This window comes from Neoarius graeffei, chromosome 28 (genome assembly GCF_027579695.1).
Source record: "Neoarius graeffei isolate fNeoGra1 chromosome 28, fNeoGra1.pri, whole genome shotgun sequence".
NCBI classification, from domain to species: domain Eukaryota; kingdom Metazoa; phylum Chordata; class Actinopteri; order Siluriformes; family Ariidae; genus Neoarius; species Neoarius graeffei.
In genome coordinates this window covers 8,346,308-8,490,486 of record NC_083596.1, presented here as the reverse complement: position 1 = coordinate 8,490,486, position 144,179 = coordinate 8,346,308, and the positions used below count along the sequence as shown (strand labels likewise).

Sequence of the window (144,179 nt, the reverse complement as noted above, 5' to 3'; positions counted from 1 at the left end):
TGCTTCACCTCGTGCAGGGTTTTCTCATGGTGGTGAACAGTGTTCTTTATTTTTAGTATTGATTTTCCACCCACATCAATATAGCGTATTGTCCATCCATCCGTTATCCATAGCCGCTTATCCTGTTCTACAGGGTCGCAGGCAAGCTGGAGCCTATCCCAGCTGACTATGGGCGAGAGACGGGGTACACCCTGGACAAGTCGCCAGGTCATCGCAGGGCTAACACAGAGACACAAACAACCATTCACACTCACATTCACACCTACGGTCAATTTAGAGCCACCAGTTAACCTAACCTGCATGTCTTTGGACTGCGGGGGAAACCAGAGCACCCGGAGGAAACCCACGCGGACACGGGGAGAACATGCAAACTCCACACAGAAAGGCCCTCGCCAGCCACGGGGCTCGAACCCAGAACCTTCTTGCTGTGAGGCAACAGTGCTAACCACTACACCATCGTGCCAGCCTTATAGCGTATTGTCTCAAGTAAATAGTATCTCAGTTCAGTTCCAAGTTGTAGCAGTACAAAATGGAGAAATATTAAAGGGGAGGAAGAGTTATGTCTGGGAACTGTGTCTAACTCATTTGGTCTTTGTGCATTAAATCCAAGCCCTGGCTTTTTTTTCTTGATGAAAAAAAATAATTATTATTTTAATAATAACCCCATGGCTTCTAAATGCATTCATTGTAATTTTCTTCCTGCAATCATTGTAATTTTTTGTGAAACCCCAACCCTTTAGGGGTCATAAGCCAAATTGCAGCATGGCTTCAAATTTAAAACAAAAGGCTAATGCAAATAATGAAGCCTTTAGGGCTAATAATGTGCACTAACAGGTTGTATTATGAGACAGTAGCTGCAGAGCTAGCACTGTTTCCCCCTCAAGCCTCATTAGACCTCATGCTAATGTGGACTTAGCAAGGTGCAGCTGGTGTGAGGTGACCTTGGTCCGTGGATGGGAGGTGAGATTGGCGTGTTGATGCAGACCCTTGTCCGAAATCATTCCCACTATTCCCCTCATTTCCCATGGAGGGCAATTACCTATCTGACAGCGCTGGAGAAATGTCAAAGGAAATGATCATCGAGGCAGGCAGCTTGGAGTTTTGACATTCTCTGAGCGTAATGCGTGGGACCAGCACTCACAAATAGATGTAGTGCTACCTTGGTTTAAATGTCACCACCAGCCAGGGGGCTGAACAGGACTCAGTGCCTCAACAAAGTCCCAGAGGGACACATGAAGCTTTTTAACAGAAATTCAGTTGAGGATTGGCGAGGAACTGCATGCATTTTATATATGAGTGTATTCAGGAATTGTTAACTGCATGATCCCCAAAATTTAAGGTTCCTTAAAGACTTGTTCTTAATTTAAAATCATTATTTCCAGCAGGGGCTGCAGAAAAAATTTCATTTGAATACAGGATATTTCACCCAAACTGGTTTGTCTTTGGGCAGCACGGTGGTGTAGTGGTTAGCGCTGTCGCCTCACAGCAAGAAGGTCTGGGTTCGATCCCTGTGGCCGGCGAGGGCCTTTCTGTGCAGAGTTTGCATGTTCTCCCCGTGTCCGCGTGGGTTTCCTCCGGGTGCTCCGGTTTCCCCCACAGTCCAAAGACATGCAGGTTAGGTTAACTGGTGACTCTAAATTGAGCGTAGGTGTGAATGTGAGTGTGAATGGTTGTCTGTGTCTATGTGTCAGCCCTGTGATGACCTGGCGACTTGTCCAGGGCGTACCCCGCCTTTCGCCCGTAGTCAGCTGGGATAGGCTCCAGCTTGCCTACGACCCTGTAGAACAGGATAAAGTGGCTAGAGATAATGAGATGAGATGAGATGGTTTGTCTTTCTTCATTTATCTACACGTCATCAAATATCTGATCTTGTGTAACTTTTGACAAGATACAGATTTACAGCATTGGTGCTGCATTCAACTAAATGGTTTTCCCACAAATTACCAAACTCAGACTTGGAAAAACACCACCAACAACAACAGCACCAACAAAACACCCCCTTCAACTTGGAATTCCTACTTGGGAACACAGGATGATCTCCAAAACCCATCAGCAAGTGACTGTAAACAAAGCAACACTTCTTACATTAAATTATTTATCATATATATATAGAGGATGTTAGACAGTTGTGTGACGATATGAAGTTTATCTTCAAGTGGTGAATGTATATATCATGAGTGAAAAAAGCAAATGAGTGAAAATATTTTCAACACAAGAAGATAAAGTTCATATCTTCGCTTCACTGTGTACTGTTCTTTATATTATATGGACACATCCACAAAAAAAACACACACACAAGCTAATCAAAAGAATTTAAATTTTGAACCGTTTTGCCATTTTGACAATGCGCATCTGGTCAGTGGGAGTGACATCATCGGAGTGAAATATCGGGAATTATTATCCACACAGGTGTGAATGTGAGTGTGAATGGTTGTCTGTGTCTATGGCTACGTTTACATTAGACCGTATCTGTCTCGTTTTCTTTGCGGATGCACTGTCTGTTTACATTAAACCGCCTGGAAACGCCGGGAAACGGGAATCCGCCAGCGTCCACGTATTCAATCCAGATCGTGTCAGCTCCAGTGCTGTGTAAACATTGAGAATACGCGGATACGCTGTGCTGAGCTCTAGCTGGCGTCTCATTGGACAACGTCACTGTGACATCCACCTTCCTGATTCGCTGGCGTTGGTCATGTGACGCGACTGCTGAAAAACGGTGCGGACTTCCGCCTTGTATCACCTTTCATTAAAGAGTATAAAAGTATGAAAATACTGCAAATACTGATGCAAATACTGCCCATTGTGTAGTTATGATTGTCTTTAGGCTTGCCATCCTTCCACTTGCAAGTGGTAAGTGATATGCGCTGGGATCACACACACAGCGGCTCAGTCCCGAATCGTGGCTTGTGCACTTCACTCGCGCGCTGTGTGAGCTGCGCAGGGCCGGAGTGCGCACCCTCCAGAGGGCACTCGCTGTTCAGGGCGGAGTGATTTGGAGCGCAGGATGCCTGCGGAGCCGAGCGTATCCGTGTATTGGCGTTGCTGTGTGCACGCAAATCGTGTATTGGTGTTGCTGTGTGCACACTAATCGTTTTAAAAACGTTAATCTGATGATCCGCTGATACGGTCTAATGTAAACATGGGCTATATGTCAGCCCTGTGATGACCTGGCGACTTGTCCAGGGTGTACCCCGCCTTTCGCCCGTAGTCAGCTGGGATAGGCTCCAGCTTGCCTGCGACCCTGTAGAACAGGATAAAGCGGCTAGAGATAATGAGATGAGATGAGATTATCCACACAGGCCACTTTTTCTATGGAATAAAAACGTGTTCTATTCCCTTCTAGTGGGTTTATTGATGGCATGCAATATTGTTATCATATCGCTAATCCTCCATGTATTACGCCACTCTCCCCAATGGAGAATGAGCGTGCAATATTGTTATAATATTGCACGTTGTCAAGACAACAGGATGTCACACGCAAAGATCCAATGACAAAACTTTGCTATTGTGCATGCGCAGAATCATTTCTTTGTCAGCCGGGAGAGACAGAAGATGAGATTAATTCAGTGCTCGGTTCAAGCAGTAAATAAATAAAGTGAAAACTGAAACTAAAGACGTGTTGAACACTTGAAAGGCTACCAAAACTTCATTATATATTATTCACGCATATTTATAAGAGAAAACCAGACCAACGGACATCGAAAAACTGGAAAAGACATGTCGGAGATGTAAAACTTCCGTGCTGGTGAGTGACTGTGACAGTTTGTTCACAAACATGACTGCGAGGTTTGCTTCGGTAAAAGCAGAAGATTTAAAGAGAAAGATGTGCTGAACACCCGAAAGGCTACCAAAACTTCACTGGATATTCTTCACACATATTTACAAGAGAAAAACATACCAACAGACATAAAAAAAAAAAAAAACTGGAAAAGAGAGCAATTGCAGAAATATTGTCAAAGTTCTACTTGGCGGTGAGGAAAAGTGACAGACTTTTACAAGAGGACTTCACTCGTGGACTTCACTCAGCAAAGCCCTTTTTTTTTGAATAACTGCAATGTAACAATTAACTACAACCAAAATTAACTTTGGACTTGAATTGTCAACCTGTATATAGCTTGTATACAAGTTAGGTTGTTGTTCAGGCTTTTTGAACTTGTACCATTTTTATTGTTAGAACTTTGACTTTGTACAGTACATTGGATTGACAGAACATTGAATTACATTCGATCAGAATCAGCATTCAATATTGGTAAGTTACCGCCTTATTCTTAACTTTTTGTAAACTCTATAATTGTTCTATCAAATGTGTATGTACAGTTAGGTCCATAAATATTTGGACAGAGGCAACATTTTTCTAATTTTGGTTCTGTACATTACCACAATGGATTTTGAACAAAACAATTCAGATGCAGTTGTAGTTCAGACTTTCAGCTTTAATTCAGTGGGTTGAACAAAATGATTGCATAAAAATGTGAGGAACTAAAGCATTTTTTTAAACACAATCCCTTCATTTCAGGGGCTCAAAAGTAATTGGACAAATTAAATAATTGTAAATAAAATGTTCATTTCTAATACTTGGTTAAAAACCCTTTGTTGGCAATGACTGCCTGAAGTCTTGAACTCATGGACATCACCAGACGCTGTGTTTCCTCCTTTTTAATGCTCTGCCAGGCCTTTACTGCAGCGGTTTTCAGTTGCTGTTTGTTTGTGGGCCTTTCTGTCTGAAGTTTAGTCTTTAACAAGTGAAATGCATGCTCAGTTGGGTTGAGATCAGGTGACTGACTTGGCCATTCAAGAATATTCCACTTCTTTGCTTTAATAAACTCCTGGGCTGCTTTGGCTTTATGTTTTGGGTCATTGTCCATCTGTATTATGAAATGCTGACCAATCAGTTTGTCTGCATTTGCCTGGATTTGAGCACACAGTATGTCTCTGAATACCTCAGAATTCATCCGGCTGCTTCTGTCCTGTGTCACGTCATCAATAAACACTAGTGACCCAGTGCCACTGGCAGCCATGCATGCCCAAGCCATCACACTGCCTCCGCCGTGTTTTACAGATGATGTGGTATGCTTTGGATCATGAGCTGTACCACGCCTTCACCATACTTTTTTCTTTCCATCATTCTGGTAGAGGTTGATCTTGGTTTCATCTATCCAAAGAATGTTCTTCCAGAACTGTGCTGGCTTTTTTAGATGTTTTTTAGCAAAGTCCAATCTAGCCTTTTTATTCTTGAGGCTTATGAGTGGCTTGCACCATGCAGTGAACCCTCTGTATTTACTTTCATACAGTCTTCTCTTTATGGTAGATTTGGATATTGATACGCCTACCTCCTGGAAAGTGTTGTTCACTTGGTTGGCTGTTGTGAAGGGGTTTCTCTTCACCATGGAAATTATTCTGCGATCATCCACCACTGTTGTCTTCTGTGGGCGTCCAGGTCTTTTTGCATTGATGAGTTCACCAGTGCTTTCTTTCTTTCTTGCTCAGGATGTACCAAACTGTAGATTTTGCCACTCCTAATATTGTAGCAATTTCTCGGATGGGTTTTTTCTGTTTTCGCAGCTTAAGGATGGCTTGTTTCACCTGCATGGAGAGCTCCTTTGACCGCATGTTTTCTTCACAGCAAAATCTTCCAAATGCAAGCACCACACCTCAAATCAACTCCAGGCCTTTTATCTGCTTAATTGAGAATGACATAACGAAGGAATTGCCCACACCTGCCCATGAAATAGCCTTTCAGTCAATTGTCCAATTACTTTTGGTCCCTTTAAAAACAGGGTGGCACATGTCAAGGAGCTGAAACTCCTAAACCCTTCATCCAATTTTAATGTGGATACCCTCAAATGAAAGCTGAAAGTCTGGACTTTATGTCCATGTCCATTATATAACTATAACTTGAATATGTTTCAGTAAACAGGTAAAAAAAACAAAATTTGTGTCAGTGTCCAAATATATATGGACCTAACTGTATAAAAATAATAATATTGGCTGGGTTTTTTTTCGTGGCATATCAGATATATTCCATGAACCTACTCGTCTTCGACTCGTTCAGTATCATGCTCGCTGAATGGAATATATCTGATATACCATGAAAAAAAGCCAGACAAGATTATTTAAACATGTCACTCAGATCTGTGATGTATTTCATATGAAAAATATGAGTTTTTCAACACGAGAAGATAAACGTCATTCTTCAAGCCAATGTGTGATTTTCTTTGTATTATATCGGCACATTCACAAAGTAAAAGTTCTCAAATTTATCAAAACAATTCATCGCTTTCCTCATGAGTGACAGATAGAGATTTGTCACGGTTTTGGTTCTTCATGTCCTGGATGGAGCTCAGATGAAAAATACGGGTGGCGTAGTCTATATATGTACATGCTGAAGGAATTTTGCATGGAAAAGCAGTCAAAATTTTCAGCAAGCCGATGTCCAAGACTGGCAGACAATTATACAAAACACCTTGAAGTTATTTCGGGGGCAAAACTAGCCCTTGAAGCCAAGGGTGTACTTACTTTCTCCACAGAAGAATATCCATATCCATGTAGTTATATTTCTGTTGAATAAATGATTGAAAACAGCTTGTTGTTTTGTTCAAATAGATCACCTTTATCTGTAGGCACTGTATCAAAAGGGTGAAATGTTTGCAGGTTTAAATATTGAGAAAAAAACTCTACAAGTTCCATGGGATGCACTTATTTTTTCACAGGACTGTATGCCAAATATTTCTTACACGGCTAATCGGCTAATTGTGTACATGTGATTTCTTTCTGAATTTTTAATGCATGTCTTTCATGTGTTTCTCCTCACAGAGTGCAGGGATGAAGGAGAAGAAGGAGGAGATGCAGGAGGGATGAGTGGAGGCTGTTTCTACGACGGTTGTCGTGGGCCAGCGGATTGACGTGTGTGTGTGTGTGTGTGTGTGTGTGCCCGCGCATGCACATGCCGATCCGTATGCCGTGTGGTAGGAGACAGAATGGCTGCGGCCCCCTCTTCGCTCGCATCATACTATTCCCAACATGAACTTTCACGGTTCTCCATCCACTCACTGAGTCACTGCAAGCAAGTACGTCAATCAGCACTTGTGCAAAAGCAAACAAGCCCGTCTCTCTCTCTCTCTCTCTCTCTGTTCTTTTCCTTCCATCTCTAACTCATCTCTGAATTTTTTTTCTTCATCTCAGTTTTCTTCTCTCTTTCCAATTCATCATTCATCGCTTAGATCTTTCCCGTCTCCTGGTTTCACTCTTCAATCATTATTGCTTTAAGTTCGTTATCATCAAGGGCACCACATACATACTTTCTTCCTTCTCATCATACTGTAGTAGAGTAGTGGCTACAATTCTCAACACCTTAACGATCTTTTGGCCGTTGCAAAAGTAGAAAAGACTTTCAATACATTAATTGTGCATGAATAATTACTCAAACTTCGACTGGAATAAAAAATGACTCAGTTCCCAATTACTTAGCGTATCAGATCACATGACACCATTCCACAATTATCAACACGTTTGTCCAGTTATCGACACCGTTCCACAATTATCGACACCTTTGTCCAGTTATTGACACCATTCCACAATTACTGATACCATTCCACAATTACTGATACCATTCCACAATTATCGACACGTTTGTCCACAGTTATGAAAACCATTCCACAATTATCGACACCTTTGCCCAGTTATTGACACCGTTCACACAATTATCGACACCTTTGTCCAGTTATCGACACTGTTCCACAATTATCGACACCATTCCACAATTATCAACACGTTTGTCCAGTTATCGACACCGTTCCACAATTATCGACACCTTTGTCCAGTTATTGACACCATTCCACAATTACTGATACCATTCCACAATTATTGACACGTTTGTCCACAGTTATGGACACCATTCCACAATTATCGACACCTTTGCCCAGTTATTGACACCGTTCCACGATATATCGACACCTTTGTCCAGTTATCGACACTGTTCCACAATTATCGACACCGTTCCACAATTATCGACACTTTTGTCCATTTATCCCCACTGTTCCACAATTATTGACAACTTTCTCCAGTTATCAACACTGTTCCACAGTTATTGACACCATTCCACAGTTATCAACATCTTTGTCCACAGTTATCGACACCATTCCACAATTATCGACACCTTTGTCCAGTTGTCGACATGTTCCACGATTATCGACACATTTGTCCACAGTTATCGCCACCGTTCCACAATTATCTACACCTTTGTGCAGTTACTGACACCGTTCCACAATTATCGACATGTTTGTCCGCAGTTATGGACATCGTTCCACAATTATCAACACCTTTGTCCGGTTATCGAAATAGTTCACACAATTATCGACACCTTTGTCCAGTTATCAACACCGTTCCACAATTAGACACCTTTGTCCACAGTTATCGGCACCATTCCACAATTATTGACACCTTTGTCCATTTATCGTAACCATTCCAGAATTATCGACACCTTTCTCCAGTTATCAACACCGTTCCACAGTTATCGACACCATTCCACAAATATTAACACCATTTCACAGTTATTAACATCTTTGTCCACAGTTATCGACACCATTCCACAATTATTGACACCTTTGTCCAGTTGTCGACACCGTTCCACAATTATCGACATGTTTGTCCACAGTTATTGCCACCGTTCCACAATTATCTACACCTTTGTCCAGTTATTGACACCGTTCCACAATTATCTACACCTTTGTCCAGTTATCAACACGGTTCCACAATTATTGACACCTTTGTCCAGTTATCGACACTGTTCCACAATTATCGACACTGTTCCACAATTATCCACATCTTTATCCACAGTTATCGACACCATTCCACAATTATCGACACCGTTCCACAATTAGACACATTTGTCCACAGTTATCGCCACCATTCCACAATTATTAACACCTTTGTCCATTTATCGCAACTGTTAAACAATTATCGACACCTTTCTCCAGTTATCAACACCGTTCCACAGTTATCGACACCATTCCACAATTATCGACACCTTTGTCCAGTTGTCGACACCGTTCCACAATTAGACACCTTTGTCCACAGTTATCGCCACCATTCCACAATTATTGACACCTTTGTCCATTTATCGCAACTGTTCCACAATTATCGACACCTTTCTCCAGTTATCAACACCGTTCCAGTTATCGACACCATTCCACAAATATCGACACCATTTCACAGTTATCAACATCTTTGTCCACAGTTATTGACACCATTCCACAATTATCTACACCTTTGTCCAGTTATCGACACCGTTCCACAATTATTGACACCTTTGTCCAGTTATCGACACTGTTCCACAATTATTTACATCTTTGTCCACAGTTATCGACACCATTCCACAATTATCGACACTTTTGTCCATTTATCCCCACCGTTCCACAATTATCGACACCTTTCTCCAGTTATCAACACCGTTCCACAGTTATCGACCCATTCCACAGTTATCGACACCATTCCACAGTTATCAACATCTTTGTCCACAGTTATCGACACTGTTCCACAATTATCGACATGTTTGTCCACAGTTATGGACATCGTTTCACAATTATCGACACCTTTGTCCAGTTATCGACACCGTTCCACAATTATCTACAAATTTGTCCAGTTATTGACAGCGTTCCCCAATTATCGACATGTTTGTCCACAGTTATGGACATCGTTTCACAATTATCTACACCTTTGTCCAGTTATTGACACCGTTCCCCAATTATCGACATGTTTGTCCACAGTTATGGACATCGTTTCACAATTATCGACACCTTTGTCCAGTTATCGACACCGTTCCACAATTATCTACACCTTTGTCCAGTTATTGACACCATTCCCCAATTATCGACATGTTTGTCCGCAGTTATGTACATCGTTTCACAATTATCGACACCTTTGTCCAGTTATCGACACCGTTCCACAATTATCTACATCTTTGTCCAGTTATTAACACCGTTCCCCAATTATCGACATGTTTGTCCACAGTTATGGACATCGTTTCACAATTATCGACACCTCTGTCCAGTTATCGACACCGTTCCACAATTATTGACATCTTTGTCTACAGTTATCGCCACCGTTACACAATTATCTACACCTTTGTCCAGTTATTGACACCGTTCCCCAATTATCGACATGTTTGTCCACAGTTATGGACATCGTTCCACAATTATTGACACCTTTGTCCAGTTATCGACATCGTTCACACAATTATCGACACCTTTGTCCAGTTTTCGACACCGTTCCACAATTATTGACACCTTTGTCCAGTTATCGACACTGTTCCACAATTATCGACACTGTTCCACAATTATTTACATCTTTGTCCACAGTTATCGACACCATTCCACAATTATCGACACTTTTGTCCATTTATCCCCACCGTTCCACAATTATCGACACCTTTCTCCAGTTATCAACACTGTTCCACAGTTATCGACACCATTCCACAGTTATCGACACCATTCCACAGTTATCAACATCTTTGTCCACAGTTATCAACACCGTTCCACAATTATCGACATGTTTGTCCACAGTTATGGACATCGTTTCACAATTATCGACACCTTTGTCCATTTATCCCCACCGTTCCACAATTCAGGTCAAATCCAGGTCAAAGGTCGCATGTCATTCCTCGAACCAAAATATAAAATGTCTACTGATATTGTAATAATATGTGGTAGATATTTACAACAAACTGCAAAAAAAAAAATTCTGAATGGAATAGAAAAATCTTAATATTTCAAGCATGTAATTTTTTATATGCTCGGAATTTCATTCTGGTCTAATTCTATTTATTGCAATTGGATTCCAAATACTCTATAAACATTCCATTCTGTTATGAATCAGAAAAAAATATTATTATAAATCACAGCACTTTTATTTATTTTTTTTAAAGTATTTCATCTACTTCAACAATGTTACACAAAGGTCGATCCATAACAGCTGTAAATGTCTCTTAATTCCACAGGGTGTCGATAATGGTGGACACCGGTGAAAGTGATCACTATTATCGACACCTCACGTGGCCTCTCAAACGCAAGTTTAGATACAAAATGGCGGCTGTCGAATAAAAGAGTAAGAAATAAAGTAGGTTTCGACAAGGAGATCATGAAATATCGGTGAATTTGATCAGTAAAAACATGTCCATTATCTTTCCACCATGCTTACCTGCGATGATAACGTCCGGGTTTTCCTCACCTTGCTGATCGTGCTAAAATAAAGTCGCTGTGTCATCAGACGACAAGATCAAAGGGTGAGGCAGGTCTTCCGGTTGATTAATTAACCAATAATAACTTGTAACTGAAACTCACTTTTGTAAAATTGTTTTTTATTGGTAAATCTGAAAAGGTGTTGATAATTATGGACTGTCGATAATTGTAGCCGCTGCTCTTTTTTTTTTTTTTTTTGGCAAATCATGGATTCTTACACAAAAAGTTCCAAATGCATTGTGTACAGGGCCTGTTTTTTTTTTCTCCGTACATGTTCAGGAAGTTTGACTCACTCCAAACTCTGGCTTCATGGAGTCATTCATAAGTCTGGAGTCATCTCTCGCTGTCTCACTCCTGTGCATAAACAGAAACCGCCGGACCGTTAACATCCCCTCGTGGTGGCTAACCACAATCATTTCATACATGCCTTACATGGCCTCGTTACTGAATCAGCATCCGTCAGGCTGCTGCGCAATAAACGCAGGTCCTGGATCAGTTTCTTCCAAACGAACTCATTGTCTCGCCCTGTATTTTAAACAATGCATCTGATTTTCAGCTCAGTAGAAAACGACCAGGTTTTTAAACGACGGTGAATCACTCAGTTTCCTGGTACGTCTGTGTTGATCTTGGATCAGATCCATCCATTGACTGCGTTTCCTCTGAGTCGAAATGCTCAGAGTCAACTCGTTTCAAATCAGACTTTTTCTTTTTTCAGTCAAAAAAGGATCATAGGGTAAAGTCTGAAATCGTCCAGAAAAATTCCACGACGATGAACTGTTTAAATAAAATCAGTTTTACAGGAAGGGCGTGAGAAATTTGGTCCGGAAAACAAAAAAAAAACAGCCAAGTGTCCCTGGAAAACTGGAAATGAGGTGGGAATATGCCACGATTGACACACCATTCATTCATTCATTCATTCATCTTCAGTAAGCACTTGGTCTTTATAGTGATGGATCCAGGTTCCATCTCAGGAAAACAGGTTCTGAAGTCATTTAATTTCTACCCCTTTTCAACCAACAGGGGTCAGGTTCCTGAATCCTATCACTAGACTGGAAGTGAAATGAGTGTAGATCTATGTACACATGACCAACCCGATTTACACTCTACATCCGTGTTTGTTTCATCGCTGTACGACTCTCAGTGCCGCAGTAAACTTGTCTGTAAGCTCTTCAGTCATCCCTGAATCAGCGTGTGCTTCCTCGGCCTCGCGTCTCTTCAGCCAGAGCAAGTCGGATTTCCCCATATGGCTCCTCGCAGGCCGCAGGATTACAGCTGAACGTGTGGGATCCAGCCGCGTGGTGTTTAATTAAATTGTTATTGTTCATTTCTCTGAACAAGCTGCGGATATGACTCAAGCAGCTGCGTTCGTGTGGCAATTATTTTATATCAGAGCGTGCTGATTATAAGTGTGATTAAGCTGATTAAGGGTTTTTCTTAATCAAGTAATTGTACTCGGGGAATCGTAATTAAAGGTGCACGGAGCTTCGCTGTTACTAATGTCATCTGTCACAAGATGTTATTTCATCAGATTTACTTTTACTGAAGGAAAAACTGCTCTGTTTGCTTGGAGCTAATTGTGATGGAGGGATGAGGGAGAAATAAACAAAGGAACAGTTTACACACATTATTTTTTTAAAAATCAATGTAATTATTTAAAAGCTGTTTCGAAACAGCTTAAATGTAAAAAACAAACAAAGCAAGAGAGTGAAGAAAGAAAGAAAGAAAGAAAGAAAGAAAGAAAGAAAGAAAGAAAGAAACCAGCAAACAAAGAAAAAAAACAAGCAAAAAGAAAGAAAGATCAAACAAAAAAGAAGGAAACAAGCAAACAAAGGAAAGGATCTAAATTTAAAGATAGATAGATAGATAGATAGATAGATAGATAGATAGATAGATAGATAGATAGGAAACAAACAAAAACAAAAGAAAGAAAAAAACAAACAAAAGAAAAAAGAAACAAACAAGCAAACAACCAAAAGCAAGCAACAAATGAAGGTTACAACAGATTTTAAAAGATTAAAAACAAACTAAATATAGACTCAAACAAAAAAAATCAGCAAAGAAAGAAAGAATGAAAGAAAAGCAAGGAATGAAGAAAGAAACAGCAAACAAAAGAAAGGATCAAAATTTAAAAATAAATAAATAAATAGATAGATACAAATATAGATAGATATCTAAATAAATACAGGAAGGAGAGAGAGAGAGAGAGAGAGAGAGAGAGAGAGAGAGAGAGATAAACAATCAAGCAAACAAAACCAAGCAAGCAAGAAAGAAAAAAGATTTTTTCAATGATTTTTAAAAATAGATTAAAAAACAACAACAACAAAAGAAAGAAAGAAAAGTATCTTATATTGTAGAAAATGACTGAACATCTGCGGCCGGTCCGACTCGAGAGTTCAGCAGCTCTGTGCTATAAAAGTTTGATGGTTCAGTCCTCCGTGTTGTGAGAGGGTTTTTGTTGAACTCCTGGAGCTCGAACGCTGTTTACTGTGCAGTTGATAGAGTGAATAAAAGTGAACAGGTGAGAACAGGTGAGAACCGAACCTGCTCGAGACTCCACGTTTCCTAGCTGAGTGAATCTAGGGGCCAATAAATGATCGGTGTAAGTCAGCGGTTCTGCCCGAGGCCTGGGGCTGTTAAACTGTTACACACACATCAGCAGCCTGGAGTGAAATGTCACGAATGATATAATATACGGAGGAGGGAGAAAGGGGGATCAGGGCATAGTGATAGTTCCCTCTCTCTCTCTCTCTCTCTCTCTCAGTGAGTCAGCATCTCTCCAGCCCACCTACTATGACTCAGTCTCCCACTCACTGGACAGCCTTGGCCAATCAGAGACCTCGCTTCTGCTGCTGCCGTCAGAGCCCCGGTGATGGAGGACAGCGTGTGCACACACACACATACGTGCACACACACACACACACTCCTCCACCAGTGAGCGAGAGAGAGATGAAGTAATATTGGGGGTGAAAGGTTTCGGAGAGGGATAAAGTGATCTCAATAAGGCTCTGTACACAACTGCCCGTGTGTGTGTGTGTGTGTGTGTGTGTGGAGTGGAAAGTAAGAAAGTAATGAAACTTATCAGGCACACACTTAAGCCTCACTTTAAGATAGAAAAGCAGTAGCAGGTGAAGATATTGAAGGTTACAGTAAAGTTAGCTGAATGTGTGTGTGAAGTGTTTTTTTGTTTTTAACTTTTGCTTCTGACTAAGTTATGAACCTTTATGTGAATTTGTTCATTTCTGCTTAATGTTAATTACAACATGATCCAACTTTTAAGCAGCTCGAAAATTTTTAAAGCTGGAAAAGGACCGAGGCGAACGATTTCGCAAATTCGAGTGACATGAAGGTATAGTGACGGTGAAAACAAGACTGAAATATTTAACAGTTATTCCACGAAATCAAGTCGTTCATGAGCTGATAGCTGACGAGGAGCGTAGCACCGAGTGGTCTATAAGCCATGCACAACGAGATTGAGTGGAATAACTGTTTTATTCTATCCACATTCACTGGATTTTGAGAAACAGAGCATTTTTATTTTTATTTTTTGCAAATTCGATAAATAAAAACTTTATACAAAACGTCCGACAAAATAATTTCCGCTTAGAATGTAAACAAACCAGCGAAATGACAGGAGCAATTTGTGAAAAATGTAATAATAATAATAATAATAATTCTTGAAGAAAAAAAAGATACGTTCTTACCATCAAATAGTTTTATTTCATATTTTGTTGCTTTATTTTGCGTTTTTTGGGGGGTTTTTTTCGAGTAGAGTTTTTATTTCATCCTCGGTTGGTTCAGTAACACACTCCGCCATTTTGTTTTCTTCTTTAGGGTTTTTTGGTGGTTGGCAAACCAACTTAAAGGTGCATTACTGCCACTGACTGGGCTGGAGTGGAACAGGAGATATTGGGTGGAGAAAAAAAAATCCTTTTAGCTATTTCTGTTTCTTTTAAATACTTGATAAAGTGATATATCTGACTTGATGCGCTCCACCATTTTGTTTTTCTCCACTCACGGCATATGAGCTGATATCCTAGTAGTAGAGTAGCCAATCAGAGTGCGCAATTGCTCATATCCAGTGAATGTGGATAGAATAAAAACATTTACTTTAGACGTGTTGGTAAATGATCAAGGAAAGGCGTTCTTCTTCCAAAATAGTCTTTCTATTACCCAACAGCATCTGATTTCTCAATATGAATTAAATAAAGAATGGAACGTGACAGGGTGGTGTGAAACAGCCTGACACAAAATGGAGTTGTTTTCCAGAGGTGGACAAAGTACTCAACTTCATTACTTAAGTCAGAGTACAGATCCCACTGGTCAAATGTTACTCCGATACAAATGAGAGTTGTCCAGTCAAATTTTTACTTAAGTCAAAGTACTGAAGTACTTGCTTTTAAAAATACTTCAGTATTAAAAGTACATTTTCTGTCAGTGCATTGTTGTATTATTGCCACAACGCTTACAAAACCTAATGCCTCTGAAGCAACCGACTGGATTTACAAAATGAACGCATGCTGTGCCATCATGGTGGTTTAACGTTAAGCTAGCTAGTCAGTGAAACTCCACCTGACATGCTAGCAAACTCTTTTCAAACTCGAAATCATATTGGGTAGCGAACGTTACTAGAAAAGAAAGAGTTCTACATTCTGTTTATTTGGCAAGATTCTGCTAAAACATATTTCTGAAAGGACTTCAGATAAGTTCACGTTATTCATGTTAGCATAACTCTGTTTTTACATGCTAACTCAAAGTGTCCAAGTTAACTAGCTATGTGTGAACATTAGCCGTGGACAAGGTGACGGCAACTTGGCGGGAAAATCCATAGAAAGTCATTTGACTAACCAGACTGCATAGCTATTGCAATGTTATCGCTAGCTCTAAAAGCACAGACAACTTCACTGCAAGCTTTCTCTTGGAATAAAACGTTTACAGACCTCAATATGCTTCTTCAGGTCGGACGGTGAGTTTTCGTAGGCCGTGATGTGGTTTGTTTTAGGCGAAAAAAGCAAACATTTAAAACGAAACGTATCTTTAATCCTTTCAGAAAACTGAAACATGGGTTCATGGGCCAGGAGTGCGTGTGTTCTCCAGAAGAACCGCCTCGTTCCATTCTGCCATCAACTGATCGTGTTCAAATAACACATTGAACTTGATTTTATCCAGTCTATGGACGTGACGCGACCCTAGTGATTACTGATCGGCTGTCTCAGTGTCACCTGCGAAAAAAAACAATCACGTTTTAGAAAAGAAAAGAAAAAAAACATCCACTTTCAAAGCCGCTTCATAGTAACGAGTAACGAGAGCCTTGATAGAAATGTAATGGAGTGAAAAGTACGATATTTGTCTTTCAAATGTAGTGAAGTTAAAGTCATAAGTTTAAAAAAAAAAATACTCAAGTAAAGTACAGATAGGGCGGCACGGTGGTGTAGTGGTTAGCGCTGTCGCCTCACAGCAAGAAGGTCCGGGTTCGAGCCCCGTGGCCGGCGAGGGCCTTTCTGTGTGGAGTTTGCATGTTCTCCCCGTGTCCGCGTGGGTTTCCTCCGGGTGCTCCGGTTTCCCCCACAGTCCAAAGACATGCAGGTTAGGTTAACTGGTGACTCTAAATTGACCGTAGGTGTGAATGTGAGTGTGAATGGTTGTCTGTGTCTATGTGTCAGCCCTGTGATGACCTGGCGACTTGTCCAGGGTGTACCCCGCCTTTCGCCTGTAGTCAGCTGGGATAGGCTCCAGCTTGCCTGCGACCCTGTAGAAGGATAAAGCGGCTAGAGATAATGAGATGAGATGAGAAAGTACAGATACTCAAAAAGTGTACTTAAGTACAGAACTCAAGTAAATGTACTGTACTTCGTTACTGTCCACCTTTGTTGTTTTCCAATAACAGTGCATTCCACGGTGGTTTTTCCTCTTACATGTAACACAGAAATTTGTAACGATTACAATTTCTAATTTTGTAATTTTTTTTTTAAATGGTGTGTCATAATTTTTAACCATTTACACTTACATTTAATGTTGTGGTAATTAGTTCCTGTTCTCACTTATGTTAAAGCATGAAAAAAAGCAGCTTGTCATGTGACTAAGAAGCAGGAAAGTGCTTCTGTCCTGAAGAGTTAACCATAGCGGAGCGCTGACACTGGACACTCTTTAATGTATTATTGTTACAGAATGTCTCATCTCATCTCATTATCTCTAGCCGCTTTATCCTGTTCTACAGGGTCGCAGGCAAGCTGGAGCCTATCCCAGCTGACTACGGGCGAAAGGCGGGGTACACCCTGGACAAGTCGCCAGGTCATCACAGGGCTGACACATAGACACAGACAACCATTCACACTCACATTCACACCTACGGTCAATTTAGAGTCACCAGTTAACCTAACCTGCATGTCTTTGGACTGTGGTGGAAACCGGAGCACCCGGAGGAAACCCACGCGGACACGGGGAGAACATGCAAACTCCACACAGAAAGGCCCTCGCTGGCCACGGGGCTCAAACCCGGACCCTCTTGCTGTGAGGCGACAGCGCTAACCACTACACCACCGTGCCGCCCTTGTTATAGAATGTATTTTTTATTAATAATAATAATAATAATAAAAGTCCCTCCCTTATGTGCCAGGACCTGGTTTTCTCAGACAATGTCTCATCCCAGTACTAACCAGGCCCTTAAAGCAGATATGCAGAACCTTTATTTTTAAATAAATTGGGAAATGGCGATGAGACCGATAGACTTCCTGCTGTGACATTACGGACGTCAAGGTCATTCACACAGACTGCTACCTATATAACTCACTTTAATCATAAAAATTACTATATTAGATGTATTGTTAACACTTAAAACTATTCCTGTGCCATTCTTGAGGTCTCAAAGCATTTATAAACGAAAGTGAGGACATGGCTCTGTGTATATGCTTTAAAAAGCATATTCTGGACCAATTTCGTTTTTTTTTTAATATGAAAGTATGTCCCTTTACACACTCATCCAGAAGGGTAATTTTGCACAAGGCCATCTGTCTACAGCAGAAAAAAATAAAATAACAAAACGTGTCTGGAAAAATCCCAAGGGAGTCTGGAGCCAGATTCGTGACGTTATCTGCGGAAGCGCCAGCAGGCTGAGAGAGCTTTGCACGGTTTCAGTGCACAGCCTGTGTAGACCAAGCGCTCCCATTTCTCTCTCATTGTCCGGTCTTTTGGAAAACGATGAGTTCTAATCCCATCGTGATTGGTGTTGCTACACCCTCCTACGATGCATCTGTTAACCATTTTAATAATTACGCAATAACGTTGAAGAAATTTGCAGAAAACCACCAGGTCGTTTTCTCATAAACAAACCAGCGCTGACGTAGGATTCAGAGGGAGGCGTCCCGCACGTGACATCACGAAAATCAATGTTTGCCGGGAAATCCAAATGCCAAGTTTTTTCAGAGGCGGACCAATTCGCCTCAAATGGCTTGATTTCAACTGAATTTTTCTGGTATTGCACAAGGTAAAAAAATTGCACAAAATGCAAATGTGACAGATATTTGACCAAAGTTTAATATAAAATAGGAGAATTACATTGATCTTGCTCCTGAATTTACCCTTGATATGCACTTTAAGATGCACTGGGCGTTGCCGATCGTCGTATCTCTGTTTCTATAGCCCTCAGCTTCGCGCCTATTACATAGCTAGGGTTACAGTGACAGGCTGGTCCTCTGGTAACCATGAGATTTTGACTCCATACTCACATCTCACCAGATGCACGTAGGTACCATTTTTATGACTGTCTTTGGTATGACCCGACTACACGCAGAACTCATGATCTTCCAGTCGAGTGGTAGACACGCTAACCACTAGGCCAGCTCGCGGTTTTAATAACTGTGATGATTTTTTAAAAGCAACACGTTAAAAAAAAGTTTATCAGCCTTAAAGTGTCATGTCCGCCAAACAAGTCCCTGTGAATTAGCTGTTGCTATAGAAACGACAACATATAACAACATAACAAGCACATTAATTCAGTCTACTCAAATCATTTGAATGAAACCTTTGACTCGTGTCAGAGCTGCTGTTCGAGAAAATTAATCAACACCCTCCCTCCCTCCCTCCCTCCCTCAAGTCTGACAGAATCAAAAAATGTGCCATCCAGTAAATGGATCTCGGTACTCTTCTCGCCTCTTTGATATCTTCTGAATCCTTTTATTACAGTGCCTGAGTCATCCCAGATTCCCCTGAGGTGATGAAGTAAAAGGTTTTGTTGAGCTTGGCTTGTTGAGAAGACGTCCATCGTTCATTGCTCGTCTAGCCACGGATTTATTTAATGCTGAAGAAAATCTTTGAAATGGATAACTAAGGGATATAATGTACATCGAGACGAAATGTTTCATTATTGAGATATAAACCTGGACAGGGTGAAGCAGGATGCAGGATTGAATCAACCAGGTGTTTGTCACAATAATGATGACCAGCTTGCTGTACAGAATCTTGCGGATTACACACTAAAGAAATCGAAATATTGACTTTATTGCTTCTGCTAAAAAAAAAAAAAGTCTGTTAAGCTCAGCGGTGAACCATGACGATTAGAGCTGGGACTTGAGCTCAGCCAAAACTTTGCCAGACACCAAAAAAGCAACAGGGCAAATAATTTTGTAAGGGATTAGTGGCAGGGTAGTCTGGTTAACACCAGACCATATCACAAGTGAAATATGGTCTGGAATCCGCCTATTGAATTTCTCGTAGGGGAGGTGTGGTTTACGATTGTCAACGGCCGTTTATTGGACGTTGCGAATGTCTATCATTTGGCATATACGTAGCCCATGGCCAATCATGGCAGTTGTACCCGGTGACGTAGTTAGAGCGACGAAGAAGACGAAGAGGCGAAGAAGAGAAGGAAAGAGAAAGAGAAGGCAAAACAAAAATAGGAAAACAATGGCACCGAACGATTACTGCCGTTTGTGCAAGACAAAGCTTGATCGAAAGTTTGGTTCGTATCGCTCGCCGCCATGTTAAATGTGATCCGTAAACAGTCCCAAATAAACTACAAGCTTCCGTTTGTCGAGTAGTACGCGTCACCGTCTTTCCACCCCTCCCCACTCTCTGATTGGCTCCCTAACTCAGGCGAGCCTTTAGACCATAGTTTCCATGCTGTCTTTTCAGATCGGAACGATTGTGCAAAGCAGCATGGGATTTCCCAGGCTAGTGGCAGGGTGTCAGCTCGCTCCGTTGTGTGTAGCTGTCGATGCTGATTTTAAAAGTAACTAAGTAAATTACACAGGGAAATGAATACGTAAGTTAGAGTGAAAAATACTGTAGCGAGCGTGCAGCGTGGAAGAAGAGTCTGGAGACAGGCCAAGATTTCTATGTCCAAAATCGCTCCCTACTCACTATATAGGGCACTATATTAGTGCAGATGCCATTTTGTAGCGCTGTCCGAAACGATAGTGAGGATTATTTACACCCTATATAGTGCACTCAAAGTATCCCACAATGCATCACGAAAAGTAGTGTACAACTGATGGTCACTAATCAAAGCAATATATCCCATCATGCATTGCGGTCGCGCTGAAAGAAATCAAATTAAAAGTCTCAAATTTGTTTTAATAAAAGGCAGCGGCAAAGAAGAAAGTATTCAGCCTTGATTTAGAAGAACTGAAAGCTGCAGGTACTTTGTATTGATTAATGTGGGAAATGCGCTCAGTATAATATGGATTTATCACAAAAACACACGCATTTATTTATTATTTTGAAAACCCACCAGCCGGCTGATCTGGCACGTTTTAATTGTGCGACAGCAATGACGTAAATACCAGCGCGACGGAGTAGTGTCCGAAAACGTTTTTTCATTTTACCAATGAGCTCACTGTATAGCCCTCTATATCGTAATTCCTTATGTAGGGAGTAGTGAACGAGTGAGCGATTTCAGACACAGGGATAGTTTCTCGGTCGTTAGCCTGTGCTACTTGCTCTCGATAGATAGCACTGGCTTGACTGCTTTATTAGCATTCACTAACACTACTGATGAACGCTACACTGGCTGGAAGATGACTTCACTGCTGTGCCGACTAGTGGTTAAGTTCACGTTGGCCTTCAAGAAGGCTGAGGGCAATGCATTTTTGGTCCCGCTCTCTCACTATAAATCAAAATCTGATTGGTTAATTAATTCATCTGTCACTTCCTACATAAACAGACACTGCCATGGCCTTCTGTCCTGGCAGTGAAGTCCGAACCAATGAGTGAGCAGCTCTAAACTCTTCTCAGCCTAGAGACAACAAACAAACAAACAAACAAACAAACAAATATCTCATTGGATAACTCAATTTTAGTGTTTTCAGGACAGTAACTCTCATTTCTGAAGCAAATTTGATAGAAAATGAGGCCAAATTAGAATCAGAAGCGAATAATTATCATGAAATTATGAAAGAAATTAAATATAACGTTTGAAATGCTGATATGTCTTTGAAGGCCTAGAAGGCCCTGATGGTTCCCCTCTGTTTTATTTATATATATATATATATATATATATATATATATATATATATATATATATATATATATATTTGTCTTGTCTGATTCTCCTGGAGCTCCGCTGAGAGACATCGACAGCAGAGGAGGATCGTTATGGATTAGTGTAGTGAAATGTTCTCCTGTTGTGAATGATTCATCAACCGAGAACCCGAGTCTCGTCTCTGAAGTGCATCCAAGCCTGAAGGCAAAGGTCTTCCTTTACAGTGAAGTAACACAGCTTAAACAGAGTTCAACACAACTCCAGCTCTGTAGGAAACTCATGATTTGGGGTGATGTCAGAAAAAGAATAAACCCTGGGAAAAAAAAAACCCACGGTCTGTTCAGTCTTCCAGCTCGTTTCTTTTTGAAGGTATTCCTGAGGAACTGTAAAGGCTTTGAGCCTAAAAGCTTTTTTAGGACCTGTGTCTTTAACCTTGTTGGTATGAAGGCAACAGTTACGATCTTAAAAACCACTCAGGTGCATGAAAAAAAGAGAGAGAAACTCAATATGATAGGATGATAGGATGTGAAAGTCCTTCTCGCACAGTAGCGGAAACCTGGGCAAATCTCTCAGCTCTGATTCATCTCCTCTGGACACTGTTGACGCTAAAAACTTCCTTCCTACTTGCTAGAACTCATTTATCATCAGTAAAAACGGCATGACTCATTAGCACATATGTCAGCATTTGACTGTTGATGATTTAAAAACTAGCGCTAAATCTGAAATTTACTGTGATCTGAAGTTGCATCCAACAAAATTAAGGGGGGGGGGGAGCTCTGATATTCTTAAACCTATGCGAGAGATTTATTTCTTGGTGTGGCTTTTAGGATTGGAATGCTGAGAAGCTTGCACTTTATTTCGCCCTTAACTTGTCATCATGTCAACTTTATGAGACACCACAGAGGGATGAGTGAACTGTGTGTAATATTTGTGCGTATGAATCATTTTTCCTGTTAAATAAACACTATTTAAAGTGGGGGGAAAAAAACTTTCTTGTCTTGCTTTCGCATGCTTTTCTTGTTAAATAGGTTTCCTTTGGATCTGAACTTAACAAAAAAAAAAAGCTCAGGGGGCCAGCTTTAGGGTGTGTGTGTGTGTGTGTGTGTGTGTGTGTGTGTGTGTGAGTGAATGATACTCGCATAATTACTCATACATGGAAAGAGAGGAAATTTTTAGGGGCATTACTCTGAAGGTGGCTTGGGGCACTTAAATGATATCGTAACACACAGGCTGGTTTTGCTGTCTTTACGAGGACCGTTTAATTCACTACCTCGGCCAAGGACGTTATGTTAGAAGGTCGCTGTGGTTTGTTTGTCTACCTGTCAGGATTGCGCAACACCTACTGGCCCAATGTCAATGAAACTTGGTGGAAAGGTGGAGCATGGACCAAAGAAGAACCCGTGAAATTCTGGAGAGGATCTGAGTCACAGGGTGGATCCATGAATATATTTTCTCTTTCGCTATCGTTTTTTGAGATACAGCATTTGGCCTTGGTGGATGTCTGCACTCAAAAACGCCATAGATCTTAAAATCCAATCAATGAAAGTAACGTTCAATAGTGAAAAAAACATAACCAATGTAGAAATACGATGACTCTGTATCACAAACCACATTCATGGGGACTAGTAATCGTCTGGGATACATAATTCTAATTATTTTGGAAATATTTAATAATTACTCTACGAAATCGAGTCATACATGAGCTGAGCTGATGAGGCACGCAGCACCGAGTCAGCTATAATCCATGTACGACGAGCTTGAGTCAAATAACTGTTTTATTCTATCCACATTCACTGGATTTTTTTTTTTGAAACAGAGCATTTTTATTTTTTGCAAATTTGATCAATAAAATCTTGATACAAAACATCTGACAAAATCATTTCCGCTTAGAATGTAAACAAACCGGCGAAATGACAGGAGCAATTTGTGAAAAATGCGATAATATTAATAATTCTTGAAAAATAAAGAATCTTATCATCGAATACTTTTATTCCATATTTTGTTGCTTTTTTTATATATATCTTGGGGTTTTGTTTTCGAGCAGAGTTTTTATTTCGTCCTCGTCTGGTTCAGCAACACTCCACCATTTCGTTTTTCTCTACTCACTGTATATGAGCTGATATCCTAGTCGTAGAGTAGCCAATCAGAGTGCGTGAGTGCTCATATCCAGTGAATGTGCATAGAATAAATCCAGATATATAAAGTGATAATGGTTGCGTTAAATGATTTGCATATCATTTGCATATTGAAGAGTCGACTGTTGTCCTTGGCGGAAGTCTGCGTTTTTCAAGTGACCTTCTAGTTTCCTTTTGTATTATTGTAGATATGTTTACACTTAACCCAAACCCCAATATATGTTTTCTTTATTTTTTTTCCAGTAAAATTTGTAAAAGAATTGAATTTTTTTCAGAGGACCAGCCAAGTGACCAAAAAAAGGGAAAAAAAAGTCAAACTATGATGTATTCTTACTATTAGGGAAACATACAATGTGAGTAATTCATGGTCCTCGTATGAATAATTTCATGAAAATATCTTACTACGTGACACAAAACGAGAGAAAAGCTCACTAATTTATGCAACAGGTCACTGTTATAGATGAAAAAATGTTGATCTGTGATCACTTTAAGCACTTAATTCTCTCACATGCTAATTTTAAACAAGTTGTACTTCATGTCTGGTTCAGGACGGACAACTGGAAGCAAAACGTGTCACCTGGAGACCTTTAGTCCCGATAGGAATCGGAAAATTATAGCATGGGTTGTGTACATGTGTTACGGTTGGGTTCTTGCCCAAACTGATAATCACATCACAAGCTTTTCTTTGGCTAACCAGACACAAGGTATACCACCACACTTGCTGGAGCAGTTGGGGGTTAGGTGCCTTGCTCAAGGGCACTTGAACCAGTCCTGATGGTTCAGAGAATTGAACCAGCAGCCTTTTGGTCCCAAAGCTGTTTCTCTAACCATTTAGCCATGGCTTCTCCAAAGTGTATGTGTGCTGTCCTGTCCTGCTACCATTTTTTTTAAACCCTCTGCTCGATCTTCGTTTCCCTTTTCATTTTTATGTCCTGTGACTTTGATCCAGTTCCTACGACTGGAAGTGGATCCTTGTAAACCAAAAGTGTTTCTGAGGAGGTGAGCTCAACCAGCTCGGGCTGGAGGACATTATAAAGATAGTTCATGACATCATGTGGCTATCTAATCACACACAAACAACAGAATACAAAGCTCACAAGGTCAGAATGCTAGAAGGCTGGCGATGTACAGCAAAAACCAGAAGGTTTCCTCAGAAGGGATTTGTTTCGACCCAAAAATGGCCTGCCTTTTCCTTTAGCTCTACCCGAGCGGATCAGAACAGCTGAAAGGGAAAGCGAGACCGGAAAACAGGATGGTGAGAGTCACGGAGACGGGGGAGCTTATTCACCCTGGAAACAAATGACTTCATCAGACGCTAATTCAATTTAGGAAGCTTAAATTTAGCACGTTCGTCATAGTGCATGACACGAGCCAAAAAAAAAGAGGGAGAAAAAACTCCAGGGTGGACAGGTCGCAGATTTGCGACGTGTAGGAGATGAGATTGGTTGAAGATGAAATTGTGAGAGAGGAGAAGGAAAACAAAGTGCTTCTCCCAGTGAACGGCATGAGTGGGTGGTGTGGGAGGGTCATTCTGGTCCGTCCGTATTGTCAGCATGACAGTTGGCAGAAATTTCCTGTTGGAGGAAACGCTGCAAATTGAGATCAGCTTCTTCCCATTGCAAAGGCGTCAGTCTTCTATCACTGTCAGATAAATTCTCACTTACAGACGCTGAAGGGAAAAAGCAGCGCTCACTTGGTGATGTGATTTCAATTGTTGATAGCAACGAGGAACCCGAGCCACAAGGGACAGAGAGATTAAATTGAGAAGGAGGGTTTTCAGTAGGGGGCGGCACGGTGGTGTAGTGGTTAGCACTGTTGCCTTACAGCAAGAAGATCCTGGGTTTGAGCCCAGTGGCCAATGGGGGCCTTTCTGTATGGAATCCACGTGGGTTTCCTCCGGGTGCTCCGGTTTCTCCCACAGTCCAAAGACATGCAGGTTAGGTTAACTGGTGACTCTAAATTGAGTGTAGGTGTGAATGTGAGTGTGAATGGTTGTCTGTGTCTATGTGTCGGCCCTGTGATGACCTGGCAACTTGTCCAGGGTGTACCCCGCCTTTCGCCCGTAGTCAGCTGGGATAGGCTCCAGCTTGCCTGCGACCCTGTAGAACAGGATAAGCAGTTATGGATAATGGATGGATGGATGCTTTTCAGTGGGCTGGCACACACTCATCTGCACACACACACAGCAGGAATGCAAATGAATACAAAGATCATGTGTTCTAAACCAATACAGATATGAACTAATACAAATATGGATGTGAACAAATATGCGCACTATGTGGTTTATTAATTTGCACTAGCAGCGCTGGCACAAATTGTTACTCTCACTCAGGATCTTTCTACATTATTATTATTATTATTATTATGTTTTTAGGACACTATTTCTCCATCAGTTTTCAACCAGTCATCACCAAATTTCCCATGAATAATACCTCTGGGCTGAATTAAGTTGCTATGGCTTTTGGTGCTGATCTGGATCACTGATCCAGAATGATCCATGAAAAACAGGATTTCTTTTTCAATCACTTCTAACTTTGTCAATTTTCGTGATTTTTTTCATTCAGTTTTTTTTATTATTATTTTGTTTAGGGTGGCAGGGTACAACCTTTCATCACTAAGTGTCATTCTCTATCTCTTACTGTTTCGGATCTATAGGCTACGGTGACCAGATGTCCCGGTTTGTAAAAGCGAGCGCAAATCACTGTGATTTTAGTCACAGTCTCTATCTAGTTATTATTATTATTATTATTATTATTATTATTATTATTATTATTATCCCTGTGATGACCTGGCGACTTGTCCAGGGTGTACCCTGCCTTTCGCCCGTAGTCAGCTGGGATAGGCTCCAGCTTGCCTGCGACCCTATAGAACAGGATAAAGCGGCTAGAGATAATGAGATTATTATTATTATTATATTATTATTATTGTCCTAACATTTTTAGGACACTATTTCTTCCTCAGTTTTCATCCAATCATCAACAAATTTCACATGAAGAATACCTCTGGGCTGAATTACATTGCTATGACTTTTGGTGCTGATCTGGCTCACTGATCCAGAATGAGCCATGAAAAATAGGATTTTTTTCAGTCACTTCTAACTCTGTCAATTTTCGTGATTTTTTTCAATCAGTTTTTTTAATTTTGTTCAGGGTGGCATGGCGCAACTTTTCCTCACTGTCATTCTCTACCGGTATCTCTTACCATTCCGGATCTATAGGGTACGGTGACCAGGCGTCCCAGTTTGTAACAGCTAGCACAAATTACTGTGACTTTAGTCACAGTCTTAATCTAGTTATTATTATTATTATTATTATTATTATTATTATTATTTTATAAAAGCTTACCAGAAAGCACACCTATCCAAGATTTGATCCTATCAGAACTGAGATCCCAAACAGGTACAAAATTTAGTTTTTTTTTCTTTCACTTGATGCAAAAGCAAAGGGGGGTCCCATATACGATTCGTACATTGGGGGAGTGCCTGTTAGAGAGCGCACTTGTCCTGGGCCATCGGCATAGTGAGGTAGGGTGGCCAGTTCCTTTCCTCGCCGCCTTTAACTTCCCCAGTGTTTCCACCAGGTCCCCATTCACTGCTGGGTGGACAGGGAGCGAGCCCCAGATCCCCGTCGAGCCGAGGCTCGGACCAGGGACCATTCGCTTAGCGGTCAAGCGCTCTAACCACTTGGCCACCTGCGCTTCTCACTTGATGCAGGTGTGAGTATAAATGGTGTGTGTATGAACACGCCACACTCATGAACACGCTGCACTCCTTACTCTCTGCCTGGTCAGGGTCATGGCGGTTTAAATTAACCTGCTAGTTCATATTTGGGAAATGGAGCTGAATAAATTTGTTTGAAAATATTGGAGGCAGGTACAAACAAACATGAGACAAATTACAAACTTGAGTGACGTAGCTGAGGTTGAGGACCTGGAGTGTTGGCATTTCTTCCTCTGGGATTTTTCCATATTTTCAATCCTTCTAATTTAGGCCACACCCACTATGGCTTTAAATCGGAATGTAGATACAGTTCCAAATAGTTGCAGCACTGAACAGATCCATATACAGATAAGTGCATGGTGTGATACCCTTAACACACACACACACACACACACACACACACACACACACACACACACACAGAGATGACTGCAATCCAAACTGACCTTTAGGGAAGTCAGAAACAGTGCAACAAGCTGACAGAATCGAGTCTCTACAGATATTAAGCTTTCATAATGCGTCAATCTTCAGATTTATGAGCATGACCGATAGTTTGGAGTGAAACTTAAAGCTTAAATAAAAGCCATGGATTCATTTAGTAAACACACGCACCATGACAACACAAAGAAGCAATGGAGCTGAGGGACCTACAAGGATCCAGACCTCCTCTTGAGACTTTCCCTCCCTTCATCAACCGATTTTTCCAGACTTCGTGGGATTTGGCTTGAGCTTTCCATAAGGGTGTGTTTGAGCTCCTCATGTTCCTGTGTGTTACATCGCTGTGAACATGCATATGGGTTCCACCTCGCTTATATACTAAGGAAACAAATGGGAACTGTTCCTGTAGGGTTCCCAGAGTTGCACACACACATACACACTGTGACCCACACACACTGTCACTAGGCATCTGACTCGACGGCGTGGGCGTCTTGGATGTCCAAGCTCGAACAGAACCCCACCCACGTCTTCATGCCAGATGGGCAGAAAGGGCATAAAAGAGTGAATACAGACTTGGTGGCCAGACTTGAAGTGCCCAAGCTGGGCGGCACTGATTAAACTTTCGCCCACTCACAGGCTCTCATGGACTTGCAGGCCACAACCATGAAGAAGACGGCCAGCAAGGTCTGGGAAGGGCTGTTGCTTTTGCGTCAGGCTCTTGGCTGTGACTGAGTGAGTTTTTGTCGACATTGCATCGCATGGTTTGACCTGGAAGCACTGAAAAGGCTTGCTTTCACACACATTAAGTGTTGGATGATTTCAAACTCACTCTGCTGGTAGCGATCTGTGGGCTGTGACGCTTTAAGACAAGCATGCCCAGGATAAGATTACCTTGGCTCTGGTGAAAGAAAACAAACTTCTTTGAATGCACTTGTGCAATTGCTTACTGTATCAGTGTGCTAGCATGTCAGAGATTTCACCACAGCTTCCAGGCAATGCTCATTCTCATCTACTGTCATTTATAGACTCACTGATTCCTGATTAATATGTAGAGTACTTTCAAGAATCTTTGCTATTTTTTCCCCAAATGGCTATCTTATTTCACTTTTATTGGTTTGACACCAAAACTGTCCCACCGAGTCTTGCTGAAGTGGCCATAGTCATGTCTTCTCTACCATTAGTGTGAGTTTTTCCTCTGGGGAAAGTCGTTTAAAGGACATAACTAGACTTAGACTTGGCAGTACAGGGGGTCGAGTCACCGTCTCACAGCTCCAGGGTCCAGTCCAGGGCTTGAGTTGAGTAGTGCCCACTTGTAGTTATTGCCCGTGAACCTGATTTCCTCTGAATGGTGCTCTTCACAGGGGCTAAATTGCTGCCCGCGTCTCCTCTCGGAGACTCCGCTTGGGCCGGAAGTCTCTGGCGAGAAGCGCTGATTGAAATTCTCAGGTAAGTGGGGGAGGGGAGGCTGAGGGGAGCCGAGGCTGCGCGCAGTGTGTTAGCATGAGAATACACGGAGTGCAGAATTATTAGGCAAGTTGTATTTTTGAGGATTAGTTTTATTATTGAACAACAACTATGTTCTCAATCAAACAAAAAGACTCATAAATATCAAAGCTGAATATGTATGGAAGTTAGAGTGGGGTGTTTTTAGTTTTGGCCATTTTAGGAGAATATGTATGTGTTCAGGTAACTTTCACTGTGCAGAATTATTAGGCAACTTAATAAAAACCAAATATGTAGCCATTTCACTTATTTATTTTCACCAGGTACACTGATATGACAACTCCAGATTTGCAAATAAACATATCTGACATTCAAACACAAAACAAAAACAAATCAGTGACCAATATAGCCACCCTTCTTCATGAGGACACTCAAAAGCCTTCCATCCATAGATTCTGTCAATTTCTTTATCTGTTCACGACCAACATTGTGTGCAGCAGCAACCACGGCCTCCCAGACGCTGTTCAGAGAGGTGTACTGTTTTCCCTCTTTGTAGACCTCACGTTTTATAATGGACCACAGGTTCTCTATGGGGTTTAGGTCAGGTGAACAAGGGGGCCATGTCATTATTTTTTTCACCTTTCAGACCTTTACTGGCTAGCCATGCAGTGGAGTATTTGGACGCATGAGATGGAGCGTTATCCTGCATGAAAATCATGTTCTTCTTGAAAGATGCTGACTTTTTCCTATACCACTGCTTGAAGGTTTCTTCCAGGAACTGGCAGTAGGTCTGGGAGTTGAGTTTGAGTCCATCCTCAACTCGAAAAGGTCCAACAAGCTCGTCTTTGATGATACCAGCCCATAGCAGTACTCCACCTCCACCTTGCTGGCGTCTGAGTCGGAGTGGAGCTCTGTGCCCATTACTGATCCAGCCACAGGCCCATCCATCTGGCCCATCAAGAGTCACTCTCATCTCATCAGACCACAGCACCTTAGAAAAATCAGTCTTAAGATATTTCTTGGCCCAGTCTTGACGTTTTATCTTGTGTGCCTTACTCAGTGGTGGTCGTTTTTCAGCCTTCCTTACCTTGGCCATGTCCCTCAGTATTGCACACCTTGTACTCTTTGACACTCCAGGAATGTTGCAACTCTGGAATATGGCAGAACTGGATGCTAATGGCTGCTTGTTAGCTTCACGCTTGATTTTCCGCAGATCATGTGCAGTTATTTTGCGCCTTTTTTTTCCCACATGCTTCTTTCGACCCTGTTGACTATTTGCAATGAAACGCTTGATTGTTCGGTGATCACGTTTCAACATCTTCGCAATTTCAAGAGTGCTGCATCCGTCTGCAAGACATCTCACAATTTTATACTTTTCAAAGTCTGTCAGATCTCTCTTCTGACCCATTTTGCCAGAGGAAAAGAGGTTGCCTAATAATTATGCACACCTGATATAGGGTGTTGATGTCATTAGACCACACCCCCTCTCATTACACAGATGCACAGCACCTGATATACTTAATTGGTAGTAGGCTTTCAAGCCTAAACAGCTTGGAGTGGGACAACATGCATTAAAAGGATGTTGTGGTCAAAATACTCACTTGCCTAATAATTCTGCACTCAGTGTAGTGTGTTGGATTAGCACTAAGCCAATGTTTTGGAAAATCAAAAATGTTGTCTTGGGCCCCTCTGGAGTGTCACCAATCCATGTGGAAAGTATGGAGTATGTGCGTCCAGCCGTGTCGGTTTGCCTCAGTGAACAGACAGACAGACAGACAGACAGACAGACAGACAGACAGACAGACAGACAGACAGACTTCCTTTAGTAGTATAGATGTGATGTTTCACACGTTCTCGTCATGTACACATCGGTTTATTTCCACTGTCCGAAAACAAACTGGTGGTCAGTGGATGGGTGTGTCGGTGGTGTACTGGTTATTCTCGGTGTCAGTGTGTGTACAGTGGTATGCAAAAGTTTGGGCACCCCTGGTCAAAATTGCTGTTACTGTGAACAGTTAAGCAAGTTGAAGATGAAATGATCTCCAAAAGGCATAAAGTTAAAGATGACTCATTCCCTTTATATTTTAAGCAAAAGCAATTTTTTATTTTCACCTTTTACATTTTCAAAATGACAAAAAAGGAAAAGGGCCCGAAGCAAAAGTTTGGGCACCCTGCATGGTTAGTACCTAGTAACACCCCCTTTGGCAAGTATCACAGCTTGTAAACACTTTTTGTAGCCGGCTAATAATCTTTCAGTTCTTACCTGGGGATTTTCACACATTCGTCCTTGCAAAAGCCTTCCAGTTCTACAAGTTTCTTGGGCTGTCTTGCATGCACTGCTCTTTTGAGATCCATCCACAGATTTTCAATGGTGTTTAGGTCAGGGGACTGTGAGGGCCAGGGCAAAACCTTCAGCTTGTGCCTCTTGAGGTATTCTATTGTAGGTTTTGAGGTGTGTTTTGGATCATCGTCTTATTGTAGGACCCGTCCTCTTTTTAACTTCAACGTTTTTACAGATGGTGTGATGTTTGCTTCCAAAATTTGCTGGTATTTATTCAAATCCATGCTTCCCTCGACCAATGAAATGTGCCCTGTGCCACTGGCTGCAACACAACCCCAAAGCATGATCGATCCACACCCATGCTTCAGAGTTGGAGAGATGTTCTTTTCCTGGAATTTGGCACCCTTTTTTCTCCAAACATACCTTTGCACATTGTGGCCAAAAAGTTCTATTTTGATTTCATCAGTCCACAGGACTTGTTTCCAAAATGCATCAGGCTTATTTAGATGTTCATTTGCAAACTTCAGCCGCTGAATTTTGTGGCTAGGACGCAGGAACGGTTTTCTTCTGATGACTCTGCCATGAAGGTCATATTTGTTCAGGTGTCGCTGCATAGTAGAACAGTGCACCACCACTCCAGGGTCTGCTAAATCTTTCTGAAGGTCTTTTGCAGTCAAATAGAGGGTTTAGTTGCTTAGAGGAGCCCATGGCTGTTGATTTTAGGGACAAGTTTGAGGAGTCAGAGAATTTATACAGCTTTGAAATCTGCATCATCTGACCTTTCCTAACGAAGAATTTGAACAAGCCACAGCTCAATAAGCTAATTAAGGTCTGTAACCTTGCTAAAAGTTACCTGAGAACTCAGATGTATTGGGGTGCCCAAACTTTCGCATGGTGTTCCTTTTCTTTTTTTTCACTCTCCAATTGTGCAAAACAAAAATAATACACAAATCTTGCAGAAAACGCTAAAAAGAAATGTCTCGTCTTTACCTTTATGCCTTTTGGTGATCAGTTCATCTTCCGCTCACTTAACTGTTCACAGTAACAGACGTTTTCAGTAAGGGTGCCCAAACTTTTGCATGCCACTGTATGGCGTCTCATCCAGGGTGTATTCCTACCTCACCAAGAGTGTGTGTCATCCTGGTTACGGGAGAAACAGGATCACGGTGAATGAAAGCTACATTTGTGATTTTGATGGAGCTGGTGATGATCGTATCAAAAGGCTCAAATCGAAGGAACTCAGAAGAAATCTTTTGGATCAGATTAAAGCAAAGCGAGACAAGCAGGGTCAGAGGGGTCACATGCACACATGCGTGGACAGACGTGTAACATAATGAAACCTTCACTAAAGCACATCCGATTGCAGAATAAAACATCTTGGCGGAAGTCCATCACCTGAGGGATTGAGTTCATGCAAAAAATAAATAAAAAAAAAATAATCATGCAGCAACATGAGAGCTCTGATTTAGCAAGATGAGCAAAAGATGTGAGTAAAGACCCAGTCATGATGGAAAAGCCTGTCTGATGTCAGATCAACAGTACACGACTCTCCTTTCCTCATACCTATTATTATTAAACAATTAAATACAACCTGACACACTCACTGGCCACTTTATTAGAAACACCCATACATAAACCCATCTGCTCTTTGATGCCGTTCTCTAATCAGCCGATCCCTTGACAGCAGCAGCACAATGCATCAAATCACGCAGATACAAATCAAGAGCTTCAGTTAATTAAAGGAGAACTGAAGGCAAATTTTTTTTATCATCAAAATTCTATTTATCTAATTTTATTAAATATTTTTTGATCGCTATTTTGTCGCTGCTATAGCAAGTTATGAGTGTTTGAAATATGCTCTGTAATATCTCAGTCCATATGTCAAAGCGATGGCCGTAAACGAGATTCGTTGAGACCTGTGCGAGACATCGTAGGACGGAAGTAAAACGTACAGCGGAAATCAAAGTCACCGACATCTGCCAACATTGTCAAAAGACGCGCGCGCCCTCTTTCGAATGCTGATGTAATCAAGCCGGAAGTTTTGTTTGTTTTGATAGCAATCAGGAAAGTTTGAAAAAAGTAGGAAGTAATCGTCATTTAAACTCGTTTTTGTGTGATATTTTGTTTGGAAAACAATTTTCAAAATGGCGGCGCTGACACCTGGCTGACACTTGACGTTTCGAAGTCTCGCACAAGTCTCGTGAAGATCGCGCGGATAAGCGACGCCTGCCGTGGACCAAACGAACTAAATTCAACACGGCTAAAAATCGAATAGGCCGACATTTAATTGCAATTAGTTGCCAATACGAGTCACGATATAAGGTTACTAAAACCGAAAACGTAATTGAATAACACATTAATTAAGAAATAAGACAAGTTTAAAAATGACTTCAGTTCTCCTTTAATGTTCATCATGTTCAAACATCAGGATGGGAAAAATTGTGATCTCACAGTAAAGTGTGACTTTCTTTCACTGTGGCATGGGTGTTGGTTTGAGTATTTCAGAAATTGCTGATCTCTTGGGGTTTACACACGCAAATAACCGTGTCTAGAGTTTACACAGACAGAATGGTGCGAAAAAACAAAAAACATCGAGTGAGTGAGTGAGCGACAGTTCTGCGGGTGGGAACAAATGCCTTGTTGATAAGAGAGGTCAGAGGAAAATGGAAAGATTGGAGGTAGTTCAAGCTGCCAGGAAGGACTCATATAGTAACTCATATAATCACTCTTTACAACCGTGGTGAGCAGAAAAGCATCTCAGCAGAAATGCAACAGTCGAAGAACACACTGGGTTCCACTCCTGTGAAGAACAGGAATCTTAGACTCAAGAACAAGTTCCTGTTAAAGTGGCCGGTGTGTGTGTGTGTGTGTGTGTGTGTGTTATATAGCAGATTCTCTGAGTAATAGTACTGAACCAGACAACAACATCAGAATCACCAGACTATTCAAGGACCAGTGTTCAGCTAACATCATCAGAAGGACATTAGCTGAAACCTAAATGATGTGCTGAAGCTGCAAGAGGAAAAAACGCTGATTATAAATCAGCAACAGGTGGTGTATAGTTTCAAACGTGACTCTTGTGATGAGAGTAATATCGGTTACATCTGTAGACACTTACATGAGCGTGTTGAGCATAAAGACGTGTCTTCAAACATCAGTAAACACTGTAGGACGGACGGTACACGATATCGCACCTAAAGGCATTCAGAAGAACTTTGTTGTCTTAAGAAAGTGTCAGAGTAAATTCGACTGCTTGTTGTACGAAATGCTCGACATTAGAGAAAGAAGACCAACTCTCACCGTGCAATTGGACTCCTTACAAAAATTTAGCATTACGCAAATGTTTATATGGTTTGACACTGACTTAGCTTACAAACCCTCGCTTGATAATGGTGTCCGAGCGGCACCGAAATGTCGCGCTCTTTTCCTTCATTTTTAGTATATTTTGCTCTTTTATCATTCGTTGCTATGATCTGATCACGTTTGACTTGCATTTAAAAACGTAGCAATACAGTATTTGATATTCAAAAGCTAAACCAGGCTTGTAGTACTCGAGTCCGACTCGTGCCCTAATTTTAAGGACTCATGACTCGACTTGGACTTGAGCACTGATGACTCGGACTCATGCATTAACTGCATTCGGACTCGTAAATTGGAGACGAGGACTTGGATTTTTCTTTATTTTTTCTAACATGCCATAATAATTTGGCATAAGATATTTATTTCGACATTAATTTTTGTACTAATTTCATGCAAGAGTGTCACACCTGTGCTCCTTGGCGCGTGCATCAGATAGACTCTCGGGTGCGCTCCGGACAGCGCACGCACGCCAAGCGGACTCTCACGCGTGCCGTAAACGACTCGCACCTGCACACACTGCAAAAAACTGAAAACTGAATTTGAGGACAAAATTCCTTCACACTAGTGAAATGATCTTGCTGCACGGACAGATAATTTTACTTGACAAGACATCTTGGAATAAGTTGGTTACAATCTAGAACTAGTTTTAATAATCTCAGAGTTGGTGTCTTGTATTCTTCTAATAGGAAATACTAGATCATTTCAGCTATATTCAAGATATTCTAACTTGTTCAGATATCATTTTTGCAGTGTAGAAGAAAACAAGACACCAATTCTGAGATTATTAAAACTAGTTCTGGATCGTAACCAACTTATTCCAAGATGTCTTGTCAAGTAAAATTATCTGTCCATGCAGCAAGATCATTTCACTAGTGTTAAGGAATTTTCTCTTCAAATTCAGTTTTCAGTTTTTTACAATGCAGGATTGAGGTACAATCAGTGCGCCAATATAAAAACTGTGAAAACACACTTACTTTGCGAAGTATTGAGTTGCATTGCTGACACATTACCGAGCCTTATTTCCTTGTTTGGTTTCCTGATCCCTGATTTCCTGTTTCTCGTCTTTGATTCTGCCGAGTCTACGATAGCCTGTTTGTGCCTCGCTCGACCTATTGCCTGTTTCACCTTTTTACGATTTTGCCTGCCGTTCTGGATTGTTACCGTCTTCACTTGTATTAATAAACACACCTTCTGCACTTACACTACCGTTCAAAAGTTTGGGGTCACCCAGACTATTTTGTGTTTTCCATGAAAAGTCACACTTTTATTTACCACCATAAGTTGTAAAATGAACAGAAAATATAGTCAAGACATTTTTCTGGCCATTTTGAGCATTTAATCGACCCCACAAATGTGATGCTCCAGAAACTCAATCTGCTCAAAGGAAGGTCAGTTTTATAGCTTCTCTAAAGAGCTCAACTGTTTTCAGCTGTGCTAACATGATTGTACAAGGGTTTTCTAATCATCCATTAGCCTTCTGAGGCAATGAGCAAACACATTGTACCATTAGAACACTGGAGTGAGAGTTGCTGGAAATGGGCCTCTATACACCTATGGAGATATTGCACCAAAAACCAGACATTTGCAGCTAGAATAGTCATTTACCACATTAGCAATGTATAGAGTGTATTTCTGATTAGTTTAAAGTGATCTTCATTGAAAAGAACAGTGCTTTTCTTTCAAAAATAAGGACATTTCAAAGTGACCCCAAACTTTTGAACGGTAGTGTACATCCGTCTCCCAACCATCTCTGACAGAATACTTCACACTCCCTGACAAAGAGACGCACATTCACCTGTTCATACGCCATGTTCAGGAACAAACTAATGTTAATGGTGCTGAAACAGCCACCGTCAAATGGTGCGGATGGAGTCTTGTTCTCGGACTCGACTCAAAATTTTTTTTCATGACTTGAACACTGGGGACTCGAGACTGGACTCAGTGACACAACTACAGCACTGAGCTAAGCCCAAGCTCTAATAACCTAAGATTTGTGAAAGCTGTTGATGAATTTTGCGTATCCTGATTTCCCCCGAAAGACGTCACAGAGCAAAGAAAGATGACGATTTGTTGGGACACAGTGTTTAACTCTGATAAGAAAATATAACATTTACTATCACAATGTACTGCTGATATTATGCTATCACTAACTGGTATAGATAATGACATCAACAGCAAAAAACTAATAATAATAATAATAATAATAATAATTAGATGCATCAAAGTCCTTGAAATGTGTACAGTATGGTGCAAAAGATTTGAAATGGAGATTTTTTTCCTATCTGTGTCATAATTCTGCTTTGATAAAGAACATTAGAGCAACATCTCAGTCCATGCAGATCAGATCGCATTTAATCTCTCTGAAAATGTTGCAACCTGAAATATTTCCCACAGCACTCATCTGAGTTTTCATTTGAACAACAGCTGAGAGAAGATGCCCGTGTGTGTTAACTCAGATGCATGTTGAAACTCAAGCAATGTGGGAAATTCTTGAGGTGTAGTGTGACCAAACATCCATTCCTATAGAGGGACAACATGCTAGTTTCAGGAATCACTGGAACTATGAAACTCCCCTCACCGTCCACTTTAATAGGAACACCTGTCCACCTGATTGTTTCACTTCATTAACTTTAACGCTCACGTTAAACATCAGAACGAAGATGAAAATGTGATCTCGGTGACTTTAACCTTCTGTGGAAACTCTCGAGACTGTTGTGTGTAAAAATCCCAGGAGATCAGCGGTTTCTGAAATACTCAAACCAGCACATCTGGCACCACAACCATGACACAGAGTTAAAGTCAGACGTTTTCTTCATTCTGGTGTTTGATCTGTACATTAAAACCAGGGTAGGTAGTTTTGGAGAAACCAGAAAGAGTAAGATAGATTTTGAAAACGTCCAATGGAAAAATCCCACCCCCTCCTTTCAGCACTTCTTTTTCCAAAGCCATGAGTGCAAAACACATGAACGCGCACTGCCTGACTACCGCTGGAGGACGAGTCCATGAGAAAGAAAGAGATCGAGAGAGTAAGTTTTGGTCGGTATAGTCCGTCCTTTTCATTTCCAACCACCTCATGTCGGGCTGTAAAGAGAATTTCACGAACTATAACAAGAACGTTTCTAAAATGGGAGGCACGGTGGTGTAGTGGTTAGCGCTGTCGCCTCACAGCAAGAAGGTCCGGGTTCGAGCCCCGTGGCCGACGAGGGCCTTTCTGTGCGGAGTTCGCATGTTCTCCCCGTGTCCGCATGGGTTTCCTCCGGGTGCTCCAGTTTCCCCCACAGTCCAAAGACATGCAGGTTAGGTTAACTGGTGACTCTAAATTGAGCGTAGGTGTGAATGTGAGTGTGAATGGTTGTCTGTGTCTATGTGTCAGCCCTGTGATGACCTGGCGACTTGTCCAGGGTGTACCCCGCCTTTCGCCCGTAGTCAGCTGGGATAGGCTCCAGCTTGCCTGTGACCCTGTAGAACAGGATAAAGCGGCTAGAGATAATGAGATGAGATGAGATGAGATGAGATGAGATGAGATGAGATGAATGAGTTTATACACTGTGGTGCTGCCACGTGATTGGCTGATTGGATCCCTGAATAAACGAAGAGGTGTCCAGGTGTTCCTATTAAAGTGGGTGATGAGTGTATAGTGGAGTGGGTTTTTTTTGGAATATCAACGAACACATTGCACACTTTAGATACCTCGGACTCTCATACACACTTTTGGTTTAAGAGAGTGTGCTGATGGGAAGAATGATGCTGTGTTTGAGCTGAGGTGAAGTTGCAACTTGTAATTCCCTAACAACAGCTGGTTTTTTAAAAAAAAAAGTCAGCACTGTTACCTCACAGCAATAAGGTTCTGGGTTCAAGCCCAGCATCCAAAGGGGGCCTGCATGTAGGGACATGCAGATAGGCATGTCTCAACTCTAAATTGCCCATAGGTGTGAATGTGTGTGTGTGAATTGTGATTGTTTCCCAAGCCCAGAAATGGGAGGGTTGCGGCAGGAAGGGCATCCGGTGGAAAACTACGCTCCATTTAATGACAGCAGGATTCAAATGGACCCCGACCTGGCAATAGTGCTGGACAAGGAGGACAAAGAAGCCGGTAAAAAACACTGAAAACCCGCCCGCAACTTGTAGTAACCTTCTCAATTCCCAGTTCCTTTCCAGTTTATGGAGTGACATCGAATCAAGATGGCCGTTTACTCTGTGAACAGTATAACGTTCCCGTTCTCTAGATTTAAATTACTTGAAACAGTATGGGCTTTCGATCTATTAATATACGGACACTTGGTTAAATCTATAACACTGGTCAAACTAATCACCGTTTTGGGAAGATGATCATCCATCAATACTAGACCGATTACTAACGTGAGCTAGTTAGCTTGTTGCTATTGTCTTGGTGTTGTTCCTGTGCTGCAGTTTTAGTCCAAAATGTTGCCTGAATCTTTGATGCTCACTGTACTAGAACAGAAATAACAGCCAGTCAGTATCGCTGGAGCTGTAAAAGTGCCTGTAGCTTTTTATGGACGCAGTATAAACATCAGGTAAAATGACATCTTGTCTGAATAAATATAGCTTTTGCTGCCATCATGTGGTGACATTAAGGTAGTGCATGGCCACGTCAGAAAGCAAGAGAAGATAAAAAGACAAGAAGCCTTTATTTATCACACGAACATTCAAACACAGACTTCAGCACAGTGAAATTTAACCTCTGCATTTAACCCAGCTGAAGCAGTGAACACACACACACACACACACACACACACCCAGAGCAATGGGCAGCTATGCTACAGCACCCGGGGAGTGGTTGGAGGTTCGGTGCCTCGCTCAAGGGCGCTTTAGCCTTTGAACCTTCAAGGAGAACTAAAGATAATTTTTTTATTATCAAAATTCTATTTCTCATTTTATTAAATATAGGAATGCACTTTTGATCGCTATTTTGTCGCTGCTATAGCAAGTTATGAGTGTTTGAAATATGCTCTGTAATACATCAGTCCATATGTCAAAGCAATGGCCGTAAACGAGATTCGTTGAGACGTGTGCGAGATGTTGTAGGACGGAAGTAAAACGTACAGCGGAAATCAAAGTGACCAACATCTGCCAACGTTGTCAAAAGACGCGCGCGCCCTCTTTCGAATGCTGACGTAATCAAGCCGGAAGTTTTGTTTGTTTTGATAGCAATCAGGAAAGTTTGAAAAAAGTAGGCAGTAATCGTCATTTAAACTCGTTTTTGTGCAATACTTCGTTTGGAAAACAGTTTTCAAAATGGCGGCGCTGACACCTGGCTGACACTTGACGTTTCGAAGTCTCACACAAGTCTCGTGAAGATCGCGCGGATAAGCGACGCCTGCCGTGGACCAAACGAACTAAATTCAACATGGCTAAAAACTGAATAGGCCGAGAAGTCTCATCTCATCTCATTATCTCTAGCCGCTTTATCCTTCTACAGGGTCGCAGGCAAGCTGGAGCCTATCCCAGCTGACTACGGGCGAAAGGCGGGGTACACCCTGGACAAGTCGCCAGGTCATCACAGGGCTGACACATAGACACAGACAACCATTCACACTCACATTCACACCTACGCTCAATTTAGAGTCACCAGTTAACCTAACCTGCATGTCTTTGGACTGTGGGGGAAACCGGAGCACCCGGAGGAAACCCACGCGGACACGGGGAGAACATGCAAACTCCGCACAGAAAGGCCCTCGCCGGCCACGGGGCTCGAACCCAGAACCTTCTTGCTGTGAGGTGACAGCGTGCCGCCCCAGCCCGAGAAGTAGGATATTTAATTGCAATTAGTTGCCAATACAAGTAACGATATAAGGTTATTAAAACCGAAAACGTAATTGAATAACACGTTAATTAAGAAATAAAGCAAGTTTAAAAATGACTTCAGTTCTCCTTTCAGGCCATGGCTGCCCCATGTTAACCTAATCACATGTCTTAACTTAGCACTTAAAGTAAATTTACCATATCATGTAGCTACACCCAAAAAAAAAAAAAAGAGTAATTTAATTATTGAATACAATTTTAATAGAATTAGAATATATTAATTATAAAGCAATTTAATTTTAATATAATTAACTTTATTTAATTTTATTCATTTAATAATTAATAAAGTTAATTTAACCAAGCACTTAAACAAAACAATGGAAATTTACTTTATCACATGTAATTTATACAGTCCCCAAATGACAATGTATTTTAATACGAGTGAGAAATTAGTTGAATTAGACGACTGAAGTGAAGCCACTGAAGCACGAAATGGGTTTATAATTTTACACTTTACTTCTTTCCTTCGTTACAGTTTCCAGCATCAAGTCATCATGGAGTCACTGGTATTGAGACAGGGATAAATAGTTATAAGCAAATTCTCAAAGCAAACAAACATTTTCCTTTCAATTCAATATATTTATTCATGGCGGCACGGTGGTGTAGTGGTTAGCGCTGTCACCTCACAGCAAGAAGGTCCTGGGTTCGAGCCCCGTGGCCAGTGAGGGCCTTTCTGTGCGGAGTTTGCATGTTCTCCCCGTGTCCGCGTGGGTTTCCTCCGGGTGCTCCGGTTTCCCCCACAGTCCAAAGACATGCAGGTTAGGTTAACTGGTGACTCTAAATTGAGCGTAGGTGTGAATGTGAGTGTGAATGGTTGTCTGTGTCTATGTGTCAGCCCTGTGATGACCTGGCGACTTGTCCAGGGTGTACCCCGCCTTTCGCCCGTAGTCAGCTGGGATAGGCTCCAGCTTGCCTGTGACCCTGTAGAACAGGATAAAGTGGCTAGAGATAATGAGATGAGATGAGATATTTATTCATAACCACACCTTATTAAAAATATCCACCATATCCATCCACCTCAGACGCTCTGCAGGTTTCAGTTTCTCTGCCCCCCCGTTAAGGGAATTCACTGGCCAAATAGAACATTCAGTGTAGTCAGGCAAGAGGTTTTGCTTTTTTTATTTATTTTTCGTAAAGCCACACTATATGTCCAAAAGTATTTGGACACCTAATTATGAGATTGTTTCCATATGCGATGAAGATGAAGATAGGAAACTAATAAAGCACCGTTTCCGTGAGTTCAGTAGCGCTGGAGACAGTTACAATTCAAAGGCCAGATTTAAGCTTTTGTTTAAAGCAGTCATCAATGTGAGTCCAGTCCTTCATGTCTTCTGGTAGGTTGTTCCACAGATCAGGAGCAGCAATACAAAAAGCACGACTTCCCTAGATCTTGAGACTGAAGGAAGGTTTCTTTAGGAGATTCCTCTTGGAGGAACGGAGGGGATTTGATGGCTTGTAAGGAGGAATTAGATTCGTGAGGTAGTCAGGAGCTACCTCGAATGTCATGAAGTGTCTTGTAGGTCAGGAACAGAATTTTAAACTCGACATGATAAGCCACAGTGAAGCTCCTTAAGGATTGGTGTTACATGATCAAACTTGGATGACAACAAGACAAGACGTGCAGCAGCTTCTTAGATGTAAAGGAAGGCCATACAACAGAGCATTGCAGTAATCAAGCTTTGAGGTAACAAGCGCATGGATGACGAGCTTAGCAGCATCAGGTGGAAGATGCTTTCTGATCTTTGCAATGTTTCAAAGATGATATGTTCTTGTTATATGTCCAATTCCAAAGGCATGCCATTAATTCCTCCTTTTTTTCCTTTCTAGAAGAGCGTCCACTCTTCTGGGAAGACTTTCCACTGGATTTTGGAAGGTTTCTTGGGGAACTTGTTCAATCATCCACAAGAACTTTAGTGAGGTGAGGCACTGATGTTGGTCGAGGAGGTTTGAGGAGCGCAATCAACGTTCTAATTTGTCCCAAAGGAGTTCAGTAGGTTTAACAGCTTTGTGAAGGCCAGTTGAGTTCTTCCATTCCAAACCAAATGTTCATGGAGCTCGCTTTGTGCTCAGGAGTATTGTCATGAATACACATCACGAATAAAGAACTTTATGGAGAACTTCCATGAATCTCAGAAGCCATCCAAAAATATAGACTGAGGTTCGCAGGCCATTGTTGGTGCAGCAAAGAGGAACTTGTCGTTGATGTGTTCTTATGGCAACCACCTCATGGGAGACGTGCCAGAGGAAGACCTGCAAAAACGTACATCGACCAATTACTTGAGGGTACTGGGCTCATATATGATGAGCTCCAAATTGCCGTGGCTAACAGAGGTGACTGGAAGACTCGTGTCAATGGATGCTGAGCAAAGTCCTCGTTGCAGTAGCAGTAGTCGTATTGTCATGCTGGAACAATCCAATATTCAGGGTATTTTATTCCAATAAATTGAAACTGACGATGTGCATCCAAATTTGTGGCAACAACTGGGAGAAGTCTTACATACGTACTACATGTGAGTCATGGTGGGATGTTCACATACTTCTGAACATGTAGGTTATGTTTGAGTCTAACGCTAACGTAGCTACCAAACAAAATCTCATAGCTATGATGGTAGCTTCAGACAAACAGCATGTCTTACTGATCACACACATCAATCTCGCCAATATGGGAAAAGCGATGCATATCGCCGACGCTACGTGCGCACTGTAACCATAGCAACACTCGTTCCAGTCCTAGCTAGCTCGATAAGAAACAGAGATAGACATCATCATTGCAGATACTTTATTTGTAATTGTTTGTTCAAGTTCACAATCCTGTGGTTGTCTCAAAATCAAGGCACGGCACGCTAGATTACGTTACGTTGTGCAAAAGATCCACAGCTGGATGCGTTTCGTTGCTAACACCAGGATACGAGATGAGATGAGATATATTCAGAGTATAATTTCACATTTCAGGTGCATTCTGTGGATCTAGAGCATTCGGGATGACTTAATGTAACAGAATAACATTTACATTAACATGTGCTCATTAAATAAGCAGATGCTTTAATGCAACACTGGACATGAGGAATATTTAGAACTGTCTAGAGAAAGTCCTGGTTATAATCATGTTAGTACTGCTTTATGAACACAGGTGTAGCCTGGATAAGTAGCTTACAAGTCTCCAGCGATAACCTCCAGATTATGCTTTATCCCTAAAATAGAGTAAATAGCATTTACAGAATTATTATGAGCATGCGCACCTTTAAAAGTTAGTGTTCATATGGCTGACATAAAACCGACATAAGCCCATTTTGTATTGAGTAAACTAAAACTAGTTATATGCTGTCGTTATAAACGCTTACTCTAACAGCGGTCACGTCGACTGTGTTTATTAAGTGATATGAAGAAAGAATTGACATAACACCTGCATTAAGTGACATAGAGCTGCATTGACATAAGACTGTTATAGAACTTTCCAGGCTGACTTGCAAAGTGACATTAAAAAAAAAAAAAACAAGTGCTCTGAGAGTACAATATCCCCCGCTGGCAACTCGGCCATAACTCTGGTAAAACGTGCCCGGAATGAATGAAATTACAAAATACGTATTCCCGACATATAACAAAGAATCCTGTCAAGTTTTGTGAAATTCTTCCAAAAATTGTGAGAGGAGTTGATTTCAGAAGGCGAGTACCCTTCCTGGGACGGACATCACTACGACATAATCCCCCTTCGGGCCTTTCGGCCAGTGGTGGATAATAATACAATCAAATTTACGGCCAGAGGAAATAGTGTTATTACTTTGTCATAACATTGTCATAAGTCTTCATGAACCTCTCAATCAGTTAAAGTAAGCTTGGGTTACTTGGGTTAATAAGTATTCATGAGAACAAACAGCTAAACGAAACTATTCATTAACATTTTAAGTATAGATAGCTCTGTCATTACAGTGTCATAACAGCGTCATAAGTCATTATTAGGCAATTATGTTCACTTTAACTAAAGTCGACATGAATCATACACTATAACTGTCATCATCATTATGCCATACTGCTGTGATTAGTCTTCATTAAACTGTTACTCACTTTACGTAGGAACAACAGGAAATATACATCGCTATGTCATTACTGTATCATAGCATTGTTAATAACAAGTCTTAATAAACTCCTATTCCTCTTCCATCAGAGCCAGAAAACACACAGGTCTGTGATTGTCACAACATTGTTATAAGCCTTAATTAAACTCACTATACCAAACTCACTTTGTCATTACAGTGTCACAACACTGTTATAAAGTCTTCAATAAACTGTTATACTCACTTTATGTAGGAACCAGAGAAAATATGCAAATTGCTCTGTCATCACTGTATCATAGCAAAGTCTGAACAAATAAACTCCTATTCCTCTTACACCAGAGCCAGAAATCACACACAGGTCTGTGAATCATGTCACAACATTGTTATAAGACTTAATAAACCTCTTTTGCTCACTATAAGTCATTACAATACTGTTATAAGTCTTCATTAAAATCTTAACGAGTATAATTAAGCTTGTGTAACTTCAGAGCCAGAGAAAACATGCACAGCTCTGTCGTTAGGTGGTTATAAGTCAGCGGAAATACACGCGTCATTATAGCGTCGCCGTAAGGACTCTTCGTAACACTTCTAACCAGATATCTCAGAGAAATACAATACAGAGGTACAAAGAAGTCAACTGTCATGATGACTACGACTGTATGTTAATACATAAGCGCTATGTCACTTGACTTAGGCGTTATGTCACTTTGACCTGAAGCAGTTTGTTTGACGATCAAACTGAATACCGGAATCTTTATTGAGGCTTTAGACATATGGTGGTGATTCATCATTTCTTAGGGCTTATGTAGGTGTTATGTAGCCCTATGAACACTTCATCAGGTTCAGCATGAACTCCAGAGTGAGAAAGTTCAGATATAATCTGAAGAATTCTCCAAAACACAAAATGCTCAAACTCTCATCTTCATCAACTGTGACTCAGTGATACATCAGGAACGCTTGGTTTCGACACGCTCCGAAAGAGAAGGGATTTTTACCCCAAACTATAAATAAAGTCTGTTTCGATGGAAACTCACAGCTGGTCATGGTTCTGGAAGATTCTTTTGTATTTTTTTTTTTTCCTGTGCCGTTCTGGTTTTCCCCAGTGCCCACCTGTGCATTTCACTCGAAAACGGTCTCATTTTCTATGGAAGCACACTTTCCATTTCACTTCACACGTTGACGGAAAGATGACATTTTAACCCGCAGCGCTCTGCCTACGCGTTAATAGATCACAGCTTAGCATTTTAACGACATCAGAAATCTGATCGTGGCCCAGTTTTCAGATGCACTGCGTGAACTTTCATAGCCAAAAGAGATTAAAATATATATAATGTAAATACGTAAGAGCCGGATTATACTATTTTATCCTGAATCTCTAAAAATGACATGGATTTACACATTGTATTAAGTCCATTTTTCTATGATACATGTTTAGTTTCTTCATCATGATGATCAAGAACTTCAGAATCCCCCCCCAAAAAAGTGTATTGCGCATGCGGGGTTAAAAAAAAAAAAAAAAAAAAAAAAATAATGACTGGATTTGAGTAATCAGGAAATTAATTCACAAAATACAGGAGCTCTTATAGTTTATATTTTAATTAAAGAATTATACATTAATTTAATATTAAAATTATTAAATAAAAATATTGTAATATTTAAATTAAAATATTTAATTTAAAATTTTGTGTTTCAAGTCGCTTTTAGCTGTAAAACTTTAAGGATAGTGTTTCTAAGGCTACATAAAACCTTCCTAAACCTTTTTTTTTTTTGGGGGGGGGACATAATAAATCCACAGGTTTGTGTCCTTTAAGTCCTAAATGCATAATATGTTACCTACAGTTAGTTATAAAGGAATAATCCAGTAAAGATTGTGTTTGTCAATTTTGACATATAAATTTATATGCATAAGGAGCTCATGAAATGTTTATGTATGATGTCATGAATGTGTTAACGACACCATTGTTATAAAATGCAAGTTATAACAAAATAATACTCTGAGAAAATAAAGTACATTATTGTACCTTTAGGGCTACAACGGTCTGTTTCAAGGTGTATTCAGACCAGGATAGTTCGATAGTTCACTTGCTTTGGTCCGAACCAAATGTTTTTTTTATTTTTTCATTTTGGTGCGGTTCGCTTTCACACTGTACGTTTTAGTAAGCGGACCAAAATCTGTCAACAAAGCCACGCGCCCTGAGGTCGTTCAGCTATTGGTCAGAGACGACGCGCGCACAAAGCGTCAAGTTCAAAAGTAGTCATGGAGGCTTTCCGTGCTGTTATTCTTTTTAATGTCATCAAAGCTATATGTTTTTTCCAGTTTTTACTGTTTTCACAATTGTGCGATTACTATGCTGTTGTACAAGTAATTTATCAACGACGACGACAAAGGGCAAGGCGGCTACGGAGGATAGCGCTGATGAGCGCACATTGTGTTGTGACAGTTCTGGTTCTTCATGCAAGTCGCTAGTACCGCCACTTTTTGAAAGAATGTCCCTGATTTTAATGTAGGTCTGACGGAGTTTCTTCACTTTTAGCCGACATTGTTCTGGGGAGCGCGTGAACCCCTTCTCCTTCATTTTCTCACTGAATACAGCAAACACGTCGGCATTTTTGTGTGTTCTCTCCAAAAGCTCAGATATGTGGACATCTGCCCATATATCCACAAGGGTGCGCGTTTCTTCCTCGGCCCACGTTTGCCCCCTACTCATTTTTTGTACTCTGTAGTCTAGCCTACCACTGGTCTGAATGACTGAACGACTGTTGTAAGGTTCCCTTGACAACCGAAAGAGTGTTTGCACTTTGCGGTGGAGTGTCAAGACTCTGTTTCCCATAATGCTCGACAAACGACGGAAGCTCCCGAGGTACAAAAAAGCAAAACTGTCGGATTAGGTCCGGTCTGCTTTCACACCTCCAAAAGGTCCGCACCAGGGTTCCTTTGGTCCGGACCGAGTCCGACCTTGCAGCTCGGTCTCGGTCCGCTTGTTTGGTCCGGACCAGAGTTCGGTGGTTTGTATTCAGACCAACCCAAAAGGTCCAGACCAAGGGAAATTTGGTTCGTCCGGACCAAACAACGTAGGTGTGAATACGCCCTCAGTCTATATTACTACTTGGGAAGATACACCGATCAGCCAGAAGATTATGACACTGACAGGTGAAGAAGTGAATAACATTGATTGATTCTCTCATTACAATGGCACCGGTCAATGTTCTTGAAGTTGATGTGTTGGAAGCAGGAAAAATGAGCAAAACGTAATGAGTGACTTTGGCAAGGGCTAAATGGTGATGGCGAGATGACTGGGTCGGAGCAGCTCCAAAATGGCACATTTTGTGGGGTGTTCCCAAGATGCAGTGGTTAGTACCAAAGAAAAGTGGTCCACGGATCCAAAGGACAACCGGTGACGTGACAGGGTCATGGGTGTCGAAGGCTCATTGATTGGCATGGGGCACCAATTAAAATCAAAGTCCTTCCCAGGCCATGCAGCGCATAGGGCGGCACCGATCCCTGTTTCCGTAGCCCTCTGCCTCCCGCGAGAGTTTGACTCCCCACTCGCATCTGTATTGCAGCGTGCCTTGCCAGATGGCAGTAGGTACCATTTTTATAATGGTCTTTGGTATGACCCGCTCACGAGTAGAACTCCCGATCAAGAGGTGGACACGCTAACCACTAGGCCAACTCGCAGTAGTCATGGGGCACCAAGGTCAGCCCATACGGTCCAAATCCAGAAGAGCTACTGTAGCACAAACTGCTGAAAAAGTTAATGCTGACACCTTTCTGTTTTAGCCAGCGTTCACTTTTTCAGTAGTTTGTGCTCTTCTGTTCTTCTGGATTGGACCATATGGGCTAACGTTGGTGCCCTATGCCAATCAATGAGCCTTCAACACCCATGATCCTGTCACCGGTTGTCCTTTGGATTCTTGGACCACTTTTCTTCGGGTACTATCCGCTGCATCTCGGGAACACCCTACAAGATGTGCCATTTTGGAAATGCTCAGACCCAGTCATCTCGCCATCACAATTTGTCAAAAAGTTACTCCTTATGTTTGCCCATTTTTCCTGCTTTCAACACATCAACTTCAAGAACTGACTGTTCTCTTGCTGCCTAATACAGTATATAATGGCACCCTTTAACAGGTAGAGTTGTAATAAGATAAAATCCATGGATGCAAACGGCGCGCCTTTTGGCGGATGCCGCCTTTTTCACGGCTGTCTGGGGAACTTGTGTGAATCGTGCAGATCCGATGAGTTTTTTTTTTTTTTTTTTTTTGGGGGGGGGGGGGGCGTTGGAGTGTCTGATTATAATTTCATCAAAGTAAATTCTGTATTAAAATTACTAAATAAGCAAATGCCGTTACAGTCCATGAAACATAGGAAGTATGAGAAGAAAACAGTAAATCAGAAAGCTGCGCATGTAAAGCCACTTACGTAACTTACGTTGGACTGATGGAAATCCTTGCACGTGCAGTGAAGTGCAGCCAGCAGCAGATAATGGCGCGCGGCCAATTGGCTTTACGTGCGCAGCTTTCTGATTTACTGTTTTCTTCTCATACTTAGACTTCCTATGTTTCATGGACTGTAACGGCATTTGCTTATTTAGTAATTTTAATACAGAATTTACTTTGAAATTATAATCAAACACTCCAACGCCCGCCCCCCCCAAAAAAAAAAAAAAAAAAACTCACTGGATCTGCACGATTCACACAAGTTCCCCAGACAGCCGTGAAAAAGGCGGCATCCGCCAAAAGGCGCGCCGTTTGCATCCATGAAAATCAATCAATCAAATGTTATTCACTTCACCACCTGTCAGTGATTTTAAATGTTATGGCTGATCGGTGTACATGTACCCTTTCAACCCTAAAAAGGTACACAGGTTACCCGAGGTCTAACCCCTAGGGGGCCAGAAATGGACTCGTACTCTATCGACCCTGTATTTCTGACAATGAATTTTAAAATAAAGATGTTTTCAAAAGGAAAAAAAGTTTGATGTAGAAATCTTATGTTTTTTTTTTTTTTACTGCTCCAAGAAATCATCTGCCATTGTGCGACACTGACAAACAACTAAAATTGGATGAAATAGTATAATATGTAAATCCATGACATTTAGGTTTTCCATAGTTTTAACCATCACGTTTCAGAGTGGAGAAAAAAATAAATAAAAAAAATACTACGTACACAGATTTAGGAGGTTTAGTGACTGAAATGTTTTCAGAAATCATCATGACTGGTTCATTATTGCTCTTAAAAAGTCGAAAGTCACCATTATTGAATGAGATCTTCTGTTTAACTCTTTAAAGCGGTAGTTTGTAAGTGTTAATACGTTCTCAGGATCTATAAAAAAAGTTTTAAAGATGCCTTTGGTAAAACTGTGGCTGTGCTCAATTCTGAAGTAACCTCCACACTTAATGCTACAGCGTCTCTATGGCACCCTCTACAGGGCTCGAAAGAAACGACCGAGGCAAATTTCTCAGAACCGTAGCTATTTTATTGCTGCACAAACCGGTTCGCTGATCCTTTTTGGATCATACTTATGATCCCATTTTTTAATAATGGAGCGATGATTCAAGCTCAAGAACGTCCTTATGCTGTTACAGTTCACGTCGCCTGATCCTGAAACACGAGCCAAATCAGCAAACGCAAATAATTACAGCTACGAGACGCAACATTTAATCCTTTTAGTCACAATTTGATATTACGAAATGTAATGCTTTTGTTTCGGACTTAAACCTGACTAATATTTAAAATCAGTAAATCAGAAGCAAAGGAGTTTGTCACTATTTGGAAGAAGCTTTAAAACGAATCACTTTTCTTCACGTCGTGAAAATAGCAACTGAAGTTCGCTATGCAACTTTCATCGCTTCAAGATTACACCAGTGCATGTTTGGCAATATTACTCTACACTGAATCTGACTTTTTTTTTTTTTTTTTTAAACACATTTCCATTTTTCTGGCCCTGAAATAAGCTCCACGCCCAAGTACAGAGCCGCTCTATTGTTCTGTTCTCTCACTTTTTTTTAAGGAAACCCTTTAAGAGGCATTTCAACAGAGGGTGTGGTCAGCTTATTTACATTTTCACATCTGTAAAAAGACGCTGAAGATTACAAACTGCCCCTTTAAAACACATGACTGATTTCTAGTCATATGAAAAGCAGCATGTTGTTAGATCAACTAACACAGGAGGCAGGCAAATTAGCATTGAGCAGGGGAGAATTTATTTTTTTTTTTATTTTGTTTCACATTGTTTCAATAAATATTAATTAGACAAGCTAAAAGTAATAACGATTTGAATTAGTGTGCTAGCAAAAGCTACCTTTCTGTTTGATATCTATTGAGCTAATGTTTCAGTGACGCCAATATCTTCCGCAGTGCTTAGCTAATGTTCACCAAACAGTAGCTCGTGAACATCATGAGCTTTGTTTTGTTTGGTCACTCGCGTCAGCCAATCACGATCATTTCTACTGAAACAAGCAAACAAAAAACCCTAAACCTCCTATGTGCAGTATGTATTTTATATTAGAAGGACAGAAGCTCCACCGGAAATCAGTTGAATACACTCATCAACACACACACACAAACACACACACACACACACACAGTAATAAAACTGTAAACTCTTTAGAACTGAACACAGCTGGATGTTGCGCTCAGCCAGCAAGCCTCTGCGTCACCACCTCCCTGTACATGATGGAGATGTAGATGAAGAGGAGGAGGATGACGAAGAAGTCGTCCATGAAGCCGAGCAGGCCAAACAGAGCCTCGGGGATGAAGTCGAGCGGAGAAGCCAGGTAGGTCAGCGCCCCCACCAGGCACAGCAGGATCCGGATCCGGAACATCCAGAAGAGTCCGCCGACAGAGAACATCTCCCTGAAGGCATGGCGGAGGAGAGTGGGGACGTCACGCAAACGGTCCACGAGCTACACAACACAGAGAAAGGGTCAGGCCTGAGTTTCCCAAAAGCATCGCAGCACAAAGTTAAATGGTAGAGCGAGCAGCACAATGAACACTCTCTCTCCTAATTAAGATGCTCTTACAAGCCTCAACGCCAGGCATCGCCCAAATGCCCGATTTGCCTGACCAAGATGCTTGGGCAGAAATATTTTAACGAGTTATGCCCGTTCGGGCACACCTATAGTCGGCTTAAAAGGCCTCTGCATGCTCTTGCGACAAGGCTTTCGCAGATAGCTTTTCGCAGACAGTTGTAATTTATCGTTGAGCGGGGAGTAATAGGCGTGCGCGATGTTATTCACCGCTACAACGCAAGGGGGCGCGAAGTCGCGAAATCGCTAGGAGTAGTTGGTGGGTGTGGTTAGTGGAGTGTTTATCCTCCGGTTACTTATAATGACTAGAACTGGAGTCGTATAGATGTCCGTACTTCCTCACTTCCTCGATCAACCGCTCTTCGTGCTGCTCCATCTTCGCTCGTGTTTTTAAAAATGGCGGTCATGAAAACAAACCAAACCGGGAAAGTAGGGAAGCGGAAGTGCGTGTACAGCGGATGTAGAGTGGACCAATCAGAGCCCTCTTGTCTGCGATGCTGTCTGCGAGGCTTCTGCGGTAGTCACAATTTTTGGGAGGTGCGCGCAGAGCGTCTGCGAAGGTGGGGGGGGCTATGCAGACGCTATCTGCGACACCGTCTGCGAGGACTGCGTTGTCAGCATAAATTGGCCTTTAAGCACAAAAATGATTTTCAAGCGAGTACATTACAAAAAACAAGACGTATTAACCAGCATGCTCGCCTTCCCAGTGATCGCCATTTTGGTTTTTTTCTTCCCAATTTGTAACGGCGATTCTGATTGGCTCGCTTCATGTGCACATTTGCGCTTTTCATCACGATGAGTGCTCGCTAGTGCCCTCTGCGTTTTCCCGGGTTGACTTTAGGATGTCCACATACATACAGTGGATCGGTTTTTCTGATGTAAAAAAATTGAGACCACGATAAATAATTTCAAAACTTCTCCCACCTTTAAATGTGACCTATAACCTGTACAATTCAACTGAAAAACAAATCTACTGGGGGGGTACAATAAGCTGGTTGCATAAGTGTGCACACCCTTAAACCAATACTTTGTTGAAGCACCTTGTGATTTAATTACAGCATTCAGTCTTTTCGGGTCGGAGTCTATCGGCCTGCCACATCTAGACTTGGCAATATTTGCCCACTCTTCCTTGCAAAAGTGTTCCAAATCTGTCAGATTGCGAGGGCATCTCTTGTGCACAGCCCTCTTCAGGTCACCCCACAGATTTTCAATTGGATTTAGGTCTGGGCTCTGGCTGGGCCGTTCCAAAACTTTTTTGGTGTCGTTGTCGTGCTGAAGGATGGAATTCCTCTTCATTTTCATCTTTCTAGCAGACACCTGAAGGTTTTGGGCCAAAATTGACTGGTATTTAGAACTGTTCATAATTCCCTCCACCTTGACTAAAGTCCCTGTTCCAGCTGAAGAAAAACAACCCCAAAACACGATGCTGCCACCACCATGCTTCACCGTGGGTATGGGGTTCTTTTGGTGATGCGCAGTGTTGTTTTTGCGCCAAACATACCTTTTGGAATCGTGGCCAAAAAGTTCAACCTTGGTTTCATCAGACCATAACACATTTTCCCACATGCTTCTGGGAGAGTTGATGGTTTTGTTTTTTTGCAAAATTTAGCCGGGCCTGGATGTTTTTCTTTGACCCTACCACATAGTTCAGACATATGGAGAATAGGTGAGATTGTCGTCACATGTAGTACACGACCAGTACTTGCCAGAAATTCCTGCAGCTCCTTCAGTGTTGCTGTAGGCCTCTTGGCAGCCTCCCTGACCAGTTTTCGTCTTGTCTTTTCATCAATTCTGGAGGGACGTCCAGTTCTCGGTAATGTCACTGTTGTTCCATATTTTCTCCACTTCTTGATGACTGTCTTCACTGTGCTCCATGGTATATCTAATGCCGTGGAAATGTTTTTGCACCCTTCTCCTGACTGATACCTTTCAACAAGGAGATCCCTTTGACGCTTTGTAAGCTCTCTGTGAACCCTGGCTTTTGCTGGAGGATGCAACTGAGTAAATGTCTGAACTTTATTTGGGGTTAATCAGAGTCATTTTAATTGATGGCAGGTGTGAACCCAAAAAGACTGAATGCTGTAATTAAATCAAAAGGTGCTTCAACAAACAAATACTTTGTTGAAGCACCTTTTGATTTAATTACAGCATTCAGTTTAAGGGTGTGCACACTTGTGCAACCAGCTTATTGTACATTTTTATTATTATTTTTTTCAATTGAATTGTACAGGTTATAGGTCACATTTAAAGGTTGGAAAAGTTGACATTATTTATCACGGTTTCATTTTTTTTTTTACATCAGAAAAACCTCTCATTTTAACGGGGTGTGTACACTTTTTATCCACTGTATGTAACAAAGCTAGTGGTAAGTACATTCAATGAATGGAAAGACTTGCTTTTGTGTCTCAAATAGTAAACCACACGATAAAGGTTGTTTAATTTCCTCCTAAATGCAACAGAAAACTGAATGATAAGACAGTACGGCAGGACAGACTCCTGTTTTATAATGTTTTTAGTTTTATAATTCATCTTTGCAATATTGCTAGTCGTTGTTATCAGCAAAATAAAGTGTTTTGTGTCCTAAATTCTATATAAAAAGACGTATTACGTACTTATACCGTACGCAAGTCTTACATATATGATATTGCTTTGTGTTTTGTGTTTTCAGGGCTTGTCTTGTTCTTCTGTTGCAGAAATAAATGTTTTTATACTAGTGTTTATAGTGTTTATATTGTTTGTTTTTTCAATTATTCTGTTTTTATTTATTGCATTGCCTGTTTGCACCGTGGGTCAGAGAGGACTGAAATTTCATCTGTGCTGTATGTCGAGCATGTATAGCATATTTGACAATAAAGTTGACTTGACTTTTTTTCTTAAAACATGTATTTGTCTAAACTGAATTATACCACTAGAAAACATATCAGTATTGCCTTGAACCGTGTACTTGAAAACTTGCTGAAATACCACAAAATTTAAGCAAAAGAAAATTCGGGGGGGGCAAAAATTTTTGAGGCCATTTAAAAGGTGTCAAAAGTTAAAGCTGAGGCCTGTCTTAGTGTTAAGAGGCTTTTGAGAAACCCACCAGTTTTTTTTTCTTCCAATTTTAAAGTTTCTCCCCATTTCCTCTCCAATTCCCACCTCGCTATCGCCAACCGAATCTTATCAGGTTGCTGCTCATGCTGCATCATTTTCTAAATTAAATTCCATCTCCGCGTTTCTTCCCCATCCGAATCCAGCCAACCGCCTCTTATTGAGCCAAGACATACGGTATCTGCCCTCTTCTGCATACGTGAGCTCCCAGACTCCGATGATTGGCTCCAATCGCTGCGTTCATCCACACAGTGTTCTTAACCAGAGCTGTGATTGTGTCTCGCTCTAACCTTCCCAATAATTTTAATCCATTTTGAATTTTTTTTTTTAATTTAAAATATGTTCCTAATAATCAATCTATTTATATATTTGTGCTAGCAGTGGTAGTGCAAATGGTTACTCTCAGGATCTTTCTACTTTCTTCTTCTTATTATTATTATTATTATTCTCCTAACATTTTTTAGGACGCTATTTCTCCCTCAGTTTTCAACCAACCATCACCAAATTTCAGATGAAGAATACCTCTGGGCTGAATTAAGTTGCTATGACTTTTGGTGCTGATCTGGATCACTGATCCGGAATGATCCAAGAAAAACAGGCTTTTTTTCCCCCAATCACTTATAACTCTGTCAATTTTCATGATTTTTATGCCTCCACCACCGTAAGGTGCAGGAGGCATTATGTTTTTGGGTTGTCTGTCTGTCCGTACATGCATGCATCCGTCCTGAAACCTTGTGAACACGATATCTCAAAGGCTAATGAAAGGAATTTCACCAAACTTTCACCATTTGTGCATTTGGGGACAAAGATAAACTGATTAGATTTTGAGATCAAAAGGTCTAAGGTCAAGGTCACTGTGAGGTCAAACGTCTGTCCGAAAACCTTGTGAACACAATATCTCCAAGGCTGATACAAGTAATTTCACCAGGTCACGATTACTGTGAGGTCAAATGTCCATCCCCAAATCACAACTTAATAAGGCGTGTAGTCTACCGGGCGGAGGCATCCCCATCGACGCCGTTGGCATTGAGTTCTATCTAGTTTTCAATCATTTTTCCCCCCTCCATTTTGTCCAGGTCGCAACTTTTCCTCACCAAGCATCATTCTTTATCTCTTACCGCTCTGGATCTATAGGGTACGGTGACCAGACGTCCTGGTTTGTAACAGCTAGTGCAAATTACTGTGACTTTAGTCAAAGTCTCTATCTAGTTCTGTTTTATCTCTGCTTTGGTGGATATCTTGTGGGGGGGTTTTTCTCCCAAATTGTAATAAATAAAAAATAATAATTGAAAGAAAATTTCACCCATCTCTCTGACAACCATCCATGTTTCTGGTAAAGCCATGGCCTAAAGGTTAGAGAAGCAGCTTTGGGACCAAAAGGTCACCAGGTTAATTCCCTGGACCAGCAGGAAAGGCTGAAGTGCCCTTGAGCAAGGCACTGAACCCCCAACTGCTCCCCAGGCTGCTCTGGGTATGCTGTACGTCGCTCTGGATAAGAACTCATGAATATACAAACAAAATAATCCAGCTTTTTCCCCTCCACATGCCACAAATCCACAGTAAGCGCTTTAATATTGTAAGCAGGCAGTTATTAGATCACATCATTACTAGCACTGTTTGTTCTCAGTGCAGGTTTGTTTGTCCAACTTGAAGCAGGATTGTGCAAAACCTACTGACCAGATTTCCATGAAACTTGGTGGAAAGGTGCAGCATGGGCCAAGGAAGAACGCATTACATTTTAGAGCGGATCCGAGTCACGTTGTGAGATACAGCGTTTGACTTTGGTGGACGTCTGCACTCAACAATGCCATACGTCTTAAAAGCCATCAGATGGCAGTAAAATTCAATATTGAAAAAACAAACAAAAACCATAGCCAATGTAGAAACACGATGACTCCATACTCACGGGTACCAGTAAACTCTCGGATACACATGTAGCTACATAATTCTGATCATTTCAGAAATACAGTACTGTGCGAAAGTCTGAGCACCCTATTGTTTTCCATACAAACTTTGCTAGAGATTTCTATTTCATGGCTTCTACATGATTGAGTCAATACAAAAACATGTAGTTCGTTTTCCAGCACAAAATTAAATGCGACAGAAAAAAAGAAAAGTTTGTATCTGAGCAGCATATTCCATAAGAGCGCACTTTTCAGATTAAAAAAAGAAAACGTAATGAAGGCTACTGGGTTTTGGTGCAAAATGAAGAAGCGAGTGTGACAGTCAAAGTGTCCAGAAGAACTGGGGCTGGTTCTGGAAGATGCTCAGTAAAACCTACAGCTCATTTCCTTATCAAACTGCACTCACTGGACCTCAGACTACTAATTTTTTAAAGCAAAGGGTCGTCTCACACCAAATATTGACGTTTCATTTATTATGGCTTACTGATTACTATTTATAGTATTTTTTTCCATGTCGAAACATTTCATTTCATTATTTTTAAGCCATTTTTTGTCTACAGCATCTCTTTCCATGTGCCTAAGACTTTTGCACAGCACTGTGTATTCAGACATATAAAGTGGTTGCAGTTGTAGATTTGCACATCATTGAAGAGTCGACTGTTGTCCTTCGTGGAGCTCTGCGTTCTCAGAGTGCTCGTCTAGATTATTTATAAACTTGTTTATATTGAGAATGCTGAACATCTTTTACAACACTGATTACTCCTCTATAACAGCAGCCCTGAGAGTTGCTCCAGCACTCGTTTTAACTTGTCATTTCCATATCCTAAAGCTAATACGAAGCAAATTAAAAATGTTATTTAGCAAAGAAAGAAAAGTAAGGAAAAAAAAAAAAAAAGAGACTAACAGTTGATTGTAAGGAGATGTTTATGGAACATTTATGGAAGGAGTCTCCAGTGTCGGTTCTTTGTAACCGTCAAAGGTTTTCTCGACAGGAAAGTCTTCAGGAAAGTAACCTGTCTCACGGAGGTCCCAAAACATTAAACATAACTATAAATGGATAAAAAGTATGGCATGTTGTCGAGTAATAAATTAATAATCCTAAAGCTGTAGGTTAAGAGTAATAAAACTGTTCAGGAGGTGCTGATATGATACACTGGATATACTGTATAACGATACTTATTCTATCCACATTCACTGGATATGAGCAATCGCATGCTCCAATTGACTACTCTACTACTAGGATATCAGCTCATATCAGTCCCCCCAGGATTTCACAGGCCTTTTTTGTGATTGTTGCGGGCTAAAATGTCTGATGTTGCAGGGGGTTTTTCCAAAAAATTGCCATGAAAGTTGCAGCGTTTAGGTTTTTGTTGCGATTACATTGCGGGAGGAAGTGAAAGTTGCGAGAAATTGTTGCGATTTTCTCTTTTTGTGATTAAAATTGAGTGATATGTTAAATATTAAGTTATTACTGAAAAATTATTGATTAAAAAAAAACAAAGACACTGAGAAATGGTCCTATAAACAACTTTACCAATATAAAAGATTACCAGGACTACAAAAATGCAGAAAAATAGGCTTTACTTATCCAAATGCACCTGTTGGTTCAAAAGTTAAAGTGCAGAGAACCTCACAGCACAACATGAAGTTACCTTAAAATATAATATAAATGCCTCAGCTTTCATGTAAGAAAAAAAAACTATTAATACTAGTACTGTGTGCAGGCAGTCTCTCCTGAAGACTAAATTAAACAATAATTATAAACTAATAAAATAAATGGCTCAGGCTTCATAGAAGAAAAAAACAATTTGAACAGAATCTCACAGTATGATGCTGAAGCTGCCTAAACAAAGGAAAATAAAATACCATTTTGACAAAAATGTTGGCATCCATTAATTTCTTGTACGGTATTAAGTAAAAAATAATGTAAAGTGCGCACAGTCCTTCACTGTAAACATAACACTTTCAGCAACACCATAGAGAACTTAAGCCTATATAAACACTGACTCCAAATTCAAAAGGAAATGCCTCAGCCTTCATATAAGAAAAAAAAAAAAAACTATTAATACTACTGCTGTGTGCAGGCAGTCTCTCCTGAGACTCACGCATGCTGCTTCTCTTGAACGTATACACGGAAGTAAGGCGGCAGGTAGTTTGTCAACGTCACCTCAAGACGACACCAACGATTGGTCAAATTTGCGGGAAAGTTGCGGCGATTGCAATTCTATCCAACACCGCCCTGAATTCACGGGGATTGGTTGAATTTGCATTGATGTTGCAAATCGCAACATCGCGAAATCCTGGAGGGTCTGTCATATACCATAAGAGGAAAAACAAAATGGCGGAGTGTTTTGCTGAACCAAGGACGAAATAAAAACTGTACTTGAAAACAAAACCCCAAAAATTGTTTTCAAGTATTTAAAAGAAACAAAAATGGCTAAAAAGAATATAGGGTTTCCGGCAAAATAGCGCTGTTCTACACTCCAGCCCAGCTGGTGGCGGTAATGCACCTTTAAGTTGGTTTGCCAAATGCCAAAAAAAAAAACTAAAAGAAGAAAACCCCAAAAAATACAAAAGCAACGAAATATGGAATAAAAGTATTTTTTTTTCAAGAATTACAATTATTGCATTTTTCACAAATTGTTTCTGTTGTTTCGCCGGTTTGTTTAGGCCAAAAAAAAAAAAAAAAAACAGGTGTCTTTCCGGTAACATGAAATACTAAAATAAGGTTGGTAAGTAGGAAAAAGGTTTTTTTTCTTAATTTTTTTTTTTTTTTATTTTGTTCGAAAAAATTAACACAAGTAAACATCTTACAAAATAGTATTTTGGCACAGAATCCTTTATACCACACATCATAATAAAATAAGTGTTTTAAATCTTTAAACGAATAAAAAAAAAAAATCGCGAGAGTTCGAGTTATGATCTACGGAAGCGTATTGCTGCCACACTCAAAAAAAAATTGGCTTAGAATCAAGTAATTACGTGAAAAGATATTGTTAGTTATCACGTTTTTACAATATATTTATCATGTAATAACAACCACGTAATTTCATGATATGAAATTATCACGTTATTCATGATATTTTCATGTAATAACGTGAAAACACCTTATCAAGAAATAACGTGAAAATAACGTCCTAGGCTAGGCTACTTCCATTAAAAGCAGACGGCCTAGCCTAGCCTACTGTAGAACTTGGGTCGAGCAAAAACACCGAGCAAAAACATGGCTGAATCCTGAATGACTCCTATTTGTATAAATAGGGGACTACATAGGCGGCAAAACGTAGTGTTTTTCCCTGTCATGGAAGTGCACTTGTATACTGAAGAGGAAGCAATTTGCATTACAGCCTTGAATGAGGATTCAAAATGGCGGCTCGGCTCAGTTTTCCCTTCCTCCTTCAGTATACAAGTGCGCTTCCATGTTTATGCAGGAGGGCTGATAGAAGTGGCGAAACATTTCACTTTTTATCGTTTCTTTCACAACTTGAATGCGTTGAAACAAAAAATTATGACAAACTAACACCGCTTACACTAAAATATCGAGGGAAATTTGTAATAAAAACTTTACGGTCAGCAATTTCGACGCAGAAATTCTCGATCGGTCGGGTTACCGGTAACACTTTTTTTTTGGCCTTACATTCCAAGCGGAAATGATTTTGTCAGACATTTTGTACAAAAGTTTTTATTGATGGAATTTGCTAAAAATAATAATAATAATGTTCTATTTCTCAAAATCCAGTGAACGTGGATAGAATAAGACAGTTATTCCACTCAATCTCGTCGTACATGACTTATATCAGCTCATGTACGACTTGATTTCACGGAATAACTGTTAAACAGTGTAGTTCTGTAATCTCATGGAGACTCACGGATCTGGGCTGTCCTGAGAATCTGCGATTGTAATCGTTGACGTCGTTGAGGATCTGGTTCGCGTCTGGCTGTCCGTCTTGCGTCTGAACACCCTGCTCCGTGCCACGGAAAAGTGGGAACAGCAGAGTCACCTGAGGGCAGAAGTTGGAATCCAAGTGAGGAAGGAAATTACACACGGACATGAGCACAAAGCCAAGCGGTTATGTGGAATTTTAATGCGCACAGTCCTGAGATTTGCGCTCACAACCAGCTCAACTTCTAACTCTTCAAGGAGATGATTTTGAACTGTAGAATTTCTCGTCTTACTATTTGTCTGCAGATGGGACAGTTTATGGCTCCCAGCCACGTGCCGTAGCGCCAGTACGCAATAATACAAGAACCTGTGGAACACAGATCAGGACAAGATGAGAACATGAGCATGGCTTGAATTTCTGACCTTTCCATTAGGTCCTGGTCACATGACAGCTCATGATGGGTTTGCGAATACTTGGTGACAAAAAATTGGGAACACCGCCACTAATCGCTTGATGTACGGCGAATGCTCTCCGAGCTTCGCGAGTTTTTTTTTTTGTGTGTCTTCGCCTCGTGAGTGGCCAAAAACGTCATGAAAAATTTCAATGCATGCTTTGAAATTTGGTGGCGATGTTTTTGTCAGCAAACTAAGCGGCAAATACTCGCAAATGGGTTTGGGAATACATCCCATCGCCACCAAACGCCTCATTTTCATCAATCACGCATTGCGAGCTGTAGTGGGACTGGAGCCTTGGATTCAAGTGCATTTCTTTTAGCTCTTTCTGTTTCTTTTAAATACTTGATACCATTTTTGGAGAGTTTTGTTTTTGACTAGAGTTTTATTTCGTCCTCGATTGGTTCAGCAACACGCACCACCATTTTGTTTTTCTCTACTCACGGTATATGAGCGGATATCCTAGTAGTAGAGTAGCCAATCAGAGCGCGTGATTGCTCATATCCAGTGAATGTGCACAGAATAATAACATGTACAGCTGTAGTTCCACGTGAACCTACAGTAAATGTATAAATATGAGCCATCATGGAGCTTGGATATAAAAGATGTGGGTTAGGGTGCATCAGTTGCCGTCACTTTCATAAAATCTGATGCACTTTTGTTTGGGTGTTCCTTTTCACCAATAAAGACATCCTGTAAAACTTTTTGACCATATTCAAAAGTCTAATGGTGGCACCATGAGGTTCATTTTTTGCCCAAAAAAACGCTTATTTTATGTTTTCGCGTAAGGTTTGGATCACAATGTTGGACTCCATTTATTGATTCCTTGTGGCCCAGAAATCATGTTAAGAACCTTTGCAAGGGATTGAGAAGCATTAATGTGATTCATAATACATTTGTATTGTTTAAAAGTAGTTGAACAATGATTCAATGAACAGCTAAAACTCAAACTGTGCTTGATAATATATTTAGAATATGTAGTAAAAATGTGTATCTAAGATATTTGGTATACTCTATAAGGTGCCATAATGTTTCATGAAAAGTGATCGAAATTTTGTCATAAAACAGCAGCTTTTTCCATAACTTTGAGCTCCTGGTGCCACCATTAAACTTTTGAACTTTGTCAAAATATTTCACCCAGTGTGTTTTCTTATCAAAAGGAACATAAAAACAAAAATGCATCATGATCAGAGGAACTTTTCATTTTTAGGGGGCAACTGATGCACCCTAATGTGCGTGTATATTAACAATTTATTTGGGGTGAGATTTCCACGGATGGGTGAGTGAGAAGCTCTCACCACAGAATAGATGCCCACAGTTCGTCTCCACGGGGAGAACAGCCTGCTGGAGACACACTGGACAGGACATGTCTGCGTAGTACTGATGCCTCGGCGTTGGCGATGCTGCGTCCTGAGAGAAAGAAATTTAGACAAATCACTCCACTGAGTCCCTGACTTACTGAAAATCTGCACGTTACATAAGTCTGGGGGAGGGAGTTTTCATGTTTTGTCTGACTGATTTTAATTTGGAGTAAAGTGGTAAACTGAGTTACTTAAAATAAATAAAGTTATATTACACATACACACATTCCTTTAACACAATTCCATTGCTGTGCATAAGTACCCCCCCATCCCACCCAAGAACTTCCACATTTTGTCATGTTGCAACCTGAAAATGAAATGAACTTAGTGACATCATATCATGAATCTCCACAAAATATCCCATATTTTTTAAAAATTTTTCCTCGCTTCAATATTACGGCCATCTTATGGACATTTGTGATATAAAATCCCAGTTAAGTCCATTTCAGAGCAGGTCCAAAATGATGAAAAGGACCTGTAGGGTGTGAATACTTATGCACTGTATATTAAAATGAACTGCAAGTGATTCGTTGCAGACCTGCTCTGTCTGTAGCTGCTGTCGGACTGCTTGCACGTGCTCCTGATTCTCTGGGTGGATCCTCTGTTGTTCATTCCTGACACACACACACACACACACACAGAGAGAGAGACACACATGAGGAAACAGCCAAGATGATGTAAGATGTGTGTGCACGTGTATGTGTATAGAAGAGTGTGTGAACCTGCACAGCAGTGTCACCAGACCAGCCAGGAACGTCACAGACAGAACGACCACAAACAGCACTGGGTCACTGACACCTTCGATAAAGGAGTGCTCGTCTGGGATGGAAGGATTTGCATCCGGACAGTCGGGGTTTTCCATTCCACCTGCTCATAGCCTGCTCATTTCTCAATGTTACAGCAACAACAACAAATCAGAGATGAGTCCACTGAATATACTCACAGAAGAGAAATATTACACTGAAATTAAAAGGATGGGTGTTTGGGGAAATGCTCCTTAATTAAAAAAAAAAAAGAAAGGGAACATACTGTCGATGGAAACTGAAACTAGAAGTCGGCTTGTGTGTGTGTGTCCCTCAACACTGTCTCACAATTTTTGCAAACGTCAACTCACAAGAAATGATCAGTAGTGTCCATTAACCATATTTTCATCAGCAGGTCATGATTTTAATGAATTATTCGAGATAATGTGCCTTTTTGTTCACTATGGCAGCTAATTCACAAACAATTATTATTATTATAAAAATTTATATATTTATTATTATTATTATTATTATCACACACACAGGTATAAAATATTATACAAATATAGTATTCTAAATAAAAATGCCCCACCCCCCAAAAATACTTCATAATGTACAAGTTAGTATTTACATCTCAGACTACAATGCAAACACATAGTGTATAATGTTGATATTCACAACAGTTAATATCTAATAACTAATAAACACCGCATCTGGCATTAATGTACTTAGTAAATAAACCTCAGAGAGATAGAGAGAGAGATAGAGAGAGCCCTATCCTGTATTTAACACTTACATGAGTTCATAACAATCCGTTCATCAAACAAAATTATACCTCCAACACATTCAGCAACCCACACAGTACAGACATGTAAACTATCAACCACAACCGGCCGCAAGCCAAATACACCCCTTTTCCCTGTACAATGCACTACCTCGGCTATATAAATCATAATGTCCTACCATACGTAGTGCTCCTAAATAGGGAACGAAAAGCGATTTGAACTCCAACCAATCACAATTCGACAAGAAGCCACTTCCGCATTTTTACCTACTCTTTTTTTGGAGGGGGGGGGGTCCATCTTTTACATAGTATCTCGTTTTGTTTGCCTGTTTGATTTCTGGTTTAAATTTTGTTACTGTGCAGTAAAACTTGCGCATATCGTTGCTGTAATTTCATCCACACTTCTATTAATTGAACAAAAATTACATTCTATCTTGTTTCCTTGATTAAAATTTATAACGATTGTACGGTTTTAATCAGGAGTTTATCTAGATGCTTTTTGCAGGGTGGCATCCTGAGGACCCCAGCTAACTGGGGAAAAAAAAAGCCCACCCAGACAACAATGTTATTTTCCCAACCCGTATTTGATACGTAAATCCCGCCTTCTGCTGTAGGATTGGGTAGTAATTTGGATTCCGACGGTTAAGAAGTATATGATGAGATAGAGTCGACCAATCGTAGGGAAGAAGGCGGGATTTGTTGAAAACGGGTAGGAGGAAAAAAAGTAGATGGTAGCTTCACCGGTGGAGCGGTTGCTTGTGTTTCCACGTATTTGTTGATAAGAAGACGGTTTTATTGTGTTTTTATTTGGCTGTGTGATTTAATAACGGAACCGGGACGTTTTAAGACGTGTTTAAGTTGTTCGGAGTGGCCGGTTCTTCATCGTGATATCTTTATTTGTTGCTTAAATCGATCAGACTGGTTCCTGGGGCAGAACCGCGGTGTGTGTTGATCCAGTCCCAGGCGGATACCGGTGCGGAGTGAAACCGAGCTGCGATGAGCACTTTGGACGCGGTGGATCGGGTCGAGCTGTGTGAGAGTCTCCTAACATGGGTAAGAAATCAGTGGTGTGTGTGTTTAAAGGCTCTAATGTGCCGCTTTTCACTCCGATACAGAAATACAGAAGTGGTGAAGGAGAGAAACCGGGACTCGAGCGCGAAACCTTAAGGAAAAGTTCCCCATTAAACCCATTAAACACGAACCTACTGGAATCTCGGGGTGGTGTTTAGAGACTGTGGTCCTGCTCTGATGGATGATGTTGTGTTGTTGTTATTGCACTCAGAAGTTAGAGCTTGTGCGCCGTGCTGACGTCACAGGGTGACATTTTGATCTGCAGTGGAGATACAGTTTCAACAATCTCAAACATCTGCGATAAAGCAAGAGCTTCTGTTCCACTCCCCGCTTTCCAGCTATGTTTAACAGCGTATTGATGTGAAATGCTGAAACTCAAATCAACTTTGTCATCGTTCATCTACATTCATGGTGTACAGAAGAATGAAATGTTTCTGATGGACTGAGGTGCAGAGACGGTGCACACAACAAGAGGAAATAGTCAATGTTATATAGTGCAAGAGCTCTGTAAATATTACATAACGCAGCCTGGCATGACATGAGACGGCCTGGCATGACCTGACACGACACAGCCTGACTTGACACGAAACGGCATGACACAACATGATATGAGACGACAAGGCCTGGCATGACACAGCCTGGCTTGACACAAAAGAACACGACAAGGCCTGGCATGACATGGCCTGACATGACACAGCCTGGCTTGACACAAAAGGACATGACATGACCTGGCATGACACAACATGAGACATCACGGCCTGGCACGACCCAGCCTGACCTGTCATGACACGCCCTGGCATGCCATGAGACAACACGACATGGCCTGGCATGACACAGCCTGGCTGGACATGAAAGGACACGGCATAAGACAACGCGCCCTGGCATGAGATGACATGCCCTGGCACGACACGCCATGAGACAACATGGCCTGGCACAACACAACATGAGATGACACGGCCTGGCATGACTTGGCCTGGCATGACACGGCCTGGCATGACATGAAACGATATGGCCTGACATGACTTGGCCTGGCATGACACGCCATGAGATGACACGGCCTGGCACGACATGATATGAGATGACACGGCCTGGCATGACGTGAAACGACATGACCTGGCATGACTTGGCCTGGCATGACATGAAACGATATGGCCTGACATGACTTGGCCTGGCATGACATGCCATGAGACGACACGGCCTGGCACGACATGATATGAGATGACACGGCCTGGCATGACTTGGCCTGGCATGACACAGCATGAGACGACACGGCCTGGCATGACACAGCCTGGCTGGACATGAAAGGACACGGCATGAGACAACATGCTCTGGCATGACACGACATGAGACGACACAGCCTGGCACAACATGATGCAGCCTGGCATGACATAGCACAATTTGGCATGGCATGAAATGAATGTACAGAAGTGAAAATGATAAACATCAGGAAGCTGTAAACATATTCTAAAATGTAAAGATGCACCGACTGAGTTTTCCGTGTCCGATACCGACTGCTGATTTTGTTTTCAGTCTGATCTGCAAAAACCGATTGCGGTCCGTTCCCATTTTTTTTTGGTTTAATAACATCAGCAGGCTTGTACGCATTTTTATAATTGTTCTTAAATGGACTCACTTTCTTACAGTCAAAATAAAACGTGAGGGAACCGAGTGGTGTAAACGTGCACGGCTCCCAAAGCACCTCAACACTCGGTTCACCCGTCGTTATGGTTTTGAAAGCAGCACGGGTCCGACTGTATTTCTGACTCGTATGTAATACGTCACAGTCGACGATGCTAATTTTACGTCTCCGATTGTGTCGACAGTGTGGCTTCACGCAGCGGCGCTGTGGAGACGGAGCACAGGCCAGCAGGAAGGGGCGGGGACATGGATGTGTAAGCGGCAACCGAGTTAGGACAAATGGACAAAATCAGCTCGGTCCGGTTCTGATCACTGGTCGGTCAACTGGTGCATCTTTAGTACCTTTTTTTTGAACCTTTAATTGTGTAAAAAAAATCATCATTCAGCTTGAAGTACGAGTTGTAGTGGCATTTTTAACTTCTGATTAAATGACTGCTGAAACTACTGCATAAGGTCATGGGGTCAGCTCGGGTGGGAATGCAGCGTGACTCCAGAGTGCTTGTCATGGTCTGATGGGTGAAACCCGAGCGTCCCAACTGACCATGTGGTGTGATAACCAAGGAGAGAGACGGCGTCCTAGAGTCCTCATCACGGTCCGAGTCGGGCCTGTTAGCGAATATGGACTCGTACTTCAGCGCTGACTGACTGGATCCATAGATCCTCATTTCTGAGGCTTTTCTCAGAACTGAAATGTATCGATGTGAGAGAGGACCGACGTCCACGGCAAATCGTTTAAAACAGGAAAATCAACAAAGGACTGAATTTTGTTCCTTGATGGAAGAAGATCGACCCAAAACCTCGAGCAGAACTGAATTCGCATGATAAATGAGAGAGGAGATACTATTCTCGTCAGAAGAAAATGTCTTAAGTTAAACTGGTTACTAATTTGTTAGCAAAAAATTGACAGTACAGCGAGCAAGTGTTGTGCAGAAGGTCGAGTTTTTTTCAAATAAAGCAATCAGAACTGAAATCCACTGAGAAGTGACGGAGGAGATACGATTTAACTGAAAATACACAAACAAACAAACAGGGCTTGACCATTAACGTTTCAAACCCATCTGCCCGGGGGGGTAAGTGGGGGTAAATTTCCACTTGCCCCCCAATATTATCACTTCACCCCTATTTTGTGAGTTTTTTTTTTTTTTTTTTTAGGAAAACCATAGAATAGTTGTGAATTGCAACATAAAATGAAGATCACACATTGAGTTGAAGTTTGGTTATTGATTAAGTTTATTATCAAGTTTGGTGATTGGTTACTTTTTACTTGTAACTGACAATAACAATTTTATCCAAAATAGTTTTTCCTGCGGGCGGCACGGTGGTGTAGTGGTTAGCGCTGTCGCCTCACAGCAAGAAGGTCCGGGTTCGAACCCCGTGGCCGGCGAGGGCCTTTCTGTGTGGAGTTTGCATGTTCTCCCCGTGTCTGCATGGGTTTCCTCCGGGTGCTCCGGTTTCCCCCACAGTCCAAAGACATGCAGGTTAGGTTAACTGGTGACTCTAAATTGAGCGTAGGTGTGAATGTGAGTGTGAATGGTTGTCTGTGTCTATGTGTCAGCCCTGTGATGACCTGGCGACTTGTCCAGGGTGTACCCCGCCTTTCGCCCGTAGTCAGCTGGGATAGGCTCCAGCTTGCCTGCGACCCTGTAGAACAGGATAAAGCGGCTAGAGATAATGAGATGAGATGAGTTTTTCCTGCCTTAGTCGATTTTCCATTTCACATGCATGCAGCTGTTGTAAAGCTCAGTGTGTTTGTGTAGAACTCTCTCGCAGACTGTAGGTTCATTACTCGATAATGTAGAAATCATTAAATAGAAATCTATAACAAAGTTTGTAGGAAGAAAACAATAGGGTGCCAAGACTTTTGAGCAGTACTGTGTTTGAGAATATTTATATATCGGGGTTTTTTTTTTGTGATCTCGTCCACCTCTAGGTTAAAAAAAAAAACCACACTGCATCATGACAGACAGGATAATGTTTGAGTTTAAAATTATTGTTTAGTGTGTAGGTTGCGAGTGTTTTATACAGACCTGGCAACCTGTAACTGAATCAGTGCAGCCAGCCTGTCGGGACACAGCGTGGGTTTTTTTTTCTTTTCTATTTTTATTTTATTTAAATAAACCTAGAGATGGATGATAAAAAGATATATATAAATATTTTGCACAGGACTGTGTTCCTCTGATAACAGAAACAAAGCTTCAGCTCTCTCTGCTCTTAATCTGTTCTGTTCTTTCAGGATTTATCGCGCATGTCGCTCGTTGTTGAGTTTTTTTATGCCCGAGTTGTTTGAAACCATATGTAGTGGAAGTTCATTATGTCTGACTATTTAAGTATTTTTAAGTTCGTTTCTTAGACAAGGATTTTAAGCTCGTTACCTTGTTGACAGTTTCGTCATGAAACTTCCGCCTTCCTCAGAATTGTCACCAGATGTTAGGTGGTGACGTGCCTTATCAGCTGATGTTACGTTACGGAGGCGTGAACGTCCTGTCCGATTTGACAGGTAGTCCACGCCTCCTGCTGTCAGGTCGCTCCCCCAGGACGGCGCTCCAGGTGTGCGACAGCGCGTACGCTCCCTCATCCCGGTTTATCGTCCTTTCTGCCCGCTTGCGTATCTCCACTGCCTCTAAAATCCAACGCTGGTATCTATTTTCTTCGTTGGATTTTAGAGGCAGTGGAGATACGCAAGCGGGCAGAAAGGACGATAAACCGGGATGAGGGAGCGTACGCGCTGTCGCACACCTGGAGCGCCGTCTTGGGGGAGCGACCTGACAGCAGGAGGCGTGGACTACCTGTCAAATCGGACAGGACGTTCACGCCTCCGTAACGTAACATCAGCTGATAAGGCACGTCACCACCTAACATCTGGTGACAATTCTGAGGAAGGCGGAAGTTTCACGACAAAACTATCAACAAGGTAACGAGCTTAAAATCCTTGTCTAAGAAACGAACTTAAAAATACTTGTTTGAAACCAATCTGGGTTTTCTGTGTCGAATAAGGAAGCGGCTTCACCTGTAAGAAAATCAAACACTTTCATGAAGGCGCGAACTCGAATGCGAGCAGAAAAAAAAAAAACGAGATTCTTAAGCGAACTCTTCCATACGCACGTCCGACTTTGTGTTTTTGTAAAATACATTTTAAATACAATCGTGAATTTCTCTGGAGTTTTCAGGCTGAGCTCCTCACGTTGTTTTCTTTAACCACTCATTTCCTCATTGTTCTTGAAGCATTTGCTTCTATTTGTTAAAAGTTTTCTCGATAGCAGGGAGGCGGTAATGCTTTTTATCTATTTCTCCGTTTGAACAAGTAAAAACAGCACAAAAATGAACCATATTGAAGACAGATTAAGCCTTACGTGCATGAAAGACGGTGTCTGTCTGACCCCAGCTCTAATTATCATGTGATGCATGATGTCATGCGCAAGGGGTCTATAAACAGTATGCGTACCATACTACACCAGCGGGGGGATATAAAATAACTTGCAAAGCAGTAAATGAAACCGAGACTAAGAAAACAGCCAAGACGTAATGGCGGATACGAAGTGAGGGACACTTTTTTTTAGGAACTGAAATAAAAGATCAAAAAGCTGAATTTTTGTGGTGCTAGTTCATAATATATGCTCATTCCGACTTGCCCAGTCATGCGTGTCGGGGACATATCCCACGTGCCCGAATGCATGTTTCACTTGCCCCGGGCAATCGGGCAGTCCTTAATGTCGAGCCCTGACAAAAGTTTTGTTCCTCAAGGGAAGATCGACCCAAAACATTGATCATAACTGGAATCGGATGAGAAATCCGAGAGGAGATACAATTCTAGTGAGAGGCCTGGAAAATTTGTTCATTTGCCCTAATTAGTAACTTGTTAGCAAAAAAATTTGACAAAACAGTGACCAAGTTTTGTCCAGAGTGACGAGTTCTTTCAAACAAAACAGTCGGAACGGAAATCCGTGGAGAACTGATTGAGGAAGAGATGCGATTTAACTGAATTGTGAACGACGGACAGACGGACACCATGGCAACAGCTCACAGCCTTATGGGCAAATACGCTAATGAATGATGCGCCACGCTTTTTAACCTTCTATAATTATGTTTAAAGTTAACATTATTTAACATCCGCGAAACAAGTTAGTTACTGCTCTTGCTTACGTGACGTTATAGCAGCTGTGAACAGTCGTTGCTGTACCGCGCTCTTTTTTTTTTTTTTTGTCTCTGTGTTGAAGATGATAAAGAAGGGGAAAAAACGCAGCTTATGTTCCTGAGAAACCAGACAGTAGAAGGTCCTGAAGACTTTCCTGTGGTGGGAAAAAAACCCTGACTGACCCCGCGTGCTGATACTGGAGACTCCTTCCATCAGTATGAAATAAACACCTCCTGTACAGGGGCCTGTGTTTCAGGTCTTACTCGAGAAACGATGGATTAGAACGAGCGCGTTCATATATTTCTGTTCCAGCTGGAGCAGCGATCTGAGCCGCTGTTACAGAAAATTAAACCCCTTCTGATTTGAGAATTCACTGTGCAATAAACAGGATGTTGTGGGTTTTTCACCTTTGACGTCTGGTTAGATCATGTGTTGAAGTGTGTGTGGATCTCAGGCTTCACCTTTTGGCATTATAACAGTCATTGGTTCAGTGGAACGGACTTTCCTCTATGGAATCAATTTTGTGCCAAAATGTTCATACAATACTTTTGAAATATCAAACAAAAACGATAAATCAAAATTCAAAATAAATAAAAAGTCAATTTTTTTTAGACTGGCAAACAAATTATTCGTGTAATCGTGCAAAATATCAGTCTATTACTCTTCAGAAACCTTTTATTTTTGTTCCGCGTCTTTCTCAGTTTTGTTTGACGTAATTTATTTTGGTTGCGATTCCAGCTTTCTCGTTTGCGCTCCCTGACTTTTTGCTTGCAGTTTTGGCACAAACTTCACGTGTGGGTGGGCTGTCCAGGAATGCATTCCCATTGGCTAACTTGTGTTTGACTGACAGCTACGCTCAGCGATTCCCCCGGAGGCTGTTGTGGCCATTTCCTACTCGGATTTTGTACTACTGCAACACATACAACACATTTGTCCCGCACTTACACTTTGTTGGATTAATTCAATATCATAGTCGCCACTGAAGTCCACTCGATCCTTGTTTACCGTCAATGGATCGGTCACTCGTCAAACAGTCCGCCAGAATCCGAGTAGGAAATGGCTGCAACAGCCTCCGGGGGAATCGCTGAGCGTAGCTGTCAGTCAAACACAAGTTAGCCAATGGGAATGCATTCCTGGACAGCCCACCCACACGTGAAGTTTGTGCCAAAACTGCAAGCAAAAAGTCAGGGAGCGCAAACGAGATAAATTACGTCAAACAAAACTGAGAACAGACGCGGAACAAAAATAAAAGGTTTCTGAAGAGTAACAGACTGATATTTTGCACGATTACACGAATAATTTGTTTGCCAGTCTAAAAAAATTGACTTTTTTTTTTTAATTTTGATTTATCGTTTTTGTTTGATATTTCAAAAGTATTGTATGAACGTTTTGGCACAAAATTGATTCCATATTCCTCATGAATACAACGTTGTTTATTCAAATCCCAGGACTTTGAACTTTGGTAGAACCTTGAGCAAGACCCCATAACCCTCAAACTCACTACAGTGCTCAAATAAGTGAAGGCTTTGTTGAATCCCTTTGGTGGAAGTCTGGGACCAAACAACAGAAAGCTTTCGGAAATGTTGATCTTTTATTTACAATCTTGTGATTCGATCATCTGCCATGGCGTGACGTTCATCATCTGTCCGTCATCCATGATTCAGTTAAATCGTACCTCCTCCTAAATCAGTTCTCTACGAATTTCCGTTCCGATTGTTTTGTTTGAAAGAACTCGTCACTCTGCACAAAACGTGGTCGTTGTTTTGCAAATTTATTTTGCTAACTAGTTACTAATTCGGCCGAATTACCGAATTTTTCACGCCTTTTACGAGAATTGTATCTCCTGTCTGATTTCTCATCCGATTTCAGTTCCGATCGATGTTTTGCGTAGATCTTCTCTCATGGAACAAAACTTGGTCGTTTGTTTGTTGATTTCCTAAACAATTTGTTTACAACTTTTTGTTTATTTTCAGTTAAATCGTATCTCCTCCCTTGGTCAGTTCTCAATAGATTTCAGTTCTGATTGTTTTATTTGAAAGAACTCGACCTTCTGGACAACACTTGGCCGTTGTATTGTCAAATTTTTGCTAATGAACTGCTAATTAGGTCAACTTAACGAGTTTTGGGACTTCTTATTAGAATTGTATCTCCTCTTTCATTGATCCTGCGAATTCAGTTCTGATCGATGTTTGTTTTTGAGTCGGTGTTCTTCCCTTTGGGAACAAAATTTCATCCTTTTGTTGATTTTCTTGTTGTAAACAATTAGTCATGGAGGTTGGTCCTCTCTCACATCGTCACGTTTCAGTTCTGGTTGACGTTTTGGTCGTCAGGGTTGTTTTGATGGCAGGACAGATGAGCTGCTACGTCCTTGACGTTCTGATTTTAGTTCCGATGGAAATTTGGGCAGCACTTGCAGGCTAACTGGTTACAGAAGACTTTGGCAGTGCACAGAGAGACAGATGGAAATATTGTTGTCTGACTGTCAACATGTTGAGCAACACGAAGACGCTCATCAGAATCGTGTCTTTTCTCGCTACGACGTAAGAACAACATGGCAAGCATTTTGTTGTGGTTTGGAAATATAGTAGTTGTTGCACGATTGAACTCCTCTTCCTGGGAATTTGAGTACGCAGGAAAGTAGGACTTGCTCGTGCTTGAGTGTATGAAATCCCGGACACGTCAGGCTGCAGATAAGTCATAAGGAGCGCACTGGAATGAGGCGTTACGGCAGGAATGCAAGTCTAGACACATCCGGTCGTATTAAAAAAAAAAAAGTCAGACTGATGACGCACTGCTGCTGCTGTCAGTGTGGGAGCGGAGTGAGGCGCCTCGGCTGCTGAGGCAGAGTTTCATCACGAGTACTGACTCAAGAATTGCGTAAATAAGACGGTTGTGTACTTGATTGAAAATAGACGACCTAAAGGAAATAATGTGGCTTTGCACGGAAAAAAAAGCACTTTCGCATTATATATATGAGCTACACTCACTTTATTAGGAACACCTCACTTCAGACATCAGAACGGGAAAAATCCTGATCTCAAAGCGTGACTTTTTCTTTCGCGGGTGTTGGTTTGAGTATTTTTGGTTTGAGTATTTCAGAACCTGCTGATCTCCTGCGGTTTTCACACACAGTCTCTACACAGAATGGTGCGAAAAACAAAAAGCACCGTTCTGACTGAGTGAGCGGGCGACAGTTCTGTGGGTGGAAACAAACGCACAAAATTTCTGATTTATAAACTAAAATATGTGCGCCCGTTTTGTATCAGGGCTGTAACACGTCCGATTCTGTGCAGTAAAAGTGAATAACTTGCGGTTGAAGAAGTGACGAACTGACGCTGACACGCTGACCTCTCCTCTCGCCTGCGGCTGACTTGCGAGCGTCGCTGACACTCGGAGCTCTGTTCTGAGAAACAAAAAGCGGAAGTTTGGCCATGATTTGAGTGTGTGAGTGCTGTGGCGTGCCGAAGTGCTGCTTGATCTGCTTGAACTGGATGTGCGGTTTCCAGAAGGAAGGAGTCTCCAGTGTCTGCGCTTTGTAATGCTCGGCGTTAAAGCTGTAAGTCTAATGAACGTAACTATAAATGGATAAAAAGTGCACGGTGGTGTTATGATTTGTTGGCAGATTTTTGTTGTGTAAGCGGAATAAAACACTTGAGGACGTGCTGCTGTTATTGGAAAATAATCAACCTGGCCACTGTAGTGATATGCAAATGATATGCAAGTGAGCATTAAGCAGTAAACTTGTGCCACTTTGTGGCGGTCCGTGTTGAAACCCGAACCCCATCCAGGCGCGCGGTTTCCACTTTTCCCCTCACACTGCTGCTCCAGGGAATCCCAGCATTCCTCTCACGTCAGGCTTGAGATTTGACCTGCACACACTCTGCTCGCTGGAAGACGTCTGGCTGCTGCTTGTGTTCTCAGGAAATAACGTGGCCAGCTCGCATTCCTCACTGAGCCGCGAGGCGACACGCCAAAGCAGACCTGCTGATCTGAGCAGCTCGCACACCAGCTGTTGGAGCAGATGTGAACCAGGAGCTTTTAAATGTTTGTAGCCATGTTGTAATAAAGCCTCGAACCTACCAAAAATACGTGATATAGGACGAATAAAACGGCTCAAAAATTCACCCTGATTTTATCATTATGTAAATAAATGTCATAAGCTGTTTTAATTTATTTTTTTTATTCTCTCTCTTTTTGGTTTAAACTTTTAACTGTGATGTTGAACAACTTTTTTTTTTACCTCAATTCACCCACTTGTTTCATAAAGTTGTTGCTTTCCCACAGCGCACTCACTCAGTTTGCATTAGCTTTCTTTACCTCAGCTTGCTCACCCAGCGCCAGCTTTCTTTACCTCAGCTCTCTCGCTCACTCGGTTTGCATTAGCTTTCTTTACCTCAGCTTGCTTGCCCAGCGCCAGCTTTCTTTACCTCAGCTCGCACACTCACTCACTCGGCGCCAGCTTTCTTTACCTCAGCTCGCTCAGCACCAGCTTTCTTTACCTCAGCTCGCTCACTCGCTCAGCACCAGCTTTCTTTACCTCAGCGCCAGCTTTCTTTACCTCAGCTTGCTGGTTCACTCAGCTCCAGCTTTCTTTACCTCAGCTTGCTGGTTCACTCAGCGCCAGCTTTCTTTACCTCAGCTTGCTGGCTCACTCAGCTCCAGCTTTCTGTACCTCAGCTTGCTGGCTCACTCAGCGCCAGCTTCCTTTACCTCAGCTTGCTGGTTCACTCAGCTCCAGCTTCCTTTACCTCAGCTTGCTGGTTCACTCAGCTCCAGCTTTCTTTACCTCAGCTTGCTGGCTCACTCAGCGCCAGCTTTCTTTACCTCAGCTCGCTCAGCACCAGCTTTCTTTACCTCAGCTCGCTCACTCGCTCAGCGCCAGCTTTCTTTATCTCAGCTTGCTGGTTCACTCAGCGCCAGCTTTCTTTACCTCAGCTTGCTGGCTCACTCAGCGCCAGCTTTCTTTACCTCAGCTTGCTGGCTCACTCAGCGCCAGCTTTCTTTACCTCAGCTCGCTCACTCGCTCAGCGCCAGCTTTCTTTACCTCAGCTTGCTGGTTCACTCAGCTCCAGCTTTCTGTACTTCAGCTTGCTGGTTCACTCAGCTCCAGCTTTCTGTACCTCAGCTTGCTGGTTCACTCAGCGCCAGCTTTCTTTACCTCAGCTTGCTGGCTCACTCAACGCCAGCTTTCTTTACCTCAGCTTGCTGGCTCACTCAACGCCAGCTTTCTTTACCTCAGCTTGCTGGCTCACTCAACGCCAGCTTTCTTTACCTCAGCTTGCTGGCTCACTCAGCGCCAGCTTTCTTTACCTCAGCTTGCTGGCTCACTCAGCGCCAGCTTTCTTTACCTCAGCTTGCTGGCTCACTCAGCGCCAGCTTTCTTTACCTCAGCTTGCTGGCTCACTCAGCGCCAGCTTTCTTTACCTCAGCTTGCTGGCTCACTCAGCGCCAGCTTTCTTTACCTCAGCTTGCTGGCTCGCTCAGCGCCAGCTTTCTGTACCTCATCTCACTCTATCAGTATTATTTATCAGTAATCACAGGAAATTTCATGGTATTTTTCCCTGAAATACTCTGTTCTGTGGTATCTCCTATTTTGATCTTGAATTCACGCACAAGAATGATTTCAAAACACGTTCTTCTCACTTTGGCTCGATGTTTATAGGAATAGCGAGCTGCTGTCTTCACTTCCCCCAGTCTTCTGTTCCCTTGCCCTAACTGAAGGTCAGGGTGTGGACTTCCTCTGAAGTGGAGTTTTGGTGAAGGTTCTCAGAGCGCTGAGAGGAACAGAGCGCCTTGTATTTTTCTAATAAATCCATTCTTATTTCGGTGCAGTTTTCTGGACATGTGGATGAAGTGTGGATTAGCGTTCTGAATCACGCGCACAGAACTGTGATTGAATCAGTTTGCTAAAGTAAACGCACAACGGACTGTATGTCATGGTGTGATTTATTTTCAGCAGTGTGTGTGTGTGGGGTCAGGGTTGGATTTTGTAACCAGTATCTGAGGGCTAAAATTACTCTCTGGCTGAGAGTCACTGTGGTTCCTGTGTAAAAGTGGACCAGGTTGGGACTCTGGTCAGTTCATAATAAACATATTTATATAAGGATATTTAATGCGATAATGTACCAAAACCGTGGATTGTTTGCTAATTAATGCAGTCTTTGATTACTAGAAAATATTAGACTTAATTTGTTCATTGGGTTGTGAATGCTTATTAATGCGCCAGTGAAATGCAAATGATTATTAATGAAATGCAAGAGCTTATTGGTGCACTGCGCCAGCTTACTTTACCTCAGCTCACTCACTCGGCGCCAGCTTACTTTACCTCAGCTCGCTTGCTTACTCACTCGGCGCCAGCTTACTTTACCTCAGCTCGCTTGCTTACTCACTCAGCGCCAGCTTACTTTACCTCAGCTCGCTTGCTTACTCACTCGGCGCCAGCTTACTTTACCTCAGCTCGCTCGCTCACTCACTCGGCGCCAGCTTTCTTTACCTCAGCTCGCTCGCTCACTCACTCGGCGCCAGCTTTCTTTACCTCAGCTCGCTCGCTCACTCGGCGCCAGCTTTCTTTACCTCAGCTCGCTCGCTCACTCACTCGGCGCCAGCTTTCTTTACCTCAGCTCGCTCGCTCACTCACTCGGCGCCAGCTTTCTTTACCTCAGCTCGCTCGCTCACTCACTCGGCACCAGCTTTCTTTACCTCAGCTCGCTCGCTCACTCACTCGGCGCCAGCTTACTTTACCTCAGCTCGCTTGCTTACTCACTCAGCGCCAGCTTACTTTACCTCAGCTCGCTCGCTTACTCACTCGGCGCCAGCTTTCTTTACCTCAGCTCGCTCGCTCACTCACTCGGCACCAGCTTTCTTTACCTCAGCTCGCTCGCTCACTCACTCGGCGCCAGCTTTCTTTACCTCAGCTCGCTCGCTCACTCACTCGGCACCAGCTTTCTTTACCTCAGCTCGCTCGCTCACTCACTCGGCGCCAGCTTTCTTTACCTCAGCTCGCTCGCTCACTCACTCGGCGCCAGCTTTCTTTACCTCAGCTCGCTCGCTCACTCACTCGGCGCCAGCTTTCTTTACCTCAGCTCGCTCGCTCACTCACTCGGCACCAGCTTTCTTTACCTCAGCTCGCTCGCTCACTCACTCGGCGCCAGCTTTCTTTACCTCAGCTCGCTCGCTCACTCACTCGGCACCAGCTTTCTTTACCTCAGCTCGCTCGCTCACTCACTCGGCGCCAGCTTTCTTTACCTCAGCTCGCTCGCTCACTCACTCGGCGCCAGCTTTCTTTACCTCAGCTCGCTCGCTCACTCACTCGGCGCCAGCTTTCTTTACCTCAGCTCGCTCGCTCACTCACTCGGCGCCAGCTTTCTTTACCTCAGCTCGCTCGCTCACTCACTCGGCGCCAGCTTTCTTTACCTCAGCTCGCTCGCTCACTCACTCGGCACCAGCTTTCTTTACCTCAGCTCGCTCGCTCACTCACTCGGCGCCAGGTTTCTTTACCTCAGCTTGCTCACTCACTTGGCACCAGCTTTCTTTACCTCAGCTTGCTTGCTTACTCACTCAGCGCCAGGTTTCTTTACCTCAGCTCGCTCGCCCACTCAACGCTAGCTTTCTTTACCTCACGCTTATGCTTATTAATGCACCAGTGAAAAGCAAATGATTATTTACGAATTAATGAAATGCGAGAGCTTATTGGCGCGCTCGACCGGGCCTGCGAGAGCTTGTTATTAATGTTTTTGTGTGGAATGTACCCAGTGGAATGTGATTGTTTGTTTATTAACGCACCATTGATTCGCAAATGCCTCTTACACACCATTCACTCACACCCTATTGTGTTGTAAATATCCTTACAACATGTACTCCATTCAGTCACTAGTGTTTAGCGTGCCGTTGGTGTCTAGTGTTTCATTAAACGTGTGCGCGCGCGCACACGCGTTTTGAAAACGGCTGAGGTTTCAGGCTACAGTTCCTGAGGAAATTCTCACTTCAGCACGTTTGATGGACCGAACATGAACAGAAAATGACACAAGCACCATGAGCTCATTAGTCAAGTCAGATCTTTTTATAGGAGTAATCCTCATGGACACGCAACGGATTAGCGATTTCAGGGCTAAGAGTTTCTTAACTAGGGACAAGCGATCAGCATGAGGTCGCGTACCATTACTGTTGAGCAGTTTTGAAATTTACCCGTCGAAAGAATGACACACGCTGGCTGTAGCAACTGGAACACACACCTTTAGAAATATTCCCAAACAGCCAAAACTTCACTGAAGTGAGCCCAGTAAACCGTTGGACCACGTTCCAGTTTTATGGCTTTTTTTTTTTTTTTTTTATGCTGGCTGTTTTGAGGAAGATGGTACCAACAGGAACTCCTGGTACCTTCATCTGGTTTCTCGGTACTACATGTATATCTATTATAAAGAGCATATATTAACGGTTATTTGATCTCATGACCTGTTGAGCTGATTCAGAAATGAACTTCGTTCTTGGTGGGGGTTTTTCCTTTTGCGGTGAGCAACACTGGTGGACGAAGCAATTTAGGACACAATGAGGAGGAGAAGGTTGAAGTTTATGGGAAGTGAGAGAGAGAAAGCAGGGTTGACCTGAATGACGGAGAGGAAACGGTCAGTGGGATTAGTGGAGACTCGAGGACGGTGCTGACGTGTCGTGTTGCTGTGTTTACGGAAGCACTGAGAGGAGACGCTGCTTTACAGATCTTATAAAAGACAGGAAGAGAAAGCAAGCAACTGTAAAGAAAGCAGCTGTGTTTACACATCTGGGACACATTTTAGGACAAAATTTTGAAGGTATTAGTTGCAAAATGTTTAACAGAACCCACGAATATGGGCAGGGGTCAGCGGCGTGACAAAAAACCGTCATGTCATGATACTTGAAGGCATTTCAGTGACGCACAGTAATAAAAACATAAATACTTCTACGTTTCACGACTATGATTGCTTCGTCTCGGAGAACAGACGACACCGTGCAGGGATCGAAACGGGAATTTGGGAGCACTGGTCCATTTGGACCAGTGCCTCTCATACCCCTTTTCCACCAGATCAGTTCCAGGGCTGGTTCGGGGCCAGGGCTGGTGCTGGTTTTCAACTCGTTCAACTTGCAAGCCAGCTGAGAACCAGTTTGCTTTTCCATAGCTCGCGGTGCCACGTCATTACGTTGCTGTATACGTCAGTTACGTCGCTACGTTTACATAAACCTTGGCGCGAATATCAAAGCAAAAACAACACAGAAGAAGCAGCAGCGGTAACAATAATAATGGATGACTTCGCGTTTGTACAGCTGCTGCTTCTCGCCGCTTAAAAATGGCGATCTTTCGCGGTCTTGTTATTGTTGTTGGTCTTAACAACTCCGCCGCCCGCTGACGTAAGCCGTTCTTTCCTCTGGCCCAGCGGAGAGTTGGTGCTAGCCTGGAACCGTTTTTTCTGGCCCCAGAGCCAGTTCTTTGTCAGTGGAAACAGAAAACCCGGTTCCAAACTAAGCACTGGCCCCGAACCAGCCCTGGAACTGCTTTGGTGGAAAAGGGCCATCAGAGGTACTGGTCTGAATGGAGTAGCACTGGTCTGTATTTATAATTACAAATTTCGAGCCGATTTTATATATTTATTCATATAATACAACCATATTATACATGAGTGATCAATTTCAACTGTCTATAAACTTCTTCCTCAGTCATCTCAGGGCCACATACTTGTTGCGCGATATCCGTTTGTTTTGATAGCTGTCAGAAATGTCAAGCCAAGGACTTTTAAACTTCGCGGGGGTCTAATCTATCTGACCAATAGCGGTTCAAGTTACATTTGAGCAATTCCAGCGTTATGGACGTGACACTTGAACTCAAAATGGCAACAAATGACCCAGTGCATGTTTTATTGTCTCCCAGTATTTAAACAGGTGTTGCATATTTTTAGGCTGTACCATACTGGAGAAGTGATAGAACAAGAACAATTCCCATAGTACATCTAGGGCATGCCAGAAAACGCCAATAAAAGATGCGTTATGGATGTGACAGAAAAAGTATCACTTTTCTTGGGTGACTGTACATTTTTATCAAACTCTGTGAAATTGTAAACCTAATGTCGAAATGGAGATATCCATTTGATAGAGGGGTCCAAGGTGAATATTAAAAAATCTTTGTTTAAAATATTTTGTATTTCATGCAGAGTTTCGGAAGGAAAAGTCAGCGTTATGGATGTGACGAAATTCCGTTATGGATGTGACGCGTCTGAAATAGACATGGCGTATGTTTAGAAAATCAGCAATTTAACCACCATAACCCTTTGAAAAACTCTCTAAATATCAGCTAAAACTATCAAAGTTCTTAAATAATATTTAGGATGGCTATTGTTTTGCTGTTTTTGTGGATTTTAGCATACATTTCTGTGGCTTGTGGCAATAATATAGAATTGTACATGATCAAAGTTGATTTTAGCTTGGGGTTTACATTATAAGAAAGAAAGACTGACAGTGACATATTAGGTTGGTTACAAATTGGTTCAACTTATTCACATCTGTAAAATACAGGCCTAGGTGAGATCTCTGGGAGTGGTTTTGATGTATTACATGTTGCTTTATTTTTGCATGGTGAGATTGACATTTACATGGAATTGCCCTTTTGTCTTCACGGGCAGCAACGACAATGAACGTGAAGAAACGAAACTTCACGCAGCCATGCTGCATGTAGCGGTGTATACTGCGCACGTAAACAATATGGCGGCGCCCGCGTCTATGCCAACTTGACAAATGTCTCTCAAAATCTATTGAAATTATCGTAAAAAACGGTAAAATGTACCAAGTTCTGCTTAAAATGGGCGAGAATCGTTGATAGAAACCATCGAGGCAGTGAGTAGTTTGATAGATAGAGAGAGAGAGAGAGAGAGAGAGAGAGAGAGTGGCGAGCCAGTCGCCCACTCGGTCGAGTACATGTCACTAGTCGCCCGTACCCTTTCCAACTCGCATTGGCGAGTGGGCGACCGCCCGTTTCAATCCCTGCCGTGGAACTTATTTACATCAACTGTGTTACTGCTAAAGCTTTTTATTATGATCACTTCTTTCCTCGAGGTGTGGGAGGAAAGATTTATATTTGGCTCCACTCTCTGAACTTTCCAGTTTCTCAATAAAGCGTGACGAGCTGAATTGTGTGTCTTTTTTTTTTTTTTAACTTTGAGAGGTTAAAAGTGAGAGAGGCTGGTGAGGAAACAGTTGTTTATAACTGTGTTATAAAGCTGCGTTTGTGGAACGCTTCTGAAACATTACACAATGTTAAATGTAACTTTAAATGGATAAAAATAGTCATTCATGTAGTTTAGTCATATGATGACTTCTCATTTTGGTAATTTTTCTAGAAAATGAATGATTTGTTGGGGTGTGGTGTTTTTTTTTTTTTTTCTTTTTGGTTTGGGTAATGTGTACATGCTGTCCTGGCTGTAACATCTGCATAAACACTCACACGTGTGATACTTTTACTGTTGCGACTATGATTTCACGTCATCTAGCATTGAGTGTGTGTGTGTTTATTTCTAAGATGCCTGGATACAAAAACAGGAGTTTATTTAAAAAAAAACAACAACAACAATTGACCAAATTCCTCTTTCTTCCGAAATCTCTCTTTCAGATCCAGACGTTTGGCGTGGAAGCACCGTGCAAAACCGTGGAAGACCTGACGAGTGGCGTGGTCATGGCTCAAGTTCTGCAGAAAATGTGAGACTTGCACTCGCATCTCTCATGTTTCACGCCTCTCACGTACTGAATCGTCTCAACTGTCTTTATTTTCTCGTCCTCAGAGACGTCGTGTACTTCAGCGACAGCTGGATAAGCCGCATCAAGTCTGAAGTGGGTGATAATTGGAGGTTAAAGGTGAATAATCTCAGCTCTGTGCTTCGCGCTTCGTTAGCGTGATTTGGAGAAGTGTCACGTTCAGTTCAGTGCATGTTTTCCTGTTGTTCCTTATCGTTTATTTCCTTCTTTTCCAGATCAGCAACCTAAAGAAAATATTAAAAGGCATTTTGGATTACAACCATGAGGTAGGACCACGTTCCTCGTTCCTGGGAAATATTCTGATCTGTTACCTTAATGCTGATTTATACTTCTGTGTCCGATCTATGCTGTGGGTGCGCCGTAAGTGTTTTCACTCGTCTCATCTCTATCAACAGGATGAGCGGCGCGAAGTGAAAGTCCCTCAGGAATGAGTCACACAAATAAGGACACAGTGTTTAAACCGGTGGTTATAATCTCTAGACGCTACAGAGCCTCATACTTCTACTATATGTTTATATTATATACACGTGATGGGAAAGAGAGTACATTTCTGATTTTCTCAGAGGAGACAAAGTAGCCGGAGGAAACGTGTAGAAGGGAGATACGATGCTGCGAAGAGGACAGTCCCGCTTGTTGTGGTCTGCGTCCCTGTGATGTGTACCGTAGTTACATTTCTGTAGAGGTGCGCGTCAGGTTATGGTGTAGGACACGACAGAAGGGTCACGGCGCCACCAAACTCTACAGCGGGGAATCAACACACAAGTATAAACTGGTTTTACAGGGAGGGAGGGAGGGAGGGAGTGCACACTGTCTGGCTGAAAGAGTCCCTACTGAGGGAGCTGCCTCAGGATTGGAACATCTCTCTCTCTCTCTCTCTCTCTCTCTCTCTCTCTGTCTCACTCCTTGCTGTCTCTATGCCTCACTTCTTCTTACGTGTGCTCTGTGTGTGTGTGTGTCTCTCTCTCTCTCTCTCTCTCTCTCTCTCTCTCTCTCTCCTTTCTTTCCATGTATGTGTCTCTGTATTTCTTTCTGTGTATCTCTCTCTGCCGGACACTTCTTGCGCGCGCTCTCTCTCTCCTCTCTCTCTACCTCACGCCTTCTTGCTCGCTTGTTCTCTCTCTCTCTCTCTCTCTCTCTCTCTCTCTCTCTCTCTCTCTCTCTCTCTACCTCACTCCTTGCTATCCCTGTCTGTCTGTCTCACTCATTTCTGTCCCTCTCTCTCTACTTCACTCCTTCTGTCTGTCTGTCTCTCTCTGTTGCACTTGTTTGTCCCTCTCTTCCTCCTTCACTCCTTCTTGCTCTCTCTTTTTATCTGTATCTCTCTGCTCTACACCTTCTTGCACTCACTCACTCACTCACTCACTCACTCACTCACTCACTCACTCACTATACCTCCATTCCTTCTTACTGTGTGTCTCTCTCTCTCTCTCCCTCCATTCCTTCTTACTGTGTGTGTCTCTCTCTCTCACACACACACACACACACACACACACACAATACCTCATTCCTTCTTACTGTGTGTGTGTGTGTCTCTCTCTCTACTTCTTGCCGTCTCTCTTTCTCTCTCTCTCTCTCTCTCTCTCTCTCTCGGTGTCTCACATGTTTCTGTCCTTCTGTTCCTCTCTTTCTGTCTGTCTCTCTTTTTCTCTCTCTGCCGGACACCTTTTTGCTCTCTCTCTCTCTCTCTCTCTCTCTCTCTCTCTCTCTCTCTCTCTCTCTCTCTCTGTGTGCAGGTCCTGGGACAGCAGATTAATGACTTCACTCTGCCTGATGTCAATCTGATCGGCGAGCACTCAGACGCAGCCGAGCTCGGCCGAATGCTGCAGCTCATACTCGGCTGCGCCGTCAACTGTGAACAGAAACAAGGTGTGTGTGAACTGTTTCTTCACACTTTAGATGTATAGTATTATATTCTAAGTGTTTCTTGTGAGCGTGTGAACCGTGATAAAGCGAAGTTCTGGTGCTCGCCTTGTGGCCGATCCTGACTCCTATTGACACGCCCCCTTTTTCTACATCAGCCAGCAGGAGTCATTTGGCCCAAACGCTTGGCGAAGGCACGTTTCTGTAGATCGTGTTACACAAGTAAAGGCTAAACAAGGCACTTTAAACTTCCGGATACAGGTTTTCACCTCGAACGCGTAGAAACTGATTTGGAAAGCCGTAATGTAAACACAGTCTGTATTTCAACCTCGCTCACTTTATCACTGTGTTTTAGAGTACATCCAGACCATCATGATGATGGAGGAGTCCGTGCAGCATGTCGTCATGACGGCCATTCAGGAGGTAACACGAACACCGAGCACAGTCCGCACTGACCTTCTGACCTTCACGTGTTCGTTTACAGCTTTTTCCTTACTGTGTTTTTGTAGCTTATGAGCAAAGAGACACCAGTTTCAGCAGGAAACGACTCCTACGCTGATCTGGACAGACAGGTAAAGGGTTGTTTTTATTTATTATGATGATTTTCTTTCTTACGCCTAGACCTCAACATTGGCAGGGCTTTCCCCAAAGCACGGATACGCTGCATGATGTCAGCACCGCGCTGTCACTCGCACTCCACAAAAACAATGCAGAGTACTTTCCGCACCTAAATATCTCCTGTTCCCGTCTGAAAATGAGTAATAACTATAGAATAGGAAGATATTGTGATATACAAATATAGACTATCCTGGTAATCAACCCAGACATGAAAATAACGGGTTTCGCTGCGTGCACTGACCGCCATTCGGAAACCAGACATAAAACCATGTTCTGGCGCTGGTCACTAGATGGTGCTGTTGCATGATTTGACCTCGATTTTGTTCCTGGCGCTATACTGCAGGCTTCTGTGTCTGACTTTGGCGTGGTGGGTTGCAGGTCTGTAGTTGATCACCGTATTGCTAATATTCTAATTTCAGCCACAATATTGTTCAATATTATGCATTTTTTTGTTGTTGTTGTGCAATAAAATAATTTTATTTTTTTCGTGGTCCGGTTTCCATCAAATCCTGCGCTCTGATTGGCTGGTGAGCGGGTCCGTATCCTACGGTACGGACCCCGGTTACGGACCTCTGGTGACTTGCTCGTTCACAACAACAACAAATGTAGTAGCAATTTTTGTCAACATTTATTTTCGCATTTCTCAGGAGAATAGCATTAATTTTACAGCATGGATAGCGATAACGACAGTGTTCACAGCGAAACCAAGTTTTACTACCCTGAGGAAGATAAAAGAAAACATTTCAGGAGAAAGCTAAAAACCTGTAACTGTTGCTAACGCCGAGCAAAAACATGGCTGAATCCTGAATGACTCAATTTTGTATAAATAGGGGACTACATAGGCGGCAAAATGTAGTTTTTTTCCTGCCATGGAAGTGCACTCGTATACCGAGGAGGAAGCAATTTGCATTACAGCCGTGAATGAGGATTCAGAATGGCGCCTCGGCTCGGTTTTCCCTTTCGGGCGCTCTCGTTTTCTGTTAGAATTTGGTAAAGAAAAAAATAAATATATTATTTACCAGCTTAAAGGAACAGTCCACCGTACTTCCATAATGAAATATGCTCTTATCTGAATTGAGACGAGCTGCTCCGTACCTATCCGAGCTTTGCGCGACCTCCCAGTCAGTCAGACGCGCTGTCACTCCTGTTAGCAATGTAGCTAGGCTCAGTATGGCCAATGGTATTTTTTGGGGCTGTAGTTAGATGCAACCAAACTCTTCTGCGTTTTTCCTGTTTACATAGGTTTATATGACCAGTGATATGAAACAAGTTCAGTTACACAAATTGAAACGTGGCGATTTTCTATGCTATGGAAAGTGCGCACTATAATGACAGGCGTACTAACACCTTCTGCGCGCTTCGGAAGCGCATTGATATCTGAGCTCCGTATCAATGCGCTGCCGAAGCGCGCAGAAGGTGTTAGTACGCCTGTCATTATAGTGCGCACTTTCCATAGCATAGAAAATCGCCACGTTTCAATTTGTGTAACTGAACTTGTTTCATATCACTGCTCATATAAACCTATGTAAACAGGAAAAACGCAGAAGAGTTTGGTTGCATCTAACTACAGCCCCAAAAAATACCATTGGCCATGCTGAGCCTAGCTACATTGCTAACAGGAGTGACAGCGCGTCTGACTGACTGGGAGGTCGCGCAAAGCTCGGAGAGGTACGGAGCAGCTCGTCTCAATTCAGATAAGAGCATATTTCATTATGGAAATACGGTGGACTGTTCCTTTAAGGTCGGTCCGTATGGTGAAATACCGTGACTTCGGCCCAGAGGGCCTCGCTCAGTACTTTCAAGACCTCGGTCACGGTATTTCACCATACAGACCTCCCAGCTGGTAAATAACACACACACACACACACACACACACACACACACTTCTCTGACTTGACTGTTTTCATCTCATCTCATTATCTCTAGCCGCTTTATCCTGTTCTACAGGGTCACAGGCGAGCTGGAGCCTATCCCAGCTGACTACGGGTGAAAGGCGGGGTACACCCTGGACAAGTCGCCAGGTCATCACAGGGCTGACACATAGACACAGACAACCATTCACACTCACATTCACACCTACGGTCAATTTAGAGTCTCCAGTTAACCTAACCTGCATGTCTTTGGACTGTGGGGGAAACCGGAGCACCCGGAGGAAACCCACGCGGACACGGGGAGAACATGCAAACTCCGCACAGAAAGGCCCTCGCCGGCCACGGGGCTCGAACCCGGACCTTCTTACTGTGAGGCAACAGCGCTAACCACTACGCCACCATGCCACTCTGACTGTTTTCATCTCGAATCTAATTTTGCCCTTTAAAGGAGAACTGAAGGCAATTTTTTTTATTATTATTATTATTATTATCAAAATTCTATTTATCTCATTTTATTAAATACAGGAATGCATGTTTGATCGCTATTTTGTCACTGCTATAGCAAGTTATGAGTGTTTGAAATATGCTCTGTAATACATCAGTCAATTTGTCAAAGCGATGGCTGTAAACAAGATTCGTTGAGACCTGTGCGAGACGTTGTAGGACGGAAGTAAAATGTACAGCGGAAATCAACGTGACCAGCCCTGTGTCCGAAATCGCTCACTCGTTCACTACTCCCTCCTCCCCAAAAATTTATTGCCCTCAGCCTTCTCGAAGGCCAACGTGAGCTTAACCACAAATCCGTGCCATGAGCGCAGCAGTGAAGTCATCTTCCAGCCGGTGTAGCGTTCATCAGTAGTGTTAGTGAATGCTAATAAAGCGGTCAAGCCAGTGCTATCTATCGAGAGCAAGTAGCACAGACTAATGACCGAGAAACTATCCCTGTGTCTGAAATCGCTCATTCGTTCACTACTCCCTACTCCGTATATAGGGAATTACTGTATAGAGGACTATATAGTGAGCTCATTGGTAAAATGAAAAAAAAAAAACGCTTTTGGACACTACTCCGTCGCGCTGGTGTTTACGTCATTACTGTCGCACAATTAAAACGTGCCAGATCAGTCGGCTGGTGGGTTTTCAAAATAATAAATACATGCATGTGTTTTTGTGATAAATCCATATTATACTGAGCGTATTTCCCACATTAATCAATACAAAGTACCTGCAGCTTTCAGTTCTTTTAAATCAAGGCTGAATACTTTCTTCTTTGCCACTGCCTTTTATTAAATCAAATTTGAGACTTTTAATTTGATTTCTTTCAGTGCGACTGCAATGCATGATGGGATATATTGCTTTGGTTCGTGACCATCGTTGTACACTACTTTTCGTGATGCATTGTGGGATACTTTGAGTGCACTATATAGGGTGTAAATAATCCTCACTAAGGTTTCAGACAGCACTACAAAATGGCGTCCTCACTATATAGCGCCCTGTATAGTGAGTAGGGAGCGATTTCGGACACGGTAACATCTGCCAACGTTGTCAAAAGACGCGCGCACCCTTTTTCGAATGCTGACGTGATCAAGCCGGAAGTTTTGTTTGTTTTGATAGCAATCAGGAAAGTTTGGAAAAAAGTAGGCAGTAATCATCATTTAAACTCGTTTTTGTGCAATACTTTGTTTGGAGAACAGTTTTCAAAATGGCGGCACTGACACCTGGCTGACACTTCACATTTCGAAGTCTCGCACAAGTCTCGTGAAGATCACACGGATAAGCGATGCCTGCCGTGGACCAAACAAACTAAATTCAACATGGCTAAAAACCGAATAGGCCGATAAGTATAATTAACTGCAATTAGTTGCCAATACGAGTCACGATATAAGGTTACTAAAACCGAAAACGTAATTGAATAATACGTTAATTAAGAAATAAAGCAAGTTTAAAAATGACTTCAGTTCTCCTTTAATAATGTTGAATTGTGCATAAATCAGTCCGAGATGCCACCACAATGCATCATTTGAAGTCTTTAATTTAAAAAATTTAACGCCAGACCCCTGAGCAGCTGGCCCTATGGGCCCCTTTGGAGGCTCCGCATCAATAGTGTTGTTCTGATAGACCATCCATCCTCCCCCCCGTAGAAAGCCCTGATTTGGAACTGTCTAGCAAATTGGATCTGCTTGTGTTTTCATTTCCTTCTTTAGAACCGAGATGTTCTTTCTCTCACAGCAGTTCGCACAAAATAGAAGAAGGAAATAAAGGAAACTTGGGTGTGACCTAATTTAAGGGACATTCCACCGAATGGGTGCCATTTGCTTGTTGTACCGCTCCCAAATTAAACTTAATTTGTTACATCTTTTCAACACTGATTATAATAAGTTCAATTTATATAGCGCCTTTCAAAAAACCCAAGGACGCTTTACAATTATAGACAAAGAAAAAATAATAACAATAAAAAATAATAAATAAAAAAATAAAAGTAAAAAGTCCACCAAGTAGGGGTCAGGATGTAATTCCGGTGGTGTAGCAGCCACAGTCCCACCAAAAGGCGCATGAAAACGAGTCCCACATCTCCAGCACCGCCGTCGTGACGCCGTCAGCCACATCGCTCGAACACCACGCCATGGATCCACAAAGCGAGCAGAGAAGCTCCGCCACGCAGAGCGCTGGTGTGTCCCAAACCGCCTGCACAGCCGCCGCGACGCCACCAAGCAACATCGCTCGGAACATCACGCCAAGCGTTAAAGTGCAGAGCGCTGGACAACCACGAATGTAAAATGAGCAGCGAGCTCACTGCAGTCCACAGCTGGGAGCGCAGGCATCACCCATGGCAAACCAAGGCCTAGAGGGAACCGACGCCCAAACTGGGTCCGGAGCTACACCACAACCCGCGGACAAAAACACTCAAACATCAAACTACACAAACACACAGAAAAAAAAAAATTAAATTAAAATTGAAAAAGAGAGAAAATAAAATTAAAAAAAGCTCTGGTGAGAAGCGGCAGCCATAATGCGCACGACGTACTCTCAATCGGAAACGGAAAGGGGAAAAAAAGCCTCACTATTTAACTATTCAAAATGTGTACTGGTCAACCTCAGGCTACGTTATTTATTTTTTTACAAGGTTTGGAAGTCAAAGATGGCTGCATACTCTTTATATGAGTAACAGGACTGAGTTTTTAGCCTAGGATTAGCTAATACATGGAATTAAGCCACATGGCGTCATCGCTAATAGCATGACCACACTTAGCACATTCTAGCGATTTACCAAAAATCTGTATTTTTAAAATAAATATCATCTAAGAAATAATTTAAGTAACAGGACAGTATGTTGACATTGACCTTATCAGTCAAAGTTAAAAAAATCATCAAATATACAGAAAAATAAATGAGAGAACTAACTTTTGGTCTTCTCATGGCCTTCAGAAGACACAACTGATGTAACTTCCTGTTGAGCATGTGATTTATGGAATGTTCCAAATTTGTCAGATGGGGTAATATGTTTGGGTAACAGGACTGAGTGAAAACCCAGGGACACGACTAAAATGTGTATTTTAACTTGGATATTGTGGATTTCTTATGAAAAAAATATATTTAAACCATGGATAGGATATGGAGTCACACAACAGTGCAAAAGAAATACTGTTTCTGAAGGATTTTAATCATAATATTTCATAGTTAAGTATAGAGTGCGGGGACAGATCACACATGCTATTTTTCAGTGTTTTAGGTAGTTTTTATTAATCCTTACAATTATATATCTTAAATTTGAAATCAGATCAATGTGCAGGACATTCTGCGTAATAAGGAAATGTATTTTAAAGTACATTTTTATGTGCATTTATACCTATTATATTCTAGGGACGGGAATGGCACCGATTCGGTGGAATGGCTCTTAAGCTTTAGATCATAATGTTATATTGTTAGGGGTCCAAGCATCCAGTACTGCGAGGTTATCATTTACATTATGAATTTTACTCCAACAGAAGGTTCCAGCTCGAACCCTAAGGTTTTTTTTTTTTTTAATTATTAAATGTTCCAGAATGTTCCCTTTTAATAACCTTAAACATGGTACACAACTCATGAGTGCTTGGACTCCTTATTCAAGCTTCATAGTTTGACCTTGATATCATTCGGGGTCCAAGCACTTAGTACTGAACGATTTTTACATTCCAAACACATGAAAGGAACCCTCGAAGGGTGGGTGTTGTTTTTTGTTTTTGTTTTTTTTTCTCTCTTTTTCTTTCAGCCTGGTCCATTTTAGTGACCTTTAAAGGCCAATTTATGCTGACAACCCAGTCCTCGCAGATAGCGTCGCAGACAGTGTCTGCGTAGCCCCCCCCACCTTCGCAGACGCTCTGCGTGCACCTCCCAAAAATTGTGACCACCGCAGAAGCCTCGCAGACAGCGTCGCAGACAAGAGGGCTCTGATTGGTCCACTCTACATCCGCTGTACACGCACTTCCGCTTCCCTACTTTCCTGGTTTGGTTTGCTTTCACGACCGCCATTTTTAAAAACGCGAGCGAAGATGGAGCAGCACGAAGAGCGGTTGATCGAGGAAGTGAGGAAGTACGGACATCTATACGACTCCAGTTCTAGTCATTATAAGTAACCGGAGGATAAACACTCCACTAACCACACCCACCAACTACTCCTAGCGATTTCGCGACTTCGCGCCCCCTTGCGTTGTGGCAGTGAATAACATCACGCATGCCTATTACTCCCCGCTCAACGATAAATTACAACTGTTTGTGAAAAGCTATCTGCGAAAGCCTTGTCGCAAGAGCATGCAGAGGCCTTAACTCTACAAAGCACCTGTGAGTGTCGTGCTACTTTTGAATCTGCAGTGCTGTGTTCCAGCTGTTTGGACCCCAGCGATCGCTCCTCATCACTATCTAGCTGTATTTTAAAGACGTAACGTCTCGGTGTTTATTTCGTTTCTGCTCTCAGCTGAAGAAGACTGTGGAGGAGCTGAACGACGCTCTGGCTTCTAAAGAAGAGATCGCTCAGCGCTGCCACGAGCTGGACATGCAGGTAAACATCTCTGCTCAGGAAACATCAGCTTGCTCAAACCTCCATTAGATGTCGTCTGTTTTTTTTTTTTTTTAAATGGCTTTTCTTCTTTGCTTTTGAGCATTTCTCAGTTGTATCTTACATTTTTCTTTTTTTTTTTTACTTCTTTAAGAGATAACACTAGCATTTTTAATCTTTATCCACTGCAGACCTGCTAAGCTTTTTCATTTATTTATTTATTTATTTATTTATTACATGTTTTGCGTAGGAACTTCACGGAGTACGCTGCAGGGCGATATCAAAGATATATAAAAAAAATAAAGTCGAATCAGTCGCCCCAAAAACAATACAAGAGCCAACTGATGTGAATCTGTAATGATTGACAGTCAATTATGAGCTTTGAATTCTCCAATATTAACTGACCACCTGGAAGCCCCGCCCCCTTTTTCTCCAGTTCATCTTAGTAATGTCTCGTCTTGAATTTTCAGTTTTCAATGAACACATGTTTGGCTGAGCGAACGTTTGACAAACGTGAGCATACGTTTGTTCGGGATAAAAATAAAACTTTGGCTGGAAATTGTAATTTTTTAGACATTTTTTTTTTCAGCCAAAAGAAGCAAAAAATGAAAAAGTTTCAGTAAGTCTATAATGAATTGTAAAACCCTTTACACTTTACAAACAATTTTAATGATAAAATAGATTTTTTTAATGAAAAAAATGAATCACAAATGCACCTTTTCTTAATAAACATTTATGAACATTTTTTATTCCCTTCATTTGCTTCTCTTTTTCTTTATCTTTCAGCAGCCTGTTTAAAAAAAAAAAGAGCTCGGATTTCTTCTTAAATCTGTTTGTGTAGTCGGTCACACAATAGCTCGTTCACCTTTTAGATCTGTTTTTGTGGCATTAGAGCTGTGTTACTTCCGCCTCCGGTGAAGTCGCATGCATTCCTGATGTTGCATGTTGTTCTTGCACCCTCTGCTGTCTAAACAACACATTTACAGCTCGGAAAAGCTCAGATTACGCAACCTGATGATGATGATCACGATTTCTTAGAAATAAAACATCATACAAATTTATCACGATTTATTGTTGCACGATATATCGTTACATGCCTAGTAATCACACCCGACATATGTTGCAGATACAGTGGATGAGGGTTAGATTAGGCTGAAGAATGTCATGTTCCTTTAACGTTTCCTTTAACGTTTCCTCACGTTAAGCTCCTTTGATGTGTTTAAGTTGTGCAGAAACCTGGCTGTAGAAGCGCCGCAGCTTGTGTTGCTGATTTTCTTTTCAGACGCACAGCTTTCCGTTCACCCACACTTCTAAAGTTTGTCCTTGCAGTAAGCCCAGCGCTTCTCTCTCGCTCGGAGCCGAGGTCGGTAAGCCTCGAGCTCCGCGCTGCACCTAAGCCGTCGTCGGCCAAGTTGTAAAGTTTAGGAAATGTATTTCCATATGTTTGTTTCTTTGTGTTCTTCTTTTTCTCCCCCCCTTCTTTATCTTTTCTTTTCTGACCCTCTGCCTTGCTTTGAAGGCGTACCTCGTCCAAGAGGAGCGCGATAGGCTGAGATTAGAGTTTATTGAACTAGAGGAGAGGGTAATGTTCCTCCCTTTTTTTTCTCTTTCTCTCCTCCTGCTCGTTTTCACTCCAGAGTTTGCACCTTGCTTCTTATAACATCCCTCAGTAGCAGGCAAACTCCTCCCGTGCGTGTGTGTGCGCGCGCATGTGTGCAGCTGCTTCTTAGTGCCACTAGTGTCACTTCTTCACAAACTAAATCTCACCCTCACCCGTGTGCAAGCGCCTCTGGGTTGCCATGGCAACAGCAGACTGTGCTTACCCATGAGTCTTTGCAGTGATCATGGGCATCACAGATTCCGGTGTCGGTCCGATCAGAAACCGTTTCAAGGATCAGGATTAAAATATTTACTTCACTTTCGAGGGAATAAGAGCGCTCTGTAGTTTTTATCATCAGTTTTGAGTTACATTTCAGGTTTTTGCTCTCACTTCCAAAACATTAAATCGTAATGTTCTAAAGCACCGACACTGGAGACTCCTTCTATAAATAAATATCTATCTCTTTAGAGAAAACAACTTTTTTTTTTCTTGTTTTGTTTAAGAACAAGACATTAAAAAGAGTTAATTTTAGGTTTAGAGCCGAACAATCCGCTCCGTTAGTCCCCGTGAATAAGTCGTTATTATAGAAATTATTTCATTGATCAAAAAATTTGATGCCTTTGTTTGGAAATTGTCCCGCTGTTTAAATTTGTATGTAAGGCTCTAATCATCGTTAAAAGAGATGCGTATAAGAGACATGAGACTTTGAACTCGGTTCATGTCTCATCTGATTGAATACGTTTGAGATCAGTGGGAAATTTGTAACTATTTAAGTTTCTTAAAAAGAAAAAAGTTAAATGGCGTGTGTGTGTGTGTGTGTGTGAACCCGCAGGCCGTGACATTTTTCTCCTCCCGTTTTCACCGTGTGGTGTGAAATTTCATGATTGCCGTGATCCGAACACATCACATCCCCGTTAATCTGCATGAAACCCTACTGACGTGTTCGTCCCATTGTTCCAGACATTTTCTGCTTTGCTCTTGTTTTAACTTTGTGTTTTGAGCGATTAACCCTAAAGTCACTGATTTACACAGTAATGTTGTTCTGTCTGTACATCAGCTTACAGCTGCAGTTAGAATAAGTGTACACTTCACTACACACACACACACACACACACACACACACACACACACACACACACAGTTTACACTGTAATTCTGTTTATTAATGACTTCCACATGCTGCTGGATGGTGTTTCACATTCCCCTGTACACTCTCTCTCTCCCCCTCTCTTTTTCTCTCTCTCGCTATCTGTCTTTCTCTCTCTTGCTCTCTCTCACCATTTGTCTGTCTGTCTCTCTCTCCCTCATGGTCTGACTGTCCTTCTCTCTCTTCTCTCTTTCTCTTGCTATCTGTCTCTCTCTGTCTCTTTCTCTTGCTATCTGTCTTTCTCTCACTATCTGTTTCTCACAATCTGACTCTGTCCTTCTCTCTCTCGCTGTTTGTCTCTCTCACTATCTGTCTTTCTCTCATTGTCTCTCGCTTTCTCTCACTATTTGTCTGTCTCTCGCTTTCTGTCTCGCTATTTGTCTCACTGTCTTTCTCTCGCTATCTCTCTCGCTTTCTCTCCTCTCTCTCGCGCTTTCTCTCACTGTCTTTCTCTCGTTATTTGTCTCTCGCTTTCTCTCTCACATCTGTCTTTCTCTCACTATCTCTCTCGCTTTCTCTCCTCTCTCTCTCGCTCTGTCTCTCACTATCTGTCTTTCTCTCGTTATTTGTCTCTCGCTTTCTCTCTCACATCTGTCTTTCTCTCACTATCTCTCTTGCTATTGGTCTCTCTCTGTGTCTCTCGCTATCTGTCTTGCTCGCTCTCTCTCTCTGTCTCTCTCTCAGGTGGCAGCTCTACAGGAAGAGAAGAGCAGCCTGCTTGCTGAGAATCAGGTCCTGAACGAGCGTCTCAACCAGTCCGACTCCATCGAGGACATGAACAGCCCGGCTGGGAGGCGGCACCTCCAGCTACAGGCACAGCTGGAGCAGCTGCAGGAGGAGACGTTTAGGTGAGAGACGGAGATAAACTGATAGTCTGAGCTAGAAGAGGGGCATTTTACTCTCTCTACCTCCTGCTGCTTGGAAATGAGTTGTTTCTCTGGAAACACACACCGATAGAGAGAACTGGCTTCTTAAATCAGACTCCACATGTCTGGATTACACAGAACCCAACCCCTGGATAACATCTGGCCCACACACTGATGTGGGGCTTAAATGAGAGATCTGTATGAAGTTATATTATTTCTGCCAAACTCCACACACACTTTGGCTAATGCTAACACTCGCTAATACGGCTCCTTGCCACAGGATGAGTGAGTCGGATGTCGGAGAGTGTCGGGCTCCGCCCTTCCCGCCGGCTCCCCAGGGCCTCGACCCCATTCAGACCCTGCCCCAGTGGAGGTAACTACAGCTAGTGTGGGCACAGAGGGCACACGGGGCATAGACACCCACCCTCTCACTGGGGCACTTCACGGGCTCGGGGCGTGTCGATGGAGCCGACAGTCGTGTGTTTTTCACACCTGGGTCACAAATGTTTCACGTTTGCTTAGATACACACTCAGATTCACCACGTTTAGTTTATCACAGTGGTGTTGGGGAAACGTTTACTCTCATGTACACAGTTTAACTGTCTCACGGGTGTGTGTGTGCGTGCGCGCCAGGCTCGAGGCTGCTAAAGACGATTACCGTATCCGCTGTGAGGAGCTGGAGAAGGAGCTCCTGGAGGTCAAAGGTCAGAACGAGGAGCTGACGTCTCTGGCTGATGAAGCTCAGTCACTTAAAGACGAGATGGACGTCCTGAGGTGAGACAGCAGGCGGGACTCTGAGGACGAGGGTCACTGTCTCTCAGCTGTCTGTCTTTTCATCTGTCCTTCTCTCAGTCTCTCTCTCTCTCTCTCTCTCTCTCTCTCTGTCTCTCTTACAGTGTATCTTTTTCACAGTTTACACTGTCTTGTTTTTTCTGTCTCAGTCTTTCTTTTCTCCTTTTTTCCTTTCTTATGATCTGCCTTTTTTCATCTTTGTCATTTTGCCTGATTGTCTGTTTGTTTCTTTGTCTTCATCTGTCTGTGTTTTCCTTTGTCTGCCTGCCTGTCTCTCAATATTTTTTTTAAGTATGCCTGCATGTCTGTTTCTCTCTTTTTGTCTGTCTGCTTACCTGTCTGTCTCTTTTCGAGGTCTGCCTGTCTATATTTTTGTCTGTTTGCCTGTCTCTATTTTTGTTTATCTGTCTCTTTTTCGTCTGTCTGCTTGTCTGTCTGTCTCCTATTTTTGTTTCTCTCTTTTCGTCTGTCTGTCCGTCTCTTTTTGAGGTCTGCCTGTCTCTTTTTTTGTTTATCTGTCTCTTTTCGTCTGTCTGCTTGCCTGTCTGTCTCTATTTTTGTCTGCCTGCCTGTCTCTTGAGGTCTGGTCCTGTCTGTCTGTCTCTTTTTGAGGTCCCCCTGTTTGGCTGTCTCTCTTTGTGTGTCTCCGTTTGTCTGTCTGTCTTCCTTCTGCGTTCCTCCCCCCCCCCCCCCCCCCCTCTCTCTCTCTCTCTCTCTCTCTCTCTCTCTCTGTGTGTGGATCTTTCTCCTCCTGTCTCTCTCCTAATGTCTGCTCCGTGCGTCTCTCGTCCTGCAGACACTCGTCTGATAAGGTGGCGAAGTTGGAGGCGCAGGTGGACTCGTATAAGAAGAAGCTGGAGGATCTGGGGGATCTGCGGCGGCAGGTGAAGCTTCTGGAGGAGAAGAACACCAGCTACATGCAGAACACCGTGAGCCTGGAGGAGGAGCTCCGCAAAGCCAACACGGCCCGCTCCCAGCTGGAGACCTACAAGAGACAGGTGTGTACACGTGTACAGACACTCTATCTATATATAATATTTTATTCATATATATATGGGTCTGTCTCAGAAACTGGTCTCTCATTTGGGACATTATGGTCCAAAAATAAATTTTCTCATTTTACTATTTTTTTTGCATTTACCTAACACTCAATGTTTCTTTTGACATGTTTAATAAGAATAGAGATAGCATCTTACTTTATCTGGTCTCCACTGTGGAAAATGTTTTTGATTACAATTCAAATGGTTTTGTAAAATTGATTTCCATATAAAATAACTACATCATGAAGAATTAAAGCCCCTCCTTCACAGATGAGTGAAAATATTGAATAAATTTCCTCTTTTTGATTGCTTGGGTTAAAAATGCCAAGTTATGATGACTGAATTGATGATTCACTTAAATATGAATAATATGATACATTTTGGGTATTTGATATGGCGAAATAGGACACAATGGAAAAATCAAGAACACGCCGGAAAGATGAGAATAACGGCGGTGGTAAAAGAACAGCGACTGTACCGGCTGAAGGTCGCGCGGGTCTCTGCTGCGGCGCGCGAGCAACGGGACATCACTACCGCACCGGACAGCGCGTGAGGCGGGGGCGGGGCAAAATGACTGGCCGTAGATTCTATCAAAAGTTCGATCTAAATTGACCATGGTTGCAAAATATTGGCCAAAAATACGCAAACACTACGAAATATGAAAGTAAGACAAAAAAGAAACATTCTATTGCCTTATACTGCAAGACTAAAACAAAATAAAACTGTCAAAACTCACCTTTTCAGTGATAACGTCCAAACAGATCACCCGCGTAACAGAAAGACCACAAATGGAAGCACGATCAACTTCTAACTGTTGGAGTGGAAAATTCCATTCTACACATGCAAACTGTTAATGTGTGTCCTTCCCCGCACACAAATAACACGCTACGGTAAAAAATAGACCACGACTCATTTTATAGCTCAGAAATTCATACGAGACCAGCTACCATCGTAACATATTCTGTAAGAAGCATATTCTATACCTAACTTTCAGCTTTCGTTTTAAAAAACAAAATCGCAGATTTATAACAATTTTTATATGGCGTAGTGATCTTAAGTTACTACTTTTGGTGAGGTCGTGACCTTGACCCTGAGGCTTTCCGTTTAGATCAAAACACACGATCGTATTGGTTTTGGGTTTGCGGAAAATGGAGTTACGACGGTGATCAAATATTTTGCATGATGTTTTATTACGGTTATGATTATTCTGTGAGCGCACCAATCCTTAGGTGGATAAAGTTACAACTTAAAATACGATTAGTGATAACTGTAGACTTTTCAGTGGACGACAACCTTTTAAAGGGAATGCGATGTATCATGCCCCAGATCAAGCTGCCATTTTCCCACAAACTTGCAGAATTTTTGCCAAATTCTGAATGGAGTATTCACATCAAAGATTTAGTTTTATCTGTATTATTTCTTTCATCATTTTATTTCAAATTAAAACCAACAACACCATTCAAAACCGTATAGTTTATTGACTGTGAGTGTATTTAGTGGGGGACCCTCACAGTACCCAGTTTCTGAGACAGACCCTTATATATCTGGAGTTAACAGTGTGGGGTTGTGCAGGTGGTCGAGCTCCAGAACCGGTTGTCCGAGGAATCCAAGAAAGCCGACAAGATGGAGTTTGAGAGCAAGCGACTGAAGGAGAAGGTGGATTCGCTTCAGAAGGAGAAGGACGTAAGGCTGAATCATCTCTCAGAACATCTCTGTGCAGATTATTTCATGGATGAATGAATCACTCGGAGTGAATGTAAAGAGCGCCATCTCAGAGGAAAGTGAGAGTTTAGAAGAATAAACGTGATCCTGAACGGCCCCCGGCAGTCAGCTGACGGTTGTGTGAGCTTCCAGGATTCCTGCACACGCTCAAAAACATGATAAATGCTCTTACAGTGACATCGCAAGTCAGGAAGCATCTGCAGAGACGAGCTGATTCCGCTGATAACATTTAAACAGAGACAGACGCAGGAATGCGCATCACATGCGGTTTTATTTTCCTTTCTTTTTCTTTTTTTCTTTTTCTGTCCTGTTGCGCCTCTTCCTGTACTGTTATTGCGCGCGCACACACACTCTGTCTCTTCCTGTTCTGTCTTTTGCTTTTGTTTTTCCTTTATTCGCTCTCTTAAATGAAGCAGTTCATCTTGAACCAATTTATAGAAAAGCATTCACTCCAGGTGTTTTTAATTCAAGCTGAAAGAAACAGAAAAAAGCAAACACTACGGAACAGAAAATCCTTCTTCACGTCCGTCCTCTTTTCCTAATAAAGCAATGCTGTCTGGCCTTCATTTGCATACTGGAATGTGATTGGCTCTTGTGTGATGTAATATTATGATGTAATAACTTGTTACAGAAGAATTGGATTGTAATAGTACTCGGGTAGGGTTTGTAACATTAAATGTGTGTGTGTGTAGCGGATGAGGACTGAGCGCGACTCTCTGAAGGAGACGATCGAGGAGCTGCGGTGTGTTCAGGCCCAGGAGGGTCAGCTCACCTCAGGTCAGAAGCAGTGTATGCTTCATTACGCTGTGTGTGTGTGTGCGTGTGCGTGCCATGTTTACTGTGTGTGTATCTGTGATGGTAGGTCTGGTTCCCCTGGGCAACAACGAGGCCTCAGATTCACTAGCGGCAGAAATCGTGACCCCAGAGATCCGGTATGTTCTACCTTACGAATGTACCAGAAACACACAGCATCAGCACTTCATTCCAAACAGATACAAGCTTTATTCCAAAACTAGCAGGTCTTGTGCTCTGTAGACGTGCATGCGACTAAGAAAGATGTTCTTGCTGGTTGTGTGTGTGTGTAGGGAGCGGTTTATCCGTCTGCAGCACGAGAACAAGATGCTGAAGCTGAATCAGGAAGGATCGGACAACGAGCAGATTGCACTCCTCAAGAGTCTCTTGGAGGACGCAAACGCCAGGAAGAACGAGCTGGAGATGGAGAACAGGTTTCTCTCACACACGCGCACACACACGCCTATAAACAAGGACAATTGGTACAGCAAGCTTTGTCCTATTTCTAGTGCAACAAAACACATTAACCCTTTGGGGTCGAGAGCTTCACCAGCGAAACTCGGCAGGTTTAGAATGAGTAGGTCATGTATCGAGATAAATATCTTCGAGTTTATCATACAAACATGATAAACATATTGACAGGAATTTTATACTTTACACTTTCCGATGTGCCCACTGCCAAATAATATATTATAGAATTTAAATTAGATGAAACATAAAACTTGTCACCTTACTCAGTCACACCGGAATCAGAGCACTGAGCGCGCAATTGCACATATCATAAAGGACTGTTCACATGGTAACAGCGTGATGATCACTTTCACTCTTTCGGTTTCAATTGTTTTCTCTTTGGGGTGGGAATGCCCACTGTAAACAGGATAAAATCTGTCAGACATAGTTTAGGCTATTTGGAGGTAAAACTTGTTGTGAGTTGGCACACAAACTTTATGCGCTTCGGATGATTCTGGACAGCGATTCGGAAGTTTGAAAAAAGTAAGCAGTAATCGTCATTTAAACTTGTTTTTGTGCAATATTTCGTTTGGAAAACCGTTTTCAAAATGGCGGCACTGACACCTGGCTGACACTTCATGTTTCGAAGTCTCGTGAAGATCACGCGGATAAGCGACGCCTGCCATGGACCAAACGAACTAAATTCAACGTGGCTAAAAACCGAATAGGCCGATAAGTATAATATTTTAATTGCAATTAGTTGCCAATACGAGTCATGATAAAAGGTTACTAAAACCGAAAACATAATTGAATAACACATTAATTAAATAAAGCAACTTTAAAAATGACTTCCCCTTAAGAGTTGGCAGTGGAAGGGATTTTCACTCTTCTCATGGAATGGAGTGGAAATTTTTACCCTTCTCATTGAATACCCCTCCCACTGCCAACCCTTTATCCCAAAACAATAGGATGGCCAGTTAATTGTCCAAATCAATGCAGCAGATTTAAGTTTTTGTGCTTGATCCATTCCTAAGACTGAACAGAATCACCAAGTGACCAAAACGGTTCGACACAATGGGGAAGGTCATGTTTTTTTCACACATTCCAACACCGTTCTAAATCTGCTTTTTACAACATCTTCATTTATCTGTTTTTTTTTTTAAGTACAGTTATGACATACAGACTACAGAGATATTATTGTAGCTGAACTTGTGCTGAATACAAAAAAAGTCATATGACTTTAAAAATTCTGCTTAGATTTGTTTAAATTGGCAACAAAATCGGAGCATGCCAAAATCATTAGTGCCAGAAAATACCCTCAGACCCCAGAGGGTTAAGTGTGTATCGGGATAGAAAAAATACATCGTGTGTGATATTTACATTCTCTCTCTCTCTCTCAGGTTGGTGAATCAGAGGCTCCTGGCAGGTCAGAGTCAGGTGGAGGAGCTGCAGAAGAGTTTGCAGGAGCAGGGCTCCAAAGCAGACGATGTGAGTGACACTCCCGATGTTTCACTCTGCTCACCAAATCCCCCAGCGTCCCGTCGTGCTGTGAGTCCGTCTCCTCCAGAGTGCTCTCGGCTGCTCGAGGGCGTGATGGACTTCACTAATTTACGTCGCTCAGAGAATCCATTAGCTAACCTGACTGAAGTGATGAGATTGGCTAGTAAGAGAAGTGTAGAACTGTTTCACTTCAACGTCGCTCAGGAGCGGCTGAATTTTTTTTTTTTTTCCCCGCATCATTACTCGCCTGATTTCCTGGTTTCCCCTCCATCACGAACACACTCCTGTTGCCTTTTTTTTTTTTCCCCTCACATACTCTACATGTGTGTGTATGTATAGCACTTGCATCTAAATTTAAATGGATTTAATTTATAAACAGTGAGCATTCATTCGCAGTATGACGATATGGTATTATGCCACAGAAGGCGTTTCTCTGAGTTCGTGTTTAGTTTCTTGACTAAGGTCGCTATACTGGACATGCTCACTACATAGAGTGTAATCTAAGGCACAATATAATATCAGAATAACAAACCGGTCACAGAAAAGCAGACTCCAGAAAGTGTCTGGAAAAGACATCCTGGTGAAAAGACATCATATTCTGTCCACATTCACTGGATATGAGCAATCACATGCCCTGATTGGCTGCTCTACTACTAGGATATCAGCTCATATAGCGTGAGTAGAGAAAAACAAAATGGCGGAGCATGTTGCGGAACCAACCGAGGACGAAATAAAAACTCTACTTGAAAACAAAACCCCAAAAATACAAAAAAACAAAAGCAACCAAATATGGAATAAAAGTATTTGATGGTAAGAACGTATCCTTTTTTTTTTTTTTTTTTAAATCCCCAAAGAATTATCACATTTTTCACAAATTGCTCCTGTCATTTCGCCGGTTTGTTTACATTCTAAGCAGAAATTATTTTGTCGGACGTTTTGTATAAAGTTTTTATTGATCGAATTTGTTAAAAATAAAAATGCTCCGTTTCTCAAAATCCAGTGAATGTGGATAGAATAAAACAGTTATTCCACTCAATCTCGTCGTACATGGCTTAAAGGAACAGTCCACCGTATTTTCATAATGAAATATGCTCTTATCTGAATTGAGACGAGCTGCTCCGTACCTCTCCGAGCTTTGCGCGACCTCCCAGTCAGTCAGACGCAGTCAGACGCGCTGTCACTCCTGTTAGCAATGTAGCTAGGCTCAGTATGGCCAATGGTATTTTTTGGGGCTGTAGTTAGATGCGACCAAACTCTTCCGCGTTTTTCCTGTTTACATAGGTTTATATGACCAGTGATATGAAACAAGTTCAGTTACACAAATTGAAACGTAGCGATTTTCTATGCTATGGAAAGTCCGCACTATAATGACAGGCGTACTAACACCTTCTGCGCGCTTCGGCAGCGCATTGATACGGAGCTCAGATATCAATGCGCTGCCGAAGCGCGCAGAAGGTGTTAGTACGCCTGTCATTATAGTGCAGACTTTCCATAGCATAGAAAATCGCTACGTTTCAATTTGTGTAACTGAACTTGTTTCATGTCACTGGTCATATAAACCTATGTAAACAGGAAAAACGCGGAAGAGTTTGGTCGCATCTAACTACAGCCCCAAAAAATACCATTGGCCATACTGAGCCTAGCTACATTGCTAACAGGAGTGACAGCGCGTCTGACTGCGTCTGACTGACTGGGAGGTCGCGCAAAGCTCGGAGAGGTACGGAGCAGCTCGTCTCAATTCAGATAAGAGCATATTTCATTATGAAAATACGGTGGACTGTTCCTTTAAGCCTAGGTCACAACCGGACGTACGATTTTTTGGCCGTGCAATTTTTGGTGTTTCCCAAATCGCTGCGTTTTTTTTTTTTTTTTTTTTTTGTTCGTGGAGAAAGACGCGCGTTGGCCGTAAGTTTGTCTTGCAACCTGAAAAAAACGTAAGCGCCCGTAGAGTTTGTTTGACATGACAAAGAACCTCTGCGGCCAGTCTACGGCTCGAAAATCAGCACGTCACACGCGCGCCCTCCGTGCGTTTCACGCACGCCCTCCGTGCGTTTCTTGCGTTTTTTGCACATAGACCGGCCATAGGAGCACGTACGGCCGGTTGTGACCGAGGCTTTATAGACAACTCTGCTCATGTACGACTTGATTTCATGGAATAACCATTAAATATTATACATACAGAAGACTTTTTCGATGGAATAAAAACGCGTGTTCTATTCCCTTCTAGCGGATTCCATTCATTTGGTTTGATAGCATGCGATACTGTTAGCATATCGCTTATCCTACGTGTATTACGTCACTCTACCCAGTGGAGGATTAGCGTTGAATATGGTTTACGATATTGCATAGTTGTCAAGGCAACATGACATCACACGTCGGAGACGTAAAACTTCCTCAATAGCGAGCGACACTGACAATTTGTGAACAAACATGGCCGCCAGGTTTGCTTCGTATCAAAAATATGGAAGATTTTGAGAGAATTTTGAAAGAGAAAGACGCGTTGAACACCCAAAAGGAATGTGTGTATGTATTATTATAATAATAATAATAATAATAATAATAATATTGGCTGGTGTTGAGTGGTATATCAGATATATTCCATTCAGCTACTAGTCTTTGATTCATTCAGTATCATGCTCGGTGAATGGAATATATCTGATATACCACTCAACGCCAGCCAATATTATTTAAGTGTTAGTATTTTTTCAGACGTTTTTCCCAAACAGTGCTACATACTGTATTTAATCGTACATATATTAGGTGACAAGTAGATTTAAAATCATTAGAACAATTTAAATGTTGTATTTTGCCTTTAAATGCATAAACGTGTACAAAGAGTGACGATGTAAAGTTCTCAGCTGATGTCATTTTGTGCGAATAAGCTTCACTGTTAATTGTGTTTAAGGGTTAAAAGTCATCTGTCCGCCCATGAGCGTCTGTCTTCGTCCTTTTAATTTGGTTCTCTTTTGACGTCATCCATTCCATGCCCCTCTCTCTCTCTCTGTCTCTCACATTGCGGACAGGCCTGTCTCAACCCGAGCTCTCTTTTCTCTCTCTCACACTCACTCCTTCCTCAGGCGATTGTAAGTACAGCATCTCTGCTGTTCTCTTTCTCCGTCTCTTGCTTCGCAGCGCGGCTAATGCAGCTAGCATGCCGATGCTAAGACACACCCATAGAGCAGCTGCATGATGACCGTTTCCTGTTTCAAGCTCCAGTCAGGAAGTGTTCGGCACGTCAGTGGAAATTTTAAGATTCAGAAAACTACTCTTAGCATTGTTATCGGAGTGGGTAAATCCTATGGGCAAGAGGACGCTCCAGTGCACTGCCCAGTCCTGGGTTTCGGTTGCCTGGAAACTAGGGCTGTAACGATACACCCAACTCACGATTTGATTCGTATCGCGATTTTTGACCCACGATTCGATACACCCACGATTTTTTTTTTTTAATGTTTTTTTAAAGTAGTAAATTTGACTTATTAACATTTACTTACTTACATTAACTATTTAATAACAAATAATTCAGACCACTGCAGAGAATGAGTAATATGTATGCAAAAATGAACAAGTGTATATCCAAAGACTGTTTTATTTCTCAAAATAATACTGTTGAGCCGGAAGCTCTGTTTTTTTTCGGTTCTGAAAAAGTCATTTTTCCAAATCGTGTAAATCCGTTAAGATTTTTTTGGGGGGAGGGTGGCTCTCTCACTGTCTCACTCTCATAGGGCCAATGATTTTCTGTGATCGCGGAAAACAGATGGAAATTACGGAATTTTTATGGTGAAACATTGCTCGCGTGTCAAAACGTAACTGCCGCAGAAGGCTTCCGCCCAAGCAGACATGCCTTCAGTGTTGCCAGATATTGCTAACGTTTTCCACCCCAAAATATGTTCAAAACCAGCCAAAAAGCACCTAAACCTGCCCAATCTGGCAACACTGCATGCCTTTCTGGTCAAGTGATTGTGATTGGCTTGTGGCACACCTAGCCAGCCAATGAGCTGCTTGTTTACAGATTCGCTCCCCGCGTCGCAACCAGAATGGCGACCGCTTAAAAGAAATGAATGCTCTGCCAGTGGCGAGTGTGGACATTGCGTGACTCGCAGAAGATTGTCGCAGGTCGGCGAAAAAATGACTTACTAATAGATATAAAAAAATAAAAGTAATTTAAGTAAGTTTAAAATGTAATTTAAATAAAAAGTAAAGTATTCATAAATTGAAGTTTGGAAGCGCCTCTGTTTTTGGGCTGAGGAGAAGTTTGAAAGGGTGTACCGCGATTCTGCCTTCTTGTATCGCGATACGGATCGTGGCTCTGCGTATCGCGATTTCGATACGCATATTGTTACAGCCCTACTGGAAACCCAGTTGGCGAAAATGTGGTAGCGCGAGAGTGTGAATTTCTGTCAACATGTCATCGTCTTCCAAAACGTTTCTGAATTAGAACATCAGTATAACTATGTACAAGCTGGTGTATCATGCGTATCGCGTGAACACTAGAGATGTACACGACCAGTCACAAGTTTGGACGCACCTTCTAATTCAGAATTAAACCTTCTAATTGGATTACTGTAGTTCTGGATAGAATAGGGCGATTTTATTATTTGTATTTTTATTATTTACTGTTCGATGATTTCAAACGCATTAAGAAGGCAAGAAACTCATCCGCTAATTAACTTTTGACGAGACACACCTGTTAATTGAAAAGCATTCCAGGTGACTCCCTCATGAAACTGGTTAAAATAATGCAAATAGTGTACAAAGCGTCATCAAGGTAAACGCTGGATACGCTGAAGAATTTAGAATATATGAAACTTTTTTTTTTTCTTTTCAACCCATAGTTTTGATGTCTTCAGTGTTGTTCTACAATAGAGAATACAAAATACAGGAAAACCTATGAATGAGTAGGGGTGCACAAACTTTTGACTGGTACTGTTTCGGACAACTAAGGCTCAGTTTCGTTATCCTGGCAGATTCTTAAGAGAGACGCCGTTATCTGTGCACACCAAGTATAAAAAGTCAAATTTGTTCTCCCGAACTTTAAAGTTGGCCCCAGGCCGATGTGTGTAGTGCAGCAGGTGGTAGGAAGCGGACGTACTTTCTGAAGTAAACATACAGTAAACACCAGGGTCAGTTAGTTAACGGAAACTAGGACTAAACTAGGAAACTAGGACTAGTCTCTCTTTAAAAAAATATATATATATTTTTGGTGGGGTGCTTTTCATTAACCCTTGAAATCTAAGTTAATCCTTTTTAGCTTGATGTACTTCAGTTGTAGAATTTTCTTTTCGGTGCTCTCTAATCCGCCGACTTGATTGGTCGGACGCGTGTTTACTTTTATTCACGGTTTTCTTTTCTTTTTTTATATTTTACATTATATCATTTTTGTTTTTAATTTATTTATATTTTTGAGGACCCTTCTGTAAAGCACTCTGTGACATTTGGTCTGCTCAATAAGGCAGCTGGGCCATAGAAGGTTCACGCTGCATGCTGCACACTACACGCTACACGCGTGTAAAGAAAAGTGGACAAACGTAGCATGACTTGCTCTGGGCCATAGAACGGCGTTCACGTTGCACGCTGCACACTTCACGCGTGAAGCGTGAAATGAACATGCACACTTTTTTTAGGCGTGAAGATGGAAATTCCAGTCAATGCATGCGGTCACCGCCGCGCCAGCCAATCAGAACGGGTCTAGGGAGATAACTCTATGCTTTCAGGGGAAAACTTCAGAAAAAATATAATTGAATGGTATAATTGAAAAATAGTTCTTCATCGGGATTGTCAAGCAGATTATAGAATGTTCGGTGAAATTCACCACGGGTTTCTCTCAGAAGGAAGTGTTCTCTGCTCCAAATTCTGTTCCTTTTTCTCTTCCTCTGTCTCAGTAAAAGCAGAATGAGGCAATCGTCGTCATCCGAAGAGTCCATATTGTTGGTTACTCGGTCAAAGTAGAACAGACGCAACACGTGAACATCCAAGCATGAAGTTTAATGGCCCAGGGTCCGGTTCTTCACGTGAACGTGCAGCATGCAGCGTGCAGCGTGAACCTTCTATGGCCCAGCTGCCTAAAGACTTATTGTTAAATTAGTAGTGAAAAAATAGTTTCATTATATAAAAATGATAGTATTAAAAAAACTAATTAAAAACAATGAATTGTAGAATCGCAGGTGAAAATCAGCTTCGTTTTCATGTTCATTTTTGTTTCGTTTTTAACTTATGAGACAGTAACAGACTAGTTCCAGTAGGTGGCAGTAATGTAACATCAGCTGCCTTAAAACCCTAAAGACGATGATCCTCGCTGTGCAACAACTGAAAAACTAAAACGAGTCATTTCCGTACATAAAACTAAAACTACATATGGACTTGTAAAAATAAAATGAAGAAAAACAAACTGAAAGACGAAATAAAAACTAATGAAAACATCAGCGCTAACTCTGGTACATGGACGCCAAGTTAAAGGATGTTTGAGGTTCATTTTCTTTCTCTGGATGTTGAATGTACTCCTGTAAATTAAAAAAAAAATGGCGAGTCTCACGCACTCGGCTACTGATTTGTACGCGACTGTATGATAAAGATGTGTAACGAAGTGGCGTCGTCAAGTTGGCGTTATCAAAAGAGCCCGAGTTGATCACATGCACACTTGCAGTGGCTGGAGGACTCGAGGTATTTATTCCAGTCGCGTCTTATCTTATTCCAACCTGTCGAGAGATTTCCTTTCCATTCCGTTCTGGTGTCTTGATTATTAGATAAAACCAGAATTTGTAAGTGATGCTCCCTGACTGGAACTTTTAATGCGCCTGACTGTGTGAGAGAGAGAGAGAAATTGATCCGTGACCACTTGACTGGATGTGTACTCATTAGCTAACCAACACTAATGGGTGCTATAATTAATGCTAATGAGTGAAGATAAGGTTTATGTGACGGCCTTTTGCCAGCTTCTGCATGACCAATCCAGAGAAATCGAAACCCATTAGATTTAGAAAATAAACAAAATGAGATGCAGTATCGGCTTTCTTTCTTTTTCTCTCTTTCTCCGAGTTGGGAACGGGTTCTGGTCTGTCGCTCTCGGGCCACGTCATTACAGTCGATGATCTGGATTGAATAGTCAATCGGACGCTGCTGAAACTGCAGGGAAATGCGCGCACTGGGTTCACAGGAATGAGTGTGTGCTCTGTGCTGCCCCCTGTTGGCCAGTGTGTTCAACAGCATGGCATGGAATAAATACTGTCCAAGGTCATCCTCTGTAATTGGGTGTGGTAATGTGTTTCAGCTCCACTAGAGGGAGCTGCGTAGGTAAAAATCATCTGTGTGTATAAATATGGAATCAATTTTGTGCCAAAATGTTCATACAGTACTTTTGAAATATCAAACAAAAACGACAAATCAAAATACAAAAAAAAAGTCAATTTTTTTAGACTGGCAAACAAATAATTTGTGTAATCGTGCAAAATATCAGTCTATTACTCTTCAGAAACCTTTTATTTTTGTTCCGCGTCTTTCTCAGTTTTGTTTGACGCAATTTATTTTGGTTGCGATTCCAGCTTTCTCGTTTGCGCTCCCTGACTTTTTGTTTGCAGTTTTGGCACAAACTTCACGTGTGGGTGGGCTGTCCAGGAATGCATTCCCATTGGGTAACTTGTGTTTGACTGACAGCTACGCTCAGCGATTTCCCCCGGAAGCTGTTGCGGCCATTCCCTACTCGGATTTTGGCGGACTGTTTGACGAGTGACCGATCCATTGACGGTAAACAAGGATCAAGTGGACTTCAGTGGCGACTATGATATTGAATTAATTCAACAAAGTGTAAGTGCGGGACAAATGTGTTGCAGTAGTGCACATTATGCAGGTGTTTCATGGCAAGTCAAATGTTAGACTTAGCTCCACTACCCAATATAATAGCTGTCTTGCTAACGTTAAACACGCCTGCATAATGTGCACTACTGCAACACATACAACACATTTGTCCCGCACTTACACTATGGTGAATTAATTCAATATCATAGTCGCCACTGAAGTGGGACAAATGTGTTGTATGTGTTGCAGTAGTGCACATTATGCAGGTGTGTTTAATGTTAGCAAGACAGCTATTATGTTGGGTAGTGGAGCTAAGTCTAACATTTGACTTAAATAATAATAATAATAAGTTCAACTTATATAGCGCCTTTCAAGAAACCCAAGGACGCTTTACAATTATAAACAAAGAAAAAAATAATAACAATAAAAAATAATAAATAAATAAATAAATGAATGAATAAATTATAAAAAATAAAAAGTCCACCAAGTAGGGGTCAGGATGTAATTCCAGAGGTGTAGCAGCCACAGTCCCACCAAAAGGCGCATGAAAACGAGTCCCACATCTCCAGCACAGCCGCCGTGACGCCGTCAGCCACATCGCTCAAACACCACGCCGTGGATCCACAAAGCGAGCACAGAAGCTCCGCCACGCAGAGCGCTGGTGTGTCCCAAACCGCCTGCACAGCCGCCGCGACGCCACCGAGCACCATCGCTCGGAACACTATGCCAAGCGTTAAAGTACAGAGCGCTGGACAACCACGAATGTTAAATGAGCAGCGAGCTCACTGCAGTCCAAAGCTGGGAGCGCAGGCATCACCCACAGTGAACTAAGGCCTAGAGGGAACCAACGCCCAAACTGGGTCCGGAGCTACACCACAACTGGCAGACAAAACACTCAAACAAACATCAAACTACACAAAAAATAAATAAAATGAAAATTGAAAAAGACTTGCCACGAAACACCTGCATAATGTGCACTACTGCAACACATACAACACATTTGTCCCGCACTTACACTTTGTTGAATTAATTCAGTATCATAGTCGCCACTGAAGTCCACTCGATCCTTGTTTACCGTCAATGGATCGGTCACTCGTCAAACAGTCCGCCAGAATCCGAGTAGGAAATGGCTAAGTGTAGCTGTCAGTCAAACACAAGTTAGCCAATGGGAATGCATTCCTGGACAGCCCACCCACACGTGAAGTTTGTGCCAAAACTGCAAGCAAAAAGTCAGGGAGCGCAAACGAGAAAGCTGGAATCGCAACCAAAATAAATTACGTCAAACAAAACTGAGAAAGACGCGGAACAAAAATAAAAGGTTTCTGAAGAGTAATAGACTGATATTTTGCACGATTACACGAATAATTTGTTTGCCAGTCTAAAAAAATGACTTTTTTTTGTATTTTGATTTGTCGTTTTTGTTTGATATTTCAAAAGTATTGTATGAACATTTTGGCACAAAATTGGTTCCATATATAAACGTGCCCTTCTTTCTCTTGCAGTCGGTTCTACTGAAGCGGAAGTGCGAGGAACATCTGTGAGTAATTGAAAGTTATATTTGTACGCTTTTTTTTTTTTTTGGGTCCGTTCTCACCCAACACGATTACGGAAAGAATCTCTCCTCTTTTTTTTTTCCTTCCTCTCGATGATTGATTGCTTTAGAGAGAAATTAAGAGACGCATCCAACGAGCTGCAGAAAAAGAGCGCCATCATCGAAGACCTGGAGCCCAAATATAACGCGAGTGGTGAGTTCTGATGGAGTTTCTACAGATAGATAGGTGACATTTCCAAGTTAGGGTTTTAAACCCTACAGTCTATATAAAATGTCAAATGAAAACAAATCTTGAAGTCGGATTTATCAAATATTTCTCTTTGTGGGATTACAATAAAAAAGAAAAAAATTTAAGCTGTTTTTACTCTAATATTAAACGTAAAGCTTTGGCTGATTTTAGAAATAAATGCTTAACATGATAAAGTTTAAATGTTGGTTGTTGGTCACAAATCCATTAAAAAAAAAAAGTGATTGTTGCCTGTGTTTTGTTTATACTGACTACGGTGATGCATTTTCTCATTTTTAGTACGTTTTCCATCATGGGAAAGCCTTCAGGAGCGTCTCTGTAGTTTTTTTTTTTTTTTTGGTCCTGTTAACCTTAAGAGAGTAAACAACTGTTTATAGTTGATAAAACATAACTGATAACATGAACTAACATGACATGTAATGGTGTATAGGCATGTAACAATGTATCGTGCAATGATGAATCACGATACGAATTTATGACTAGTTGAATCGATGAAATTTTAAAAATTGCGATGATTATCACGCAAAATAGGAAAAATTTTAGTTTTTCCTAGCTGTAATTGCGTTGTTTAGACAGCAGAGGTTCTATGCAAGAACGTACAATAGTGGGAAGACATGTGACTTCGCCCTAGGAGGAAGTAACACGGCTCTAATGTCAGAAAAATGCACCAAAATAAAAAAAAAAGATCTAAAATGTGAAAGAGATAAAGAAAAGAGAAGCAAATGAAGGGAGTACAAATGTTCATAAAAGTTTATTTAGAAAAGCCTGATTTTGTTATTAACTTTTCATTTTTAATAAAAGGAATATTTTAGTTTTACTACAGTCTTTACAAAAAATTTTCTTCGTTTAATATTTTTTCAAAAATGTCATGAATTGAATCAAATCGTGAATTGGATGCAGTTCTTTAATAAATAAAGTTCAGTCAGTGACTAATTAGCTGTAGGATAAATGGTATAACGCACACTTCGGGACAGAAAATAATCAACTTCACGGTGGTAACGGTAACTTGGCTCAGAGTTACACGACTGTCACAGAACTGCGATAAAATGTGCCATCCAAACACACTTCCTCCAGATGTTTTCCATCTCGTCTGCTTTTAGCTCAGAGGATCGAGGAGCTGGAGGAGGCTCTGAAGAAGAAGGATGATGAGATGAAGCAGATGGAAGAGAGATATAAGAAATATCTGGAGAAGGCGAAGAGTGTAAGAGATGCCGCCTGGAGTGTAGACCGTGTGAGGTTTTTGTAAGGTGTGTGGAATGTGTTGATTTTGTATTTGTGTTTTCAGGTCATTCGGACTTTGGACCCCAAACAGAACCAGGGTTCAGCTCCTGAGGTTCAGGCCCTGAAGAACCAGCTACAGGAGAAGGAGAGGATGCTGCACTCACTGGAGGTGTGTACTGTGCGTATATATATATATATATATATATATATATATATATATATATATATATATATACACACACACACACACACACACATACATACAGTTAGGTCCATATATTTGGACACTGACACAATTTTTTTTTTTTTTTTTTACCTGTTTACTGAAACATATTCAAGTTATAGTTATATAATGGACATGGACATAAAGTCCAGACTTTCAGCTTTCATTTGAGGGTATCCACATTAAAATTGGATGAAGGGTTTAGGAGTTTCAGCTCCTTAACATGTGCCACCCTGTTTTTAAAGGGACCAAAAGTAATTGGACAGTTGACTCAAAGGCTATTTCATGGGCAGGTGCGGGCAATTTCTTCGTTATGTCATTCTCAATTAAGCAGATAAAAGGCCTGGAGTTGATTTGAGGTGTGGTGCTTGCATTTGGAAGATTTTGCTGTGAAGAAAACATGCGGTCAAAGGAGCTCTCCATGCAGGTGAAACAAGCCATCCTTAAGCTGCGAAAACAGAAAAAAACCCATCCGAGAAATTGCTACAATATTAGGAGTGGCAAAATCTACAGTTTGGTACATCCTGAGAAAGAAAGAAAGCACTGGTGAACTCATCAATGCAAAAAGACCTGGACGCCCACAGACGACAACAGTGGTGGATGATCGCAGAATAATTTCCATGGTGAAGAGAAACCCCTTCACGACAGCCAACCAAGTGAACAACACTCTCCAGGAGGTAGGCGCATCAATATCCAAATCTACCATAAAGAGAAGACTGCATGAACGTAAATACAGAGGGTTCACTGCACGGTGCAAGCCACTCATAAGCCTCAAGAATAAAAAGGCTAGATTGGACTTTGCTAAAAAACATCTAAAAAAGCCAGCACAGTTCTGGAAGAACATTCTTTGGACAGATGAAACCAAGATCACCCTCTACCAGAATGATGGAAAGAAAAAAGTATGGCGAAGGTGTGGTACAGCTCATGATCCAAAGCATACCACATCATCTGTAAAACACGGCGGAGGCAGTGTGATGGCTTGGGCATGCATGGCTGCCAGTGGCACTGGGTCACTAGTGTTTATTGATGATGTGACACAGGACAGAAGCAGCCGGATGAATTCTGAGGTATTCAGAGACATATTGTGTGCTCAAATCCAGGCAAATGCAGACAAACTGATTGGTCGGCGTTTCATAATACAGATGGACAATGACCCAAAACATAAAGCCAAAGCAACCCAGGAGTTTATTAAAGCAAAGAAGTGGAATATTCTTGAATGGCCAAGTCAGTCACCTGATCTCAACCCAACTGAGCAGCATTTCACTTGTTAAAGACTAAACTTCAGACAGAAAGGCCCACAAACAAACAGCAACTGAAAACCGCTGCAGTAAAGGCCTGGCAGAGCATTAAAAAGGAGGAAACACAGCGTCTGGTGATGTCCATGAGTTCAAGACTTCAGGCAGTCATTGCCAACAAAGGGTTTTCAACCAAGTATTAGAAATGAACATTTTATTTACAATTATTTAATTTGTCCAATTACTTTTGAGCCCCTGAAATGAAGGGATTGTGTTTAAAAAATGCTTTAGTTCCTCACATTTTTATGCAATCATTTTGTTCAACCCACTGACTTAAAGCTGAAAGTCTGAACTTCAACTGCATCTGAATTGTTTTGTTCACCAAAATTAGAAAAATGTCTGTCCAAATATTTATGGACCTAACTCTGTGTGTGTGTATACACACAGTGTATATATGTACACTATGTGTGTGTGTGTGTGTGTGTGTGTGTGTGTGTATATATTTATAAAAGTGTGTGTACACGCGCGCACACCGTCTTTCTTAACAGCTATCATGCTAACAGTGTCGTGTGTGTATTTACAGAAAGAGTATGACAAGGCGAAGTCTCAACGAGACCAGGAGGAGAAACTGATTGTTTCAGCCTGGTACAATATGGTGAGTGTGCGAATATTAATGATGTAATGCATCACCAGTAGGGCTGTAACGATACACCCAACTCACGATTCGATTCGTATCACGATTTTTGACCCACGATTCGATACGCCCACGATTTTTTTAAAAATGTTTTTTTAAAGTAGTAAATTTGACTTATTAACATTTACTTACTTACATTAACTATTTAATAACAAATAATTCAGACCACTGCAGAGAATGAGTAATATGTATGCAAAAATGAACAAATGTATATCCAAAGACTGTTTTATTTCTCAAAATAATACTGTTGAGCCGGAAGCTCTGTTTTTTTTCGGTTCTGAAAAAGTCATTTTTCCAAATTGTGTAAATCCGTTAAAATTTTTTTTTTTGGGGGGTGGCTCTCTCACTGTCTCACTCTCATAGGGCCAATGATTTTCTGTGATCGCGGAAAACAGATGGAAATTACGGAATTTTTATGGTGAAACATTGCTCGCCTGTCAAAATGTAACTGCTGCAGAAGGCTTCCGCCCAAGCAGACATGCCTTCAGTGTTGCCAGATATTGCTAACGTTTTCCACTCCAAAATATGTTCAAAACCAGCCAAAAAGCACCTAAACCTGCCCAATCTGGCAACACTGCATGCCTTTCCGGTCAAGTGATTGTGATTGGCTTGTGGCACACCTAGCCAGCCAATGAGCTGCTTGTTTACAGATACACTCCCCGCGTCGCAACCAGAATGGCAACCGCTTAAAAGAAATGAATGCTCTGCCAGTGGCGAGTGTGGACGTTGCGTGACTCGCAGAAGATTGTCGCAGGTCGGCGAAAAAACGACTTACTAATAGATATAAAAAAATAAAAGTAATTTAAGTAAGTTTAAAATGTAATTTAAATAAAAAGTAAGGTATTCATAAATTGAAGTTTGGAAGCGCCTCTGTTTTTGGGCTGAGGAGAAGTTTGAAAGGGTGTACCGCGATTCTGCCTTCTTGTATCGCGATACGGATCGTGGCTCTGCGTATCGCGATTTCGATTTCGATACGCATATCGTTACAGCCCTAATCACCAGGGCCATGTTGAATTCTCCAATCTGATTGGTCAGAAGGTGGTATAAGAGTTGCTATACGTCCTATCACAACCTAACTCGGAGGAAGGACAAAATGTGAAGGTGTGTGTGTTACAGTGGATGAATGGAACTTTCTTGTATTTAATAGTTATTTTGTTCCAGGGTTGGAGGTGGGACTTCGTGCTTAAGAGCGAACCCTGGAACAAAATAACTGTTAAATACAAGAAAGTTCCGTCCATCCATTATCCATAACCGCTTATCCTGTGCAGGGTCATGGGTGAGAGGCGGAGCACACCCTGGTCAAGTCGCCAGATCATCACAAGGCTGACACACAGAGACACACAACCATTTTACACGATTCACATTCACACCTACAGTCAATTTAGAGCCACCAGTTAACCTAACCTGCACTTTGTCCTCTAGATGGCACCATTGTGCTACCAATAATCTCAGAATACACATTTAAAACTTCAGTGTGTTTATCAACGTGATAAAACCTAAAAATCTATAATCTACCACCTTTCTCTTCATGGCTGCAGGATCTTCTCTCCTTGCTGTATTCTGATAACAAAGGGGGGAAAAAAAGACCTTCAAGGGCTCTACAGAACGATTTCATCAGTGACTGAAGCAAAAGATTTTGCTCAAGGGTATAAATACATTTGATTCTGTGGATCAGTATCAGGGCCATTTTGAAACAGCAGGTATGGGGGTGTCGCGCACACACTCTCCTATAATCCTCTGCCCAGGACGTTCACTGCTGTCAGAGTGAAAGAGGAAGGAGGTGTGGCCTCTCTGCTTATCAAGCGTAATGAAGGAGGTGTGGCCTTTTTACCTGTCAGTCCCTGAGAAGGATTTGGCATCTGTACCTGTCTTCAAGAACGAGGCGTGGCCGTTTTTCCTATCAGTCTCATTTGAGTGGGTGTGGCCTCTGTGCTTGTCGACGCCGATGAAGGTGTGGTGTCTATACCCATCAGTCCTTATGAAGGAGGCGTGGCCTCTGTCTTTCAGTCCCAGTGAAGGTGGTGTGGCTTCTGTACCTGTCAGTCATGGTGAGGGAGGTGTGGCCTTTTTAAAGATCAGTCCCAGTGAACGAGGTGTGGCCTCTGTGCCTGTTAGTGACTGTGATTGAGGTGTGGCCTCTATATCTCTGTCTGAATGAAGAGAGGGTGTGGCATCTGTGCCTGTTGGTGACAGTGTAGGGGGTGTGGGCTTTATACCTGTCAGTCCAAAAGAAGAGGGTGTGGCCTCTGTACCTGTTAATGTAGGGGGCGTGGCCTCTATACCTCAGTCTGAATAAGGAGGGGGTGTGGCCTCTGGGCCTGTTAGTGACCGTGAAGGAGGTGTGGCCTCTATACCTCTCAAGGCCAATTTATGCTGACAACCCAGTCCTCGCAGATAGCGTCGCAGACAGTGTCTGCGTAGCCCCCCCACCTTCGCAGACGCTCTGCGTGCACCTCCCAAAAATTGTGACCACCGCAGAAGCCTCGCAGTCAGCGTCGCAGACAAGAGGGCAGACAATTGGTCCACTCTACATCCGCTGTAGACGCACTTCCGCTTCCCTACTTTCCCGGTTTGGTTTGTTTTCACGACCGGCATTTTTAAAAACATGAGCGAAGATGGAGCAGCATGAAGAGCGGTTGATCGAGGAAGTACGTACATCTATACGACTCCAGTTCTAGTCATTATAAGTAACCGGAGGATAAACACTCCACTAACCACACCCACCAACTACTCCTAGCGACTTCGCGCCCCCTTGCGTTGTGCCGGTGAATAACATCGCGCACGCCTATTACTCCCCGCTCAACGATAAATTACAACTGTCTGCGAAAGCCTTGTCGCAAGAGCATGCAGAGGCCTTCAGTCCTGATAGAGGGGGTGTGGCCTCTATACCTCTTAGTCTGAATAAAGAGGGGTGTGGCCTCTGTGCCTGTTAGTGGCTGAAGGTGTGACCTCTATACCTCACAGTCCTAATAGAGGGGGTGTCGTCTCTGTGCCTGTTAGTGACCGTGAAGGAGGTGTGGCCTCTATACCTCTTAGTCCTGATAAAGAGGGGGTGTGGTCTCTGTGCCTGTTAGTGATAGTGAAGGAGGTGTGGCCTCTATACCTCTCAGTCCTGATAGAGGGGGTGTGGTCTCTTTGCCTGTTAGTGACAGTGAAGGAGGTGTGGCCTCTCTACCTCTCAGTCCTGATAAAGAAGGGGTGTGGCCTCTGTGCCTGTTAGTGACAGTGAAGGAGGTGTGGCCTCTATACCTCTCAGTCCTGATAAAGGTGGTGTGTGGTCTCTGTGCCTGTTAGTGACAGTGAAGGGTGTGGCCTCTATACCTCTCAGTCCTGATAAAGGTGGTGTGTGGTCTCTGTGCCTGTTAGTGACAGGAAGGAGGTGTGGCCTCTATACCTCTGTCCTGATAAAGAAGGGGTGTGGCCTCTGTGCCTGTTAGTGACAGGAAGGAGGTGTGGCCTCTATACCTCTCAGTCCTGATAAAGGTGGTGTGTGGTCTCTGTGCCTGTTAGTGACAGGAAGGAGGTGTGGCCTCTATACCTCTGTCCTGATAAAGAAGGGGTGTGGCCTCTGTGCCTGTTAGTGACAGGAAGGTGTGGCCTCTATACCTCTGTCCTGATAAAGAAGGTGTGTGGTCTCTGTGCCTGTTAGTGACAGGAAGGAGGTGTGGCCTCTATACCTCTCAGTCCTGATAAAGAGGGGGTGTGGCCTCTGTGCCTGTTAGTGACAGTGTAGGGGGTGTGGCCTCTATACCTCTCAGTCCACACTTCTGTTATTTATTATGGGTCTGGTGACTTGAAAAGGGTGACGTGGTCTTTTTCAGTCAGCGTTTTTAAAAAAAAAAACTTTGGAATCATCGTGTTGTGTTCCTCTTCTCTCTCTCTCTCTCTCTCTCTCTCTCTCTCTCTCTCTCTCTCAGGGCATGGCTCTCCAGAAGAAAGCAGCCGAGGACCGTTTAGCCAGCACAGGATCAGGTCAGTCGTTCCTGGCGCGTCAGAGGCAGGCCACCAGCACGCGGCGCTCATATCCAGGCCACGTGCAGCCCGCCACAGCCAGGTAGACTCCCCGACATCACCACGGCAACACTGTGGTCAAACAGGACGCCTGTCTCTCTCTTTCCCTGCGGCTGTTCCTCGCTCTCCCTCCTTCTCCCTTTATTCTCCCTCCAGCTGAACGTCATCACAGGGTGTCTGAATCGAATCTTGTTTACAGTCCCACTGAAGTTTCCCTGTCCATAAAACTAAACCCCGAGGGATTTTAAGTAGAGATGCGGCAGCGTTCTTGGGGTTCTGATGATGATGTAAAGGAGTGAAAGCTTGCTCTCGGAGCAACCTTGACTTTTACATACAACATTTTATTATTTGAAAGCATTTTTAATGATCGTGTTTTGTTGCAGTGTTTATTAAGTGCACTACTTTGTAACTCCAGGAAGTGAAATCACCCGATTCTGATCTGTTGACTGTTACGTAAATGACGATTTTATTATTATTTTTTTTATTATTATTTTTTATTACAATGTCTCGAGCTTTTAAGATGCAGTATGCAGTATGACTGCAAATAAGGAAGGAAAAAAAGCTCAAAGTGTTGCGTCTCTGCTTAAAACCCCATCAGTTAGGCCTTAGTTCAGGATGCTGATCTGGGATCAGCTCGTTTTCATCCATATACTGGTGCAGTATTTGTTCGAATCCAAAACAAGCTGATCCCAGATCAGTGCTGACTCCTGTCCAGAATGACCACAGAGGGAATATGAGCGTTTCAGCGCTCTGCCTCGTTTTGTACGTACCCGTGTTGTCGATTCTTTCCCTTCGTCCTGCAGTGTTTTTTTTTTTTTTCTTTCAGAAATCATTCTAGAGGTTATATCTATGCATCGAACTTCAGTTTTTGATTAACGTTGTGTTATTGACAAATACTTTTTGAGAAAGTGGTAATAGGAGTGAAGTTATTGTTTTTTCGTGGTTGTTAAAGTGATTAGTAAAGAAATGTTTTCATGTAGACGGGGCTTTAAATTTCCTCCATGCTGTAGCAACGATATCGTCGTGTTTGTAGCTTTAATACTTTTTTTTTCTTTTTTTCTCCCACCACCACGGTGCATAATTTTATTCCAGAAACAACTCCACCCACCAATTCAGGAAATATTACATCAGGGGTCATGTTTTGTTTTACAGATATCGCTCGAACTCTGAACAGATTTTGTGTGCTAATATTTTAAGAAATGACTTCCTTTCTATCGAGCTACGTTTTAAGTTAAGGATGTGCGGTATGCATGTGCAATAAAAATGGACACGTTTCCTCATCTATCAGCGTCAGCCGACACTCGTTCCTCAACAACAGCGTCCGAGTCCGTCTCAGACGAAACAAGAACATGAAAACATGCCAAGAAACGTTTATTAAAAGTCGAGCTGTAAATTCTAAATCAGCGGGAAAAGGTCAGTTTGGAAAGCCATTATTACATTTTTTTTTTTAAGGGTGCATTTACTTATAAGCAGCATAATAATAATAGCATTGTAGGTTCTGTTTCAAGATCTGAGCACCTTCCAAAGTCCAAATCCTTCTGCACTGATGAAGAGAGAGTTATTTATTGATATGAGATGTTTATTGTGAACATTCGGTTTCATTTTAAATTCAGTCTTTTGTTAATGGTGCATATACAGTACTGGTCAAAAGTTTGTACACCCCTACTCTACTCATTCATAGGTATTTCTGTTTTCTCCATTGTAGTACACAGTGTTGTAGTTGAGTCACGAAACCTCGAGTCGGAGTCAAGTCTCGAGTCCCCGGTGTTCAAGTCTGAGTCATTAAAAAGAAAATTTCAAGTCAAGTCCAAGACTCCACCCACACCGTTTGACGGTGGCTGTTTCAGCGCCATTAACATTCAGTTTGTTCCTGAACGTGACATATGAACAGGTGAATGTGCTTCTCTTTGTCAGGGAGTGTGAAGTATTCTGTCAGAGATGGTTGGGAGACGGATGTAAGTGCAGAAGGCGTGTTTATTAATACAAGTGAAGACGATAAACAATCCAGAACGGCAGACAAAATGGTGAAACAGGCGATAGATCGAGCGAGGCACAAACAGGCTATCGTAGACTCAGCAGAATCAAAGACGAGAAACAGGAAATCAGGGATCAGGAAGCTAAACAAGGAAATAAGGTACGGTCATGTATCAGGAACGCAACTCAATACTTCGCAAAGTAAGAGTGTTTTCACAGTTTTTATATCGGCACGCTGATTAATCCTTAACGTCTTAATCCTGTGCAGGTGAGGGTCTTTTACGGCGCGCGCGAGCATCCGGTTGGTGCACGCGCTGTCTGGAGCGCGCCCGAGAGTCTGTCTGATGCACGCGCCAAGGCGCACAGATGTGACACTCTTGCACGAAATTAGTACAAAAATTAATGTAGATATAAATATCTTATGCCAAATATTATGGCATGTTACAAAAAAATAAAGAAAAAAATCTGAGTCCTCGTCTCCAGTTTACAAACCCGGATGCAGTTAATGCACGAGTCCGAGTCATCAGTGCTCAAGTCCAAGTCGAGTCTCGAGTCCTTAAAATTAGGGCACGAGTCAGACTTGAGTACTACAAGCCTGGTAGAACAATACCGAAGACATCAAAACTATGAAATAACTTGCAGTATGGAACATATATGAAATGATGTGGTAAACAAAAAAGTGTTTAAAAAACAAAGCTTGATATTTTAGATTCTTCAGCGTATCCAGTGTTTACCTTGATGACGCGTTGCACACTATCGGCATTACCTTAACCAGCTTCATGAATGCTTTTCAGTTAGCAGCTGTGTCTCGTCAAAAGTTAATTAGTGGACGAATTTCTTGCCTTCTAAATGCGTTTGAGATCTAATAGTAAATAATAAAAATACAAACAATAAAACAGCCCGATTCCATCCACAGCTGTAGTAATCTATACATATTACATCAGGAATCGCTCGACTAAGTAAAGAGAAACGACATCCATCATTACTTTAAGACATGAAGTGACTTTTAATTCATAAAATAATAAAGAACAAACACTGAATTAGAAGGGGTGTCCAAACTTTCTACTGGTACTGTATGTGAATAACTCCAGTTGCCATAGCGACAAAATAACTCTAGCAGTCCTGGAGTTCTCCATTTTGGTGCTCTAAGGATTCGACACCTTGTTGGTGGAAAAAGTGTGGGGTGGTTTGTTTGTTTGTTTGTTTGTTTGTTTGTTTGTTTGTTTGTTTGTTTGTTTGTTTGTTTTTTGGGGGGGTCACTCATCAACCTCCATAACGTCCCGTGTGCCACGCCTTAATTCGCCAGATTAGCCTCATGCGCTCCAACACACGTCTGTGATTCAGTCAAGTTATTATTTCTATTTAGTATAGAATTTCTTCCTCCTCTTCATCCTTTTCCTGTTTTTCACATCTTACTCCCTGATTAGTGCATGTTGTTGTTGTTGTTATTTAACTTCTCCTTTAACGGCGTGCTTCATTAAAGCAGGTGCAGTGTTTTTATTACGATCTAATCCAGTTATCGGTCTCTACAGGGTCTGATTAGAGAGGATTCTCTCGCAGTAATAAGATGAGATTTTTTTTATTCTTATTTTTTTTTCCACAAACGCGATTTAGAGGCACTTCAGAAGTCGCTCCAAACCAACTTGTGCTTCATCACGAATTAGTTTCTTTCTACCAAAATAAATAAACCAGCGAACCCGCAGATGAGCAGTGGATTAAACATCGTGTTACACTATATTACATCAAGTTTTTATATTACAGGGTTCCTGTGAAGGTCTGAAAATAATAAGTTTGGGGGAAAGTGTGGAAATTCTGGAAAGGGTTTTTTTTTTTTTAATTTTGTGAATATTTACATTTATTTTTTAATCCAAAGCAAGTTTAAGGGCCTTGATCAAGAAAATAAATTAAATAATAAGGTCTTTGCTTAATAATAGTAATAATAATAATAATAATAAACTTACATAACAGGATTAATTAAAAAATTTTTAAAAATACAGCTTTTCTGATGTTATAAAGAAAATAATAGAACCTCAAAACACCAGTTCAAAACATGTTCCTTTTTTTAATTAATTAATTATTTTTTTTTTTTTTTTTTGGGAAATTTTGTGAACATTTATGTTTACTTTTTTAATCCAAAGCAAGTTTAAGGGCCTTGATCAAGAAAATTAATTAAATAATAATGTCTTCACATAATAATAATAATAATAATAATAATAAAAAAACTTGCTTAACAAGATTAATAAAATAAATAAATAAAAAATACAGCTTTTCTGATGTTCTACAGAAAATAATAGAACCTTAAAACACTTCAGTTTGAAATATGTGGGGTTTGTTTTTTTTTTTTTTTGTAATTTATTCTGTTCTTTTCAGCATGAACGCAGCTTCCTTCCTGGATTAGACGCAATTAATGACCTTTAAAAATGAGCCACAAAAAAGTCGGGAAGATAAACTCGTATAAATATCCAGGGTTTTTTTGTTTTGTTTTGTTTTTCTCCCCCAAGAAAAGTGAAACAGCTCTGCAGTAAGTCACCCGAAAGCCCACAGCCAGCTTCGTTTCTTGGCCGAGTTAATTAAACTGAAGGTTTTAAAACGAATGTGCCTTTTTGAGCTAATTGCTAACCTTTAGAAATGAGCAGGAAAACATGAAATGTCTGGAACCAAAAAAAAAAAAAAGACCTTTTGAAAAGAGCAAGAACTCTGGAGAAAACAATCAATCAGCACACAATTAGCTTCAATCCGCTGCATATTCTTCTGCTTAATTAACCATCAGGGCTAATTTAATTGAGCTAATTTACTAAAATGGTGCTGTGATACTTGTTAATGCAGATTGTTACCAATCCTGCGTTGTTATTCATTCTTCACACCAGTTGCGTAGCTGTTTTAAAATCGGCTAATTTACTAGAAAAGGGAGCACCGTGCTCGGAGTGTATTATTTTCCTATAACAGCATGCCTCCAAGTGCGTTATTTATTACAGAATGTGCTTTAATCCGTGCCACGATTCATGTTGCTGCTTTTTGAGACAATTTCACCAGCTTTAAAATGAGCAAGTCTGGATTAGTTTTTCTAACAAGACATGAGCAAGTAATGCTGCAAACTCGGAACTCGTAAAATTCCCGTCTCGGATGTGGGAAAAGCGCAACGGAACTCGGGGAACATCCACCCAGCTCGAGCTCTCGAACCAAAACACATCAGGTGGCGCAACACAGTTAACAGGAAACAGAATTCCCTTTACGTTATTTTCGGCTTAATGATCAAGATTCTTTTGTGTGTGTTTTTAACAGCTTTCGAGTTGTAACACTGTTCTGTCGATTTCATACTTTTTTTTTTTTTTTTTCTGAGCAAAGAGGAACAAGACGGCGGACGGAACTTGTACGTCGTTTCTCATCTCTAATTCGGTTCGATTAAGCCCTGGAACATGTTTAGATTAGCCTGGGAAATCCCATGCTGCTTTGCACAATCGTTCCGATCTGAAAAGACAGCATGGAAACTATGGTCTAAAGGCTCGCCTGAGTTAGGGAGCCAATCAGAGAGTGGGGAGGGTTGGAAAGACGGTGACGCGTACTACTCGACAAACGGAAGCTTGTAGTTTATTTGGGACTGTTTACGGATCACATTTAACATGGCGGCGAGCGATACGAACCAAACTTTCGATCAAGCTTTGTCTTGCACAAACGGCAGTAATCGTTCGGTGCCATTGTTTTCCTATTTTTGTTTTGCCTTCTCTTTCTCTTTCCTTCTCTTTTTCGCCTCTTCGTCGCTCTAACTACGTCACCGGGTACAACTGCCATGATTGGCCATGGGCTACGTATACGCCAAATGATAGACATTCGCAACGTCCAATAAACGGCCGTTGACAATCGTAAACCACACCTCCCCTACGAGAAATTCAATAGGCGGATTCCAGACCATATTTCACTTGTGATATGGTCTGGTGATAGCCAGACTATGTTTAGATCAGAACCAGTGACTAAAAATCATGGATATCTAGCGCCCCTGCTGGCTGGCTGCAGTATAACGTGTAGCTCCGCCCATCTCCACTGTGTGACGGAGCTCGTTTTCCACGTCGAAACAGTCTTTCCATCTAGTGTTGAATTCAAGCAGTTTTTAAAAAGTACTGTGCAACAGTCTTAACATGCTTTTTTTCCCCATACAAACTTTATTTCATGACTTCTACATTATCGACTCAAAACATGACAAAAACATTTGAGTTCCAGACGTTCGTTCATTTTCCAGCACAAAATTAAATGCAACAGGGGAAAAAAAAAATGTTCGAGCAGCATATTCCATAAGAGAACACTTTTCAGATGAAAAAAGAAAACATAATCAAGGCTACTGGGTCGTCATCTGGTGATTCTTGTTCATTTAGAAATTGCTCATTTCAGGGAAGATAAAAATGCAGCAATGGATGGTTTGTTTGGTTTCAAGTGTAAAAGCCTTAAACTCGACATTATGACTTTACATTTACACTTAATTTAAAAAAAAAAAAAAAAACAGGTAGAAGGGCACAGAGCCACACTGTCTGTGTTTCATTTCTTTTTTAATTTTGCAATCATTAGTCAGAACTCGAGACCGTTCCAGCTTGAAACCTTGCGAATTCCGAGTATAACGGATCGTCACGGAAAAGTGCACAAGGAGCCTCAATTTTCAGCCCAGTTTATTTTTCACACAATTAATTTAATTGAAAGCAACAAGATGTGACATTTACGCAGTTACTAATTTACTAGAAATGGTTGCATGATGCTTGTGTTACTGTTTCACAACAAATTGTTGATGTTGGCATGTTTTTTTTTTTTTTTTTTTTCTCCCCAGTCCTTTTACACACAATCTAATAGTCTGTGTCTCTACTAACGATCATTAACATTCAGGAATCATCATGAATCAGCCATTTTATTTGACAGCTGTCCATCTCTCTCTCTCTCTCTCTCTCTCTCTCTCTCTCTCTCTCTCTCTGTGTGCTCCCTCCGCAGTGATGTAAAGGCATGAGCGGCCAGTCGAGGCGGCGCGGCTGCATGATGGTGCTGCTTGCATGACCGATTTTTGCTCTCAAATAACAAACACTTCAACACACACTAACACCTCCCGCTCGGGGTGCACTTACTTTCGCCTCCAGTCCGGTTCCATCAGCATGCTTGCATTGCATTTGTTAAACCCCGCTATCCCGACATGCAGCAATCACAGACTGTCTGTGGGCGGGGCCTGAAGGTTACAGGAGAGTGATGTAATGTGTTACGGTGTGTGAATCCGACGCAGGCTGGTGATCTGGTCATCTGTCTCTCGCTCTCTATATTATTATTATTATTATTATTATTATTATTATTAACACCCTTGGTGGTTGTTTTGCATATTTATTATCAGGGTTTTTTTTTTTTTTTAAATCTGATGCTTCTTAATTTGAATGCAGTGTTATTTTTAAATTCTATGGCCCGTGAACAGATTGTGAGGCTCGACACAGCTTCAGCCTTCGTAACCCTGTATTTAATTTCATTTCCTTTCCTCGATGAACAGCGTCCCCGCTTTGTGGAAAACGCTTCTTCGGATTTACTTTACGTTTCTTTTCTTCCTAATGGGAGACCGTATTAGGTCGTCAGATGTCAAAAAAAGGTCATTAAGGACTTTATATGTTAAAAAGAAAGCATATCGACGTATATATTAGAGACCTAGCAACAGGAAGTGTGACTGGGAAAAAAAAAACACCTCGGAGGACACGAGTCTTTATTTACAAAGTTCTCTATCTTTAATATATGTGACTCGAGAATGTTAATTTATTTTTTAAAAAATTCCCATTAGATCTGTTTAATGAATCTTTGTTTGAATAAATAGTCCGATCGATCAAGACTAAGCTGCTTTCACGCTTTTTTTTTTTTTTAAATATGTAATTTTACAGGAAACGGCCCCAAGGTGGGCAGAACATATTAAAAGCTGCCATGTGCATTTTTTGGTTGCAGCAAAGTTCAAAAAAGTCCAACTTTTTTCAAAAAGAAAAAGTACAGTGTTTCATGAAGTGCTTTTTTTTTTATTATTATTTTTTCCCCAACCTCCTGACTAATCAGATCGCAAGATAGGGGCCCAAACAGGAAGAAACCTGGAGGACGAAGTGTTTGTGAAAATAAAGCGCCTCATTATTGAGAAAATATATGGAAATTTATGATGTTGAATTAAAGCATGTCCAATGATATATATTTTTTTAAACCTCCTGGCCAATCAGATCACAAGTTAAGGATCCAAGAAACAAGAAAAAAAAATGACATAGAAGATGAGCTTAAAAAACATAAAATAAGCTAAGCCTTATTAGTGAGAGACTATATGGAGATTTACGATGTTATTCGCTGAAGGTGAAGTGAATCTGTTTCGTCTCGGTTATTATTCACCAATATTCATTGAGCTTGAGGTGGATAATTGTTTCAGTATAAATACATGTGATTTATTATTTTATTTTATTGTATTGTCTTCGAAAGTGCCATGCAAACGTAACAACGTCACAGCGCAGACTTGTGTCACTTATCTACGCCGAGTCACATAAAATACTTGGCTTTGAAATCCATAAAATAAATCACAACTCCACCTTACTTTTGAATAGTTTAAGACCAAACTTCGTAGCATCTTTAGAGCTTTTCGGAGCAGCGTTTTCTTTCATCATTTGTAATTCTTCCTCACTTACAGTGAAAACGCAATCGGCTGCCATTTTGCCGAGTCGCTCGAGGTGATTATCGAGAAATGGTCTGAATTTCTCAACCGATCAGCACACGCGATTTCCTATAATCACCTCCGTATTAAGACTCCAATAAAAATATTTCTAACATTGCATTTTAACACACGATATTAACGTGAATATTTGGGACGTCCTGCTTTTCTGCATCCACAGCTACAACGAACACACCCTCCATCATCATCATCATCGCTGTAGTTAAAGTTAAACCGAAATCAATCTTTCTTTAATGTGTTACTGCTAATAATACTAATAATACACCTAGAGATCGAGCTAGGTTAGTTAGATAGCTGATACTAGCTAGGATTTGGCAGATCGTTACAGATGTTTACATCTGTCATTCGAGTCACCTTGTTTTTGTTTTGTTTGTTTTTAATCGGCGCATATGGCAGTCCAGCTAGCACTTGTTCTCGAAATAAAAGTGCGAAAGCAGCCTAAAATAGCGAACCGAGAAAACCGGATAGCTAATGTAGCGAGATAACGAACCCTCGTGTGCTCAGACTCTTAACTTTGCGTTACGTTAATTTTTTTTTTCTTGTGTGTGTATTAAGTTTACATAAAGGACAAAAGAATTGACTGCATGCAGTACACCATCCTCAGCTCTCTAGGTCTCTAACATGTACGTCGATGATACGTAAAGGTCACTTGTGCAGCCAATGGTGTTGCAGATGATCAGTAAGGGGCGTGTCCTGTTTAATTACGCATTTTTACCTCAGATCCAATGACAACTCTATGGACTAATACAGTAAACCGTGTGCTGTTTGTTAGTCCTGAAACTTTCACTGCTGCTGCTTTTCCCTCAGCTGTTACACGTCACGACGTCCATCTCGCACAACGCAGCGCCGTTTTGTATTGTTACATCAGGATTTTTGTTTTTTGTTCTGTTTTTAAATATATATTTAGTGTAAGATTTGTCCGGGTGTTTGTGAGTTGATGAATTGCACAACGTGTGAACTAGGCAACAGTGTTAGCATATTTAAAACTAAACGAAAAGGAAAAATTCTCATTCAGAGCCGTCCGTAAGGAGAGGATCGACTCCTCGGTCAAACCCTGATAAAAGGAAAAGAAGAAAATCAACAACGTTTTTGATCAAATTTCTCAAGTATTACAGTTGATTGTGTTTTAAAGCATAGGAAGATGTTACGTTTAGTCGAAGTAGCAACTAATCTTTCCATTTGCCAAGTTTTATATTGCTTGTATACAGTATGTACAGACGCTGTGTGTAAGACAGTGGAGGAAGTTCCAGTTCATTACTTTATATTAAAAAAAAGGAAGAATGAGTGATTTTAGATGAATTATACAGCGTGACTCGGTTTGAACTTCGAGGGGAAAATGTGCTTCCTACGCTGCAAAAATGTACAGTTGGTAATCCAGTTGTAAATAAAGCTTGTATAAAACTCCGACCTGTGTGTTTTATATTTTTGTTACCTATCATATTTATTTAGGTTTTTTAATATAAATACATTTTTATTTGATTATTTTCTATTTCTACAGTGATGCTTGAAAATTTGTGAACCCTTTAGAATTTTCTATATTTCTGCATAAATATGACCTAAAACATCATCAGATTTTCACACACGTACTAAAAGTAGATAAAGAGAACCCAGTTAACAAATGAGACAAAAATATTACACTTGGTCATTCATTTATTGAGGAAAATTATCCAATATTACATATCTGTGAGTGGCAAAAGTATGTGAACCTTTGCTTTCAGTATCTGGTGTGACCCCCTTGTGCAGCAATAACTGCAACTAAACGCTTGCGGTAACTGTTGATCAGTCCTGCACACCGGCTTGGAGGAATTTTAGCCCGTTCCTCCGTACAGAACAGCTTCAACTCTGGGATGATGAACTGCTCACTTCAGGTCCTTCCACAACATTTTGATTGGATTAAGGTCAGGACTTTGACTTGGCCATTCCAAAACATTAACTTTATTCTTCTTTAACCATTCTTTGGTAGAACAACTTGTGTGCTTAGGGTCGTTGTCTTGCTGCATGACCCACCTTCTCTTGAGATTCAGTTCATGGACAGATGTCCTGACATTTTCCTTTAGAATTCGCTGATATAATTCACAATTCATTGTTCCATCAATGATGGTAAGCCATCCTGGCCCAGATGCAGCAAAACAGGCCAAAACCATGATACTACCACCACCATGTTTCACAGATGGGATAAGGTTCTTATGCTGGAATGCAGTGTTTTCCTTTCTCCAAACATAACGCTTCTCATTTAAACCAAAAAGTTCTATTTTGGTCTCATCCATCCACAAAACATTTTTCCAATAGCCTTCTGGCTTGTCCACGTGATCTTTAGCAAACTGCAGACGAGCAGCAATGTTCTTTTTGGAGAGCAGTGGCTTTCTCCTTGCAACCCTGCCATGCACACCATTGTTGTTCAGTGTTCTCCTGATGGTGGACTCATGAGCATTAACGTTAGCCAAATGTGAGAGGCCTTCAGTTGCTTAGAAGTTACCCTGTGGTCCTTTGTGACCTCGCCGATTATTACACGCCTTGCTCTTGGAGTGATCTTTGTTGGTGGACCACTCCTGGGGAGGGTAACAATGGTCTTGAATTTCCTCCATTTGTACACAATCTATCTGACTGTGGATTGGTGGAGTCCAAACTCTTTAGAGATGGTTTTGTAACCTTTTCCAGCCTGATGAGCATCAACAATGCCTTTTCTGAGGTCCTCAGAAATCTCCTTTGTTCGTGCCATGATACACTTCCACAAACATGTGTTATGAAGATCAGACTGTTCTTTAAATAAAACAGGGTGCCCACTCACACCTGATTTCAGTCAGTGGGATGACAACCACCTGACTCTAATTTCACCTTCAAATTAACTGCTAATCCTAGAGGTTCACATCCTTTTGCCACTCACAGATATGTAATATTGGATAATTTTCCTCAATAAATAAATGACCAAGTATAATATTTTTGTCTCATTTGTTTAACCGGGTTCTCTTTATCTACTTTTAGGACTTGTGTGAAAATCTGATGATGTTTTAGGTCATATTTATGCAGAAATATAGAAAATTCTAAAGGGTTCACAAATTTTCAAGCACCAGTGTAAATTAAACCAATAAAGATTAATAAGTTCATTGCAAATAACTAAAAGACTAGCCAGTGATAATGTTAAATATTTAATCTTAATTATGAGATTATTTAAAAATAATTATAAGATTATTAGGACCTTTTTTGGTTGAATTTCATTGGCAGATCATTTTGTTTTTTTTTTGTTTTTTTAATTTAAAAATACAATTGAAAAGAAGCTAATTATTTCCCAGTGGGATTTAAAAAAAGATAATAATAATAATTTGAATCAGTATTAGTAAATATCTGTTAAAAATGTTTATATAATGTAATAATGGAACAATATAATAAAAATGTTATTCTTGTTTATTATTTTGAATCCACATTAATGTCTGTAAAAAATTAACATTATGTAATAACTAAAAATGGAACTAAAATTATTTATTAATAATAATAATAATCTGTTCAGTGAAACACTGCATCTACAATCCTAGTACATATGGGGTGCTAATAATTTCGCAACATGTTTTGCAAAACAAAAATGTCCATTTTTATTTTAAAAAAAAATTATTAAATGCATAAACAGAATTTATTACTTGATATGTGGATTTTTATTTCTTTAAGCGTATCTCCATTTTTGTTTATTCTAACTTAGGGTGCCAATAATTTTGCAGGTGTGTCCTGATTGGCTACATGCTAACAGATCATTACAGACTGAGATCGGCATTTCCGTTTATAGTTATGAACAGGTCATGGCCTGTCAGTAATGACACTAGAACACACACCCACCCTCCACTGGCTCCATATTTCTTCCTCCATGGAATACTTTGGAATAATCTGGACCGGAGATGAGGCGAGGAACCGAACACACTCCGGCTCTGATTACTGTCATGTGTGTTGGGTTTTTGAAGAACACCAGTTTACTGTAGTGAGCGGGGAGTTCGGACGGTTTTGGGATTTCGGCTTCGTCGTGTGTCTGTCGGTGAAAACGAGCTGGATCTCGTTAAACAGAATGACGTGTGACTGCAGTTTGAACTTTGACACCAGGACGTTCTCGAAACGTTCTGACCTGATGAACCAAACTACCAACGGACCTCATTATCAGAGGAGCTTAACATCTGTCTGGTGGGCAAGTTTCTTCATCTGACCAATCAGATCTCTGAATTTGATCATGTGACTAATCTCACTGGAGAAAATCCAGTGCAATCAGGAAATCAGTCTCTAACGGATATATGACCGAATGTAAAGGTCTCGCTGGTACAGAATATCCATAATGCACTTCTGTAAAGCTGTGTAACAGAAACCTACCTCCGGAGTCTGTCGCTACATTTTCCTGCACCAAATATTTTGGTTTTTGTACTTATTCTGAAAAAGACAATATTCCTACGAAGTTGTTTACATGGTGAATGAAAATAAAGATAATATCTCTTATATTCCAGATGTAGCCACGCCTGCTCCAGTTAGCGTAAAGCGCCCTCATGTTAGTTTGTGGAACCGTAAACACGTAAGAGGTAATAAAAAAAACTCCAATTTGGACGCCTGTTCCTAATGTCCTGGCTACATGTCCAAAGACTGCTCCTAAAATCAAAATAATATCCGCATATCCCATACGTCTTAATCGTAAATTCCAAAAATGGCCAAATTCAGAATATATATTGCTAGGGATTCCCGAGCAAATAATGTGCATGAAATCGCTCGCTTCATGCAGTCAAGCAGACAGAGGAAGTCCGTGCACTGACCGTTCCATCATTCTGTCACTAAACGAACAGCTGATCACACCGAGGTGCTCGCTGAGCGCCAATATTTATTAGTTTGGTCCTGCGTTTACTTCATAATGTCTTTTCTTCTCGCTTTCCGTTACTGTCGTCGGTCTTTCACGTTTCATTCGCACAGTCGCGTGCTTCATTTTTCTCTCCTGTTTCAAATTTGTATCCCACAATGCCTTGTGTGAACGGGGAAAGCCCACCACGTGATGCATGACGCAGTATCTTGAATTGGGTCATGGTGAAGCAGGAAAAAATAGCGGAGAATTTAGGGCCATGTGGCCTTAAATTCGTTAATTGTTCTATTTTTAAAAAATGAATACAATTGGAAGCCTGTGATTCGAATTCATTCGCTTTCGGTCCACTAAACAAAAATAATTAGGTGTTGGGAAAATTATTTTTATGACCTACACTTGAAAAATCTGAAAGGCAGTCTAGCTTTAAAATGTAGTGAATAAACAGGTGAATTGGAGTATTAATGGGAATAAATGATTACTACTACTTCTTCTTTTGGCTGCTCCCGATTATGGGTCGCCACAGCAGATCTTTTGTCTCCATTGCTCCCTGTCTTCCGCATCCTTCTCTACCACACCTGCCACTTTCATGTCCTCTCTCACCACATCCATGTATCTCCTCTTTGGCCTTCCTCGTTTTCATGTGCCTGGCAGCTCCATCCTCAACATTCTCCTTCCCACATGCTCTGCATCTCTTCTCAGGATGTGCCCATACCATCTCCGTCTCATCTCTCTTAGCTTAATTCCCAAGCTCTCCACATGTGCTGTCCCTCTGATGTGCTCATTCCTTATCCTGTCCAACCTCCCATCGCAAACCTTAACATCCTCAACTCCGCCACCTCCAACTTTGCCTCCTGTCTCTTCGTTAAGGGTCCGGCCTCCAATCCATACATCACAGCTGGTCTCACTACTGTCTTATACATCTTACCTTTCACTTTTGCTGGGACTTTCCGATCACAAATGACTCCCGAAATCCTTCTCCATCCTGCCTGCGCTCTCTTTCTCACCTCACTATCGCAGCCCCCATTTTCCTGCACAGTTGACCCCAGGTACTTGAATTCACCAACTTTCTTTACATCGACTCCCTGCATCTTCACTACACTCTCATCCCCGTTCTCATTGATGTACATGTATTCTGTTTTGCTCCTGCTTACCTTCATTCCTCTTCATTCAAATGCATACCTCCATCTCTCCAAACCCAACTCAACCTCCTTTCTACTTTCACCACATATCACAATATCATCCGCAAACATCATGTTCCATGGTGACTCTTGCCTCACTTCGTCAGTCAAGCTATCCATCACTATGGCAAACAAGAAAGGACTCAAAGCAGATCCTTGATGGAGTCCCACCTTCACCTTGAACTATTCAGTCGTTCCGACTGCACACCTCACTGCTGTTTCACTGTTCTCATACATGTCTTGCACCACTCTGATATGCTTCTCATTCATTCCACTCTTTCTCATACAATACCATAACTCATCTCTAGGCACTCTATCGTGTGCCTTCTCCAGGTCTACAAACACACGATGTAGCTTTCTCTGTACTTCTCCATTAACATTCTTAAAGCAAAAATTGCATCCGACGTGCTCTTGCTTGGCATAAACCCGTACTGCTGTTCACAGATTGCTACCTTTCTTCTCACTCTCGCCTCCAATATCCTTTCCCATAGCTTCATGGTGTGGCTCATCAATTGGGGAATAAATGATTACGCTATGGTAAAAATATCTATAATTAAATCTGCACGTATATTATATTCATGTACATCAATAAATCAGTAAAATAGTTTTGCTTTATTCAGTATCACAGTTTATTTACTGCAGGATTTTGGGCGGGAGGATCAGATTTGTTCAAACTGACCATTCGGAAACTTTTCTCACACATATGGTATCTGGGACAGCAACCCTGCTCTTGCTTCGTTTTCTTCTCCTCCGTTGATGTATATTCTTACAATCCTTTACTCGGTTACATTCACATCCAGCAGGATCTTTTATTATAATCAAAACCTCCCATCTGTCGACTCGCAGAACTTCCTGCTGGAGAAAATACACTCGGAGACGCCGTGTTGTAATGAATCCCCCCGGTACAGAGCAGCCGTCTCGCACTGATGCGGCGCAGGTCGAGGGAGGAGAACCGACTTCATGGCAAAAGCATTCGCACATGGATGCTTCATAAACACACGCAGGAATGAGAGTCGGGAGCCAAAGTTAACACGAGGGAAGAAGAAAACAAGAAGTTCATGCAGATCTTAGATGATTAAAATGCCTCGTTGATGTTTTTAACGTGCAGATTTATACCACGGAGCTGTTGAAGTCTCAGTGCAGGAGCTCTGACTGGAGTTTCAGCTGTAACGTAAATCACAGGCTTGTATAAATGCGCTTGTTATGATGCGTCGAAGATATTGTTTCTAGAGTTATAATACATGGGGCCAAATTACTCAGTTCTGATTGGTCAATCAAGGAGGGTTTTTTTTTTTTCCTTAACACGGGGCCGTATTTCTGAAATGCTATTGGCTAGTTCGTTGCTTGGTTACGGTTACAAAAATTAGCAAATTTTGTCAACAAAATGGCTAACTCTGCTGACTCAGCAATGCCGCGTTTCGCTATGTTTGACAAAGAAATGATAAACCAATTGAAAGCTGCAAGCGAAAATGAAAATACCAAAAAAAGTACGAATTTTTGGCTTTCCGTGTTTAAGAAATGGGCCGCAGAAAGACAAATAAATGACTCTGTAGTGGCATATGAATGCTGAGAGTTAGACAAGGTGCTATCGCAGTTTTATGCAGAAGTGAGGAAAGAAAATGGGGAAAACCTACGAACCAGACTCTCTTAAAGTAATGCAGGCAGCATTGGATCAGCATCTGAGACGAGAGAAATATCCGGGATCAATCTTGAAAGATGTTACTTTTCAAGAATCACGAAAAGTCCTCTAGGGAACAGCGAGAGATTTGTGAAAACAAGGAATGCTTTAGAAACTGATTCAAACATGCAAGATAGTCTCGCGCCCTGATTGGTTCAGAAAACGTGAATGACAAATGTTGTGAACTTGAATGGCTTCCGAAGTATGAATTTGGCCCGATATATTATAAACAAGTAATCGTATGGTTCCTCGTAAAATTAAGGATCAATTTCACTCGTGATTTCAAAGTTTTGAAAATTGTCTGAGTCGCGGAAATTAATCCTTAATTTTACTCGGCCCCATACGATTACCTATACTAACAACTCGATCTCAGGGACTTGTATGGCAGATGATCTACATAGTATAAGCCAAATAATAAATGGATTTAAAAACTGTTTTTTTAAACAACGAAATGGGGCACCAAGGCCTAGCCCATATGGTCCAATCCCAATCCCAGAAGAGCTACTGTAGCACAACCTGATGAAAAAGTGAGCACTGGCTAAAACAGAAAGGTGTCAGCAGGAACTTTTTCAGCAGTTTTTGCTACAGTAGATCATCTGTAGGATTGGACCATATGTTCTAGCCTTCGTGCCCCATGCGAATCAATGAGCCTTTGACACCCATGACCCTGTTGCCGGTTCACCGGTTGTCCTTTGGATCCTTGGACCACTTTTGGTAGGTACTATCCACTGCATCTTTGGAACACCCCACAAGATGTGCCATTTTAGAGATGGTGCTCAGACCCAGTCATCGAGCCATCACAATTTGACCCTTGTCAAAGTCACTCCTTATGTTTGCCCATTTTTCCTGCTTCCAACACATCAACTTCAAGAACTCTTCAAGACTGTTCTATTGCTGCCAAGTATATCCCGACCCTTGATAAGTACCATTGTAATGAGATAATCACCAATGTCACCATCATACAGAAGTGTTTCTGTGGCAGTGTGTTACCTTGGCCTTCGATATACACACTCAACACGCACACAAAATTAAATAAAAAACTTTCTTCACACCACAGCAGAAAGATCGGCTGTTCTTGAGCTTGAGAAATGCTTGGCTCTGATGTATCATTCTTTAGTACATTTAATAATTAAATCAGTTGTCCATCCGTCACATTTAGCTTGTGTTTATTGGTTTAAGTTTGGACAGTGGGCAGGAACAGGTGCAGTCATGTGACCTTTTGATTGATTAATGAATTATATACAGGATGAAAAAATAACTTCCGATGGTGGATTTTACCACCACGATTTACTGACGTGGAGAACTTTACTGCAAAGATATAACTTCATAAACGTCTAAAAGGTAAGTGCGTTGTTTTTATTTCAGGCATTTTCTTTTCATTAGCTTGATTACTGGGCCACATTGCTGTCTGTTAACAGTCTGTGTAGTGTGTGTTGTGTGGGTAGGGTTGCCAGGTCTCAGCAAAATGTCCAGGCCAACTCCTTTTCAAAAAGTTCTAAGATGATCCCAAAAGTTCAGGCATTTGGGGGGGGAGAGACATGTTTTTCGTCTTTTTGTCATTAACACGTGTGTTACAGTGATTTCAGTTGCGTTAAAAAGTTTCACAAAGTTTCCACTAACCCACGCCAAAGCACACTGATGCAGTAGGATACAGAGTGAAATATCACCCATGTGTTGTTTAGATTATAAGCACACACTACAGACTATGGCATAAATATTGTAATTTGGAATATTTCTAGTTCAAAACCCTGCTGTACCACGCAGTGTGCTTATTTTAAACACATGTTCTCTGGGCTGCCAGTGTCCAGTGTAAAAGGCTACTCTGAGTAAAATTTCAGCGTGTTGGATGCTGCACATTCCTTCCCAGTCGACAAGGATGGGGGTGATTAGTGATCAGTTGATGAGGGCATTGGTGATTTAGTGATTGGTCAGTGAGAACTGTGGTGGTTAGTGATCATTCGACAATGACAGTGGGGATTCATAATCAGTCAATGAGGACAGTTTGGATTAGTGACAGGTCAATGAAGATCAGTGATTGGTTGACAGGAACAGTGGGGATCAGTGATTGGTCAGTGAGAACAGTGGTGGTTAGTGATTGGTCGACAATGATTGTGGGGGATTCATAATCAGTCGACAAGGACAGTTGGGATTAGTGATTGGTCGACTGGGACAGTGGGGATCAGTGATTGGCCAGTGACAACAGTGATGGTTACTGATTGGTCAACAAGGATGGTTGGGATTAGTGATCGGTTAACAGTGGCAGTTGGGATTTGTGATCAGTCTATGACCATATGTGTGATTAGTGAATAATGGATGAGGACAGCTGTGATTAACCATCAGTTGGGATTAGTGATCCCTCGACAGGAACCATAGTGATTAGTGATTGGACAATGAGAAATGTGATGGTTAGTGATTGGTCAACAAGGATGGTGGGAATTAGTGATCAATAAACAACTATAGTGGGGATTCATGATAAGCCAACAAGGACTTTTGTGATTAGCGATGAGTCACTGAGGAAAGTGGTGATTAATGATCAGTTGACAAAGTTTGGATTAGTGACGGGTACATGAAGACAGTGAGGATTCGTGATCAGTCATCAGGAACAGTGGGGATCAGTGATTGGTCAATGAGAAATGTGACTGTTACTGATCAGTTGATAAGAGCAGTGGTTGTTAGGGATTGGTTGATGAGAACTGGGGTGGTTAGTGATCAGTCATTGAGAATTGTGGTAGTTTTTGATCAGTCAACAAGGATAAATGTGAATAATGGTCAGTCTATGAGGACAGTGAGGATTTTTGATCAGTTAATTAGGACAAGGGTAATTAGTGATCAGTTAACAAGAACAGTGATTGTTAGTGATCTGTCAATTAAGACAGTGGGGATTGGTGAGCCGTTGACAGACAGTGGTGATTAGTGATCAGTCACTGAACATGGTGGTGATTAATTATCAGTTAAAATGAATCATTGTGATTAGTGATTAAGTCAGTTGTGATTAGTGATCAGTTGATGAGGGAGGTTTTATCGTTGATCAGTCGACGATGATGGTGGTTATTGGTGATCAGTCGACTGTTATGGTGACGATTATCCGTTAGTGCATATTGCAGTGATCAATGATTAACCGATGTTGTATGTGGTGATTAGTTGATTAAGTTGATTGTGATTAGTGGCCAGTCAATTGATATAGTGGTGATTAGTTACCAGTTAATGTATATCATTATGATTAGTTGATGAATTCAGTTGTGATTTGTAATTAGTTTATGAAATAATGTATTGGTGATTAGTCGATTGAGTCAGTGGTGATTAGTGATCATTCGATGCATGTTGCTAGTTGATTAAACCATTTGCGATCTGTGATTAGTGATCGGTTGATGTAGATGGTGGTGATTAATTGATGAAGTCAGTGGTGAATAGTGATAAGTTGCTTCTATTGCACAAAAAAGATCACATTCAGACTGCTGAGTCTGTTTGGCAGTGAAGTTCTTTCAAAACCAGACAGATTTAATGGGGCAACAATCCCACCGATGGCAAAGAGGACTAATGAAAGGTGAAGCCATGGCTGCTTGTTATAGCTCGTGCCGTACTACGATTCAGTGAGTCGGTAAATCTGTGCAAAGCCATGAGATAAAATAATTATCACTGGCCAAGTCACTGTGTGATCAAGGCTGCCTGCCAAATCTGACGTGTAACATTAGGCTGCGTTCACTTACCCCAACTCCATAGGCCTCTGATGTCATCTGGAAAACAAATAAATTAGCCCCGTCACTCAAAGTGAGAGCTTAATACTTATATTCTGCTGCCAATCTGTTAACCCCTGGGGGAATTCTGGCCACACAACGTTCTCATTAATGCAAGTCTTCAGTTTGAATTTCAAATGGGGTGTAGCGATGACAGGAGAAAGCAAGCTCACATGGGATTGCTGGTTGGGGGGGGGGGGGGGGGGTTTGAAATCAAGCCTACAGAATGCACTACTCTTCTGAATTATTTCAAACTTCATTCAAATGACTGAAACTTTTGAGAAAATCATGATCTTTGAACTTTTGATGATAAGCTAAAAAAAAATGACCTCAGTTTTCATTTCAACAATCGAAACTGTTCCTCTGGAGTGCATCTGCTTCTTACAGATGGAGCGTTCAAGAACGTTTTCATCTCTTGCTTGATGAATGTGTTGGTTTCAAAGACTAATATTTTTGGATTACTGTTTTGTTATGTTAGCCGCCATTGATTGGTGCTTGTGCTTTTTGGCAGAGCCTTAATTAGAAGCACAAATGAGGTGACACAACATGTGGAAGGAGTCATCCTTCACATTTTAGAGAAGCTGATTTATGTGCGATTGTGTGGATGGCGATGCTGGATGGTGTTCCAGTTTAAAACCCAGCCAGTAATCACGTCCAGGCGAAGTTTTGCAGAAGCTTTGAATAAGCAGTACTAATATGAGTAAAGTGTGCATGTTCTGAGCTTGTCTTGGGAAGCTTTGATAGAAGCTAAAAGTCTTTTGGACTTTGTTCCATTTTTCTTGGATGTCTTAAAGTTATCTATAACTCCATTAGCTTCATAATTCACATTCTTATGGACCTCCAAAAATGGTGGGAGATCGGAGGTTTTAGAATGCATAATGGGACATTCTCACCAGTGTTTGATTTAATACAATCGCAAAGAAAGACAGCTAAAGTTCTGGTAGCATCAGAATATTTTGATTAAAGTCTCAGTGTGAGCTCTGCTATGGTGTTTATCTAAAAGCCACCAATGGGAGGACAATAATAATAATAATTAGTTCAATTTATATAGGGCCTTTCTCACACCCAAGGTTACTTTACAATTGGGGGTAAAGAGAGAGAGAGAGGGAGTCCACCAAAAGAGGGTCAGGATGTAATTCCAATGGTGTAGCTACCCACAGTCCCACCAAAAGGCGCATGAAGATAAATCCCATGATGCCGCCGGGCAACATTACTCAGAACACCATGCCATGAAGCCACAAACCAAACACAGAAGCACCACGCAGAGCACTGGTATGTCTCAAACCACCTGCACAGCCACCACGATACCACCGGGCAACATCGCTCGGAACACCGCGCCAAACACGAAAGTACCGCCACACAGAGCACTGAACAACCCCGATGTTAAACGAGAAACGAGTTCACTGCAGTCCGTGGTGAGGAGCACAGGCATCGCCCATGGCGGACCAAGGCCTGAAGGGAACCGACACGCAAAACTGGGTCCGGAGCTACACCACAACCGGTGAACAAAACACCCAAACAAAGAACAAACATCAAACCATACAATCACAAAAAGAAAAACAAAGGAAGAAAAAAATAAAATAAAAAGCTCTGGTGAGAAACAGCAGCCAAAACGCGCACAGCATACTCTCAACCGAAAACAGAAATGGATGCCCCGCCCACTTCAACATCGACCATTGGACAGGATAGGATTGCACAAAACTCGCAGAGGAACTATAAATATGGTCACGGTGATGATGAAACATAAACGAAATAACCTTACGTCAAACTCTATTTTGAAAAATATTTGTTTGTAAGACCTAGATTTCTGCACTGATTATTGACGTAAGCAGAACATAGTCATTTTATTTAATTAGAGGTCAATCATTCGAGGATCTTCATCATATCATCTGACATGGAGAACATGTTATAGCATAGTCAGAGTATTTGGCCAAGAATTTCAACAGTTACAGTGGTTTGCAAAAGTTTGGGCACCCCTGGTCAAAATTGCTGTTACTGTGAACAGTTAAGCAAGTTGAAGATGAAATTATCTCCAAAAGGTATAAAGTTAAAGATGACTCATTCCCTTTATATTTTAAGCAAAAACAAATTTTTATTTTTATCTTTTACATTTTCAAAATGACAAAAAAGGAAAAAGGCCTGAAGCAAAAGTTTGGGCACCCTGCATGGTCAGTACTTAGTAACACCCCCTTTGGCAAGTATCACAGCTTGTAAACACTTTTTGTAGCCAGCTAATAATCTTTCAGTTCTTACCTGGGGGATTTTCACACATTCGTCCTTGCAAAAGGCTTCCAGTTCTACAAGTTTCTTGGGCTGTCTTGCATGCACTGCTCTTTTGAGATCCATCCACAGATTTTCAATGATGTTTAGGTCAGGGGACTGTGAGGGCCCGGGCAAAACCTTCAGCTTGTGCCTCTTGAGGTATTCCATTGTAGATTTTGAGGTGTGTTTTGGATCATCGTCTTATTGTAGGACCCGTCCTCTTTTTAACTTCAACTTTTTTACAGATGGTGTGATGTTTGCTTCCAGAATTTGCTGGTATTTATTCGAATCCATGCTTCCCTCGACCAATGAAATGTGCCCTGTGCCACTGGCTGCAACACAACCCCAAAGCATGATCGATCCACACCCATGCTTCAGAGTTGGAGAGGTGTTCTTTTCCTGGAATTTGGCACCCTTTTTTCTCCAAACATACCTTTGCACATTGTGGCCAAAAAGTTCTATTTTGATTTCATCAGTCCACAGGACTTGTTTCCAAAATGCATCAGGCTTATTTAGATGTTCATTTGCAAACTTCTGCATCATCTGACTTTTCCTAACGAAGAATTTGAACAAGCCACAGCTCAATAAGCTAATTAAGGTCTGGAACCTTGGTAAAAGTTACCTGAGAACTCAAATGTATTGGGGTGCCCAAACTTTCACATGGTATTCCTTTTCTTTTTTCACTCTCCAATTGTACAAAACAAAAATAATCCACAAATCTTGCAGAAAACGCTGAAAAGAAATGTCTCGTCTTTACCTTTATGCCTTTTAGTGATCAGTTCATCTTCTGCTCACTTAACTATTCTCAGTAACATACATTTTCAGTAAGGGTGCCCAAACTTTTGCATGCCACTGTAAATAGAGTGATGAGGAGTAATGTAAAAAAGTACTGGTTGATGACCTGAATGGGTTTTTCAGTGGGTGATGGCAAGACCAATATTTATTGAGTATTGAAGTCAGTGGTCGACTTGATGCCATTCACACCCCCCAAGCTACCATCACAGCAAGAAGGTTCTGGATTCGAGCCCAGTGGCCGATGGGGGCCTTTCTGTGTGGAGTTTGCATGTTCTCCCTGTGTCTATGTGGGTTTCCTCTGGGTGCTCCGGTTTCCTCCACAGTCCAAAGACATGCAGTTAGGCCAACTAGCTACTCTAAATTGCCCGTACGTGTGAACGTGTGTGAGAGTGCGCAGAAAAGAACTGGCCACCCTACTGCTGCAATTCTGGCCAAGTCAACCAAACATAGTTTGCATCAAGCCCAGATCAGGTTCAGCAGCGACGACAATGATAACGACTGTTAGATTTCAGGTAAAGGGCTGACTCACCTTCCCCAGAATTCAGTTCATTGTTTTTGTTTTGAAATCACATGTCCACTACTCTGCTAGCTCTCTATACAGCAAAGTAAGTCCTCTGCAAATTCACTGTTCGTGATACCTTTGAAACCCATCTTGAACTTTTTCTTCATCTATGTGTCGTAAGTGGAAGTTTTAAACACACTATGCCTGATATCATCTTTCCTTTGAGGTCACCAGCAAGACGCCCGAGACGTGTTCTGGATGATTACAACAGGATAACTGTAAGAAAACAGAATGGATTGATTTAAAAGGATTTAAAATATAACTACCTTGACAAAATATCTATAATTTCACGTTATTATTTCTGATCGATGGCTCAGGATGTCGCTGCATTGTTGTGGATTGTTTGTTTTTCAGTGGACGCGAAAATGGCGACTCGGTCCGCGGTGCAGAGGTTTCTGGGAAGGGTGAGTCAGGCCCTTTATAAAAAATAAAATTTTTCCACAGACTAAATATTTTCACTTCGAGAGTAGCTATGAAAATGGCAAACATAGTTGATGTCTCATACATCCTTCCAGCATTTTTATGCTTGCTTTGTAGATGCAGATTACGATAAAATGCTTTGTGCTTGGATTAATTAATTGGCCGAGCCGATCATTCGGTCAGCCATTAATCAAAGAACCGCTCTTTCCTGGACTGGCGTCAATTGTCCATGAGGTTGTAGTTGTGCTGTTCCACCACATTTTTGTGAAACTTCCCTTAATTAATTTGCTACCAGCTCTGCTCAAGCAGAAACCCAGGGCTGGACTTCCTGGACCTTCAGTTCCACCACTGTAATGGAAAGAAGAAATGGAGAAATTGAGGTCGTTCACATCTTTCTCCCACATGTCCTGATGTTCTTTTTGTCCTTTACGTTGAGTTCATTTCCAGTGTCCATCCATTCAGAATATTTTTGGATGGAGAAATGGACTAGCTTCCAAACGTGGCTCTATACATGCAGATGGATGTGAGTGTATAAGAGCCTCCAGTCTCTTGGAAATGACAAACTGCAGATTTAAAAAAAAAAACTCCACAATGAACCGTGCGTCCTGATTCTGTCTCGCAATAATTTTGTGAAACTTCCCTTAATTAATTTGCTACCAGCTCTGCTCAAGCAGAAACCCAGGGCTGGACTTCCTGGACCTTCAGTTCGACCACTGTAATGGAAAGAAGAAATGGAGAAATTGAGGTCATTCACATCTTTCTCCCACATGTCCTGATGTTCTTTTTGTCCTTTACGTTGAGTTTATTTCCAGTGTCCATCCATTCAGAATATTTGTGGATGGAGAAATGGACTAGCTTCCAAACGTGGCTCTATACATGCAGATGGATGAGTGTATAAGAGCCTCCAGTCTCTTGGAAATGACAAACTGCAGATTAAAAAAAAAAAAAAACTCCACAATGAACCATGCGTCCTGATTCTGT

At 41.6% G+C, this 144,179-nt stretch overlaps 2 protein-coding genes across 6 annotated transcripts; one reads left to right on the top strand and one right to left on the bottom strand.

The window, feature by feature from the left end:
* Positions 1 to 51,142: 51,142 nt before the first annotated feature.
* rnf170 (ring finger protein 170) lies at positions 51,143 to 64,331 on the bottom strand. Of its 2 annotated transcripts, none has more exons than XM_060912393.1 (7): positions 64,221 to 64,331; positions 63,404 to 63,569; positions 63,220 to 63,295; positions 62,619 to 62,730; positions 61,161 to 61,234; positions 60,854 to 60,985; positions 51,143 to 51,867 (listed from the first exon to the last, which is right to left on the bottom strand). In XM_060912393.1, the coding sequence occupies exons 2-7, from the start codon at positions 63,541 to 63,543 to the stop codon at positions 51,598 to 51,600; spliced, it is 804 nt and encodes a 267-aa protein (XP_060768376.1). In that variant the 5' UTR covers positions 63,544 to 63,569; positions 64,221 to 64,331; the 3' UTR covers positions 51,143 to 51,597. The 2 variants fall into 2 exon arrangements, with proteins under 2 accessions (XP_060768376.1, XP_060768378.1); XM_060912395.1 differs by having other exon boundaries at positions 63,404 to 63,559.
* A 569-nt stretch (positions 64,332 to 64,900) lies between these two features.
* On the top strand, positions 64,901 to 129,158 carry hook3 (hook microtubule-tethering protein 3). Of its 4 annotated transcripts, none has more exons than XM_060912819.1 (23): positions 64,901 to 65,261; positions 82,676 to 82,761; positions 82,845 to 82,917; positions 83,034 to 83,084; positions 84,552 to 84,684; positions 85,034 to 85,101; positions 85,188 to 85,250; positions 92,116 to 92,199; positions 95,628 to 95,791; positions 96,443 to 96,583; positions 97,398 to 97,599; positions 99,214 to 99,324; positions 100,056 to 100,140; positions 100,226 to 100,295; positions 100,449 to 100,589; positions 102,006 to 102,093; positions 111,396 to 111,430; positions 111,556 to 111,638; positions 112,793 to 112,893; positions 112,978 to 113,082; positions 114,955 to 115,026; positions 118,983 to 119,119; positions 126,019 to 129,158. In XM_060912819.1, exons 1-23 carry the CDS (start codon positions 65,205 to 65,207, stop codon positions 126,032 to 126,034), a joined length of 2,166 nt encoding a protein of 721 aa, XP_060768802.1. In that variant the 5' UTR covers positions 64,901 to 65,204; the 3' UTR covers positions 126,035 to 129,158. The 4 variants fall into 4 exon arrangements, with proteins under 4 accessions (XP_060768802.1, XP_060768803.1, XP_060768800.1 ...); XM_060912820.1 differs by lacking the exon at positions 64,901 to 65,261 and adding an exon at positions 67,133 to 67,232; XM_060912817.1 differs by lacking the exon at positions 64,901 to 65,261 and adding an exon at positions 73,494 to 73,589.
* The last annotated feature ends 15,021 nt before the right edge of the window (positions 129,159 to 144,179 follow it).

Bases quoted from the DNA above. Each gene is read 5' to 3' on its own strand.
- rnf170 (XM_060912393.1), bottom strand. From the start codon at position 63,543: ATGGAAAACCCCGACTGTCCGGATGCAAATCCTTCCATCCCAGACGAG. The intron at 62,731-63,219 runs GTCTGCAACGAA...TCTTTCTCTCAG, and splicing joins AGCAGCTACAGACAGAGCAG to GACGCAGCATCGCCAACGCC. The intron at 51,868-60,853 runs GTGAGTCTCCAT...TGTGTTGTGTAG, and splicing joins TCTCAGGACAGCCCAGATCC to CTCGTGGACCGTTTGCGTGA.
- hook3 (XM_060912817.1), top strand. From the start codon at position 73,509: ATGGAAATATTGTTGTCTGACTGTCAACATGTTGAGCAACACGAAGAC. The intron at 73,590-82,675 runs GTAAGAACAACA...TCTCTCTTTCAG, and splicing joins GTGTCTTTTCTCGCTACGAC to ATCCAGACGTTTGGCGTGGA. The intron at 113,083-114,954 runs GTGTGTACTGTG...GTGTATTTACAG, and splicing joins GGATGCTGCACTCACTGGAG to AAAGAGTATGACAAGGCGAA.